Here is a 144,179-nt window from a genome sequence, read left to right on the forward strand (position 1 = left end):
ATCTACCGCCAAGAACAATAAAAAGCACGTAAACCCCTATAAAGGGTAGTTAACCTCAGTGGTTGTGTCCTCTATCACCCCTACACCACACCCATCTCCTACACCCGGTTTTTGGGACAAAGGTCTGATTATCTAGGAAAGCATAAATTTAAGGTAAGCTCTCCTTTAACAGACGCCTACAAAGTATGCAATAATTAAAGTAATTTATCTGTTACTGTCAGGCAACACAGTCCCCTGTCTGCTCCCAGCAGAGAGACGGAGTGGGGGGAAGAGAGAGGTGGGTGGGGGTGGGTTGGGGGTGCAAGGTGGGAGGTCAAGCCATAGCTAATTTTATGGCAAGACCGGAGGCTCCTATTATGCTTCTCAAACTTGCTTTACTTTAGTGAGCACCAGTCAAGGAACAACTACAATTCCCATGAGGCAAAGGAGAACAGAAGCCAATGGGAAGTAAAAACGTATCGGATAAGAACCAATGGGAACAGGAGACCTGGTATAATCACTATACTTGACTGAGACCAGCCCTCTTTCTTGCTGCTCGCAGTCAAGGATAAGTGTTCACTTTATTCTACCGTTTATGTCAAATGTGTTGAATGACTGTTTAATTCAATTGTTTTACTTCTTAGTATTCGCTTAATGTTTATATTGCCGCTGAATGCGCCCGTCTTGCATTTGCCACCCGCTCCTCCGCGTTCACGTCTACTGGCGCCTCTCCTTACGGCGCCCGAGCGCCCGTGGCGTTCTATTACCTTCTTTTCTCCTTCTAACAGCCGTTTTTCCCGCTCCTCACCATTGCGCGAGTTCTCCCGTCAAACTCGCTCTCTTCACAACGGTCGCAGAGCCGGTCTTTTTCTTTCATTTCTCGTGGATTTCTACTCTGCTTGCCGGCCGTTGTCTGCACAATCCTCCAGATATCCTCTTTCTCTGCCTCTCTGCCTCGGCAACGCCCCGTTGGGCATGTACTATCCTTTCTCATCAACAGGACCATTTTTTATTAACCCTCTCTTTACCACACTGCTTTTTTCCTCTGTTACAATGGATAATGATAATTTCCATGACCACTCCAGCAGTCAGGATGATATTTTTGGCCAAGATTTCGGAAATGTTATTAATGAGGCAGTAGCAAAGGCCATTTCAGTTTCTATGGGCAAAATGGCAAGAAACCTTGAGTCTTCTGTAAAATCTATGGTTTCAAAATCCTTACTGGCCCATTCTGCAGGGGAAAGCAGAAAACGTAAAATTAAGGATTTGACTGCCCAAAAAGCCCAATTTGATGTCACCCCTGATGGCGCTAAACTGACTGGTGAAGTCTCTTCACCCCAGGCTGAGGACGAGTCTCCTCCCAGGCCTCCTTTGAAGGAGGGGAAATTAAAGGCCTCCCATGAAAAATTTACTGCCAAAACCAAACATATTACCAATGCGCCAAAGAAAATCGTAATATCTCACATTTCTAAAATCTATTGACCAACCCCTCCTTACTTTCTTTTCTAAGTTTGGCAAAGATCCCCGCAAGGGAGTGGACAAGATCTGGTCGAACTGCCAGGGCAATCCTTTGGACTTGGCGGGGCCGTTGGCCCGTATTTTTGATATGGCAGAAATGGCAAAAAAGGACAATTCTGATATTGATCCTTCTGAACTCTCACTTTGGATTTAGAGAGCCTTTTGCCTTTTAGGCAACGCAAACACTGCTATTACGCATGAGAGGAGGAAAGGCCTTTACTAAAACTAGATCCAAAACTGGCTAACCTTGTGTCTATTGACCCAGGCATTAAAGCAGATGGACTCCTTTTTGGTGAATCGTTCATCAAAGACTTGGGAAAATTTGTATCTACCTTCGCCTTCATTGATAAGGCACAACAATCAATCAAGAAAGGGTTTTTGCAAAGGCCGGTACAGGCAGGAGCCGCTTTACCGGCCGTTCATTTCGATCACAAGGATCCAGAGGCTCCTTCAGCTCCGCCTACGAGACTCAATCCTACAAACCCCAGTTCTACCCCCAGCGTGGCAGAGGCTACCGCGGCCGTGGACAGCGTGGTTCCAGACATAACTACCAACAAGGTGAGCCACAATTCTGGCCTTCCTCCTGTAGGAGGTTATCTTCGCTTGTTTGCAGCAAAATGGCGCACTATCACATCCGATCCATGGATTCACAACACAATTCAAGGTTATTCAATAGAGCTTTACTCAACCCCTCAATAAACATTTCGCCCCCGCCTCTTCGTTTCTCTTCAACAATGTCCTCTCTCATCTCGGAAGAGATTCAGGTACTTCTTTCCAAACAAGCCATAGAAGTTTCCCGTCCGGATCCATCAGGGTTTCTGAGCACTCTCTTTTTAGTCCAGAAAAAGAACAAGAAATTAAGACTGGTTATCAATCTCAGGCATTTCAATTGCTTCGTCGTATACAGACATTTCAAGATAGAAACAATCGTCCACCTAAGAGATATTCTCCTTCCTTGCGATTATATGGTTCGTCTAGACCTTCAGGATGCGTACCTATCCGTCCCGATCCACGTGGACCACAGAAAATACCTCCAATTCCACTGGCAGGACCATACTTACCAATTTTCGTTTGTTCCGTTCGGCCTTTCGTCAGCACCCTGGTGCTTCATGAAAATAATGAAACCGGTAACAGCCCACCTCAGATCTCTAGGCATCAGATTACTAATCTTGACGACATCCTCCTAATGCACCAGAACCGCCTTTCTCTTCAAACCCATCTCCAGTCCACATGCTCCCTATTCTCTCAATTAGGTTTCCTCATCAACAAGGAGAAATCCATCACCATTCCTTCCCAACAAATGGAATTCCTGGGTTTCATGATCAACTCCTCTTCCGCTACTCTGCATCTTCCTCAGCTAAAAGTAAAATCCATAAAATCGGAAATTCTAAAAGTACTACACAGTTCCCAGATTTCTCTCAGATCCCTAGCCAGAATCGTGGGCCTTCTCGCCTCTTCAATTCAGGCCATATTTCCCAGTCCCCTCCATTACCGGGCTCTTCAAAGACTAAAAATTCATCATCTCAGAAGAGATCTTTCATACTCGGAGACAATTTACCTGGACCAAGAGTCCAGATTAGAGCTTCAATGGTGGATAGACTATTTAGATGCCTGGAACGGCAGAACTATCTTTGCATCAACCCCAGATCTTGTGTTAGAATCAGATGCAAACCTGACGGGATGGGGTGCCCTTTGTGGCTCAATCTTGACTGGAGGGCCTTAGTCGTTCCTGGAGCCCAAGAGTGGCGGATGTACTGGGCAGCTTCTTCTGAAATTCCAGGGGTTCTCCAGGCTGACCCGAAATCTTCCATGCTACCAGAGTTAAAGTATGGTTGAGAACCATATCATGAGGACGACCCTCCGGATTGAGAAGGAGCTCTGGAAAGGCTGGGATCAAGACCGGAAAATCGATTGACAACTCCAGAACCGAAGGGAACCAAGGCTGGGTTTGCCAAAAGGGAGTCACTAGCACCAGGGAAGCTCGTTGACGACGAACCTGGGCCAAGACCCTGGCTATCATCATGAAAGGAGGAAAGGCATAGTTGAGATGGAAAGACCAATCCTGGAGAAAAGCGTCTGTAGCAAGAGCTTGAGGATCCAGCCTCCAACTGTAAAACTTTGGAAGGTGAGAATTCAATCGAGAAGTGAACAGATCTTTCATCATGACACCGAATTTCGAAGATAGTTTGTTGAATACTAAAGGATGAAGACGCCAATCGCTGGAATCTTTTAGATGCCGTGAACACCAATCTGCTATTGTGTTCATTTTACCCGGTAGATATTGTGCCCTGACTGACAATTACCAGAGAAGGCAAAACTCCCAAAAACTTTTGGCTAGATCCGCAAGAGGTTTGGATTTCATTCCTCCAAAATGATTGATATACTTTACTGCTGAAATATTGTCCATCTTTAAAAGAACAGAGCAACTTCCCTTGTCCTTTGCGAAAGTCTTCAGTGCAAAGGAGCCTGCAAACATCTCTAAACAATTGATGTGCAGTGCAGACTTCTTCTCTGACCATACGCCCCCAGTCGAGACGTTGCCACATCTTGCGCCCCAACCTGTCCGACTTGCATCGGATTCTAATACTAGATCTGGGGCCGAAGAGAAAATTGCTCTTCCGTTCCATGCTTCCAAATGATCGAGCCACCACTGTAACTCTACTCGAGAGTCCTGATCCAACTGAATTATATCCGAATAACGAAGACATTTACGAAGATGATGAATCTTTTACCTCTGAAGGGCTCTGTAATGTAAAGGACCTGAAAATATGGCCTGAATGGATGAGGCCAAGAGGCCTACAATTCTTGCCAGAGATTGAAGAGAGAGAACGGAAAGATTGAGGACTTGCCGAAGTTTGTGTTTTATCCGACTCACTTTTTGTTGGGGTAGAGACAGGGATGTTGTTTTGGAATCTATAAGAAACCCCAAAAATTCCACCTGAGTTGAGGGAACAAGAGAAGACTTTTCCATGTTTACTAGAAAACCTAAGGACTGCAAAAGATGAAGGCAAATGTGTAAATTATCTAACAGGATAGCCTTGTTCTGAGCCATAATGAGAAAATCATCTAGATAGATGATCAATCTTATTCCCTGAGCTCTTAGATGAGCTACCACCGGCTTCATCACCTTTGTGAAACACCAAGGAGCGGAAGCGAGGCCGAAAGGAAGAGCTGTGAACTGGAAAATCGAGCCTTCCCACTGAAACTGCAGGAATTTCCTGTAAAAAGGATGGACAGGAATCACAAAATAAGTGTCTTGGAGATCTAGACGAGCAAACCAATCGCCTTCCATCAAGATGTCTCTGAGATGGCGAATAGTCTCCATTTTGAAATGATTGTAAACAACATAGTTGTTGAACGATTTCAGATTTATCACTGGATGAAACGTTTTGTTTTTCTTTTGGACCAGAAAAATAGTACTGAGAAAATCCGAGGGGTGAAAGCATGTTTCTTCTATTACGTTTTTTGAAATCAAAGACAGAGGGGGTCATTACGACCCTGGCAGACGGCGGAGAAGTGGCTGTAAGACCGCCAACAGGCTGGCGGTAACATTTTTGCAATTATGACGCCATGGTCATCCGCCACTTCTCCGTTCCGCCCGCCAGGGCGGAGACGACCGCTGGGCTGGAGACCTGGGTCTCCAGCCCGGCGGTCGTCACTATACCGCAGGCGGTATTTGGACCCGGCTGACCGCCATGGATTTCATGCGGTTTGGAACCGCAATGAAATCCATGGCGGTGAGCACTATCAGTGCCAGGGAAGTCCTTCCCTGGCACTGATAGGGGTCTCCCCCACCCCCCACCCCCACCACAACTCCTACCCCTACACCCCCCACCACCCCTGCCACCCCCCAAAGGTGGCAGGACCACCCACCCCACCCCTACCCCCAACATCACACCACACATACACACCCGAAACGCACGCAGGCACCACCAACACACATACACGCACACACACCGACATACCTGCCAACAGCCACACACACAGTCAGACACGCACACCCACATTCAAACATACACGCACGCATCCATACAGACATACCTACAGACATACACGCACTCATTCCCAAACACACAACACCCCCGCAAGCATACACGCACTCACACACCATCTCTACATACACACACGCACACCCCCATGCACCCACACAACACCCCCCCTCCCCTAACGGACGATCAACTTACCTGGTCCGTTGATCCTCCGGGAGGGGATGGGATCCATGGGGGCTGCTCTGCCGACACCACACCGTCAACAGAACACCGCCACGCCGAATCACAGGACGTGATTCGGTGGGCGGTGTTTTGTTGACATGGCGGTGGAGGTGGAGCAACCTCCACTTCCCCGCCGACCGCCAGTATGGCTGTTGGCGGCTCTCCGTCCGAAAAAGGACAGAGGGCTGCCAACAGTCATAATACGCCGAGTGGAAAACCGCCACCACTGGCGGTCTTCAGCACGGCGGTGTTGGCAAAAGACCGCCGAGGTCAAAATGAACCCCAGAATCTCTAGTTTGATCAAACATGATTGTTCCTGGGAAAACCTTAGTGGGGGAGGAGGACGAGGTTGGCGGGGAACTTGATACAGGTCTATGCAATACCCTTGAAAGGTCTGAAGAACCCATGGATCCGCAGTAATTTTATACCGATTTGAAAGAAAATGCGCCAATCGACCTCCCACAGGAAGTGGGCCAAAATGTACATTTCTTACCTGAGACTTGTCCTCCTCTTTGACGGTAACCTCTGCTTCTGAACCCCCTCCCTCTTTGAGGGTAGAACTGAGGTCTGAATTCAGGGGAGTAGAACGAGGAGCCTCTGAGGGAACTGCCACCACGGGAGGTGAAGCAGCGGTAAAGCGGCTCCTCCCTTTACCGGCCCTGCCAAAAACCCTGGAGCTGAAAATCTTCTTCAATGAGACCTGAGCCTTATCCAAGGTCGCAAAGGTAGAAACGTATTTACTGAGTTCCTTTATAAACGAGTCCCCAAAAAGAAGACCATTAGCTTGCTGTACTTCTTCTCTGGAGGCAAGGATGTCCAACTTAGGAACCATTTTAAGTAAAAGACTTGTTCGTCGATCCTGGGAAATAGCGGTGTTCGCATTGCCCAAAATGCATACTGCCCGTTGGGCCCAGTTAGAAAGGGTAGCAGGGTCAATTTGTGAGCCTTCCAACCTGGCCTCTTCAGCCAAATCAAGAATTCTGGTCAGAGGACCAACCAGGTCTAAAAGTCTGTCCTGGCAAACAGACCACGCCCTATCGACCCCTTTCTTAGGATCTTTACCATATTTGGAGAAAAACAATACCATATTAGGGTCAATAACGGGAGCGGAAGTGATGTTATGAGGGAGGGAGGGACGGGGACATTCCGAACGCAGTTTGTTTCTCGTGGATTTGTCCAAAGAGTGTCTTAAGTGAAGCGAAACATAATCCGCCACATGTTCAGACGGGAACCATTCAGTAGAGTTTGGATGGTGTATCAAAGTGGGATCAAACATTGGTTCCCCCAAAGCATAAAAAACAGTAAAATCATTTATGTTTGAAGAAAGGTCCGAATCAGAAAGATAAATTTTTCGCCTTTTCTCTAGAGGCCCCTGCCAGAGGTCAACAAAACCCTGGGTATCATTGTCTTCCCCATCATCATACTTCAAATCATCATCTGTGTCCCTCAACTGCGTAATATTAAAAGGAGAGGGACACTTTTCCACCGTATGAAACTCCTTACTGGGGGAAGGACCAGCAAGTTGGGGAGACTCATCAGCGCCCGACATAGCCTGTACTTTGGAGTAAGTGTGCTTTTTCCCTTTAATTGACTCAGGAACGTTAGCATTTTGGGTAGCCAATTTTTTAAAAGATATTTCCAACTTTTTTGACATGTGCAACATAGATGTTGACACAGCCTGTTGAACAGTATCTTGTATAAAAGTATTCAAATCAGCGCGAAAATTATTAATATCAACATTATTAGCATCTTCAGAAGTATTCTTAGACATTTTCTTGAAAAGTTTAACAATTTCTTGGGGCAGAAAAGCTCACAAATTGAAAAAGGTAGGAAAAAGAAAAAATAAATTATACTCTAAAGATCAAACCAGTAAAGAAAAGGGTTAAAAAGTGTTGTGGGCAATGGGGTGGGCAGGGGGGAGTGTAAAGAATGAAAGACACTCCCCCTAAAACCAAAAAAGGCTTGAGGAGGCGTGACTCGCTCCCCGACTCCGCCTGAAGCAGGAACTGCCTGTCGGGCAAGGACGCTAAGGAGACGTGGTGTTGAACTTCCGTGGAGCCGGAAAGGAAAAACGACTTGCAGGATGTAGAAAACCCAGAAGGAATGACCGCCTTGAGTGAGGCGCGTACCTCAGAAGTGTGACGGCGGGAGAGCCGAACGTTCTCAAGAGCGTTCGGCTCACGAAACGATGCGCGAACAGGGCGTTCGCTTTAGTTTTCAGAGAAAACAAATGGCAAACACTAAGGAAGTCGATAGGAAAGCAGATTAATCGTACCAACAAATAAAGTACAGAAAAGAAGACAATAACAGTAATATTATATGTATGAAGAAAATAGAACTTATCTTGACTGCGAGCAGCAAGAAAAGAGGGCTTGTTGCTCGCAGTTAAGGCAGTTATTGGGGTTGCGGGCTTGCTATTGGTTTTTTTCTTTATGACTTCATGTATGAGACCTAGTATCTTGATTCATGGGATGTGTAGTTCTTATGTTAACGTTTTTGTCTTGGCTGCTATTGAGATTAAAGCAAGAAAATGAAGCATAATAGGAGCCTCCGATCTTATAATAAAATATACATTTTATAGGTATAGTCTTGTAAATGTGTGTGTGTGTGTGTATGTATATATATATATATATATATATATATATATATATACACATATACACACGTATATGCACACATTCACAAAGCTACGCAAAAAAACGGGACAGGCTGGATATAAAAGTGAGTGAAAAGTCGTTAGTCCTTCTTTTATGTCTAACCTGTCCCGGTTTTTGCTCCTCAAAATCTGGTCACCCTACCCAGAATTCAAAGGAAAAATAACTGGACTGGTGCAGCACATCATGCATGGACCTAGGAAACTTTCTAGCTACACATCCCTTACATGTGGTACACGGTAATCCATGATCTTACCTGAAGTTTCAGCCGTCCGGTTGGTACACAGCAAGCAAAACACAAGAATGCAGTGACCAGAGGCCAGAGCACCAACGCGTGGAGAAGTCATTACAAAGCTACTCTCCCTTCGGCAGCCCGAAAAAGGCAGCTATAACGTACCACACCTTGTTTCTAATAATCTTCAGGGTTTATACAGTCTGTTGTAAAAACGTATAGAGAATTATTGGCACCAAGAAGAAAGAAAACTGCGCAGGCCAAAAGAATACGTTTGAAAACAAAATTGCAGTGACAATTTAAATTATGTCCCCAAACAAGCCCCAAGTTTTGTTTTTTTACAACCGTCTGAAAGCAAATCGTTTTCTTTGGGTATTAGAATCCAGTTTAGAGAGCAAGAAAATAATTTTAAATATTAATGAAATTTGAAAATGTATGTACTCAACATCCTTTCTGAAACGAATTAAGCCGCTTCAAGATGGCCGCTACGCAGACGAGTCCCACGGCAGCATGTGCTTGGCTGCCCACACAAAAAAAGGAAACCACTGCAAGATGGCCGTCACAATGATGCAACTTCTGTTGGGGTTGCAAAGCAACTGGCTCCTTTGAACGAAGCCTCGCCTTCTGCAAGATGGAATCCACCCTGCTGCAACACTTGTAAGGGTTGTAGTCCAAGATTCCGATAGACTTAGAGTCCTGGGTCCTGTTCTAAGATGGTGGCGAACTACGGAGACATGTCAGCGCAGTTTGTGCGCATGCCTCAATCTTTTTCTGAGTGAGCATGGCGGAAAGCCGGGTGCCGGAGCTGCTGTTGCACAGATTGCAGGCCCAGGATGGGGGACTGGAGAGCCTGGGATTGGCTGCTGAGCTGGGTTTGGATCACCAGCAGGTGGTGGGGGCTGTGAAAAGCCTGCAGGCTTTGGGAGAGGTGAGTGCAGGGTGGCTTAGAGAGAATTGTGGTAGGGGGAGAAGGTGTGGTGCAGTGCAATAAAGAAAGGGAGGAGTCTTGGAAGGGATGTAGAGAGGAAATGGTCTGGATGGGAGTCGTCAGTACTAGTCTAAGGAGAAGAAGAGGCTAGAGCTGGGGGTCCTGTGGTGTCGTTTTGGCATCGGTGCCAGATTTACCATATTATTGGTGGGAACCAGTCAATTGAGCAGTTCCTCTGGAGAGGCGAAATGATGAACATGTCCTGCAAGATAAGAACGCACCCTAATTCAAGAACAAAAAGTAACTTCTTGATTCGTTTTCAGCATCAAGCAGCGGTGGAATTTCTATCCCTTGAACCCCGAAAGTAGGGGCAAAGTCCTAATATAAATAGATGGTAAACTGTTGTAGACAATGTGCAACAATATCACTTCAACATAACAAGGGCTGTCGTGACCTTATCACAATTTCCTTTAAAGTCATAAGTGTTGTATAACTATCAGTGTGTTCAATATATGCATGCAAATATGCCATGTACAGTACATATTTTCAAATATGTACCAAGTGCAAGGGTCGGAGAGGTTTATGATCATGTGTTGATTTTATTCATGCCCAAAGTGGCTCCCGATTGTTTAAGCAGTGTAAAAAATAAACTGAATATCATCCCAAATGAAAATGTGAATAGAATACTTACTTAATATAAACGGCATGCCTATTTACGACATATCGAGGAGTTGACATTATGCAAGAATAAAATAACGTTTTAAACAAGGGGTACATTTGCTGGGTGGGTGTAAAAAGGGTTTTCACCAAAGTAAATGTCCAGCCTCTTGACTCTTATGCGTGTGTTGTAAAGGTATGAGAAGCGAGAGGCGACTTTAAATCAGAGCCATATATATTTCTGATACCTCACCTCAGTCCTCTTTAAAATGCTGATGACTTTCACACCTTATATTTCGAGCTTCGCACACGTTCATTCAGTAAACAACGTGAAAGGCCCTGACCCAACCCTTGGGCACTTATAAATTATTGGTGTGTCCCTTTCACCTATAGGTGTTGTGTGAATAGGAGGGGTGTGAGTAAGAAGCAGTATATGAGGAAGTAGTGGTTTGTATGAGAGCGTGTCTTGTGTCGGAGTGAATGGTTTTGTGGGAGAAGGTTGTTTTTTTCTTTGGAGGTAGGTCTGTCGTGAAGTATAGTGTTTTGGAGGAATAGAAAAGTCTGGAAAAATAGTTCTGAGGAAGTCAAGGGTCTGAGTGGAGGTAGATTAAGTGTTTGTGTAATTGTATTTATATAGTGCTTATTACCTCTGACGAGGCATTGAAGTGCTTTTTGGCGAGTAGCACATTTCTTTGTAACCCAAAAGGATTAGTGGTGGATTAGTACAGGGAAATATGCGTACAGTATTAGTATAGGGAGGTATGAGGTAATTTGAGCGGAGGACATTAGTCTGTTGGTTTGAATAGAATAATGGAGGGATAGAGGTGGGAAGAATCCAGATGTGTTAATTGGGAGATCATATTAGTAAGATGAGGTTTGGGATGAGTAAAGGAGAGGTGTAAAGAAAGACTAGGAAGTAACTCGAGCTGAGTTCGGTGTTTTGGGAGAAGGGATGGTCTTGGTATGGTTTCTGTGGAGAGGGGATGATGCCTAAAGTGAAAGTTTCGGCATCAGAGGTGGGTCTGGGCGGAGAATGAGGGGCCTAAGGAGGCAAAGATCTTGAGGGGAGAGCGGGACAAATCTAAGGGGAACGGCCATAGAAGAGAAGGAAGATATTTACATAAATAAAGCAGGGGCCTGCGTGGTAGAGGGAATTTGGTTTTAATAAAAGGGGGAGCGATTTGCAGCAAACAGTTATAGATTTAGAGTGACCTGAATATGAATGTGAAGCTTGGATGCCAAGGAAGAGATGTGGAGGATCTACTTAGGGAAGACAAGTCTTCTCCCTTTCTTACTTTCTAGGTGTGACGTTTGTAGTTTTACACTATCAGATGAGTATCCAGAATGGGTCAAATAATGTACAGAAGCTCTGCAATTCTGGCTTTGCAAATATGTTCTCTGAGTACTGAAACTACCAAAGTGCACGTTAGAACTGAGGAAAGTTTGTATGTGACGTGATCTTCAGACACACATTTGGATTTTGTTGCTATGTCTAAGAAATATAGCCAAATGCCCTTAACTACGAGTTACTGAAAGACCAAATAGTTAAACCTGCCAAAGACTTCCTCAGCTATCTGACAGCCAACCAATTCCTCTAGATCCACACATTGTACTTACATAGGAAATTAAAAAGAGGAGGTAGGATTCCTCACATATTTATAACAGGCCGTAAAAAAAACGGCAGACAAAGCACTGGAAACAAAACCCACAGAAACACAGTCGACTAGAATGTTACAGCTCATTGGGAAGAAATCTCAATACTAAAATACTGAAACAGTCTAAATCTCACCAAATACTGATTTAGTGGCCGCATGCTAGAAATGGATTGGCCAACACAAACCAACCCAGAGGATAGAACCCTTATCTTATATAACAGTGTGAAGTATTGACTCAGACATTTATCTTCTATAGTGCCCACTTTGAAAAGGCATTCACAATGCTTATTTCAACACCTTATGCAGGGAAATTGAAATTGTCTGGAATTTTAAACAAATGCCGGAGAGGCTAATATTAAATGTATTTCACATTTTAAATGTGGAAACAGTTGTCATGCTGTATTCCTTTACGTGAGGAGTGGTCAGATTGAGAAGTATTCTGAGTAAAAATATGAATCAGAGGTTTCTGGATAGTGCCGGGGAGTTGAGGTTACTGAAAAGAGCAAGGGAAGGGTAGTGCTCAGCAGTCCTCCTCCGTGTTTACCTATTTCTCTGCTACAGATCATCAATGCTGAACAGCGCTCCTCCAAGCACTGGGAGCTGACACCTGAAGGGAAGGAAATTGCTGATGAAGGAAGTCATGAAGTCCGTGTATTTCAGAGTATCCCTGACGAAGGCATGGCTCAGAGTGAGCTGATGGTAAGGAATGGGGATACTGCATCGATGAACGTATGTCTTTCTCCCCCACGTGTTAGCCCAACTTCCCATCATTCTTCTCCCTATTCTGAATACATTTGGCCTTTTCCTGTCTGTCTTAGAAGTCCCCCACTATTTACCCTGCCTTCTCCTCTCCTAGAAACCTTCCTTTTTCTAGAAACCTTTTAACCGCCAACCTATTTCATTTTTAGGCATGGATTTTGACATGCAGCTATCAAATAGACCTATTGTCTCTCAGGTGTCTCATACTTCCACGTCTGCCGCCCATCACCCCTCTTGGTCCTTCCTCCCAAAAAATAGGGCTTTATTGAAGTCACGGAAGCCTTCATTATAGACAGCAGTTGGTTTCTTACATTTGTCTGACTTTAATGTGCATACTCTGCATGCTTTAGCACATCTGTCCTAGACCAATTGGCTTTGAGGATGCTAGTTAAATAATATTATACACATCATTGTTTATCCCCCTGACTCTTCTTACCTTGGACAATTTGCAGAATAAGATCTTGGGAGATTCCAATAATTAGGCTACTCTGGGGCACAAGGTGATGAAGGTCCGCCACTAATTTTCCACTCTGAGCCACATCAGAACACGGGCACTCTCTCTTTCTCATTCAACTCACAAGGGCTGATGGGTGCACTGTATTAACCCAAGGCCACAGACTCTTTGATATTCTAAATTATTCTTTGTATTTCCGGAGTTAGGTGCAATCACAGGAAAGTGCTTATCATGTCCAGTGTGAAGTCCTTTGAAAGAGGAAGATGACTCTCCTTTGAGCCCTACTAGGAAAAGCCCAATATCTTTCTTATAATATAGTTGAAAGTTAGTCCAGCACAGCCTCACCAAGGTGCAGATATTGTTTTCCACATCTCTGTAAAGAGTGTCTCAATACATATTTGACTTCTAATTTGATTACAAACTTAATATATATTACACTATAAAAACAAAAGCAGTGTGAGCCTAGGTTCGTTCCTAGGGATGCTGCCTTGAAACTTGTTAGTCATGCCACCTTTTTCTTAATTTTCCTCCGTCTGTCTGGAGTAGTTCAGGGAGTTATGTCCGTCTCCTGGGCCAGGTTGGCACAGATTGGAAATGCAACAAAGCAGCACTAAGGAGGTTAGTATTTTTATGAAAATGATACACTGAATTATACGGCCAAATGAAAACGCTAGCTGGACATGAATGCATGACTAAGCTTTGTAGCGTAGCCTGTTACCCTTAACAGAAAAGTCGCAAGACTGCAACAGCAGAGAAAATGAGCGTTAGTAAAGATGAGAACTAACGGTAGATTTAAAGTTAGTCATAAACAGCTATGGTTTGAGTTGATTGCGAAAGAGAGTAACCATCAACTGTTCTGAGTGGTGGGGCCCAGAGTTCTATTATTTGGCCATCTCAAAAGAAAAGTAGCAGTCATCTAAGCAGGATTGTCTGCAACTTGGGGGCATCAGCAGATTTTTTGAAGTGAAAGAATTGTAGAGTCCTTGAAAGACTGTACTTGAGGGAGTGCTTCAGGATAATGAATGGTTAGAGATGTAAGCAGTGTCTTAAAATACCCCTCCCAGGCCCTATCTACCTACATTACGTTGGGCAAATGAAAGTATTGTTTAGGAACCTTAAACATATTCTTAATAATTACTGCTAACTTATGTTAAATCTGATTTTGAAGGCATGGGTTAAAAGATTAATTTATAGAAATTACTTGAGTGAACGTCCATCTTTCCATAGGCGTAGTAGCAGCTGGCACTTGTTCATGGTGTACCCTTTGTAGCGGTGCAGCCCAGTGCCGCTCTGTCTTCCGTGTTTACTTTATTTTTTGTATTTACTGCCAAATGACGTGCTTGAATGTAATGAATCTCTGCAGTGAGTTCTCCTTGGAGCTTGTCTATCTTGCTCATGCTCGTAACCTTCAGTTGGCATAATGTGCTGATCCACCCGTCATCTGCCAGGAATCTTTCCTTTTTTACCTTTCAGTTCCCACCTCTGCTACTATGACTTTTTGTTATGCTTTGTGACATTGCTTCCTTCTCTTCGAAAAAAAACTCCCTTTGTAATGCCCAATGTGCGGCACTTCATTCAGTACAGTATATCTAGTTTTAGAAAGGACATTGTCGAAAATTAGGCTCCACACACAGCGCTTTCTTAGTGTGTAGACTTGACTCCCTAGTGAACAGCTATGATCTAATCAGGCAATCTCCATTATACAGTATTCCAAGACGATTATAAGTGCATGCCTATTTGTATTCCAAGTATATATATATATTTATTTCATTTGCTTTGTATTTTTTCCAATGCATAAACCTTTAGGAACAAGTTTGAATGGATCAAGTTACATAAACAACAGAGCCCCAATGCATTTCAGGGGAGCTTTACTTAATTGGATGTTGCAAGTGACACCTGAAAATAAAAATGAAACCGTCCAAGATCAACACACAATGTTTCGGAAAAAAATATTTAATGCAAATTTACTTTTGATTCATTGTTACAGACTGTATAGTTATGGCCTGATTTCAATATGAAGCTGTTTGTTCACTGCAGATATTTCGAAAAATAAACAGAAGTTTCGTGGAGCAGACAGAGGCCACCCTAACCGTATGATAACATTAAAAAATCAGTTAGCTAATGACGATTGTGGCTACAGCCAATCAGTTACCGAAGTGGCAGTTATTTGTAGGAATCCAAAGTTTTCTACAGAATTAGTTAAAACGAGTAGACAAGCCATCGGGCTGCGAATCCTGCTTGTATATATCATCTGGTTGGTACACATATAGTTTGATGCTGGTCCTGCTAAAGGGTTGGTCATTTAAGGTGGTGGGCACTATGTTAGGGCTCGGGCACACAGAAACTGGAAAAAAAATGCAAGCCATCTGAACTGAAGTTTCGTCTAGGTTTTAGAATACTAGGAGAGAGGACATCCCCCTACCTTGGTTGAGCCTCTGATCTTCAAAGAAGGCCCCTTTGCAATAGTACAACGTAGAAGATTACTTACTACACCAAATGTTTATTGAACACTAAACACAAACTAAGTTATCACCGCACAGGGTACTTGGAGAGCGTAATATAATCAGTCACCAGGCACTTAAGTTCTTTAAAGGTGCCTGCTTAGCTGCTAGTCATCATCTTGATATTGCGCTTGAGTCTGTAAAATAAATGGGACCTTTCTGAAAACATCTTTTATTGTAAAGCCTCGGAAAAAAAATTGTAAATGTGCTGTAGAATAACAGACTTCCAGGCACGACAGGTACTAGACGAATGCTGAAGCGAGATGCAGTTACACTGAAATGTTCCACAAAAATCTCAAGACCTTTATACCCCTTGATATAGCTTTTTTTTAAATAAGGAAAGCAGTCTTCCATGTTTCTTGCATCCCCAGGGTATTTTATGTTGGGTCAGCACACTTTAAAATCATGCACCCCCTCCAGTGTATGTTCTCAAGCACCGTATCCAACTGCTCATTATATATCTTTAAAACGGTACGCCCGATGCTATTGCCGCATCCACCACCAGTAGTAAAACAGCATGCAGACCCTGTACCGTAGCCTCTTTTGTCCTCGTATTTTATTGGTGATGGTAGACCTCTATCAGTGTCACCATGCCATCACACCTAAGAACAAAAATGATGTTCTTTTTCTGTATTTGAGGGTGGAGGTTGTTTTCATGTTTATCAGTTTGCTGGACCAGATCGCAAACATAAAGTGGTTGGATATTATGCCATTTCTGTGTACTACCAACTTTGTTACTATTAACTGTCTCATTTTTTAACATTTCTCCCTTTTATCCCCTTCCCAACACCCCCTGGCCGCCCCCCCAATTTAGAAACTCCCAAGTGGAAAGGTTGGCTTTAGCAAGGCCATGTCTAATAAGTGGATACGACTGGACAAGAACGCAGCAGGAGGACCACGGATCTTCAAGGCGGTGAGTGCGCTTAATGTGCCATCCTCGCAATAGCGTTATCTGGTACTCTATACTTCAAAAACGTTTTGGAATACATTATACAGTCACAATTAATTTTCCTTTATTCTACTGGGTTTGGTGCATGTAAATCCAACAGATATTTAAATTATTGTAGACAACTAGAAAAAAACTGCTGGGTATGGCAGTAAACACACACACAAGTCCCTTTATGGCAAAACGGACAGACCGACTGTTCAAAAACGTAGTATGAAAAAACAGTTTTTTGTGGAATTTGTGTGAGATTGTTTATACGTAATTTTTTGAAATGTGTTGCTTCCATTTTGCTCTTCAGGCACAGTTTATTTGTGTTTTTCCACAGCTGTTTTCTATGAGTTAGCTTGCAGTTGTGGGGAAGGCATATGCAGCGAGCAGATTATGATGTTAATGATCTAATGTTGTGCTTGAAAATAGTCTACAAATGTCAGCAAAGAGCCTTATGGTTTTGATGTGCTGTGTGACATCTTCGTTTCTAGATCAAAAATAATTGACCTACTTCCAGTTGTGCGCAGGATTGATACTGATAATAGGTGCCTCAAAAAGGCCAGTAGAACTGGGCCCGAGTCATGCACTTGTCAAGCCAGCGCCTCTCTAACGTTATTATTACTTGTCGAAAGTTATTCTTATGTGAGATAGATTATTTTGCAACACTGCTTTTACTGCTACACTGTCTGTCAGCTAATTGGTTGTGAAAGACTAGTAGGGCTGGAGCACTCATATGTTGGTTTTCAGTCTCTAAAGGCAGGTGAGACTGGTAAAAATTCGGGCATGCTTGACTTCTAGGATTGTTTATAGGTTTGACCTCAAGGGCTCACAGTTTCTGTTTAGAGCCATTAATGCTTGTTACTGCATTGGACCTTCAATACTTGAAACTGTGTACTGCTATTAATACATACAAATTACGAGGTAATAGATACAAAATTGACTTGGTATCACTGTGACATATAATGCCACAGACTGCTCCAGACAACTGATTGTTGTACTGTCTGGGATGATTGATGCTTATTATCACTCTGCATTGTTTCATGTTGCTATAATTGGGAGGTGCACTGACACATTACTGCCTGAGAAGATTGATAGTCATTACTGTCTGGGGTCATGGACATGTGGTGCATATTTACTACCCTTCTCTTGCTCAACTCCATCTGAGAGGATGCTTCGCATGCTCCAAAATGAGAAACAGACACAATTCAGGTCAAGTAACATGTACTCTATAGAGTTTGTGCTTAGCTAACCCTTTCTCTAAAGCCCAGGACCGATAAGCCTTGCCGATGCCTGGGCTTAGGAGAAAGGTTGGGCAAGGTCCAGCCCAGTGGTGTTGGAAATAATAGTTTTTATGTTTTCTCTTCTCACTTGCCTCACTGCCCTTTACCCATAGATCGCCAGTGTGGAGGATTCGGTAAAGGAGAAGCTGCTTCTTATCCTGGAAGGCAAAGCTGTGAGCCTGGATGAGAAAGAGAAGAATGAACTGAAGAAACGCAAGCTCCTAAGCGAAGTGTGAGTAGGACTGCCATGATTAAGAACATGCACATCTGGGAGAGCATTTCCCGTTAAGTTTTAATGTATAATTCAATAGTATTTTTAAATTCACCACTGGGAACTGATTCACTTTGAGGTTATATTTTGATGATTGGGGGGTGGGTGGTCAAATAATACTTTGTAGTATCAGTATGGATATCTGCAGTGGTCTTTGGTCTGCAGATTGACTGCTCTTTACAAGTTGTAGCATGCTCTGTGGATTGCAGCAAGAGGGGTGCAGAGTTTTTTGTTTATGTGGGATGTTTGGGCTTTCTTGTAGATGCACTTGCCAGAGTCAGGCAGATTTAAGGTATTAGGATATTGACTGGAGCAAGCAGATTGTTCTCAGGCTTGGGACAAGTCCCTCTTTCTGAAGCATTTTACATTCATGTTTGTCTGTTAAAACTAACCCTTGCTAACTTATCACACCTAAATGGTCACTGTTCAGAACTTTGGATCTGAGCGCTGTGAAGGGCCTAGCAGCCGATTGCCCATAAAAAGCTGAGATCAATGTCTCTTGTGTTATGAGGCCTGCAATCCCTCTGTCCACATTACCTGGTGCCATCTTTCCTAAGTGGGGCAGATTTTTGGGCTTGGTGGCATTTTACCAAGAGGTCTACTGCATAGATAGATGTTGTCGTAGAAGGTAAAACATTCCACGGTGTAAGTAAAATGTAAGGTACAGTGTTTGCCTAACAACAAGGCTTTGTTGCATCACTCCTCTTTCCTTGGTCAAACGGAGTAAACATTGACTAATCACAGTATGTATCTCACGGAACCATAGAACAGTAAACATTTAATAACTTGGCAGAATAAATTATAGCAATGTCCTTTCTCTCCCTCTCTCTTCCTCTCTCTTCCTCTCTCTTCCTCTCTCTCCCTCTCTCTCCATCTCTCTCCCCCTCCCCCTCTCACTCTCTCTCCCCCTCCCCCTCTCACTCTCTCTCCCTCTTCCCCTCTCCCAGCGCTCACAAGGGGCTGAGACAAAAGCCTGCACTGGGCAGAGATGTGACCTAATCTCCCAGGCAGGATGGACATTCCAGGATGGGGAGCTTCAAAGTGCTTGCCATCTTTTTAATGTGACCAGGGTCTCTCTAAATGACGAAGATGACCAACCCCACTGTCCTGACCCCACTTTTGGTGGCAGCATAGGCAGGAAAATTAGTTAAAATGGGAGGAGTGCCCACTTCATGCCAATTGCACCCCTATAGTGGACGAGCTGAAGTGGACACTACCTTTTAAATCCCTCCAACTTGCTTGGGAAGAATTAGGCTGCTAGGGTTAAGGTTATGCCCATTTTCCAGCATAAGTAGTCATAGCAAGGGTGTATTCAATTTAAAGGTGGTCAGCCTATTGGCTATCGCTTGGCATTCCATGTAGCATTCCTAAATTGAGTGTTTAAGTGCCACCCCATAACCCTAGAACTCAGATTTCATCAGCCTAAGAAGACCCGGACAAAGACGAGTTGCACCCACAGTAGAGGAAAAGGAGCAGCAGCTCACCTAGAACCAGCCCCTCCGGCCTGCCTGCTGACCTCGAAGGATCCCGCACAAGAAGTCAACTTGTCCAGCCTTCAATAAAGACTCAAGTCTCCCGTGGGCAGCAGACGTGGCCTACAAGAAGAAACTCCAAAGAAAGGACTCTGCAGCTGCTAGAACCCCAGAAACCTGACACCCGATGTGACCACCGCACTTGATGTCCACGACCTGAGGTGAAGCCAACCAACGGTGCCAGCGCAGGTCCCCAGCTGCCCAGATACTGAGTCTAGTGTGGTCTCTTCCATCTTGGGCTCGCCAGAGATGCCTGCAGCCTTTGCACGCAAGCCCCGCTCTCCCACAGGCTTGTGAAGGGAGAAAATCTGACATCTCCAGCAACCACTGCACCTGTGACCCCTGACCCCAGCTGGGGTGGGTCATTGGTGCCAACAACACCCTCCGGCTCTTAAGAGCTAGAGTCCATCCTGGGACTACCACTGCCGGACTCCTTGATGCTGCCTGCAACCTTGACCCACAGGACCCCCAACGCGAGTGCTCCGGGGCGTGAAAACGAGATGCCTAAAGACACCCTGGGCACAGGAGAAGAGGACCATAGGTGCACCTATGTCCCTGAGCACTCCAAGTCTACTACTTACATGCTTGTTGTCTCTGACTGTCTTCCTGTCTTCACGAGGACTAAACTCCCATAGGAAACCATTAGGCACCCAAAGCCTTACTGCACCTGGCGGCCCCATGGCCTCTCGGTGTGGTTCTGATCAGTGCCCAGTACTTATCTGAACTCCCTGAGATTTGCTTCGTAAGTCGTTGTTAACCCTATGTTTACTGAACATTGTTTCTGCTACACAGGATAACATTGAGAAAACTCCGAAAATTGCACTGTGTTGATTTCTGAAACTGCAAAGTATTTATGCTTAAAAGTCTACTTACTTGATTATGAAGTTCTTGGGTTTGAAACATATATAACAATATTGTTATTTTTCTAAATTGGTCTTAGATTTATTCTTTGAGTATGTGTCTTATTTATTGCGTCTGAGAACAACAAATGCTTAGCACTACCCTTTGGTAAGCCTTACTGCTCGCCCACTCTGCCACAAATAGAGTACTAGCCCTATCTACTTTTGCCTTTGCAATACCAATTGGGGATCCACTGGACTTTGCACAGTGTATTTTATTTTAGTGCACTATATAAGGAGAGCCACCTTGCTACAGTAGGTGGCATTGGAAACTGGTTCTGGTGGGCAGTGCAAGGAGCTTGATCAACTGGGCAGCGTAAGAAAGTGAAAGGTGTGAAAAAGACAGACGATGTACCACTCGCTACTGACAAATGACTGAAGAGGTATTCTGGTCATTAAAACTGAGACACTTATCTCTCAGTCTAATAAAGGTACACTTGTTTATCTGTATACTAATTTTCTTAACAATTGTTCTCAAACTTTGGTGGTAGTGCAGTCCCTCATCTTGGAAACTGTGTAGAAAGTTTTGAAAGAAATATCCCTGTCGTCGGTTACTTAATTTTAGACAGGTGTTCCAGGGTGCTCCTTACATGTATACAGAAGTGCCGGGATCTTGCTTACATTTAGCCACATGTGCTGAAGTCCTGCTTATGTATTAAAACAAGTGGTTGTGGGCACCATGCAGGAAACATGCTTGGCTTTGCAGTGGTATAGGCCCCAGTGATGTGAATTTGGATCTTTATGGAAACATAAAGCCAAGCCGTAAAATGCAGTGCAATTTAGGGTGTGCTCTAAACAAGAAAACTGAAAGGTGTGATTGCAGCTAACTTGGTGACTGGGGGAAGAATCCCCACAAGGAGTGAATCGGTGGACGAGTGGCGAGCTCTTCTCAAATTCACATCTAGCTTTGGGGCTTTGATGTCTGGACCCTTTGTGCTTTCCAATAAAAGTTGGTGCCACATACTAAACTCGAAAAATGATTGCATTGAGGCTCTAAAGTGCATCAGTAAGCTAATTGGATGTGTTATTTAGATGATGAGTTTTGTTGCCAGTGATTTCATATTGTGAGACCTGATTTGTCACAAAGCGCTATATGCTTTCTCTACGGTAGTATCCTTCATTTTGGATTAACATGCTTTTTTTATTCTTCTATACACTTCCAAGGTCACATTGCGCTGACAATTTTTTATTTACTTCTATGCTGACTCTGGATTGTGTGGAAACATTTCAAGTTTGCTTTCTGACTTCTTTCTGCCTGCTATTTCTTGCTAGAACCGTCAAGACATACTGGATCCAGAAGGGCAGTGCATTCAGTACCACTGTAGCCAAGCAAGAGACTGACCTCACTCCAGAGATGATAAGCAGGTGAGACTATTCAAGAGCAACTCTCTTAAGACTTTCAGAATCAAGGGGTGAGATAATTGACGACATTTTCTGAAAACTGTGCCCTTTCAATGTCTAACTTTAAAATAATGTTTAGAACATGCAGCCTGTTCACTATCAGGACTCGGTGTTTCTACAAATTGAAGCACTTTTACTGGTCCAGGCTTAACTTGTCTAAGCAATTAACCCATTCCATTGTTCTATGTTGACTTTTTCTGTGAAGCTGACCACATTTATTGTTTGACCCTTTTTCTCACTCAGTGGAACTGGCCAAAGTTTATCACTTTAATGTTGAAGGGAGAGTTAAGCGTGTGCTAGTAAGCACAGTAAAAAGATGCAACAAGGGTAATGTATGCAATTAAGAGATTCAGGGGTTCATTTAAAAAGACGTGTTAACATGGTGTCTAGCAAAAAATTGAGTGGCTTCCCAACCACCGTCCTGTCTCATCTCGCACCTTATTTAGAGGTTGGAATGATGGTGGTTTTCCAACCTAGAGTGCCACTGCTAGCTCTGCTGGCATGAACACCATTTTGCCCCGTACAGGGCATCAGAAGGGCTACCCTATTTAGGGCGATCCCTCTTATGCCACGTTTGCTCACTTTTTTGGTCCACCATGGCATTAAGGAAAAATGCAAAAATGTCCCGTAGGCTTTGAGATACAACTTCAAGAGCATCAGGGACATTGATGGTTTGTTTTCAGAAAAGAAATGAAGTGCCCTAAAATTGGCAGGCCCCTCGGGAGGTGGTGGCGGTGATGCCTCCACTGCCCCTGCCGCTTGGCCTCAGTTTCTGATTTGTAATAGCTATGACGTTTAGCTGATGATCAACACGTTATTTTACATGTTAAGACAGTATACACCCAGTGCAAAAGGTAAAAATCGTAAGACCAGGTGGCTATTGGAGGTTTTGACAATTTTATTGGCTAATACTCTATACAGCATCCTGCTGAACCATGCTCATCTTGTCTACATTGCTTTCCTCCGCAGTGGCTCCTGGCGTGATAAGAAGTTCAAGGCGTATAACTTTGATGCCCTGGGAGTCATGCCAGAGTGTGGTCACCTCCACCCCCTGTTGAAGGTCCGCACCCAGTTCCGGCAGATCTTTTTGGAAATGGGGTGAGGGGTTACAGTTTATTGGAATCTTTATTTTGTTACCAGTGTTTGCAGTTGCATGCCCAACTAGATACCTTGCATTTTACTCTGCAGACCCCAGCTGTGTTGGCAAAGTACCCAGTGTAGCGTGAGCTCTGTTTACAGGATTGTAGTAGGGTAGCAAAATCTTCTCCCTTTTTTGCTTGGTTGTGATTTATTCCCCTTTGTCCCATAGCACAGACATGCTTCTCTCCCTATAGAGAAGTCATGGAAGCCCCACTGTATGTCTGCCGCTTAACACCCTCTGCCAGTAGAAAATTGTGCCTTGGCACTTGGGGTAGTGTTCCTCGGATACAAGTATGTCACTTAGTCGAACCCTTCAACTCCAACAGTTCCCTATATATAACGTTTTCTCTTCTAATACCTGTCTCCCATTGTTTTTGTGTTTATTTTTATAGCTTCACAGAGATGCCTACCAATAACTTCATTGAGAGCTCATTCTGGAATTTTGATGCACTGTTCCAGCCTCAGCAGCATCCGGCACGAGATCAGCACGATACCTTTTTCATTCTCGGTGAGCCTTTCCTCAGGGTCAGCTTGGTTTCTTGATGCACAGCATGAGGCTTCCCCTAGAGGAGGACCCCCAAGGAATTATCCTTGGATTACACTAGAGTGGAGTACGCCAGCATTAACCGCTATTTCCTTCGTACCCAGATCCAGCTGATGCAACAGACTTCCCCATGGAATATCTAGAGAAGGTGAAGAAGGTTCACTCAGAAGGAGGATATGGCTCACAGGGGTAAGGCATTGCATAACGTCCCAGAGAACCAGACATAGCTTGAGAGTCAGTAGTAGGGATACTTGCGCTGCTGACTTAGGCACACTGTGACATACTTCACTTTGTGGCAGCTGGTTAAGATGCTGTATCCAGTAAGTGCTTTGAGACAGTTGGCTTTCTGACTGTGCTCTGCAAAGGGTACTTACTCACCCTTACAAAATTGTCCGTCAAATACACATTTCTAAAACTGCAAATCCTCATTGTCATAATTGTTATATAGGTATAGGGTAGCACATCGTGATCATTGCTAAAGAATTAAAAATGGAACACAGCTTAGCAAATTCTACTTAATGACCGTAATTCTTTTTTATTAGTATTTTATTGTATAACAATAAAATAAATCCCTGTGTCGGGATTAAAAAAAAAGAGAAAGGCGACATAGTATACATGAGCAGAGATGTATAGCACTTAAAAATAAATATCCAGTATATCGGTTCAGATGAGACCATGGCCTGGAGAGGGTAGGTGGTCTCTGTGAATCGTAAAAGATGAGAAGAAAAGTGGGCCCAAATGTCCTTTTGGGTGGGTCATGGAGTTAATTTCCTCTGTATATTGTTTCGCCATATATTAGCAGTATAATGTATCTTGAAGCCATTGCTTTAATGTGGGTGGAATCCTCTGCATCCAAACCACTCGTCTCTTGGCCAGGACCAGTATCATTGATGCCAGGCGCGGGATTGTAGTAGGTAAGGCAGAAGTGACACCCAGTAAAGCACTCGGAGGAGTATCGAGGGGGCCCTCCAACGTCTCGCCTATAATGACAAATACTCCTATCCTTGTCAATGCACTAAAACTGGCGTACAATTTCAAAACGTGTAGGAAATTTGCATCTGCTAAGCTGCACCTTACACATGTACTCCTCCTGCAGCACTAAACTTAGCAATATATTCAGGAGTGTAGTAGTATTGATGCAGGTATTTAAAATGCATCAACTTATGCTGGTAGTGCGTTTGGCCTCAGGAAGAGTATTAGCAGTACAGGACATGAGTGGAATACAAAAATGATAACAAGTGCCACGTGTCAGCCCTGACAGTATGCGCAATGAGAAGAGCCCTTTGAGGTGAAGCATTCAGGAATGTGGGGATCCTTGCCGCCAAGCACAGTCTAAGGTAGCCTAGCACTTCTCTAACTGTAGTGTCATTGAGCCTACAGAAGCTTTGCACTGATAAGAAAGTGCCAATTGTTGTCGTCCCCATTGTGCCTACCAGTCCCTTCACTACTTTTTCCTTAGTGGGTGGGAGCAATAGATTATCTTTTAGGGGTATTGCAGTTGAGTATGGCCTAGCCAGTACCAGTAGTTTCACTAGATCCCACCAGGCATGATAGGTCAACAATATCATTCCTCGCTGTATTTGGTGGGGAACTTTTTCTCCCTAAAGTTGACTAGTTGCGGAGATAGCTTGCTCAAGTTTAACGTGTGCAGTTGTTACCTGAGATGTTGCCCAGATTTCAAGTAGTGTGCTTGTGCAACTAGATAGTATGTTTGAAAGTCCGGCAGAGCGAGACCACCTGCCTGTAGCAATCTCGTGAACACCTCCCAACATACTCTAGATTGGTCACTGCATCACACTAGCTGTAGCAGGACCTGGCACAGCTGTTTGAAAAGTGAAGTGGTAGGGAGGCTGGGATATTTGTGAATAAATAAAGAAATATAGGTAGCACTATCATCTTAGGAAGATCCTCCCGATCAAAGAAATGGGGAGCCGAATCAGTTTGTCGGTATTAGTTTTCAACTTTTATGGCGCTTTACCAAAATTACCTGTTTAATTTGCAGCCCAGACTTTTCCCTGAAGAAAACAGTATCACGGATGATAGGGGATAGATTTTCCCTAGGGTGCTGGACATATATTATCACATCATCCTCAAAACGCGATATAATCAGTGGTCTGCTTCTAGGTGCAAGCAGGCAATTCCCTCACAAATCATGCTAGTGGCTTTATCCCCAGAGCAAACATCGAAGGGGACAACACCCTGTTGAGTTCCTGTACAGAAGGAACCAGAATATGATTTGTTCACTCGGACTCTGGCCTTGGGTTAGTGTAGAATAGTGTAATAAGTGAAAAAAATATATAGTTCCCAAGGCCCAGTTGACTGAACCCTTCCATAGTAAACTGCCACTCCTGTGAATCAAACACTTTTTCAGCATTGAGGAACACTGCCACCGAAGGCAGCAGAGGATATACTCTGTGAAGAATCTCCATCAGTGTTCTAAAATTAATGCAGCTGAGCGTTGGGGAATTAATACAGCTTGCTCCGGAAGCACTAGAACTGCATAAGAGATTGAATGCGTTGCACCAAGATTTTTGCAAATATATTATTGTCAGTATTTAGCAGAGATAGTGCCCTGTAAGAGGAGCAAGAGCTGGGATCTCTGTTAGACTTGAGTACTACTGTAATAATCGTGTCCGTTGTGGTGGGTGGCAATCTTCCCTTCGTAATTGCGGCACTATACATGTCCATGAGGCACGGTGCCAGCGAGATCTATATATACTTTGTAAAAATCTACTGGTAGCCGGTCTTATACTGAAATGTTCCCGGGGGGTTTCATTATGGCCTGGTTAATATCTTCACATGTTATCGGAGAGTTCAGTATTTCCCTGGCTGCACCATCCAGCCAACCAAGCGCAACCCGGCCTAGGTGGCACTCCAATTCAGTACTAATCTTCTGTACCACAGGAGGTTATGGATGTTTTTAGAACTGTTGGAACTCAGTTAATATTGTCTACGGCATCAAGTGTAACTTCTGCCCCAGCAGGGCAGATATTGGTGATCTGTTCAGCGCTTGCTCACTCCTAGTGATCCAGGTAAATGTTCTGCCTGGCCTGGTTCCCTCTCCTAAGCACCTTGCCTGGGCACATCGACCCAGATAGAGGATTTCGAGTTCTGCCTCATCCCTGAATTCATTCAAGGACTCTTGGATTCAAGCCAAAATCGCCATTTCATTGGCCGATGCATAATTGTTTTCAAGGCTGAACTCCATCTCAAGGAGGGTAAGATAATTATGAATCCACTTAAGAAAGTCTGCACATTTGGAGAGGCACATTCCCTGCATGCTCAAAGAGTTTCCTCCTCCTCAGCAGAGTTGTCATTTAGGCAAAAAAAGTTAAGTATGGCTTCTCTGATTTAGTTTGAAAGATTGCAGCGCATAGCTCACTGCCCTGTAGGCGTCAACTGAAATCGTGATGGCAGGATAGTTTTGTTTAAGAGCACAGTCACTGGGCAGTGATCAGATAAGGTGCGGGGATCAATTTCCATGGATTCACCATGAGCATCCAAGACACCAGCCACATACTGAGTGTGGATGACATACTGTGCGAAATTAGAGGGTGAATATCCCTCCATGCATCAGCCAGGTCACAAAGCTGCATTATATGTGTGAGTGCTTCAGAAGCTCGTGATGCAGGACAAGACTTCTCAGAGGCTGCGTCATTCGTAATGGGGAATGTCAAGTTAAACTCACCTCGCTATATTATTGGCCAATGACTGTACTTGGAACACAGCTGTAAGTCATCATCAAAAAAGTCAGGCCACCAGTGTTTGGGCCGCATGTGTTAACAAGTAAGTTGCCACCCATCAAACATGCCTGGAAGCCTGTGTTGTCCTTTTTCTGCTCTACTGAGGTGAAAGTAAGGGTGTTCCTAATGAGGGTCACCAACCCCAAGAGTAGGTGGAAAAGGAGAAGTATCTTTGTGAGCCCCATGAAGATGCAAAAGTAGGATCACCCATCCAGAACAGTTGGTCTCCTGTAAGAGAGCCACATCTTTATTGTGCCGGTTAAGGTATGCAAGCACCAGTGGGCTTTGCACGGGTTGTGCACACCACGGACATTCTAAATAATGAGTTTAACCGTAGAAGCTCACATAGGGATAATAAGTGTCGAACCTCTGCTTAAGTGTTCGACTTGATGAGTAAAGCAGTCGTTTAGCTAGCGTTAATTTGTTTGCACCCTTTTGGGTGGATGTGAAAAAACACTAAAACGACAACAGCATAACAACCCCACTTGGCAACCTCAATTGTCCCTCTGCGTAGCAGCAGCAAGGAGATCTCCAGCCGTACAGCAACCTAGGACACATGAGTGCTCTTCAGGCGTTGGGGGATGGTTTGTGGGGAGAGATCAGGCAGCATGACCATGCCCTGAGCAGAATGGCCATAACTCTGTGATGTAGAACCAGTCTGGGTTAGTCAGCCTGCAGTAATTGCTCCAATTGAAATAAAGGGGTAGCAAACAACGATTCAAATATTAGAAGAGAACAATAATCCAGCATAGGTTTTCTGACAGCGCTAACAAAGAAAGAGCATATATGTAACCAACTTTTCCCTTAGTGAGGGCACCAGTCAAGCATAATTGGCTATGCTAATTTAGTAACTGTGGCTGAGGGCAGAGCCACCCCGCAACCTGCCCCTTTGTGTGGAGGCCACGTTTCTAAGGATATGGATCTCCAAGGCGACATGATAGGGAAATTCCATGTTTAGCAAATCCTGCTTGATGATGAGGACAAGCAGGTGTTGAGTTTTCTTTCGAATCAGATTTATGCACTCAGTCAGATTTTCACATTTCCTGACTCCACAAAGTGTTAAAAGTCAGGCACAGCAGGGAGTGGGGATATTACTAGAGCCCTAGGATACAGCCAGGAAAAGGTACAGTTGACTGCTTTTTTTCCTGCACGGACATCATTTTTACATTCATAATTTTGAGTAGGTTTATGCCAGCAGCAAGGAATGTTCCAAGCTTATGAGTCCCAGGAGCCTCCATGTGCATCATTGTATAAAAGAGCACTGAGTGTTCTAGTAAAGTTGAGGAAAACAGGCAGTCAGGGCATGCCCGTAGCCAGGGGTAGATGTTAAGTGGGGCATGGCCCGAGGAATAACTCCAGGAGGGTTTTTGTTTTCAATGTTTGACATTAGTTTGGTTTCCTCGCCATATTGTTTTGTAATTTTGTTTTGTTATTTTTCATTAAAGGCACAACATGGTCAGTTTTTAAAGAATGCAGTTTTTTTAAAGTGTTCCACATTTACTGCTATTAGTGATAAATAGTAAATGGTTAAAACACAGTGAGCAACGATCCCTGGAAAATGTTCATGAAAACTATGTTAACTGGTATTTTCTGCATACTTATAGCCCGTAAAATTGCAGAAAACAAAACAGGGCATAAAGGCAATTATGCATGGGCCTGTGTACCCTCTCTCAAGACACCTTTTGGGGAAAAATAAGACAAATACAGCATTTCTATGTACATTTTCTAAACAACCATTGACAATAATTGAATGGAATTTTAGGAAGATCTAAATCACCTTCAGCAAGAGAGACCTCAATAGAACAGGCAGTAGGAGAGATAAACAAGGTAAGCATGGTATGCTGGGGGAGCAGGGGTCTAGTTGAAGGAGTGAGTCTGGTGATAGCCCCCTTCTACTACTTAAAGCAGCAGGAACTTGCGAGGCAGCTGCACAAGGCCTTGCACCAAGTACTTCATCAGATTTTGACCAAAAGCAAGAGGGACATTAAAGGAAGAAAGGAGGAGTAATATAAATTTCAGAAAATGACAGAACATGGGTGAAAAAGATCTTGCAAGAGTAATGAAAAGAGGTGAAAAGTATAGGGCGATGGAACAAAGAGGCATGCAGCGGAATCAAGACTTTTGACAGCCTTAGTATTCAGCAACCTCTATGTGCAGCAGGTCTGGCCTCATTAAAGCTCCATTGGGATGTGGCAGTAGAAATCATGTGCCTTCATTAGCTTTAGAAACTACAGGTGTATTCTATCAACTCAGACTGTAACAGGCAGAGATTGGGGTTATTTTAGAAAGGGCTGAGGGGTCATTGCTTAAAGGCTGCCATATCTCAAACAAGAAGGCTAGGAAGTATTGCTGCTGATCAGCACTTGCTAACATTATGCCTTGTTTGTGCTGTTCAAGAATGCTCTTTAGTTGGGACCATAGACTTGCTGCTTCTTATGTCTATAGTCCGAGTGTTTGTGGTCTCTGGTGTGTCTCCCTGTGTTTGTATCCATGCGTTAGTGCCTCTGTGTCAGTGATGAAATTAGTTACTTACCTGTAACTGCAGTTATCCAGTATTGGTATCTTTCATAGATTCACATAGTTGAATCTTCTCCGTCGTCTAAGTGGGAGTTCTACGGTATCCTATAAAGCAGTATATAAAAACCATAGAGTCTACAATGCAAATAGGCCTGAAATTTGCTAGTCTATCTGTAGGAAGTTGGCTCTGTATGTGCTATTTCAAAGTAAGGAATAGCATGCACAGAGTCCAAGGGTTCCCCTTAGAGGTAAAATAGTGGTAAAAATAGATAATACTAATGCTCTATTTTGTGGTAGTGTGGTCGAGCAGTAGGCTTATCCAAGGAGTAGTGTTAAGCATTTGTTGTACATACACATAGACAATAAATGAGGTACACACACTCAGAGACAAATCCAGCCAATAGGTTTTTATATAGAAAAATATCTTTTCTTAGTTTATTTTAAGAACCACAGGTTCAAATTCTACATGTAATAGCTCATTCGAAAGGTATTGCAGGTAAGTACTTTAGGAACTTCAAATCATCAAAATTGCATGTATACTTTTCAAGTTATTCACAAATAGCTGTTTTAAAAGTGGACACTTAGTGCAATTTTCACAGTTCCTAGGGGAGGTAAGTATTTGTTAGTTTTACCAGGTAAGTAAGACACTTACAGGGTTCAGTTCTTGGTCCAAGGTAGCCCACCGTTGGGGGTTCAGAGCAACCCCAAAGTCACCACACCAGCAGCTCAGGGCCGGTCAGGTGCAGAGTTCAAAGTGGTGCCCAAAACACATAGGCTAGAATGGAGAGAAGGGGGTGCCCCGGTTCCGGTCTGCTTGCAGGTAAGTACCCGCGTCTTCGGAGGGCAGACCAGGGGGGTTTTGTAGGGCACCGGGGGGGACACAAGCCCACACAGAAATTTCACCCTCAGCAGCGCGGGGGCGGCCGGGTGCAGTGTAGAAACAAGCGTCGGGTTTGTAATGGAAGTCAATGGGAGATCTAGGGATCTCTTCAGCGCTGCAGGCAGGCAAGGGGGGGGTTCCTCGGGGAAACCTCCACTTGGGCAAGGGAGAGGGACTCCTGGGGGTCACTCCTCCAGTGAAAGTCCGGTCCTTCAGGTCCTGGGGGCTGCGGGTGCAGGGTCTCTCCCAGGTGTCGGGACTTTGGATTCAAAAGAGTCGCGGTCAGGGGAAGCCTCGGGATTCCCTCTGCAGGCGGCGCTGTGGGGGCTCAGGGGGGACAGGTTTTTGTACTCACAGTCTTAGAGTAGTCCTGGGGTCCCTCCTGAGGTGTTGGATCGCCACCAGCCGAGTCGGGGTCGCCGGGTGCAGTGTTGCAAGTCTCACGCCTTTTGCGGGGAGCTTGCAGGGTTCTTTAAAGCTGCTGGAAACAAAGTTGCAGCTTTTCTTTGGAGCAGGTCCGCTGTCCTCGGGAGTTTCTTGTCTTTTCGAAGCAGGGGCAGTCCTCAGAGGATGTCGAGGTCGCTGGTCCCTTTGGAAGGCGTCGCTGGAGCAGGATCTTTGGAAGGCAGGAGACAGGCCGGTGAGTTTCTGGAGCCAAGGCAGTTGTCGTCTTCTGGTCTTCCTCTGCAGGGGTTTTTCAGCTAGGCAGTCCTTCTTCTTGTAGTTGCAGGAATCTAATTTTCTAGGGTTCAGGGCAGCCCTTAAATACTAAATTTAAGGGCGTGTTTAGGTCTGGGGGGTTAGTAGCCAATGGCTACTAGCCCTGAGGGTGGGTACACCCTCTTTGTGCCCCCTCCCAAGGGGAGGGGGTCACAATCCTAACCCTATTGGGGGAATCCTCCATCTGCAAGATGGAGGATTTCTAAAAGTCAGAGTCACCTCAGCTCAGGACACCTTAGGGGCTGTCCTGACTGGCCAGTGACTCCTCCTTGTTGCTTTCTTTGTTCCCTCCAGCCTTGCCGCCAAAAGTGGGGGCCGTGGCCGGAGGGGGCGGGCAACTCCACTAAGCTGGAGTGCCCTGCTGGGCTGTGACAAAGGGGTGAGCCTTTGAGGCTCACCGCCAGGTGTTACAGCTCCTGCCTGGGGGAGGTGTTAGCATCTCCACCCAGTGCAGGCTTTGTTACTGGCCTCAGAGTGACAAAGGCACTCTCCCCATGGGGCCAGCAACGTGTCTCTGGTGTGGCAGGCTGCTGGAACTAGTCAGCCTACACAGACAGTCGGTTAAGTTTCAGGGGGCACCTCTAAGGTGCCCTCTGTGGTGTATTTTACAATAAAATGTACACTGGCATCAGTGTGCATTTATTGTGCTGAGAAGTTTGATACCAAACTTCCCAGTTTTCAGTGTAGCCATTATGGTGCTGTGGAGTTCGTGTTTGACAGACTCCCAGACCATATACTCTTATGGCTACCCTGCACTTACAATGTCTAAGGTTTTGTTTAGACACTGTAGGGGTACCATGCTCATGCACTGGTACCCTCACCTATGGTATAGTGCACCCTGCCTTAGGGCTGTAAGGCCTGCTAGAGGGGTGTCTTACCTATACTGCATAGGCAGTGAGAGGCTGGCATGGCACCCTGAGGGGAGTGCCATGTCGACTTACTCGTTTTGTCCTCACTAGCACACACAAGCTGGCAAGCAGTGTGTCTGTGCTGAGTGAGAGGTCTCCAGGGTGGCATAAGACATGCTGCAGCCCTTAGAGACCTTCCTTGGTATCAGGGCCCTTGGTACTAGAAGTACCAGTTACAAGGGACTTATCTGGATGCCAGGGTCTGCCAATTGTGGATACAAAAGTACAGGTTAGGGAAAGAACACTGGTGCTGGGGCCTGGTTAGCAGGCCTCAGCACACTTTCAATTGTAAACATAGCATCAGCAAAGGCAAAAAGTCAGGGGGTAACCATGCCAAGGAGGCATTTCCTTACACAACCCCCCCCCAAACGAAAGAGGATGAGACTAACCTTTCCCAAGAGAGTCTTCATTTTCTAAGTGGAAGAACCTGGAAAGGCCATCTGCATTGGCATGGGCAGTCCCAGGTCTGTGTTCCACTATAAAGTCCATTCCCTGTAGGGAGATGGACCACCTCAACAGTTTAGGATTTTCACCTTTCATTTGCATCAGCCATTTGAGAGGTCTGTGGTCAGTTTGAACTAGGAAGTGAGTCCCAAAGAGGTATGGTCTCAGCTTCTTCAGGGACCAAACCACAGCAAAGGCCTCCCTCTCAATGGCACTCCAACGCTGCTCCCTGGGGAGTAACCTCCTGCTAATGAAAGCAACAGGCTGGTCAAGGCCATCATCATTTGTTTGGGACAAAACTGCCCCTATCCCATGTTCAGAGGCATCAGTCTGCACAATGAACTGCTTAGAATAATCTGGAGCTTTGAGAACTGGTGCTGAGCACATTGCTTGTTTCAGGGTGTCAAAGGCCTGTTGGCAGTCCACAGTCCAGTTCACTTTCTTGGGCATTTTCTTGGAGGTGAGCTCAGTGAGGGCTGTCACAATGGATCCATATCCCTTCACAAACCTCCTGTAGTACCCAGTCAAGCCAAGGAATGCCCTGACTTGAGTCTGGGTTTTTGGAGCTACCCAGTCCAGAATAGTCTGGATCTTGGGTTGGAGGGGCTGAACTTGGCCTCCACCTACAAGGTGGCCCAAGTAAACCACAGTTCCCTGCCCTATCTGGCATTTGGATGCCTTGATAGAGAGGCCTGCAGATTGCAGAGCCTTCAAAACCTTCCTCAGGTGGACCAGGTGATCCTGCCAGGTGGAGCTAAAGACAGCAATATCATCAAGATAAGCTGTGCTAAAGGACTCCAAGCCAGCAAGGACTTGATTCACCAACCTTTGGAAGGTGGCAGGGGCATTCTTTAAACCAAAGGGCATAACAGTAAACTGATAATGCCCATCAGGTGTGGAGAATGCTGTCTTTTCTTTTGCTCCAGGTGCCATTTTTATTTGCCAGTACCCTGCTGTCAAGTCAAAGGTACTTAGAAATTTGGCAGCACCTAATTTATCAATGAGCTCATCAGCTCTTGGAATTGGATGGGCATCTGTCTTGGTGACAGAATTGAGCCCTCTGTAGTCCACACAAAACCTCATCTCTTTCTTTCCATCTTTGGTGTGAGGTTTGGGGACTAAGACCACTGGGCTAGCCCAGGGGCTGTCAGAGCGCTCAATCACTCCCAATTCCAGCATCTTGTGGACTTCCACCTTGATGCTTTCCTTAACATGGTCAGACTGTCTGAAGATTTTGTTCTTGACAGGCATGCTGTCTCCTGTGTCCACATCATGGGTACACAGGTGTGTCTGACCAGGGGTTAGGGAGAAAAGCTCAGGAAACTGTTGTAGGACTCTCCTACAATCAGCCTGCTGTTGGCCAGAGAGGGTGTCTGAGTAGATCACTCCATCTACTGTGCCATCTTTTGGGTCTGATGACAGAAGATCAGGGAGAGGTTCACTCTCTGCCTCCTGATCCTCATCTGTTACCATCAACAGATTCACATCAGCCCTGTCATGGAAGAGCTTAAGGCGGTTCACATGGATTACCCTCTTGGGGCTCCTGCTTGTGCCCAGGTCCACCAGGTAGGTGACCTGACTCTTCCTCTCTAGCACTGGGTAAGGGCCACTCCATTTGTCCTGGAGTGCCCTGGGAGCCACAGGCTCCAGAACCCAGACTTTCTGCCCTGGTTGGAACTCAACCAGTGCAGCCTTTTGGTCATACCAAAACTTCTGGAGTTGTTGGCTGGCCTCAAGGTTTTTGGTTGCCTTTTCCATGTACTCTGCCATTCTAGAGCGAAGGCCAAGTACATAGTCCACTATGTCTTGTTTTGGCTCATGGAGAGGTCTCTCCCAGCCTTCTTTAACAAGAGCAAGTGGTCCCCTTACAGGATGACCAAACAGAAGTTCAAAGGGTGAGAATCCTACTCCCTTCTGTGGCACCTCCCTGTAAGCGAAAAGCAGACATGGCAGGAGGACATCCCATCTCCTTTTGAGTTTTTCTGGGAGCCCCATGATCATGCCTTTTAATGTCTTGTTGAATCTCTCAACTAAGCCATTAGTTTGTGGATGGTAGGGTGTAGTGAATTTATAAGTCACTCCACACTCATTCCACATGTGCTTTAGGTATGCTGACATGAAGTTGGTACCTCTGTCAGACACCACCTCCTTAGGGAAACCCACTCTGGTAAAGATACCAATGAGGGCTTTGGCTACTGCAGGGGCAGTAGTCGACCTAAGGGGAATAGCTTCAGGATATCTGGTAGCATGATCCACTACTACCAGGATATACATATTTCCTGAGGCTGTGGGAGGTTCCAGTGGACCAACTATGTCCACACCCACTCTTTCAAAGGGCACCCCCACCACTGGAAGTGGAATGAGGGGGGCCTTTGGATGCCCACCTGTCTTACCACTGGCTTGACAGGTGGGGCAGGAGAGGCAAAACTCCTTAACCATGTTGGACATATTGGGCCAGTAGAAGTGGTTGACTAACCTCTCCCACGTCTTGGTTTGTCCCAAATGTCCAGCAAGGGGAATGTCATGGGCCAATGTTAGGGTGAACTCTCTGAACAGCTGAGGCACTACCACTCTCCTAGTGGCACCAGGTTTGGGGTCTCTGGCCTCAGTGTACAGGAGCCCATCTTCCCAATAGACCCTATGTGTTCCATTTTTCTTGCCTTTGGACTCTTCAGCAGCTTGCTGCCTAAGGCCTTCAAGAGAGGGACAGGTTTCTTGTCCCTTACACAGCTCTTCCCTTGAGGGTCCCCCTGGGCCCAAGAGCTCAACCTGATAAGGTTCAAGCTCCAAAGGCTCAGTTCCCTCAGAGGGCAGAACTTCTTCCTGAGAAGAGAGGTTCCCTTTCTTTTGCTGTGTTGCAGTTGGTTTCCCAACTGACTTTCCTTTTCTCTTGGTAGGCTGGGCCATTCTTCCAGACTCCAGCTCTACTTGTTCACCCTGTGCCTTGCACTGTGCTCTTGTTTTCACACACACCAGTTCAGGGATACCCAGCATTGCTGCATGGGTTTTTAGTTCTACCTCAGCCCATGCTGAGGACTCCAGGTCATTTCCAAGCAGACAGTCCACTGGGATATTTGAGGAGACCACCACCTGTTTCAGGCCATTGACCCCTCCCCATTCTAAAGTAACCATTGCCATGGGATGTACTTTTCTCTGATTGTCAGCGTTGGTGACTGTGTAAGTTTTTCCAGTCAGGTATTGGCCAGGGGAAACCAGTTTCTCTGTCACCATGGTGACACTGGCACCTGTATCCCTCAGGCCCTCTATTCTAGTCCCATTAATTAAGAGTTGCTGTCTGTATTTTTGCATGTTAGGCGGCCAGACAGCTAGTGTGGCTAAATCCACCCCACCCTCAGAAACTAGAGTAGCTTCAGTGTGGACCCTGATTTGCTCTGGGCACACTGTTGATCCCACTTGGAGACTAGCCATACCAGTGTTACCTGGATGGGAGTTTGGAGTGGAACCTTTCTTGGGACAGGCCTTGTCTCCAGTTTGGTGTCCATGCTGTTTACAGCTATGACACCAGGCCTTTTTGGGATCAAAGTTTTTACCCTTGTACCCATTGTTTTGTGAAGAGGCTCTGGGCCCACCCTCCTGTGCAGGTTTTTGGGGGCCTGTAGAAGACTCTTTACTATTTTTAGTTTTGGTTGTCTCATCACCCTTCTGTTGGGGAGTCTTTGTGACCCCTTTCTTTTGGTCACCCCCTGTTGAAGTCTTGGACACCCTTGTCTTGACCCAATGGTCCGCCTTCTTTCCCAATTCTTGGGGAGAAATTGGTCCTAGGTCTACCAGATGCTGATGCAGTTTATCATTGAAACAATTACTTAACAGGTGTTCTTTCACAAATAAATTGTACAGCCCATCATAATTACTTACACCACTGCCTTGAATCCAACCATCTAGTGTTTTCACTGAGTAGTCAACAAAGTCAACCCAGGTCTGGCTCGAGGATTTTTGAGCCCCCCTGAACCTAATCCTGTACTCCTCAGTGGAGAATCCAAAGCCCTCAATCAGGGTACCCTTCATGAGGTCATAAGATTCTGCATCTTGTCCAGAGAGTGTGAGGAGTCTATCCCTACACTTTCCTGTGAACATTTCCCAAAGGAGAGCACCCCAGTGAGATCTGTTCACTTTTCTGGTTACACAAGCCCTCTCAAAAGCTGTGAACCATTTGGTGATGTCATCACCATCTTCATATTTAGTTACAATCCCTTTGGGGATTTTCAACATGTCAGGAGAATCTCTGACCCTATTTATGTTGCTGCCACCATTGATGGGACCTAGGCCCATCTCTTTTCTTTCCCTCTCTATGGCTAGGATCTGTCTTTCCAAAGCCAATCTTTTGGCCATCCTGGCTAACTGGATGTCCTCTTCACTGGAGTTATCCTCCGTGATTTCAGAGTTGTTGGTCCCTCCTGTGAGGGAACCAGCATCTCTGACTATTATTTGTGGAGTCAGGGCTTGAGAAGCCCTGCTCTCCCTAAGTAGGACTGGAGGGGGGGAATTTCCCTCCAAGTCACTATCTTCATCCTCTGAGTTGCCATCCTCAGAGGGGTTGGCCTTTTCAAACTCTGCCAAAAGCTCCTGGAGCTGTACTTTGGTAGGTTTGGGGCCCATTGCTATTTTCTTTAGTTTACAGAGTGACCTTAGCTCTCTCATCTGGAGATGGAGGTAAGGTGTGGTGTCGAGTTCCACCACATTCACATCTGTGCTAGACATTATGCTTCTAAAAGTTGGAATACTTTTTAAGAAACTAAAACTGGTTCTAGAATCTAATTCAAACTTTTAACAAACTTTTAAACTCTAAAAGAAATGCTAAACAGGATCTAACACAAGGCCCTAGCAGGTCTTTTAAGAATTTAGAAAACTTTTCAAATTGCAAAAATCAATTTCTAATGACAATTTTGGAATTTGTCGTGTGATCAGGTATTGGCTGAGTAGTCCAGCAAATGCAAAGTCTTGTACCCCACCGCTGATCCACCAATGTAGGAAGTTGGCTCTGTATGTGCTATTTCAAAGTAAGGAATAGCATGCACAGAGTCCAAGGGTTCCCCTTAGAGGTAAAATAGTGGTAAAAATAGATAATACTAATGCTCTATTTTGTGGTAGTGTGGTCGAGCAGTAGGCTTATCCAAGGAGTAGTGTTAAGCATTTGTTGTACATACACATAGACAATAAATGAGGTACACACACTCAGAGACAAATCCAGCCAATAGGTTTTTATATAGAAAAATATCTTTTCTTAGTTTATTTTAAGAACCACAGGTTCAAATTCTACATGTAATAGCTCATTCGAAAGGTATTGCAGGTAAGTACTTTAGGAACTTCAAATCATCAAAATTGCATGTATACTTTTCAAGTTATTCACAAATAGCTGTTTTAAAAGTGGACACTTAGTGCAATTTTCACAGTTCCTAGGGGAGGTAAGTATTTGTTAGTTTTACCAGGTAAGTAAGACACTTACAGGGTTCAGTTCTTGGTCCAAGGTAGCCCACCGTTGGGGGTTCAGAGCAACCCCAAAGTCACCACACCAGCAGCTCAGGGCCGGTCAGGTGCAGAGTTCAAAGTGGTGCCCAAAACACATAGGCTAGAATGGAGAGAAGGGGGTGCCCCGGTTCCGGTCTGCTTGCAGGTAAGTACCCGCGTCTTCGGAGGGCAGACCAGGGGGGTTTTGTAGGGCACCGGGGGGGACACAAGCCCACACAGAAATTTCACCCTCAGCAGCGCGGGGGCGGCCGGGTGCAGTGTAGAAACAAGCGTCGGGTTTGTAATGGAAGTCAATGGGAGATCTAGGGATCTCTTCAGCGCTGCAGGCAGGCAAGGGGGGGGTTCCTCGGGGAAACCTCCACTTGGGCAAGGGAGAGGGACTCCTGGGGGTCACTCCTCCAGTGAAAGTCCGGTCCTTCAGGTCCTGGGGGCTGCGGGTGCAGGGTCTCTCCCAGGTGTCGGGACTTTGGATTCAAAAGAGTCGCGGTCAGGGGAAGCCTCGGGATTCCCTCTGCAGGCGGCGCTGTGGGGGCTCAGGGGGGACAGGTTTTTGTACTCACAGTCTTAGAGTAGTCCTGGGGTCCCTCCTGAGGTGTTGGATCGCCACCAGCCGAGTCGGGGTCGCCGGGTGCAGTGTTGCAAGTCTCACGCCTTTTGCGGGGAGCTTGCAGGGTTCTTTAAAGCTGCTGGAAACAAAGTTGCAGCTTTTCTTTGGAGCAGGTCCGCTGTCCTCGGGAGTTTCTTGTCTTTTCGAAGCAGGGGCAGTCCTCAGAGGATGTCGAGGTCGCTGGTCCCTTTGGAAGGCGTCGCTGGAGCAGGATCTTTGGAAGGCAGGAGACAGGCCGGTGAGTTTCTGGAGCCAAGGCAGTTGTCGTCTTCTGGTCTTCCTCTGCAGGGGTTTTTCAGCTAGGCAGTCCTTCTTCTTGTAGTTGCAGGAATCTAATTTTCTAGGGTTCAGGGCAGCCCTTAAATACTAAATTTAAGGGCGTGTTTAGGTCTGGGGGGTTAGTAGCCAATGGCTACTAGCCCTGAGGGTGGGTACACCCTCTTTGTGCCCCCTCCCAAGGGGAGGGGGTCACAATCCTAACCCTATTGGGGGAATCCTCCATCTGCAAGATGGAGGATTTCTAAAAGTCAGAGTCACCTCAGCTCAGGACACCTTAGGGGCTGTCCTGACTGGCCAGTGACTCCTCCTTGTTGCTTTCTTTGTTCCCTCCAGCCTTGCCGCCAAAAGTGGGGGCCGTGGCCGGAGGGGGCGGGCAACTCCACTAAGCTGGAGTGCCCTGCTGGGCTGTGACAAAGGGGTGAGCCTTTGAGGCTCACCGCCAGGTGTTACAGCTCCTGCCTGGGGGAGGTGTTAGCATCTCCACCCAGTGCAGGCTTTGTTACTGGCCTCAGAGTGACAAAGGCACTCTCCCCATGGGGCCAGCAACGTGTCTCTGGTGTGGCAGGCTGCTGGAACTAGTCAGCCTACACAGACAGTCGGTTAAGTTTCAGGGGGCACCTCTAAGGTGCCCTCTGTGGTGTATTTTACAATAAAATGTACACTGGCATCAGTGTGCATTTATTGTGCTGAGAAGTTTGATACCAAACTTCCCAGTTTTCAGTGTAGCCATTATGGTGCTGTGGAGTTCGTGTTTGACAGACTCCCAGACCATATACTCTTATGGCTACCCTGCACTTACAATGTCTAAGGTTTTGTTTAGACACTGTAGGGGTACCATGCTCATGCACTGGTACCCTCACCTATGGTATAGTGCACCCTGCCTTAGGGCTGTAAGGCCTGCTAGAGGGGTGTCTTACCTATACTGCATAGGCAGTGAGAGGCTGGCATGGCACCCTGAGGGGAGTGCCATGTCGACTTACTCGTTTTGTCCTCACTAGCACACACAAGCTGGCAAGCAGTGTGTCTGTGCTGAGTGAGAGGTCTCCAGGGTGGCATAAGACATGCTGCAGCCCTTAGAGACCTTCCTTGGTATCAGGGCCCTTGGTACTAGAAGTACCAGTTACAAGGGACTTATCTGGATGCCAGGGTCTGCCAATTGTGGATACAAAAGTACAGGTTAGGGAAAGAACACTGGTGCTGGGGCCTGGTTAGCAGGCCTCAGCACACTTTCAATTGTAAACATAGCATCAGCAAAGGCAAAAAGTCAGGGGGTAACCATGCCAAGGAGGCATTTCCTTACACAATCCATGTCATTTTAAAAAAATGGACCACACTTTAACTATACAGAATCGGGTGACAGCACCCTCTAGAACATTCCCAAAAGAAGCTCCCTTCCTCAGATTTTCAGCATTAGAGTGAATTATGTTACCTGCTAAGGGGAGGAGGGCAGGGTCGCATGTCAATCTATGAAAGATAACAATACTGGATAACTGCAGTTACAGGTAAATAACTAATTTCTTATCCAGTATTGGATCTTTCATAGATTCACATGCTTGAATCAGAATAACAAGTTGTATAATAAAATTGAAGCGGATGGTTGGTATGAAATAATTTTCTATTTCATATATCATCAGATATACATAGCAGTCATAGCAACACAACACTGTATCCAGCGGTGTTTACCTTGTAACAGTAATAATGATAATGAAATAACAAGAAAAATAGATATAATGATCAGAAATCAAAATAAAATTCTTCATTACCATAGAGGCTCACCTTGCTGGAAGAGGTGTCGTAGAACTGCTTGGCCCACGGCCGCATCTGTCCTATGCGTGGACTGAAAGCAGTAGTGCTTTGTGAAGGAGTGGGTACTCTTTCAAGTAGCAGCACAGCATATTTGTTCTAACAGAACTTCAGCAAACAGAGCCGCAGAGGTAGAAACTGCCCTTGTTGAATGTGCTCTAGGCTGCCTTTCTAGAGTTTTTCCTGCTGCAGAATGGCAGAACTGAATGGTTGCTGATAGCCACCTTGCTATCGTTGTCTTCGTTACTGCAGAACCCAGTCGGCCAGGTCCATAGGAGAGTAACAATTGAGCCAACTTGCAAAAAGTTTTAGTTCATTGAAGATGGAACTTAAGACATCTCTTCACATCCATTGTGTGGAGGAATTTTTCTACTGCCGATGCTGGCTTGGGAAACTATGTTCAGAGAATGACTGATTGATTGAGATGAAATTGAGAGGGAACCTTAGGAATACATTTTGGATTTGTTTTGAGAATGACGAAATCCTCAGTAAAACGCAGAAAGGATTTTTGGTAGTGAAAGCTTGGATTTCACTGACCCTTCTAGTGGAAGCGATTGATAGGAGGAAAGCTACCTTCCATGTAAGGATCTTTAGATCTGCCTTATGTATAGGTTCAAACGGGGATTTCATTAATTGTGAGAGTACAACATTAAGGCGTCACTCAGGAGGCGGCAACATTACTGGAGGAAAGACCCTGATTAAACCTCTCATGAATTGCTTAATCGTGATGAGCAAAGGGAGGTTGTGTCTGAAGAGTGACTTATGTGAAAATTGCTGCCAAATGCACTTTCACAGAGGAATGCATGATCCCGGATTTCACTAGCATTAACAGGAAAGGTAATATTTGTTCCGGAGAGGCCTCATACAGGTGTAATTTATGTTGCTGGCACCAACAACAGAACTGCTTCCATTTAAGTCGATATGTTTTGTTTGTGCTGTCTGCTCTCACTTTAGAAAGTATGTTTCTACATTCCGGGGTAATCCTGAGATGCTGGAACTCATGGAATTCAGGAGCCCTGCATGCAAGTGCAGCGACGTCTGATCTGGATGTACTATCTCCCCTTGACGCATTGATAGTAGCGTTGGAGGGAGATGTACTGGCGTGGTTTCCAACATCAGAAGAAGCTTATTGTACCAGTATTGCCTGGGCCATCTGGGTGTGGTTAGTATTAGGCGACAGGACTCCGTCTTCATCTTGGCTATGGCTTTGGTAATTAATGGGATGGGGGGAAAAGCGTACATTTTCCCCTAAATATTTTGTCTAGTTGGGCTTGATCCAGCTCCCATTCGTGACAATCGCTGTTGGTCCTGCTGAGTGCATCCGCTAACGTGTTGCACACTCGTGGAACATGGTCGGCCTTCAGGGAGATGTTGTGTTTAGTTAGCCAGTCCCATAGTACCGAAGCTTCCTGTGACAGCTTTCAGGATCTCGTGCCTCCCTGCTTGTTTATATAATACATGCTGTTTGTGTTGTCTGTCCACACCAGTGCTCCAGACCCTTGTATCCTGGGGAGGAATTCCTGTAACATGAGGAAAATGACTTTGAGTTCTAAGCTGTTCATATGCATCAGCTTTTGATGGCTTGACCATTTCCCCTGGATCTTGGAGATGACCTCCCCATCCTTCTATTGAAGCATCCATCGTAATTATAAACTGTGGGACTAACGAAGTGTACGTGAGGCCTTGAGAAAGATGAGACTGGTGAGCCCACCAGTCCAATGCCTTTATCATCCTTGGCGTAACAAGAATGGGGTCCTTGAACGATCCTTGCGATCCACGGAACTTGTAATTCTTCCTGCAACTGTCTTATTTTGAGACGTGCATTTAGTACCAGGTTGATTGTGGAAGATATCTTACCCAGAAGTGATTTGTACAACCTCACTGAAATGAACTTTCTTTTTTATATTATTTTGGCCATGGATGCTAGCCAATCTTGTCATTCCTGTGTAAAGAAAGCCTTGTTCTGCTGCGTGTTCAGGATAGCTCAGAGAAAGGTCATTCTCTGAGTGAGTATTGTGAAAGATTTTCTCTTGTTGACTGTGACCTAGTTTTCGAAAGTGCAATACAGTCTTTTGTCGATGCTAGTGTTCCTTGTGGAGTTTACGCTTTAAATAGCCAGTCGTCTAGGTGTGGAAAGACCTGGTGACCTTGCTTCCTGAGAACAGCTGCTACTGGGGCTAGACACTTGGTGAATATGCGTGGAGCGGATTTGACCCTGAAGGGAAGGACTCGAAACTGATAGTGAGTACCAGCCACTGTGAATCGAATATATTTGTGATGTTGATATGAAAATAAGCGTAATCCAAGTCTAGAGATGTCATATAGTCTCTGTTGTTTAGGAGATTTAATATGTCTGAAAGAGTGATCATTCTAAAATTCTGTTTGTGGAGAAACTTGAGATGCCGGAAATCTAGAGTTGGTCTCCATTCCCGTTTTCTTTTGCACGAGGTAAAAACAGGAATAGAATCCTTTCCCTCTTTGAGCCATTGGAACTTCTTCCATTGCTCTCTTGAGAAGCATCACTTCGGTCTCTTTTTTTCAGTAAGTGAAGATGCAGGGAATGCGTCCCTTTTGGGGGATTGGTTGGTGGTTTTAAAGTGAATTCTAAGGTGTAGCGATAAGCCACTATGCCCAATACCCATTGATCCGAGGTGATAGTTTTCCAGTTGTGGAGCTATTTGGATACATTTGCCCCTACTTGATGCTGGGAAGGTTGAGCAGCTGGTACTTCGACTAGGTCATTACTTATGTTCTGTGTCTCTGGGTTGATGTGTAGTTCTGCGACGAGCGCCTTGCTTAGAGAAACCAGCTGTAGTTGGTTGGTGATACGATTGCTATGCTCTGTATTGTTGGTAAGGTTGAAACTGCTGGGAGGGATATTATGGAAGAAATACGTCCCCTTGCCCCCCTGGAAGGTAGTCATCTATACTGCAAAGTGCATATAGATTTAGCGGTGTCAGTGTCTGTCTTAATGGCAAGAAGGTCTTTGTCTATGTGCTTTCCAAAGAGCATATCCCAGTCATATGCCATATCTAATATCTTTGATTGCACCTCAGGTCAAAATGAAGTGGCTTTGAGCCAACCCTGACTCCTCAGAACAGCGGCGCCTGCCAGCTGTCTAAACCCCGTTGAGGCTGTCCGTGTCAGTGATCTCAGAAGAGGCTCGTTCCCCCTTCTTGCAAGATCTTTTTTGCATCCTGCGTTAGCTCCTCAGGGATGAGATCGATCATAGGTGTGATGTCGGACCACATCTGCCTATCATAACGTGTCAGGATGGCTAAAGCATTAGCAGCTGTCACTGTAACGGCCAACATGAGGGAAAATCTTTTGCCTATGGTGTCAAGGTGTCGACCATCTCTATCTGGTGGTACTGAGATGGGAGCTGCCGGATTTTTAGATAGTCTCTGCGCAGCTTGTGAGATTACAGAATCTGGCCTAGGATGTCCCGTGAGCCATTCAGGAGAATCCTCAGGAGCCCTGTATTTCTTGTCAATACGTGGTAGGATTGCCAGCACCGTAGCAGGGTTCTTTATAATTCTAACACCTTCCTCCCATAAGCGGTCAATGATGGGAATGGACCTTACTGATTTCCTCGCCTTATCTTTGAAATTGTATAAGAAGCAATCCGAATGGTTCACTGCACTGGGCAGGTAAGATCTTTCCACCGCCTTCTCCATGATAGAATAAAACCTCCCAATGTCTTCCGGAGGGTGTTGAGGTGGAAATGGAGTAGGAATGATGTAATCCTCCCAGTTGTCTGGCTGAGACGGTAATTTGCCTTCTTTCCTGGTGTCATCCTCTGATGTGGAAGGGTCGTCTCCAGGAGGGGAGACAGCATGTGGTGGCGGTGTCATTCTGGGCGTAATTGGAGGCGGAATACTTGATGCCGGAACAGAAACTGTACATGGCGCGGGTAGATGGTGGTACCCCTGTTTGTGGTATAAGCGCCGTCTGTAATCTGACAGCATGTCTTGGAGATCCTCTATTAATGTACGAGGCATAAATGCGTGTTCTGTGGACGACGGAACTTCAGATAGTACTGTTGCTCAGTGTACTTTTGAGTAGGGGTTGTACGATAGTATCCCTCAAAATCCTGACCTTGGTCACCCTCATAATATTCTCCCTCTTCCTGATATTTTACATGGAGTTCTTTAGGACTATGAGCCGGCCCATAAGATCCTTCATCCTCTGACTCTCACAGTCATTTTTCACCAATAAACAGACCTGCTCTGTAAAGCAGACCTTAAATGGACTTTGCGGTTCTCTGGGTGCATTTATATATTTCTGATGTGTGACAGTTTCTCTAGATATATTGTTCACTAGCATGGTAGCATAGAGTTCTTTGCTCGTTGAGCACACCTTACATTTGATTGGTTTGACATACCCTGTTTTGGGAGGTGTGGAATATCTCTGGCACCACTGCTACCAGTTTTTTTTCTTTTCTTTTTTATAAAATAAAATGTTTACATGTCACTCAAAACTAGCTGTTGTGGTGTTTTATTTTGTTAGAAAGAATCAACTACTGAGCTATGGCACAGACATTGAAATCGTGAACCCCAGTTGTGTCTTAGTTCTCTAAAATAAATTACTGGCAAACTGATTAACTTTAGAGCTGCTAACACTGGTCTCATAAGCTTTGTCATCAGATCGTCTTTTGTTCCCCTGCATGCGAATCACAGTGCAAGGCAGATTTCTTTTTGCATCCAGGAAAGGGAATAAGGCGGCTGAGGAAGACTGTCAATTAAGCATGTTCTTGCATACAGTGGCATATTTAAGCAGCCCCCTTTCACCTTGCAAGGCTTCAATGGCAGGCTGGACACTGGGAGATTCTGAGCATCATCAAAAGATTTAATTACTCTGTAATCCAAGAAACAGTCATCCAAGTAAGCTGGCTGTGATAGCTACGAAACTGGACAGCTGACCATACACACCAACATAATGCAATAGGTGAGAGGAAAATGTACCAAAGAAGCCATGAACATGTATTTTCTCCATTCATTCACATTAAACCAGAGGATTTTTTTAAAGTGAAGAAAGCAAACATAAGGCTCTTTTGCCTTAAAAGTCATAAACTCAACAAAACTGGTAGTGTATGTCTCTCTTACGTTGGGTATAGAAAGATATCCTACCCTCCCCATATCATTACACAGAGAACTCACCCTCCAGCATATACAGAGGACACGTATGCAGACACAAAAATGCATCCTGTTTGGCACCTTGTTAAGGGTCTGAAGTGCTAAGTCAATACAGTACAAGATACGGACTTTGACACTGATGTTAGTTCTGCTTAGTGCAGGTACCAGCCCATAATTTGTATTTCTTGCAGTTGACATTGTGTCCGTCCACCGTTCCACTGCAAACTATGGCCTTGCATGTCTCTATCCACAGACTCTTAACGCTGCCCTCTGAAAAATATTGAACATTGTATTTTTATTAAATTCACCAACACCATACCCCAGTCCCATAAACCCTATAGTTCTGCACATCTGTAAAGACATACAAGCATGTATTTAGCTGCTACAATATACTGTTGGAATGAGCAAGCATTTTGTTTTTTAAGACTGATAGAGGGGATTCCTTCTTCAAAAAGAAGTCGTCATGTCAAGTAGTTTTGTCTCTTCAGGAACAAACAAAGGGACTCGAATGGTTAGGGGGTTAAAACATATTCACTGCAGGAAACCTATCTCACCCACCAGTGTTCTCATAAGAATGTAAAAGAATTTTGTTTCCTCATTCATCGAGTCCCTTTGGAAGACCTGCTACCCCTTTTAACAGTTTTAAGACCAGGTTCATAGGATTACAGAAAATAGAACCTCTCTCCTCCCAGGGTTGGAGTGTGACAGAAAATAGGCCTGAGCACCAAAATACACGTGGCTCCACTAGCGAATTAGAGAGGTGGAAAAGTCCACATTAGCAAAACAGCAGTTTCGAGCTTGAAGAAACGCACTGTATGGGTACTTTGCAAGGTATAGGAGAACTGCATACACTTTTGCTTGCTGCAGGCAATGGTTGTGGTAATAACACAGAAATCAACTGTTAAAGTCCTCCAGACCATAAAATAAACCACAAACAGCCCAAAATAACCATCCCAAGGACCTGTCCGATTATCAGATTTGGCCTTCTGCTTCTGGTAGATTGTCTTAAATGTCATTCCTACCGTGCTCCGCCCCCACATACCAGCAACAGGCACTCTAGGCTGAGTGTGACTGTTTATTCAGTAACAGGCCTGCCAAGGACCACGTATCAGGGGTTAGACTAACACATTTTAGTGTAGTGGTCCGCATCACTGCACTCAAATGCTTTAGTCACACATTTGTAGCGCCGCTTGACACCATCGGTGCTGCAAGGCACAAGCTGTTGTGTTGGAGCAGCTGCATTAGCAGTGCGAGTCACGCACTTCTTTCAGAATACACACTTTGGTGCCACAATGCTGAGCCTGCGTACGGTGCCTTATTCACAATAAATTTATAATTAGTACTGAAAGCAATTGGCACCATGCATCGCACTGTCGCTGCTTCAGTCATGCTGGCTACACAGGTAACGACTCAGCCTGGCAGCCCACACGATGCGACATGCCACAGCTATTAAACACTGATCACCACCATGCAGTTCAGAAATTCAACTTGACAACCCTGATCGGCTCAAAGTGAGCATTTATGTATTTGTGAACTGCACTGGCAGTCTATGATTTTTGTAAAGGTGGGCCTGGGCTTCAGATCAATCAAGCTGAGCCCTGCCTGGCCTGTCCCTCAGTCTCTCGAGCAGACCATCCATCCACATGGCTGCAAGCATCTGCACACACATGAATACTCTCTGGCAGCGCCTTCCAGCAAAGGCGCTACTACCCACTGGTGACCAGTGAAGAGTCATGCAGCAGCTTTGTTTTTTCATTGCTCTGCCCGCCATCACTCAGGACTGCAGACCAGTCTCTCTAGTCCAGCTGTAACCCTCACAGTGCTCTGTACTTTGGAGAGGATTGGATTTATAAGACGTTTCCCTGCAGTGCAAGGCCAACCCCAGTCCCACAGATCAGCCAGAAAGGAGGGAAGAACGAAGCCGTAATCTGCTCACAAATCTGTCTGCATCCGACTAGCGGTCTCTGAGGTTATGGAGGTAAAAAGCGCCAGCCTCTGCGCACTTGTAGTGACTACAACTAGGAAGCTAGTACAGCAGGAGAAATCCAGAGTCGAGGGCAGTGAGTGCTGCTGCAGCAGTGCGTCCTCATCTAGTCCACGGCCAGTCCCAGGTCCGTGGTGCACGAAGACGAAAATGTCAGCCTCTGGCTTTTAAGCAAGAGGTGAACCGAGGAAAGCAGCACATGGAGGCTGTCTCAGGCTGGACAAGAAGTGGGCATGTCAGTCCAACTCTAAGTGGCTGGAGGGAGGTAATCTCTTTTGCTTATCTAACTTCAGCATTTTTTGTTGTTGCTGGAAACGTGCTGAATGTAAAGTAAGGGTGACTGTAACCTTTGCATTGCATGAGGAGGATTGGTATCTGAATGATAAAAAAAAAATTGAACATTAATTTTTGCTAATTTGCTTTGAAAGAAAGAGGTTTTTGTATTGTCCTTGAAAGTCAGGTCTCTTTAACAAGTACCTTTTTCTCTCCCTCTTTATAATTGCCCTTGCCTTTTAGTGGTTTTGAAGCAGTTTCAAGACCTATTTAGAGTTGAGCATTGCTCAAAAGAGGGTCAGATATGAGATCATTCACTTTATAGTGACTTCAGTGCTTGATTTTACTCGTAAGAAAGAGTCAATTAAAGCGTCACACATTTGGCTGTAGAATGCCATACACTAAAACTATCAAAATGTCGGACATGAGCAATTTGAAACTTTGCAGGTATGCACTAAATTAATGCCACTTTAAATACAGAGACTAGGTATGATTTAATGTGTTGCGTAAACCTATAAACCGAATTGAAACTGAACTGACCCATTTCATTCATGGGCAGTGTGTCTTGCTGCTGTAGTCTGAAGAAGAGCTGCAGAAAGAAGAGAAATGTTGTTCCTGTTTGGGTTGGGGGCATGGTGGAAAGGGCCCGGGAAAAAAATCTGCTTCCTTCCCTACCCTGTGCAAAATCATTACAATGTTGCTGCTTTCCCTATGCAAACGCCTCTGACCCTGGCTGTAGCAGCTCTTTTCCTGTAGACCGTTTCTCTCTGCCAGGCATCTCTGTAAAAACTGAGGCCCCCTTTTCATGATTTTCCTTAGTAGTACTGCTGCCTGTGGTAGGACCTCACCAGTCCCGTAAGCATTGGAGAGCAAACTTTCATTCTGAAACCAATCTCTGACATGCTGGAAATTTCAGGTGGGGGGGGGGGGGCGGGGAGGGGGATCAGGCATTTTTATGGGGTCCCCGGAACCCTTTAGGCCCCTCATAGGTACAGCCCTGAGTCGGGGCGTACTGCGGGTCGAGGGGGTTATTTAAAGTGTTGTAGGCATGGTTCTAAGCCCTGGAGCTGTGGAACGCCATGCTTCTGCCTGACCTGTGGCATCCCAGCTGCCATACTTTAAGTTCTCGATTGTTCTGACGTGGCATTTTCTACAGAAATGCTGCTGTTTAGCCAGTGGAAGGATTTTGTGCAGGCTCACTTAGTGTCCTTTTCTCTTGACAGGTACAAGTATGACTGGACCATCGAAGAAGCGCGGAAGAACATCCTACGCACACACACAACAGCTGTGAGCGCTCGGATGCTCTATCAGCTGGCTCAGCAGGTATGCTGTTCTGGGTAAATAAGATAAGCTGTTTCTGATTCTTCATGTGTTGGAGTGGTGCTTGGAGGTAGTGCTACGTTGGTGAAAACCTTAAGTCTAAGACTTTAGAGACTGTGTATCAACTGGAAAAAAACAAACTATCACTTGCTGGCAAGTAAAGGCAGCTCAAGCTCTACACTTTGCTATTCTGCACTCCTACTGAACAGCATACAATGTCTCTCAATGTTGATAAATCTTATTGGGACTGTGCAGACACATCTGATCTTCTCCTGGAGGTTCTCCCATGCGTATGTCCCTAATACAGTCATTGAAGGGACACAGAGCTTCTACAATTAATATTGCCTTTATTTGCACCACTCTGGATGGCAGAAATCCTATCCATTAACCACTGTTTCTGTTTCATTGTATTGCAAAGTTTGACATAACTTTAACAGTTGCTTTTAAGTTTTCATTGAAGTAAAATGGGGCATTCTTTTTTCTTTAATAGATGTGATTCTTTATGATTAATACTTTAATTTTTCCAGAATTGTTTCCGTATTACAATTTAAAGTATTATTGCTACATTTTAGAAAGCGTTTTTCTAATTTAAAATACCTCACTTTTGGCACTGCCCTTAACTACCGGAGTGGTGTTACAGGAGAACAGGAAGTACATTCGGCAGATAAATTACAGTAGAGGGACCAGTTATATTTTCGTTTAATTGCAGAGAATAAATATAGTCTTGTTCTTTCCCAACCCAGTAACTTCCTATAGTTTTGTAATTTCTCTCCAAGCACAGTTCTGTATACCGTGTGATTCCATCAGACCTCTCAACTCCTAAACACCTATAGTTATCTTGTTCCACTGCCCATATTGTTCTGGTTCCTGCTGCCTTTATAAGTACTACCACACCTTTGGATAGAAGTACCATGACTGTTTGTATTTTTACTACAATGAGTAACGCAGTGTTTATACGAATAACTAGGATACAGAGATTCCTGCTATGCCCCAGATAACGAGTGCAGTAGCTTGAAATTGAAGTTGGCAATAAAAAATGGTTTAAAAAAGTTTATTGACTCACACACAAAACAGGAAAATTCACCAGTTTAATACTTATCTGAAGTAGCGATAACTCTTCCCCTAAAGTAACCATAACACGTGTCCCCTCCAAGCACAAATGTCATCTATGATATTATTTCAAATGTCATGAGGGATGGTATCAATGCACTCATTGAACATGTCATGAGTGATGTAACGTGTGAGGGTACAAGCACTGCATGGCGCGTTATAGTTACTTTAGGGCATGAGGCATGTGGGGGGATTGGGGTATCCCTATCCTGCACCCTCATATGTTTTTTTTTATTTTTTATTAAATCTTTTTTGAGGACCGTAGACTATCCGTTAATCCTAAAATGGCTGCCGCTATATCTTTCTTAATGTGGTGGCAGCCAGTCAGATCTTTTATCTTTATATCTGCTGGGTCCATGGATACTCAACATGTGAGACATACATACATTTTTCGAGCCATAATTTCTCAAAAACTAGGGATTTACACCCAATCACACAAAGCTCACCTTCTGGATAAAGATCTAGCTTTCTGCCAAAATTTGGTGTGATTCCATTCATCCAGTTTTGCAGCATCTCTGTTCAATTTTCCTTTGGAAAACTGCATCAGGCAAATGTATTTTGGGACCAACCCCACCTCTTTTCTTGGCCCTGCTTGACAGATTACCCCTGTAGGAAGTTGGCTCCGTATGCACTATTTCAAAGTAAGGAATAGTATGCACAGAGTCCAAGGGTTCCCCTTAGAGGTAAGATAGTGGCAAAAAGAGATAATACTAATGCTCTATTTTGTGGTAGTGTGGTCGAGCAGTAGGCTTATCAAAGGAGTAGTGTTAAGCATTTGTTGTACATACACACTGGCAATAAATGAGGAACACACACTCAGAGACAATTCCAAGCCAATAGGTTTTTGTATAGAAAAATATCTTTTCTTAGTTTATTTTAAGAACCACAGGTTCAAATTCTACATGTAATATCTCATTTGAAAGGTATTGCAGGTAAGTACTTTAGGAACTTTGAATAATTACAGTAGCATATATACTTTTGACATAAAACACAAATAGCTTTTTTAAAAGTGGACACTTAGTGCAATTTTCACAGTTCCTGGGGGAGGTAAAGTATTGTTAGTTCTTGCAGGTAAGTAAACCACCTACGGGGTTAAGATTGGGGTCCAAGGTAGCCTACCGTTGGGGGTTCAGAGCAACCCCAAAGTCACCGCACCAGCAGCTCAGGGCCGGTCAGGTGCAGAGGTCAAAGAGGTGCCCAAAACACATAGGCTTCAATGGAGAGAAGGGGGTGCCCCGGTTCCAGTCTGCCAGCAGGTAAGTACCCGCGTCTTCGGAGGGCAGACCAGGGGGGTTTTGTAGGGCACCGGGGGGGACACAAGTCCACACAAAAAGTACACCCTCAGCAGCGCGGGGGCGGCCGGGTGCAGTGTGCAAACAAGCGTCGGGTTTCCAATGGGAGTCAATGGGAGACCAAGGGGTCTCTTCAGCGGTGCAGGCAGGCAAGGGGGGGGCTCCTCGGGGTAGCCACCACCTGGGCAAGGGAGAGGGCCTCCTGGGGGTCACTCCTGCACTGAAGTTCCGTTCCTTCAGGTGCTGGGGGCTGCGGGTGCAGGGTCTTTTCCAGCCGTCGTGATTTTAGAGTCAGGCAGTCGCGGTCAGGGGGAGCCTCGGGATTCCCTCTGCAGGTGTCGCTGTGGGGTTCAGGGGGGACAACTTTGGTTACTCACGGTCTCGGAGTCGCCGGAGGGTCCTCCCTGAGGTGTTGGTTCTCCACCAGTCGAGTCGGGGTCGCCGGGTGCAGTGTTGCAAGTCTCATGCTTCTTGCGGGGATTTGCAGGGGTCTTTAAATCTTCTCCTCTGTAACAAAGTTGCAGTCTTTTTGGAGCAGGGCCGCTGTCCTCGGGAGTTTCTTGTCTTTCTTGAAGCAGGGCAGTCCTCTGAGGATTCAGAGGTGGCTGGTCCTGGGGAAAGCGTCGCTGGAGTAGGTTTCTTTAGAAGGCAGGAGACAGGCCGGTAGGTCTGGGGCCAAAGCAGTTGATGTCTTCTTTTCTTCTTCTGCAGGGGTCTTTCAGCTCAGCAGTCCTCTTCTTCTTGTAGTTGCAGGAATCTAAATTCTTAGGTTCAGGGGAGCCCTTAAATACTAAATTTAAGGGCGTGTTTAGGTCTGGGGGGTTAGTAGCCAATGGCTACTAGCCCTGAGGGTGGGTACACCCTCTTTGTGCCTCCTCCCAAGGGGAGGGGGTCACAATCCTATCCCTATGGGGGGGAAGAGGATTTCTAAAAGTTAGAGTCACTTCAGCTCAGGACACCTTAGGGGCTGTCCTGACTGGCCAGTGACTCCTCCTTGTTATTCTCATTATTTCCTCCGGCCTTGCTGCCAAAAGTGGAGCCGTGGCCGGAGGGGGCGGGCAACTCCACTAGCTGGAGTGCCCTGCGGTGCTGGAACAAAGGGGGTGAGCCTTTGAGGCTCACCGCCAGGTGTTACAGCTCCTGCCTGGGGGAGGTGTTAGCATCTCCACCCAGTGCAGGCTTTGTTACTGGCCTCAGAGTGACAAAGGCACTCTCCCCATGGGGCCAGCAACATGTCTCGGTGGTGGCAGGCTGCTGGAACCAGTCAGCCTACACAGATAGTCAGTTAAGGTTTCAGGGGGCACCTCTAAGGTGCCCTCTGGGGTGTATTTCACAATAAAATGTACACTGGCATCAGTGTACATTTATTGTGCTGAGAAGTTTGATACCAAACTTCCCAGTTTTCAGTGTAGCCATTATGGTGCTGTGGAGTTCGTGTTTGACAAACTCCCAGACCATATACTCTTATGGCTACCCTACACTTACAATGTCTAAGGTTTGGCTTAGACACTGTAGGGGCACAGTGCTCATGCACTGGTGCCCTCACCTATGGTATAGTGCACCCTGCCTTAGGGCTGTAAGGCCCGCTAGAGGGGTGACTTATCTATACTTGCATAGGCAGTGAGAGGCTGGCATGGCACCCTGAGGGGAGTGCCATGTCGACTTACTCATTTTGTTCTCACCAGCACACACAAGCTGGCAAGCAGTGTGTCTGTGCTGAGTGAGGGGTCTCCAGGGTGGCATAAGACATGCTGCAGCCCTTAGAGACCTTCCCTGGCATCAGGGCCCTTGGTACCAGAGGTACCAGTTACAAGGGACTTACCTGGATGCCAGGGTGTGCCAATTGTGGATACAAAAGTACAGGTTAGGGAAAGAACACTGGTGCTGGGGCCTGGTTAGCAGGCCTCAGCACACTTTCAATTCAAAACGTAGCATCAGCAAAGGTAAAAAGTCAGGGGGTAACCATGCCAAGGAGGCATTTCCTTACAAACCCCCCCCCCCCCCAAACGAAAGAGGATGAGACTAACCTTTCCCAAGAGAGTCTTCATTTTCTAAGTGGAAGAACCTGGAAAGGCCATCTGCATTGGCTTGGGCAGTCCCAGGTCTGTGTTCTACTATAAAGTCCATTCCCTGTAGGGAGATGGACCACCTCAACAGTTTTGGATTTTCACCTTTCATTTGCATCAGCCATCTGAGAGGTCTGTGGTCAGTTTGAACTACAAAGTGAGTACCAAAGAGGTATGGTCTCAGCTTCTTCAGGGACCAAACCACAGCAAAGGCCTCCCTCTCAATGGCACTCCAACGCTGCTCCCTGGGGAGTAACCTCCTGCTAATGAAAGCAACAGGTTGGTCAAGGCCATCATCATCATTTGTTTGGGACAAAACTGCCCCTATCCCATGTTCAGAGGCATCTGTTTGCACAATGAATTGCTTGGAGTAATCTGGAGCTTTTAGAACTGGTGCTGTGCACATAGCTTGTTTCAGGGTGTCAAAGGCCTGTTGGCATTCTATAGTCCAGTTTACCTTCTTGGGCATTTTCTTGGACATCAGTTCTGTGAGGGCTGTCACTATTGATCCATATCCCTTCACAAACCTCCTATAGTACCCAGTCAAGCCAAGGAATGCCCTGACTTGAGTCTGGGTTTTTGGAGCTGCCCAGTCCAGAATAGTCTGGATCTTAGGCTGGAGTGGCTGAACTTGGCCTCCACCTACAAGGTGTCCCAAGTAAACCACAGTTCCCTGCCCTATCTGGCATTTGGATGCCTTGATAGAGAGGCCTGCTGATTGCAGAGCCTTCAAAACCTTCTTCAGGTGGACCAGGTGATCCTGCCAGTTGGAGCTAAAGACAGCAATATCATCAAGATAAGCTGCACTAAAGGATTCCAACCCAGCAAGGACTTGATTCACCAACCTTTGGAAGGTGGAAGGGGCATTCTTTAAACCAAAGGGCATAACCGTAAACTGATAATGCCCATCAGGTGTGGAGAATGCTGATTTCTCTTTTGCTCCAGGTGCCATTTTGATTTGCCAGTACCCTGCTGTTAAGTCAAAGGTACTTAAGAATTTGGCAGCATCTAATTTGTCAATCAGCTCGTCAGCTCTAGGAATGGGATGGGCATCTGTCTTGGTGACAGAATTAAGACCTCTGTAGTCCACACAAAACCTCATCTCTCTCTTTCCATCTTTGGTGTGAGGTTTGGGGACTAAGACCACTGGGCTAGCCCAGGGGCTGTCCGAGTGCTCAATTACTCCCAATTCCAGCATCTTGTGGACTTCCACCTTGATGCTTTCCTTAACTTGGTCAGTCTGTCTGAATATTTAGTTTTTGACAGGCATGCTGTCTCCTGTGTCCACATCATGGGTACACAGGTGTGTCTGACCAGGGGCTAGGGAAAAGAGCTCAGCAAACTGCTGCAGGACCTTCCTACAGTCAGATTGTTGTTGGCTAGAGAGGGTGTCTGAATAGATCACTCCATCCACTGAGCCATCTTTAGGGTCTGATGAGAGGAGATCAGGGAGAGGCTCACTCTCAGCTTCCTGGTCCTCATCTGTTACCATCAACAGATTTACATCAGTCCTGTCATGGAAGAGCTTTAGGCGGTTCACATGGATCACCCTCTTGGGGCTCCTGCTTGTGCCTAGGTCCCCCAGGTAGGTGACCTGACTCTTCTTCTCTAGGATTGGGTAAGGGCCACTCCATCTGTCCTGAAGTGCCCTGGGAGCCACAGGCTCCAAAACCCAGACTTTCTGCCCTGGTTGAAATTCAACCATTGCAGCCTTTTGGTCATACCAAAACTTCTGGAGCTGTTGGCTGGCCTCCAGGTTTTTACTTGCCTTTTCCATGTACTCTGCCATTCTTGATCGAAGGCCAAGTACATAGTCCACTATGTCTTGTTTAGGCTCATGAAGAGGTCTCTCCCAGCCTTCTTTAACAAGAGCAAGTGGTCCGCTTAAGGGTGGCCAAACAGAAGTTCAAAGGGTGAGAACCCTACTCCCTTCTGAGGCACCTCTCTGTAAGCGAAAAGCAGACATGGCAGGAGGACATCCCATCTCCTTTTGAGTTTTTCTGGGAGCCCCATGATCATGCCCTTTAATGTCTTGTTGAATCTCTCAACAAGGCCATTAGTTTGTGGATGATATGGTGTAGTGAACTTATAAGTCACTCCACACTCATTCCACATGTGTTTCAGGTATGCTGACATGAAGTTGGTACCTCTGTCAGACACCACCTCCTTAGGGAAGCCCACTCTGGTAAAGATACCAATGAGGGCCTTGGCTACTGCAGGGGCAGTAGTCGACCTAAGGGGAATAGCTTCAGGATACCTAGTAGCATGATCCACTACTACTAGGATGTACATATTTCCTGAGGCTGTGGGAGGTTCAAGTGGACCCACTATGTCCACACCCACTCTTTCAAAGGGGACCCCCACCACTGGAAGTGGAATGAGGGGGGCCTTTGAATGTCCACCTGTCTTACCACTGGCTTGACAGGTGGTACAGGAGACACAAAACTCCTTAACTTTCTGGGACATGTTGGGCCAGTAGAAGGGGTTGACTAACCTCTCCCACGTCTTGGTTTGTCCCAAATGCCCAGCAAGGGGAATATCATGGGCTAAGGTCAGAATAAACTCTCTGAACTCCTGAGGCACTACCACTCTCTTAGTGGCACCAGGTTTGGGATCTCTTGCCTCAGTGTACAGGAGTCCATCTTCCCAATAGACCCTATGTGTTCCAGTTTTCTTGCCATTGGACTCTTCAGCAGCTTGCTGCCTAAGGCCTTCAAGAGAGGGACAGGTTTCTTGTCCCTTACACAGCTCTTCCCTTGAGGGTCCCCCTGGGCCCAAGAGCTCAACCTGATAAGGTTCCAGCTCCATAGGCAACGTTCCCTCAGAGGGCAGAACTTCTTCCTGAGAAGAGAGGTTCTCTTTTTGGTGTTGTGTTGCAGCTGGTTTCCCAGCTGGCTTTCCTTTTCTCTTGGTAGGCTGGGCCCTTTTTCCAGGCTCCAGCTCTACTTTTTCACCCTGTGCCTTGCACTGTGCCCTTGTCTTGACACACACCAGTTCAGGGATACCCAGCATGGCTGCATGGGTTTTCAGTTCTACCTCAGCCCATGCTGAGGACTCCAGGTCATTTCCAAGCAAACAGTCTACTGGGATATTTGAGGAGACCACCACCTGTTTCAGGCCATTGACCCCTCCCCACTCTAAAGTTACCATAGCCATGGGATGTACTTTAGTTTGATTGTCAGCATTGGTGACTGGATAAGTTTGTCCAGTCAGGTATTGGCCAGGGGAAAACAGTTTCTCTGTCACCATGGTGACACTGGCACCTGTATCCCTCAGGCCCTCTACACTTGTCCCATTCATTAAGAGCTGCTGCCTGTATTTTTGCATATTAGGGGGCCAGGCAGCCAGTGTGGCTAAACCAACCCCACCCTCAGAGACTAATGTAGCTTCAGTGTGACACCTGATTTGCTCTGGGCACACTGTTGATCCCACTTGGAGACTAGCCATTCCAGTGTTAGCTGGAGTGGAGTTAGAAGTGGTATTTTTCTTGGGACAGGCCTTGTCTCCAGTTTGGTGTCCAGACTGACTACAGCTACGACACCAGGCCTTTTTGGGATCAAAGTTTTTACTCTTGTACCCAAAATTGTTTTGTGAAGAGGCTCTGGGCCCACCCTCCTGTGCAGGTTTTTGGGGGCCTGTAGAAGACTCTTTACTATTTTTGTTTTTGGCTGTCTCACCACCCTTCCCCTGGGGAGGTTTTGTGACCTCTTTCTTTTGGTCACCCCCTGTGGAAGTTTTGGACACCCTAGTCTTGACCCAATGGTCCGCCTTCTTTCCCAATTCTTGGGGAGAAATTGGTCCTAGGTCTACCAGATGCTGATGCAGTTTATCATTGAAACAATTACTTAATAGGTGTTCTTTCACAAATAAATTGTACAGCCCATCATAATTACTTACACCACTGCCTTGAATCCAACCATCTAGTGTTTTTACTGAGTAGTCTACAAAGTCAACCCAGGTCTGGCTCGAGGATTTTTGAGCCCCCCTGAATCTAATCCTATACTCCTCAGTGGAGAATCCAAAGCCCTCAATCAGGGTACCCTTCATGAGGTCATAAGAATCTGCATCTTTTCCAGAGAGTGTGAGGAGTCTATCCCTACACTTTCCTGTGAACATTTCCCAAAGGAGAGCACCCCAGTGAGATTTGTTCACTTTTCTGGTTACACAAGCCCTCTCAAAAGCTGTGAACCATTTGGTGATGTCATCACCATCTTCATATTTAGTTACAATCCCTTTAGGGATTTTCAACATGTCAGGAGAATCTCTGACCCTATTTAAGTTGCTGCCACCATTGATGGGTCCTAGGCCCATCTCTTGTCTTTCCCTTTCTATGGCTAGGATCTGTCTTTCCAAAGCCAATCTTTTGGCCATCCTGGCTAACTGGATGTCCTCTTCACTGGAGTTATCCTCAGTGATTTCAGAGAGGTTGGTCCCTCCTGTGAGGGAGCCAGCATCTCTGACTATTATGTTTGGAGTCAGGGCTTGAGAGGCCCTGTTCTCCCTAAATAGGACTCATAGGGGGGAATTTTCCTCCAAGTCACTATCATCATCCTCTGTGTTGCCATCCTCAGAGGGGTTGGCCTTTTCAAACTCTGCCAACAGCTCCTGGAGCTGTAGTTTGGAAGGTCTGGGGCCCATTGTTGTTTTCTTTATTTTACAGAGTGACCTTAGCTCCCTCATCTTAAGATGGAGGTAAGGTGTGGTGTCGAGTTCCACCACATTCACATCTGTACTAGACATTATGCTTCTAAAAGTTGGAATACTTTTTAAGAATCTAAAAACTAGCTCTAGAATTTAATTCAAACTTTTACCAAACTTTTAAACTCTATAAGCAATGCTAACAGGGACTAACACAAGGCCCTAGCAGGACTTTAAAGAATTTAGAAAAATTTCAAATTGCAAAAATCAATTTCTAATGAAAATTTTTGGAACTTGTCGTGTGATCAGGTATTGGCTGAGTAGTCCAGCAAATGCAAAGTCTTGTACCCCACCGCTGATCCACCAATGTAGGAAGTTGGCTCTGTATGCACTATTTCAAAGTAAGGAATAGTATGCACAGAGTCCAAGGGTTCCCCTTAGAGGTAAGATAGTGGCAAAAAGAGATAATACTAATGCTCTATTTTGTGGTAGTGTGGTCGAGCAGTAGGCTTATCAAAGGAGTAGTGTTAAGCATTTGTTGTACATACACACAGGCAATAAATGAGGAACACACACTCAGAGACAATTCCAAGCCAATAGGTTTTTGTATAGAAAAATATATTTTCTTAGTTTACTTTAAGAAACACAGGTTCAAATTCTACATGTAATATCTCATTTGAAAGGTATTGCAGGTAAGTACTTTAGGAACTTTGAATAATTACAGTAGCATATATACTTTTCACATAAAACACAAATAGCTGTTTTAAAAGTGGACACAGTGCAATTTTCACAGTTCCTGGGGGAGGTAAAGTATTGTTAGTTCTTGCAGGTAAGTAAACCACCTACGGGGTTAAGATTGGGGTCCAAGGTAGCCCACCGTTGGGGGTTCAGAGCAACCCCAAAGTCACCGCACCAGCAGCTCAGGGCCGGTCAGGTGCAGAGGTCAAAGAGGTGCCCAAAACACATAGGCTTCAATGGAGAGAAGGGGGTGCCCCGGTTCCAGTCTGCCAGCAGGTAAGTACCCGCGTCTTCGGAGGGCAGACCAGGGGGTTTTTGTAGGGCACCGGGGGGGACACAAGTCCACACAAAAAGTACACCCTCAGCAGCGCGGGGGCGGCCGGGTGCAGTGTGCAAACAAGCGTCTGGTTTCCAATGGGAGTCAATGGGAGACCAAGGGGTCTCTTCAGCGGTGCAGGCAGGCAAGGGGGGGGGGGCTCCTCTGGGTAGCCACCACCTGGGCAAGGGAGAGGGCCTACTGGGGGTCACTCCTGCACTGAAGTTCCGTTCCTTCAGGTGCTGGGGGCTGCGGGTGCAGGGTCTCTTCCAGCTGTCGGGATTTTAGAGTCAGGCAGTCGCGTTCAGGGGGAGCCTCGGGATTCCCTCTGCAGGCGTCGCTGTGGGGACTCAGGGGGGACAACTTTGGTTACTCACGGCCTCGGAGTCGCCGGAGGGTCCTCCCTGAGGTGTTGGTTCTCCACCAGTCGAGTCGGGGTCGCCGGGTGCAGTGTTGCAAGTCTCGCGCTTCTTGCGGGGATTTGCAGGGGTCTTTAAATCTGCTCCTCTGTACCAAAGTTGCAGTCTTTTTGGAGCAGGGCCGCTGTCCTCTGGAGTTTCTTGTCTTTCTTGAAGCAGGGCAGTCCTCTGAGGATTCAGAGGTCGCTCGTCCTGGGGAAAGCGTCGCTGGAGCAGGTTTCTTTAGAAGGCAGGAGACAGGCCGGTAGGTCTGGGGCCAAAGCAGTTGGTGTCTTCTTTTCTTCTTCTGCAGGGGTCTTTCAGCTCAGCAGTCCTCTTCTTCTTGTAGTTGCAGGAATCTAAATTCTTAGGTTAAAGGGGAGCCCTTAAATACTAAATTTAAGGGCGTGTTTAGGTCTGGGGGGGTTAGTAGCCAATGGCTACTAGCCCTGAGGGTGGGTACACCCTCTTTGTGCCTCCTCCCAAGGGGAGGGGGTCACAATCCTATCCCTATTGGGGGAATCCTCCATCTGCAAGATGGAGGATTTCTAAAAGTTAGTCACTTCAGCTCAGGACACCTTAGGGGCTGTCCTGACTGGCCAGTGACTCCTCCTTGTTATTCTCATTATTTCCTCTGGCCTTGCCGCCAAAAGTGGGGCCGTGGCCGGAGGGGGCGGGCAACTCCGCTAGCTGGAGTGCCCTGCGGTGCTGGAACAAAGGGGGTGAGCCTTTGAGGCTCACCGCCAGGTGTTACAGCTCCTGCCTGGGGGAGGTGTTAGCATCTCCACCCAGTGCAGGCTTTGTTACTGGCCTCAGAGTGACAAAGGCACTCTCCCCATGGGGCCAGCAACATGTCTCGGTGGTGGCAGGCTGCTGGAACCAGTCAGCCTACACAGATAGTCAGTTAAGGTTTCAGGGGGCACCTCTAAGGTGCCCTCTGGGGTGTATTTCACAATAAAATGTACACTGGCATCAGTGTGCATTTATTGTGCTGAGAAGTTTGATACCAAACTTCCCAGTTTTCAGTGTAGCCATTATGGTGCTGTGGAGTTCGTGTTTGACAAACTCCCAGACCATATACTCTTATGGCTACCCTGCACTTACAATGTCTAAGGTTTGGCTTAGACACTGTAGGGGCACAGTGCTCATGCACTGGTGCCCTCACCTATGGTATAGTGCATCCTGCCTTAGGGCTGTAAGGCCTGCTAGAGGGGTGACTTATCTATACTTGCATAGGCAGTGAGAGGCTGGCATGGCACCCTGAGGGGAGTGCCATGTCGACTTACTCATTTTGTTCTCACCAGCACACACAAGCTGGCAAGCAGTGTGTCTGTGCTGAGTGAGGGGTCTCCAGGGTGGCATAAGACATGCTGCAGCCCTTAGAGACCTTCCCTGGCATCAGGGCCCTTGGTACCAGAGGTACCAGTTACAAGGGACTTACTTGGATGCCAGGGTGTGCCAATTGTGGATACAAAAGTACAGGTTAGGGAAAGAACACTGGTGCTGGGGCCTGGTTAGCAGGCCTCCGCACACTTTCAATTCAAAACATAGCATCAGCAAAGGCAAAAAGTCAGGGGGTAAACATGCCAAGGAGGCATTTCCTTACAACCCCTTTCTAAGAAGAAGCTAAGGTGGATGAAATTTTGTTTTAGAAAGGTTATTGAAGATTTGTCAAACGGTGGCTAAGTTATTAGCAAACCAAAAGAAAGATTTTTTGTAGAAACGTGGTCCCTATTGTAGCTACCCAGTGGCAAGCGGCACTGGGTAAAATAAATAAATATATAGATAAGACATACACACAACTGCATTGCCGATACAAATGGCTCAATGCGTGTTATTTGTAACATGTGTACACAGATTCACACATTTTATTACCAGAACAGAACCGAACATTCTTGAGAAAACTTCAATGCCTCACATGTTCTATCACTTACTAAAGAAAACACCATGAGCTATATTTACAAGATCTAGTTACTGTGATTCTATTTAGCTGCATACATTAAAAACTCTTGTTCTGTGATTATTGGTACATAAAACTGTGTTTAACTACAGAGCATAGCCCACACACAGCAGTAGTAATAAACAGCATATTACACTATGCACATCTCCGTAAATGCTACGATATATAGTATATGATGATGTTCTTACTGATATTTTGTTTACACTGCTAAATTATAATTTGTATTTTACTGTTGTGCACTGTTTCAGAAGAGAGGAGAGCACATAACTTATTTATTTGAGCAGTTGATGTAGAAAGTGACTACATTAATGTTTATTTACACCTAGGAAAGAGCAAAATGTATCCTTCAGGAAGTGTGCAGCTCTTCATTTCTGTAAGCCCTTGTTTTTTATAAGTTGTAGGAACATTTTTTGATGTGTTCTTATGTTTTTTATCAATGCAGGAAACTTTCACTCCTGTTAAGTATTTCTCAATTGATCGGGTCTTCCGCAACGAGACCTTGGATGCTACGCACCTGGCAGAATTTCACCAGATCGAAGGTGTGGTGGCAGACTACGGGATGACACTTGGTGACCTTATGGGCATACTGAAAGAGTTCTTCAATAAGTTAGGTAATATACCATCTTTGCTCCAATTAGCTTCCTCTCTGTGACATTGGAAGGATTGTGGGTGCAGCGTTGCTGCTTTTGAGATGGTAAGCAGAGCCATCCCATGTTCTCTTGGTAGAAGCAGTCTGTGTGCACTTGTAAAAATAATTTTTTCAAAAGATCGGGGAGTATTAGAACCTGGTTTGTATGCGGTTTTCAGGGTAATTTTACCTCTACAGATCCTCCAACCTAGAAATGATGCCAGCGAGTTAAAGAACCTGGCACTTGAAGGTAAGATACAAAGGGGATCTTGGTCCTAGAGACCCACCTGTAGAGGCTGAAGGTGTAGCAGTAGAATACCTTCTACCTAGAAAAATAGTACAGCTAATCTTACCTCTTGCTAACTACCAACCACAGTTCCATAGAATACTGCACCTAGAGACTCACCTGTTAGGATACATAATCCAGTGAATCTGCCCTCTCGAGAACTTCTGCCTTGATGCACGATTCCAAAGGATCTTAACAAAGCCATAAGTCCGGCTATGTGGTAAAAAAAAATTATTATAAAAGACCTGCAAAACATTAAACTCACTGGCTGTACTGTCACTCACCCCATAGTGGTCATTGGGTTTTGAGAATGTTGGATGCACCCTAATTCTTACCCATAGAGAACTTTTTACCTAGGGACATGGTGAAAGTGAAGTTTACGCCTTGATAAATTGAGAGATTCTTTTGCTGTGACACAGCATTCCAGCGACATCTTACCAGTAGAGAAACTCCTACCTCGATGCACAGTCTTCGAGAATCTTACATCAAGGAAATCTAAAAAGGCAAGATGATTCTTAAATTTATTGTATAGAGAACTTGCTAATGAGGCACAAATTCACCAAGTGTCCATTTCATATAGTTGGGAACTGCCACAGAATAAAAGCATGTAGAGTCCCTAATACTAGTGGTGCAGAGAATGTTGTCTGTTTTGTTCAGCACTCGCTGAACACTAAATTAGCTTTCGATTGCTGACTTAAGTAAACTGCAAAAATATTTCAACCAGATGGATACTTTTGGAACCGTTGGAGCTTTGAGAGGTGAGAAAATGCCAGATGACCTTAAGCTAACTGAACTGTAGGAGCAATATTAAAGAGTGTGATGAGGAACACACAAATAAGTGCATGTCCCCTTGTTCTCCTTTATAAGGAATCATGGGCTGGGCAAGAATTTGTTAGCAGAGGACCTAAATCGTATTCCAGTATATTCTTTAACTGAATAAAAGCTACTTTCCAAAACACAGTCAGCTTTGAGCTGTCACACCAAAATATGCATGGCTGTTCTTCTATCTCGCACTCGTCTTGTAATTTCCGACACATGAGGATAAGTACACAATAACGTTTATGGAATTAGGTACCGAAGACCATTAGCTTGAAATATTTGTCACCAGATTGATTCTCTTCCCACAATGCCCGTTACTCATCAAATTCTGTGTCTCCACTCTGTAAATGTTTCCATTGTGAATGGCATGCTAATTCTGCTGCCTCTCACCTTTTCTGAGAAGTTGGTAGGTTGTTGTACTGCTTCATTTTTTTGGGAGTATTACCCTTTTGTTGATATGACCACTTAGTTAAAAATAAAAACGTTTTTAGAAAAACAGTTTAAAAGAAGATTAAGGGACCACTTCCTCCCCTAGAATTAAAGAAAACGGCCTACTTACAGTTCATCATTAATGTTTATAAATGGTATGTTTTAAATATGATGAATGATGTTAGGCAACCTCCAGTTCCATGCAGTTGCAAAAGACAAGCCGTCAGCATCCTATGAAATATATTTTGGTTCTCCTTGGATGCCGTGCACTAAAGTTGCAGCCCATGTATTACAGCCTTTATACCCAGAGGCGCTTGAATTATGTGTTTGTGTGGCGATTGTCACATAATTACAAATTTGCCACATAATCTACCATCTGCTGCATAATCTGCTGATTTTAACAAAAAATTTGTCTATAGCTCAAACGATTCAGAAGTTACTAAAATGCAGCAGGACATGTTGCCGCACAGTAGAAGTTCCTTTGCAAAGCAGGTCTGGTAACCCTTTTATTGCTTACTACTATATTTGGGTGTTAAACTGGTATTAATGAGGCGCAATCACAGATTGAGCATCTCTCTGGAGAAAAACAGGCACATCCCTCACATTAGTTCAGAAAGGTGTTATCTAAATAAGTTTTGCCAAATTATGTTTTGTTTGTGAAAATAAGTGCCATTGTGTATTTTGGGTTAATTCTTTTTGGAGACTTTTTGTTTGAACTGTGACACCAAACCACAGTCACCCACTAACAGTTAGATTGCTAAACACTGTTTAGTAGTATGTTCCCATCGTAAACATAAATTTATGAGGGAAATGGGGTTGATTATGGTTGTCGATGATGAGTACCACCAGGTTTTAGAAATTTTTGTCAGGAGGGGGTCCTTACGCCTAAAAAGTTTTAACGGGGGGGTGTTCTTACATCAACAAAAGTTTGAAGACCTCTGTTTTATAGGCCCCCTTGATTATGCGCTACACTGGCTCCCTGGGCCCATCATGGACGAATACAAATATGTCAGGGAGTTTGGGACAAGAGACAAAAAGGGACCTGTACCTAAAACGGTGCCAGACAATATTAAATTGTTGCGTTCTAGTTTACGTGTCACCCAGTGCTTTCATATTCTTATATTTTCACACTGGGTAAACCCAATAGGTAGGTAGAGGAGTAAAAAATGAGTTGACTTAAGCGCCTTTCCAGAAGCAACACTTAAAGTATTCAGGAAAACATGACTTTAGGCATTAACACTAAAAAAGATTGCATATTACGTCCAGCCTGGGCCTTTGACATGGCCAGGTTTTGAAATGCAAGGTTGGGGGACTGTAGTATTTTGTAATGTATATTTTGTCAGTCTCCTCTTTCCTCATCTTTCCGTTCCTTTCCCGCCCTCCCTTTTGTGTATGTGCGCAGGGGCAGCTGCATGCTGGTTCCAGCATGTTGGGAAGAGGTGGGGGGAGGAGAGAGCGTTTAACGGGTTTCTGTGTGGTACCCGAGTGAAATAAAGACATAAACTTGATCTCGCCTCCACATCTTTATAAGAAGTTTTGGCAACGAGGATGGGAGTCCCCAGCCAGCGATAGCCTACCATTGTACTGCTCATCGCCACTGCAGAGGCGTCAGGCGAGGCTTTGCTGATTGCCTCATCCGCCTTCCATAAGAGCGCAACACCTCCCTTATGTGACGAAGTGGGAGGAATGTCTGGCAAACGCTATCAGCTGGCCCTCGCTCATATAGGCCCCATGATGTAACCAGCTCTCACTTTGTCACTTCCCACGTCCCAGTTAAAAAACCAGCATCAGGTGAGAAACAAGTGAGTAAATTCACCCATGAAATCCTCTCTTACTTGAAAGAGCCTTTACTTACTGTGACCACCAGAGGGAGCCAAATCTCCATAATTGCAATTTTGAACGATCTACTATATTTAACGCATCATGTACTAAAGCAATATCGTCCAACTTGATCTGCTTCTTTATTTAAATTCATATTAAGCCCATCGCTGCCAAGCCTTTTACCCCTCAGGTGGCAGGGCTTTTTTTTGGCTGTTTAGGGCAGTTGGCGCTTAGGCCCCAATAACTTTTTGTCCACATAAGCTACCCACGCCAAATGTGCGTCCTTTATTTCCAACATCCTAGGGATTCTAGAGGTACCCAGAGTTTGTGAGTTCCCCTGGAGGAGCCCCAAAAAATAGCCATAATACAGCAAAAAGTTTGTTTTAAAAAAAAAAAAAAAAAATGGGAAAAAAGGGCTGCAGAAGAAGGCTTGTGTTTTTTTTTTTCTCCTGAAAAGAGCATCAACAAAAGGTTTGCGGTGCTAAAATCACCATCTTTCCAGCGTTCAGGAACAGGCAGACCTGAATCAGAAAACCACATTTTTCAACACAATTTTGGCATTTTACTGGGACATACCCCATTTTTACTATTTTTTGTGCTTTTAGCCTCCTTTCAGTTAGTGACAGAAATGGGTGTGAAACCAATGCTGGATCCCAGAAAGCTAAAGAAAAGTAGACAAAATTCTGAATTCAGCAAAGGGTCATTTGTGTAGATCCTACAAGGTTTTCCTACAGAAAATAACAGCTGAAATAAAATAAAAAAAATTGTAATTGAGTTAAAAAAACAGCAATTTTTCTCCATGTTTTTACTCTGTAACTTTTTCCTGCGATGTCAGATTTTCGAAAGCAATATACCGTTACATCTGCTGGACTCTTGTGGTTGCGGGGATTTATGGGGCTTGTAAGTTCATCAAGAACCCTAGGCACCCAGAGCCAATAAATGAACTGCATGAAGATAGTTGTGCTTGGGTCAAATAAATCTGTTTACTGTAACTTCTACAGAGTAAAATAAAAAGTATGACAATCCACCTGTTAGGTCCACATTTATCAGAGGTCCAGCCTTTTCAACCCAGTAATTTATTTTAATGAACAACCTCTTCAGCCTCATTCATTACCTCTGGCAGTGAGGAGGCCAAGTGGACGCCACTGGTTAAAAAGTATTACTTAAGAAGCAGGACAACCAAGAGCTTATTCACTTAAAATGTAACCTATTTTTGTCAGCCTAAGAGAATGACATGTCTCACAAGTTACTGCTTTGTTTTTGGTAGGGATCTCAAAGCTGCGTTTCAAGCCTGCATACAATCCATACACCGAGCCCAGCATGGAGGTGTTCAGCTACCACGAAGGTGAGGCATACTTATTGTAACAAGATCAAAGCTTATCCAGGGGAATGTGGGTGGGCAAGGAGGAGTGATATCGGACAGCGTCTCGGGAATGTTGGGTGAGGGGAAGGCGACAACTGTCTGCTTCTGGAGGTTAGGTGGAGATGAAAGATTTTATGCTTTGTCACTCTTGAACCGAAAACGTTCAGTCTTTTGTGCGTATTTGTACATGTCTGTGTCCCTGTCTTTTTGTGTCTTTGTATTGTATGTGTTTTAGATGCAATTTGTTCGATGGCATCTGTCGCTGTAGATACGCATGTTCTGCAATAGCTCGCCATCTGGTGTTGGGCCGGAGTGTTACAAGTTGTTTTTCTTCGAAGAAGTCTTTCGAGTCACGGGACCGAGTGACTCCTCCTTTTGTCTCCATTGCGCATGGGCGTCGACTCCATCTTCGATTGTTTTTTTTCCGCCATCGGGTTCGGACGTGTTCCTGTCGCTCCGAGTTTCGGAACGGAAAATTAGCTAATTTCGGAAGATTTTCGTCGGTATTGTTGCGTTCGGGATCGGCGTACTTAGATTCCACACCGCATCGAAGATCGAAGAGCTCCGGTGCCCTTCGGGGTAGTTTTTCGATCCTCCGTCGGGGCCTGGTCGGCCCGACCGCGTGCTGAAGAACGCCGATGGAACGGACCCCGTTCCGTTTCTGCCCCAAATGCCACAATAAATACCCCTACACAGACCAACACTTGGTCTGCAACCTGTGCCTGTCACCTGAGCACAGCGAAGACACCTGCGAGGCCTGTCGTGCGTTCCGGTCCCGAAAAACACTCCGAGACCGTCGAGCCAGAAGACTTCAGATGGCGTCCGCACCGACAGCCCAACGAGAGTTCGAGGAACAGGAAGAGGATGGTACCTTCTCGATACAAGACTCAGACTCCGAAGGATTCGACGATACCCAAACCGTGAGTAAGACGTCGAAATCCACTCAGAAGAACATTTACAAGGCCCAGGGGACGCCACTGCCACCAGGCCATGGCTCGACCCATAAATTCGGTGACCGACCGTCGGCACCGAAAAAGGCCCAAACAGTGCCGAGATCGTCCGACTCCGGTCGAGACACCGGCACACAGCCTTCTCGGGACCGAGAAAGTGCTGCAGACAAGCCTCGACACCGAGATGCCGGTGTCGACACGGCTCGACGCCGAGACAGCGGCACCGAAACAGATCGACGCCGAGAGGTTTCGGCCCCGAAAAAGAAAAGAGTCACCTCGGAGCCGAAAAAACACGCAGACAGGGTTTCGATGCCGAAACAAACTGCAAGCGACCCAGCTTCAGGCTCTTATACAGAAGAGCACTCGCTAACCTCCCAAATGCAGAAGCATAGGTTTGAGGAAGAGCTGCAAGCAACTGATGTGGACCATACGCAAAAGCGTATCTTCATACAGCAGGGGACAGGAAAAATAAGCACCCTTCCCCCCATTAGGAGAAAGAGAAGGTTGGAGTTCCAGACGGAACAGACACCACAACCAAAAGTGGTGAAAAGAGTTACCCCACCACCCTCTCCTCCGCCTGTGATTAACGTCTCACCAGCACAAACTCCATCACACTCCCCAGCTCACACCACCATGAGCCAGGGTGACCAAGATCAGGACGCATGGGACCTATACGACGCCCCAGTGTCAGATAACAGTCCGGAGGCATACCCTACAAAGCCATCTCCACCAGAAGACAGCACCGCGTATTCTCAAGTGGTGGCTAGAGCAGCACAATTTCACAACGTAAGCCTCCACTCAGAACAGGTCGAGGATGATTTCTTATTCAACACACTCTCCTCCACCCACAGCTCCTACCAAAGCCTGCCTATGCTCCCTGGTATGCTCCGGCACGCAAAAGACATCTTTAAGGAGCCGGTCAAAAGTAGGGCAATCACACCAAGGGTGGAAAAAAAGTATAAGGCGCCTCCTACAGACCCGGCTTTCATCACTACACAGCTGCCACCAGACTCTGTCGTTGTAGGAGCAGCTAGGAAAAGGGCCAACTCTCACACATCTGGAGATGCACCACCCCCAGATAAAGAAAGCCGCAAGTTCGATGCAGCTGGTAAAAGAGTCGCAGCACAAGCTGCAAACCAGTGGCGCATCGCGAACTCACAGGCACTACTTGCGCGCTATGACAGAGCCCACTGGGACGAGATGCAACATCTCATTGAACATCTGCCCAAGGACTTACAAAATAGGGCAAAACAAGTGGTTGAGGAGGGACAGACCATTTCCAACAACCAGATCCGCTCCTCCATGGACGCTGCAGATACAGCTGCACGGACAATTAATACATCTGTAACTATCAGAAGGCATGCATGGCTCCGAACGTCTGGATTTAAACCAGAGATTCAACAAGCAGTTCTCAATATGCCTTTTAATGAAAAAGAACTGTTCGGTCCAGAAGTGGACACAGCGATTGAGAAACTCAAAAAAGATACGGACACTGCCAAGGCCATGGGCGCACTCTACTCCCCGCAGAGCAGAGGGAATTACAGCACATTCCGTAAAACGCCCTTTCGAGGGGGGTTTCGAGGTCAAAGCACACAAGCCAGCACCTCACAAGCCACACCGTCCAGTTACCAGGGACAGTATAGAGGAGGTTTTCGGGGACAATATAGAGGAGGGCAATTCCCTAGAAATAGAGGAAGATTTCAAAGCCCCAAAGCCCCTACTACTAAACAGTGACTCACAGGTCACTCACCCCCTCCACACAACACCAGTGGGGGGAAGAATAGGTCATTATTACAAAGCATGGGAGGAAATCACTACAGACACTTGGGTTCTAGCAATTATCCAACATGGTTATTGCATAGAATTTCTACAATTCCCTCCAAACATACCACCAAAAGCACAAAATTTAACAACACACCATTCCAATCTCCTGGAGATAGAAGTGCAGGCACTATTGCAAAAGAATGCAATCGAATTAGTGCCAAACACACAAATAAACACAGGAGTTTACTCACTGTACTTTCTGATACCAAAGAAGGACAAAACACTGAGACCAATCCTAGACCTCAGAGTAGTGAACACTTTCATCAAATCAGACCACTTCCACATGGTCACACTACAAGAAGTATTGCCATTGCTAAAACTACACGACTACATGGCAACTTTAGACCTCAAGGATGCTTATTTCCATATACCAATACACCCATCGCACAGGAAATACCTAAGGTTTGTATTCAAAGGAATACATTACCAATTCAAGGTACTGCCTTTCGGATTAACAACCGCACCAAGAGTCTTTACCAAATGTCTAGCGGTAGTCGCCGCACACATAAGAAGGCAGCAAATACATGTGTTCCCATATTTGGACGACTGGCTAATCAAGGCCCATTCGTTCATACAGTGCTCAAATCACACAAATCAGATCATACAAACCCTCTTCAAACTCGGGTTCACCGTCAACTTTACAAAATCCAACATTCTGCCGCGCAAGGTACAACAATACCTAGGAGCCATAATAGACACATCAAAGGGAGTAGCCACTCCAAGTCCACAAAGAATTCTAAATTTCAACACCATCATACAACGCATGTATCCAACACAAAAGATACAGGCAAAGATGGTATTACAACTCCTAGGCATGATGTCATCATGCATAGCCATTGTCCCAAACGCAAGACTGCACATGAGGCCCTTACAACAATGCCTAGCATCACAGTGGTCTCAAGCACAGGGTCACCTTCTAGATCTGGTGTTAATAGACCGCCAAACTTACCTCTCGCTTCTGTGGTGGAACAACATAAATTTAAACAAGGGGCGGCCTTTCAAAGACCCAGTGCCACAATACGTAATAACAACAGATGCTTCCATGACAGGGTGGGGAGCACACCTCGATCAACACAGCATACAAGGACAATGGAACGTACATCAAACAAAACTGCATATCAATCACCTAGAACTTCTAGCAGTTTTTCAAGCACTAAAAGCTTTCCAACCAATAATAGTTCACAAATACATTCTCGTCAAAACAGACAACATGACAACAATGTATTATCTAAACAAGCAGGGGGGGACGCACTCCACGCAGTTAAGCCTGCTAGCACAAAGAATTTGGCATTGGGCAATTCACAACCAAATTCGCCTAATTGCACAGTTTATACCAGGGATACAAAATCAACTCGCAGACAATCTCTCTCGAGATCACCAACAGGTCCACGAATGGGAAATTCACCCCCAAATTCTGAACACTTATTTCAAACTCTGGGGAACACCTCAGATAGACTTGTTTGCGACAAGGGAGAACGCAAAATGCCAAAACTTCGCATCCAGATACCCACACAAACAATCCCAAGGCAATGCCCTATGGATGAACTGGTCAGGGATATTTGCTTACGCTTTTCCTCCTCTCCCTCTCCTTCCTTACCTGGTAAACAAACTCAGTCAAAGCAAACTCAAACTCATATTGATAGCACCAACTTGGGCAAGGCAACCCTGGTACACAACGCTGCTAAACCTATCAGTGGTACCCTGCATCAAATTGCCCAACAGGCCAGATCTGTTGACACAGCACAACCAAAAGATCAGACACCCAGATCCAGCATCGCTAAATCTAGCAATCTGGCTCCTGAAATCCTAGAATTCGGGCACTTACAACTTACCCAAGAATGTATGGAGGTCATAAAACAAGCCAGAAGGCCATCCACCAGGCACTGCTATGCAAGTAAATGGAAGAGGTTTGTTTGCTACTGCCATATTAATCAAATACAACCATTACACACAACTCCAGAACATGTAGTGGGTTACTTGCTTCACTTACAAAAATCTAACCTAGCTTTCTCTTCCATTAAGATTCACCTTGCAGCAATATCTGCATACCTGCAGACTACCTATTCAACTTCCCTATATAAAATACCAGTCATTAAAGCATTCATGGAGGGCCTTAGGAGAATTATACCACCAAGAACACTACCTGTTCCTTCATGGAACCTAAATGTTGTCCTAACTAGACTTATGGGTCCACCTTTTGAACCCATGCACTCCTGCGACATACAGTTCCTAACCTGGAAGGTGGCATTTCTCATCGCCATTACTTCCCTAAGAAGAGTAAGCGAGATTCAGGCGTTTACTATACAGGAACCTTTTATACAACTACACAAAAATAAAGTCGTCCTAAGGACCAATCCTCAATTTTTGCCAAAGGTTATTTCACCGTTCCATCTAAATCAAACAGTGGAACTTCCAGTGTTCTTTCCACAGCCAGATACCGTAGCTGAAAGGGCACTACATACATTAGATGTCAAAAGAGCATTGATGTATTACATTGACAGAACAAAAAACATCAGAAAGACTAAACAACTCTTTATTGCATTTCAAAAACCTCATGCAGGAAACCCAATTTCAAAACAAGGTATAGCCAGATGGATAGTTAAATGCATCCAAATATGCTACCTTAAAGCTAAACGACAGCTGCCCATTACACCAAGGGCACACTCAACCAGAAAGAAAGGTGCTACCATGGCCTTTCTAGGAAACATCCCAATGCAAGAAATATGTAAGGCAGCCACATGGTCTACGCCTCACACATTCACCAAGCACTACTGTGTAGACGTGTTATCCGCACAACAAGCCACAGTAGGTCAAGCCGTATTAAGGACATTATTTCAGACTACTTCCACTCCTACAGGCTGATCCACCGCTTTTGGGGAAATAACTGCTTACTAGTCTATGCAGAACATGCGTATCTACAGCGACAGATGCCATCGAACTGAAAATGTCACTTACCCAGTGTACATCTGTTCGTGGCATCAGTCGCAGTAGATTCGCATGTGCCCACCCGCCTCCCCGGGAGCCTGTAGCAGTTTGGAAGTTACCTTCAATTATTTATATATGTATCATCTCAACCTTAAATAGGTGCATACTTAGTCACTCCATTGCATGGGCACTATTACTACAATTCAACTCCTACCTCACCCTCTGCGGGGAAAAACAATCGAAGATGGAGTCGACGCCCATGCGCAATGGAGACAAAAGGAGGAGTCACTCGGTCCCGTGACTCGAAAGACTTCTTCGAAGAAAAACAACTTGTAACACTCCGGCCCAACACCAGATGGCGAGCTATTGCAGAACATGCGAATCTACTGCGACTGATGCCACGAACAGATGTACACTGGGTAAGTGACATTTTCATTTCCAACCTTCAAAAAAGTCCATAGAAGACTTGAGTTTATTTTACAACAACTACCTGAAAATGATTGTTCCTTCTGAAACTACATTCATCTTTTAACACTAACAAATTGGTCTGGATAAAACACTTCTCTCAAAAATCAGTAAAGGGTCTTTTACTGTGCCTTGAAAAGCCTTGCAAAATGTTAAACTTGCAGACAAAAATTGTGCATGGATTTTCCAGCGTGGCTGAGTCAGATTAAAGTGAAAATGTATTTCACTGTGCTGTGAAAATGAAAAACTGCCAAACTGCCGATTTTTCCACAACACTTTTTATATGGATCATTTGTACAATTTTTATAAGACTAGGAAAATAACTGTTCCTCCGGATCCAGCACACCTCCTAAAAATACTTTGGAAGATTTCACCCAGAACCTGGGTAAAAGTAGGTTTGCTTGTGTTCTGTCAACTGCATTATTTGTGATTTCCTACCATTTGTATTGTTTATTAGCACTTTGGTAATCTAGTTGTAGTTTTTTTTTTCTTTTTTTTTTGGCGGTTCTGAGTTTTAGTTGATAAGACAGTGGTCTTTTGACATTGTATTTGGTTGTGTTTACTGTTGCTTGGCTGCGAGGTGTATTGGAGCGTGGTTAGCAAGGGCAGAGTCGCCTGATGTATTGTTTAGTGATGAGATATATTGGCTAGTGGCTGGTTTGGTTTAATTATGGATATTTGTGGAGCATTATGTGCGTGGAAGTGTGTGTTGAAGGATGTTGTCGTATGTTTCGTTCTACTCAAGTGTATGTTCGGCTTATGCTTATAATTTTAAAACGTGCTAGTCATTGAGTGTGGTCGTTTGAAGCAATGTGTCTATGCTGTATGCAGTTTATGGAGCGCCAAAGTAAGTAGGAGTGCCTTTCGTATGGAGCAAAAAGCAGCATTTCATAGTGAAAGTACAATATGTTTGCTGCTTGTTTTCTGCCTCTCTCAAATCCCATGGTATGCCTTCTGTTCTGAGTGACGCCTCTGTGACAGGTTAGTAGAACTTACATAGTTCCCAAAAGTGCACAAGAACCAGCAGATACACAAGCGGGTCAGAAGTTCGAATCATGTTAATGTTGACTAAGCCTTTCATCCTTCTCATGGTTGTTAAACTGTTATCCCACATTTCTGCTGTTTCTAAGCCCTGTAAATAACACACAGTACAAATGAGTATTGTCTAATTCATAAGGCCTGGTCTTGATAGACGTGCACTTTTGATTTTGCAGACTAATGAAATTTGAAACAAATCCCATAAATATAAACAAGCATTTGCAATGGAATGGGTCTCGCATTTGCATGAGTTAGAGCTATTAGCGTTGTAAATTCCTAACTGAACTTTTCTTGTCACATACATTTAAAATGAAAAGTAAAGCAGTTGACATAAGCAAGCCAAAGACACACAACAAGAAAAATAAAAAGTAAAACAGTTGATATTAGTGATCCGATTTGTGTGGAGTGGAATTATATGGCATGGTGTGCAACGAAATTATGTGGATAGTAATTATGTGGTATTGAGTTTGGAGTGGATTTATTTGGATTGGTATTTTGTGTTGTAGAGTGGTATGTAGTGGAGCTTAATTATGTGGTGTGCTGTTAAATGTTGTGGCATGATGTGGAATCCTGTGGTGTAGTTTGGATCTATGTGGTATGTTGTGTAATTGTGTTGTTGAAACATATGGTTTGTTGTCGAAATATGTGGTGTGGAATTGAAATGTGTGGAGTTGAAGTGTGTATGGTGGAACTGTGGCGTTGAATGAAATTATGCTGATGGGAAATATGTGGCATGGTGTATAGTGTATTTTGGTGGATTGATGCTATGGGTCAGAGTGGTTCTATGTGTGGTTTTATTTATCTGATATTGAGGTGAGTGTTATGATCTGGATTTGAATCATGTTGCATTGAGTGGTATTAGATGGAGTGTAGATATGGTGTTGAATTGTGTGGCAGTGAATTGTGTGGTGAGGAATTGTCTGGTGTTGAATGTCATGCTAATAGGAATACTTTTTGAAGACCAGGGAATGCCCTCAAGATAAAAAGTACTGACCCCGTCATGCCCACGCGCAAATTGGTGTTCTACAAAAAACAAGTGAAGCCTACATTTTTAAAAGAGACTGGATGGGGAGAGCACCTGAAAAGTAAAAAATCAAGTCACCTCAAAGTCGGCTCATGGGAGGGCTATGCAATTGATTTGTTCAATAACTTACTTATCATTTTATCATGCTACTGTGAACTATGCACCTTTTACTTTACATCACAAAGCTCATTTGAGACACAAATGCATGTAACAAAAGTGTAGTTTCACTCACTGTCTACTAAGAAACTGCAGACCTTTTAGAGGAGTGTGATTTTTTTTTTTTTTTTTTTTTTTTTTTTAGCTATTATCCTGCATTTCATTTAAAAAAATGCTAGATGTTCCCCAACATCTTGCTGGGTGAAAACATGGGCAAAACTAAGCACCAAAAATCGCATACACCAAAGCTTTAAATATTAATAGGCATTGGTGCTTCAGGTGGTGAAACAAATATATTGTGGACACTAGACATGGCAGAGAAACCTAAAACCACACGTATCATATTACAAATGCTGATTCAATGGTTCCCAGCACCGAAGCTGGCCTTTACCTACAGGTCATGACATACCAAGAAATGTGGTCGAGGATTAACACAAAGCGGGACAAAAGATCAGAGAGTGTGTTGATTACACCAAGTGTAACAAGGCCGAGCTGCCAATCATACGTTCACGTGCCGCAAACACATCTAAACCCCTTAACGACAGACATGGGTACAGGTTCAGGGCAGCACCATCACATTCAACAGGAAATACCCAAAAGGAGATGTTTGTGTGCAATTTGTGGCCTGAGTTTGAATCCTGACATGATTGATTCAACCCTTAATCCACCCAAGGTCAATAGAATTAATATGATTGTAATAGTAGTACCTCACCATCAGCAAATATAAACAAGCTATTTTGGGGCTTGGGATGGTTGTGTACTGGCAATTTCAAGTGGCTGAAGAGCAGGAATAGCAGTTGTTGTACTTCATGGATTGTTCTAAATAACGCACATTAGTGGTTTCAATGATACAACAGGAGTTTTGAGTGTCGGTACGTCGCCTCCCATGCTGATCATCATGGGCATATGTGAGAAGGAAAAGGTGAACTTGATTGCTGGTTTTGTTTCTGTGCACCACGTGACCAGCATGTGCACGAGCCTTTTAATTAAATAACAAATACATCACAGAAGAAAACAACAACTGCAACATCATAGGATTGTCCGCTTTCATGGTAGGGCATGCGCAACAACTACACCCCTGTTCCCAGAAATTATTTTCTCTTAGTTACCTGTTTACTGCCTTACACATCAGAAAAACTACATGTTCGATGGCATCTGTCGCTGTAGATACGCATGTTCTGCAATAGCTCGCCATCTGGTGTTGGGCCGGAGTGTTACGAGTTGTTTTTCTTCGAAGAAGTCTTTCGAGTCACGGGACCGAGTGACTCCTCCTTTTGTCTCCATTGCGCATGGGCGTCGACTCCATCTTCGATTGTTTTTTTTCCGCCATCGGGTTCGGACGTGTTCCTGTCGCTCCGAGTTTCGGAACGGAAAATTAGCTAATTTCGGAAGATTTTCGTCGGTATTGTTGCGTTCGGGATCGGCGTACTTAGATTCCACACCGCATCGAAGATCGAAGAGCTCCGGTGCCCTTCGGGGTAGTTTTTCGATCCTCCGTCGGGGCCTGGTCGGCCCGACCGCGTGCTGAAGAACGCCGATGGAACGGACCCCGTTCCGTTTCTGCCCCAAATGCCACAATAAATACCCCTACACAGACCAACACTTGGTCTGCAACCTGTGCCTGTCACCTGAGCACAGCGAAGACACCTGCGAGGCCTGTCGTGCGTTCCGGTCCCGAAAAACACTCCGAGACCGTCGAGCCAGAAGACTTCAGATGGCGTCCGCACCGACAGCCCAACGGGAATTCGAGGAACAGGAAGAGGAAGGTACCTTCTCGATCCAAGACTCAGACTCCGAAGGATTCGACGATACACAAACCGTGAGTAAGACGTCGAAAACCACTCAGAGGAACATTTACAAGGCCCAGGGGACGCCACTGCCACCAGGCCATGGCTCGACCCATAAAATCGGTGACCGCCCATCGGCACCGAAAAAGGCCCAAACAGTGCCGAGATCGTCCGACTCCGGTCGAGACACCGGCACGCAGCCTTCTCGGGACCGAGAAAGTGCTGGAGACAATCCTCGACACCGAGATGCCGGTGCCGACACGGCTCGACGCCGAGACAGCGGCACCGAAACAGATCGACGCCGAGAGGTTTCGGCCCCGAAAAAGAAAAGAGTCACCTCGGAGCCGAAAAAACACGCAGATAGAGTTTCGATGCCGAAACAAACTGCAAGCGACCCAGCTTCAGGCTCTTATACAGAAGAGCACTTGCTAACCTCCCAAATGCAGAAGCATAGGTTTGAGGAAGAGCTGCAAGCAACTGATGTGGACCATACGCAAAAGCGTATCTTCATACAGCAGGGGACAGGAAAAATAAGCACCCTTCCCCCCATTAGGAGAAAGAGAAGGTTGGAGTTCCAGACGGAACAGACACCACAACCAAAAGTGGTGAAAAGAGTTACCCCACCACCCTCTCCTCCGCCTGTGATTAACGTCTCACCAGCACAAACTCCATCACACTCCCCAGCTCACACCACCATGAGCCAGGGTGACCAAGATCAGGACGCATGGGACCTATACGACGCCCCAGTGTCAGATAACAGTCCGGGGGCATACCCTACAAAGCCATCTCCACCAGAAGACAGCACCGCGTATTCTCAAGTGGTGGCTAGAGCAGCACAATTTCACAACGTAAGCCTCCACTCAGAACAGGTCGAGGATGATTTCTTATTCAACACCCTCTCCTCCACCCACAGCTCCTACCAAAGCCTGCCTATGCTCCCTGGTATGCTCCGGCACGCAAAAGACATCTTTAAGGAGCCGGTCAAAAGTAGGGCAATCACACCAAGGGTGGAAAAAAAGTATAAGGCGCCTCCTACAGACCCGGCTTTCATCACTACACAGCTGCCACCAGACTCTGTCGTTGTAGGAGCAGCTAGGAAAAGGGCTAACTCTCACACATCTGGAGATGCACCACCCCCAGATAAAGAAAGCCGCAAGTTCGATGCAGCTGGTAAAAGAGTCGCAGCACAAGCTGCAAACCAGTGGCGCATCGCGAACTCACAGGCACTACTTGCGCGCTATGACAGAGCCCACTGGGACGAGATGCAACATCTCATTGAACATCTGCCCAAGGACTTACAAAATAGGGCAAAACAAGTGGTTGAGGAGGGACAGACCATTTCCAACAACCAGATCCGCTCCTCCATGGACGCTGCAGATACAGCTACACGGACAATTAATACATCTGTAACTATCAGAAGGCATGCATGGCTCCGAACGTCTGGATTTAAACCAGAGATTCAACAAGCAGTTCTCAATATGCCTTTTAATGAAAAAGAACAGTTCGGTCCAGAAGTGGACACAGCGATTGAGAAACTCAAAAAAGATACGGACACTGCCAAAGCCATGGGCGCACTCTACTCCCCGCAGAGCAGAGGGAATTACAGCACATTCCGTAAAACACCCTTTCGAGGGGGGTTTCGAGGTCAAAGCACACAAGCCAGCACCTCACAAGCCACACCGTCCAGTTACCAGGGACAGTATAGAGGAGGTTTTCGGGGACAATATAGAGGAGGGCAATTCCCTAGAAATAGAGGAAGATTTCAAAGCCCCAAAGCCCCTACTACTAAACAGTGACTCACAGGTCACTCACCCCCTCCACACAACACCAGTGGGGGGAAGAATAGGTCATTATTACAAAGCATGGGAGGAAATCACTACAGACACTTGGGTTCTAGCAATTATCCAACATGGTTATTGCATAGAATTTCTACAATTCCCTCCAAACATACCACCAAAAGCACAAAATTTAACAACACACCATTCCAATCTCCTGGAGATAGAAGTGCAGGCACTATTGCAAAAGAATGCAATCGAATTAGTGCCAAACACACAAATAAACACAGGAGTTTACTCACTGTACTTTCTGATACCAAAGAAGGACAAAACACTGAGACCAATCCTAGACCTCAGAGTAGTGAACACTTTAATCAAATCAGACCACTTCCACATGGTCACACTACAAGAAGTATTGCCATTGCTAAAACTGCACGACTACATGGCAACTTTAGACCTCAAGGATGCTTATTTCCATATACCAATACACCCATCGCACAGGAAATACCTAAGGTTTGTATTCAAAGGAATACATTACCAATTCAAGGTACTGCCTTTCGGATTAACAACCGCACCAAGAGTCTTTACCAAATGTCTAGCGGTAGTCGCAGCACACATAAGAAGGCAGCAAATACATGTGTTCCCATATCTAGACGACTGGCTAATCAAGGCCCATTCGTTAATAGAGTGTTCAAATCACACAAATCATATCATACAAACCCTCTTCAAACTAGGGTTCACCGTCAATTTCACAAAATCCAAAATTCTGCCACGCAAGGTACAACAATACCTGGGAGCCATAATAGACACATCAAAAGGAGTAGCCACTCCAAGTCCACAAAGAATTCAAAATTTCAACACCATCATACAACGCATGTATCCAACACAAAAGATACAGGCAAAGATGGTATTACAACTCCTAGGCATGATGTCATCATGCATAGCCATTGTCCCAAACGCAAGACTGCACATGAGGCCCTTACAACAATGCCTAGCATCACAGTGGTCTCAAGCACAGGGTCACCTTCTAGATCTGGTGTTAATAGACCGCCAAACTTACCTCTCGCTTCTGTGGTGGAACAACATAAATTTAAACAAGGGGCGGCCTTTCCAAGACCCAGTGCCACAATACGTAATAACAACAGATGCTTCCATGACAGGGTGGGGAGCACACCTCGATCAACACAGCATACAAGGACAATGGAACGTACATCAAACAAAACTGCATATCAATCACCTAGAACTTCTAGCAGTTTTTCAAGCACTAAAAGCTTTCCAACCAATAATAGTTCACAAATACATTCTCGTCAAAACAGACAACATGACAACAATGTATTATCTAAACAAGCAGGGGGGACGCACTCCACGCAGTTAAGCCTGCTAGCACAAAATAATTGGCATTGGGCAATTCACAACCAAATTCGCCTAATTGCACAGTTTATACCAGGGATACAAAATCAACTCGCAGACAATCTCTCTCGAGATCACCAACAGGTCCACGAATGGGAAATTCACCCCCAAATTCTGAACACTTATTTCAAACTCTGGGGAACACCTCAAATAGACTTGTTTGCGACAAGGGAGAACGCAAAATGCCAAAACTTCGCATCCAGATACCCACACAAACAATCCCAAGGCAATGCCCTATGGATGAACTGGTCAGGGATATTTGCTTACGCTTTTCCTCCTCTCCCTCTCCTTCCTTACCTGGTAAACAAACTCAGTCAAAGCAAACTCAAACTCATATTGATAGCACCAACTTGGGCAAGGCAACCCTGGTACACAACGCTGCTAGACCTATCAGTGGTACCCTGCATCAAATTGCCCAACAGGCCAGATCTGTTGACACAGCACAACCAAAAGATCAGACACCCAGATCCAGCATCGCTGAATCTAGCAATCTGGCTCCTGAAATCCTAGAATTCGGGCACTTACAACTTACCCAAGAATGTATGGAAGTCATAAAACAAGCAAGAAGGCCATCCACCAGGCACTGCTATGCAAGTAAATGGAAGAGGTTTGTTTGCTACTGCCATATTAATCAAATACAACCATTACACACAACTCCAGAACATGTAGTGGGTTACTTGCTTCACTTACAAAAATCTAACCTAGCTTTCTCTTCCATTAAGATTCACCTTGCAGCAATATCTGCATACCTGCAGACTACCTATTCAACTTCCCTATATAAAATACCAGTCATTAAAGCATTCATGGAGGGCCTTAGGAGAATTATACCACCAAGAACACTACCTGTTCCTTCATGGAACCTAAATGTTGTCCTAACTAGACTTATGGGTCCACCTTTTGAACCCATGCACTCCTGCGACATACAGTTCCTAACCTGGAAGGTGGCATTTCTCATCGCCATTACTTCCCTGAGAAGAGTAAGCGAGATTCAGGCGTTTACTATACAGGAACCTTTTATACAACTACACAAAAATAAAGTCGTCCTAAGGACCAATCCTAAATTTTTGCCAAAGGTTATTTCACCGTTCCATCTAAATCAAACAGTGGAACTTCCAGTGTTCTTTCCACAGCCAGATACCGTAGCTGAAAGGGCACTACATACATTAGATGTCAAAAGAGCATTGATGTATTACATTGACAGAACAAAAAACATCAGAAAGACTAAACAACTCTTTATTGCATTTCAAAAACCTCATGCAGGAAACCCAATTTCAAAACAAGGTATAGCCAGATGGATAGTTAAATGCATCCAAATCTGCTACCTTAAAGCTAAACGACAGCTGCCCATTACACCAAGGGCACACTCAACCAGAAAGAAAGGTGCTACCATGGCCTTTCTAGGAAACATCCCAATGCAAGAAATATGTAAGGCAGCCACATGGTCTACGCCTCACACATTCACCAAGCACTACTGTGTAGACGTGTTATCCGCACAACAAGCCACAGTAGGTCAAGCCGTATTAAGGACATTATTTCAGACTACTTCCACTCCTACAGGCTGATCCACCGCTTTTGGGGAAATAACTGCTTACTAGTCTATGCAGAACATGCGTATCTACAGCGACAGATGCCATCGAACTGAAAATGTCACTTACCCAGTGTACATCTGTTCGTGGCATCAGTCGCAGTAGATTCGCATGTGCCCACCCGCCTCCCCGGGAGCCTGTAGCAGTTTGGAAGTTACCTTCAATTATTTATATATGTATCATCTCAACCTTAAATAGGTGCATACTTAGTCACTCCATTGCATGGGCACTATTACTACAATTCAACTCCTACCTCACCCTCTGCGGGGAAAAACAATCGAAGATGGAGTCGACGCCCATGCGCAATGGAGACAAAAGGAGGAGTCACTCGGTCCCGTGACTCGAAAGACTTCTTCGAAGAAAAACAACTCGTAACACTCCGGCCCAACACCAGATGGCGAGCTATTGCAGAACATGCGAATCTACTGCGACTGATGCCACGAACAGATGTACACTGGGTAAGTGACATTTTCATTTTCATTTATTTTCACAGATCGTTTTCACACTCTACTGCTTTACGTTGCTTGTCCTGGTACCAGCCCTTTATACACGAGAGGGTTCTTGACTGATGACAGAACAACACCAAGCATGAGAAGCTCAAAATCTCTCATAAGGCACCCGTTGCCCACAGCTTTTACTGCAGAAGGGCATTGCACACGTCTCAATTCCCAAAAACGTCTCTGGCTTTAAAGTTTGCAGATGAATTAAAGCTTTCGGGCCAGAGTTTTCCATTTTCGATAAAGAAAAAACATGGAAACTTCAAACATGGCAAGAGCAGTGTTTCCAGCAAGTTGAACCTCCTGTGCCCAACGGCCGGTGATGACCACAAAGGGAGTACAAACAAAGCTTTTTAAAAATGTTTTGGAAAACGTGTGTGCGCGATCCGGAAATGTATTAATTTATTTTTAGAAATTCCGCACATGCTTCCTGAAGCGTTTTAACAAATGGAGTTGAGCGTCTTAAAAAAAAAAAACAATGGAGCACAAGACAGAGCAACTTATTATAACTAGGGTCTCGCATTTGTCGGAGTTACAGCTGTTCACAGTTGTAAACTCCCAACCGGATTTTTCATGCATTAAAAGAAAAAAACTGCGCAATCGCACTGCTACAGTTCACATGTAAAACCTATCGGCAAAAGTGCAATTATGAAAGGAACTGGCAAAAGTGCAATTAACTGTGTAACAAGGTCGATAGTATGCGAAGCGCTCGACTTCTGCCCAGCGAAATCGTGCTGTGAAAACAGAAAAAGTAGTCCACAAACACAGCGAGCCTCGCATGTTTTCTGTACTTGGTCGCTGCACTTCAGGAGGGCTAACCACCAGAAAAGGCATGACGTATGCGTGCCTTCCACTAATCAAAAGAAGCGGATTCTAACAGCCTAGCCAACTTGCCAATGAACGACACTGACGTGACGTCGACGGGGCTCCGAGCCCTTTTCTAATACCTAAAGCGTCTTGCTAGCGATACGGATGCGCGAGCGCATGTGACACAGGCTCGACCCTAAAAAGGGACATCCCAGCAACGAAGTTACACCTGCACTATCACTGACATGCAATCCTTTTCAGACAATGCATATGTGATGAGGCAAGTTGCACCTGGCCCTTTTTGCAGGGTCATCCCCAATCTTTTTGCATCCTTCCTCCATATTTTATTTACTGGTAAGTCCCTGGTAAAGTGAAGCAGAGTTGCCAAGGGCCTGTAAATCAAATGCTACTAGTGGGCCTACAGCTTTGGTTGTGCCACCCACATTAGTAGCCCTATAAACATAGCTCAGATCTGCCACTGCAATGTTTGTGTGTGCAGTTTTAAACTGCCAATTCGACTTTGCAAGTGTACCCACTTTTCAGGCCTAAATCTTCCCTTTTACTACGTCAGGCACCCCTAAGGTAGGCCCTAGGTAGCCCCCCGGGGCAGGGTGCACTGTATGTTTAAGGTAGGACATATACTAGTGTGTTTTACATGTCCTAACAGTGAAATACTCCCAAATTCGATTTTCACTGTGCAAGGCCTATCCCTCTCATAGGTTAACATTGGGACTGCCTTTAAATATCCTTAAAGCGCAGATTCCCCCTGAGAGCAGATAAAAATGTGGAGTTTAGGGTCTCTGAACTCACAATTTAAAAATAAATATTTTGTTGAAGTTGGTTTTTAAATTGTCTGTTTGAAAATGGCACTTTTAGAAAGTCGACATTTTCTTGCTTAAACCCTTCTGTGACTGCCTGTTTGTGGATTGTCTGTCTGGGTCAGTTAGACAGTTGGGCTGTTTTGCACTGCTCTAGACAGTGACACAAAAGGGGCAGGGTGTAGCCTTGCATATCCTGATGAGCCACCTGAGCTACAGGCAAGGGAGGAGTTGTCATTCACACCTGAAAGGACTGTGCCTGCCCTCACTCAATGCAGTCTCCGACCCCCTGGTGTGTGTCTGGGGCCTGGCCTGGACAAGGAAGGATCCGTCAAACACTTGAGACTTTGCTTTGAAGTTTGCCAACTTTAAAGGCAGAAAGGGGTATAAGAGGAAGACCCAAGTCTGCAGACTTTTAGAATCTTTTTGGAATCAAGAGGAACCTCTGCAAGGTGAAGAGCTGGAGGAAGAGGGCTGCCCCTTTGCTGTCTTCCTTTGCTGGACTGGCCTTCATCTGCTGCTTCTGCATGGAAAGAGTGCAAAGGGTGAACTTTGCTGTGTGTCCTGTTTGGAGTAAGTTCTCGAAGGGCTTGGAGTAGAGCTTGCCTACTGTTGGAAGTCTCAGGGACACCAAAGACTTCAGTTTCCTCGACCTGCAGCACTGGGAGCTGTGTGTTTTGTGCTGTTCAATAGGATAACTACTGCGACACCGCTGGTCTGCACATGACCTGCCTACGCCGCACAGTCGCATTGCCCCACTTCGCACCGTGACCCTGGTCTCACCGACAGTCATTGGATGACTTCACCAAGAGCCTCTGCTCGCACCGCGACCTTTGGGCCCCGCGCTCCGGCATCGTCTGCTCCCACCGCAGCCTGGGCATCCCCGCCGCCTCTGCTCCTGCTGACGATGATGCCGCTGCCTGCACCGTGGCCTGTGGACACTGCTCGTGAGGAACACAAAGCACCATCCCCCAGCGCAGCCCCGGTCCACCTATGCCAGCACCATCTACTCCAGTGTCATCACCAGGCATCCCTGCCTGCACTGTGGCCTGTGAACACCGCTCCTGAGGGTCACAAAGCACCGTCCCGCAACGCTGGCTTGGGCCTACCAACGATAGCGCTTCAGCAACAACAACAACGCTACCTGCACCGTGACCTGTGGACACCGCACATCGCACCGCCCCTCCCCACTTCACACCGCAGCCCTGGTCTCATCGACGCCACTGGTTGCCGTCACCGAGCCGCTGTCTGCACCGTGACCTGTGGGCACAGCACGTCACATCATCCCACTTCGCACCGCAGCCCTGACGCCATCCACACCAGCGCTCCTGACTTCCTCAGCCCGGAGTTGGATGTGTAACACGTGTGACTTCAAGGGTCCGACGACTCCGGCAGCAACTCCGGAATTGACGCCAGCGACGCCACTCTCCGGAGCTCGCTGCTCTCCGTAGCTCACCATGAGGATCACGATGCCCTGCAGAACCAAAGGTACTATTTGCAGGTCTTCCTGATGCCGTAGCTGACCCGCGACGCCAAGGCCGGCCTGAACTGTGGGTTTTGTTGATCACGATGCCGTGATAGCCATAGGTTGACCTATCGACTTCAAGGAACTGTATTAAGATAAATCTTACAAAATTAATATCTTTATTACTGTATGTTGGATTTTTTTCGTTTTGGTCTTGTATTAAATAGATAAATATTGGGTATTTTTCTCAAACTGGTGTGGTGCCCTTTTGTAGTGTTTTCACTGTGTTACTGTGTTATGTGCAAATGCTTTACACATGGCTTCTGAGATAAGCCTGACTGCCCGTGCCAAGCTACCAAGGATATGAGCAGGGGTTATCTGAGCGGGTATCTCCCTTATCCTGACTAGAGTGAGGGTCTCTACTTGGACAGGGTGCAAACCGACTGCCAACTAGACACCCCATTTCTAACAAGGCAGAATGCCATCACCCTCCGTGCAAGACAGCTAGTGGTTAGTGAGCTGTTTGATTGACCCATGGTGTGTTATGTGGTAGTTGGAAGCAAAATGTGAATGGCAGTTGAGAAGATAATTGGCTGAAGGGCGGAAACCTCAACATGCATGATTATATGTATGTATTTTTTAAAGAGTATTTTGGAAAATACCAAGTTGGCGACGTAAAAAGCTATTATATAATTAATTCTATCTATTTTCTTTCCTACCACATGTCACAGCTATTTGTCCCTTCAGTCTCCCTTAACATCTGCAGTGGAATACATATACAACTACAGTCAAAATAGTTAGGATACCTTTAGTAAACAAGCAGTGACCTGCAACCGGTCCTCGCCTTAGTGTTCACAATTAAGAACTAGACTTGCAGGGGCATTAGAGTAGGCATTGTTTTGTACCAGTAAGAAAGCGAATCAAAGATCTATGCAGTGGTTTAAATGGATCCAAGGTCCTAGGTTTAAACCCTAGTTTAGGTACTTGAGTGCATCAAACCCCAAGTGCCCTCCGCCCCAAGTGCTCCCAACCTCAAATCGTATCCATGAATTGATTTACAATTAGAGATAGTTTGATGACAAAAATAAATGCAAGCCATAGAATTCAAATATCCTTTTGGAGCATTTACATTAAAAAGTATAAGCAACAAAGAAAAATAAGTCAGAATGCAGGTTGAAGTTCTCTGTCAATGTTAAAAAGGAGCCCCTTTCAGTATGATTGATTTCCTGGAAATAGAGTGCAATGGTTTTAATGTGTCTGTAACATGAAAGTCTCAGAGTTGATTCTTAGGGACCTAGCTCAGATAAGTAGTGTGCCTGCAGCAGAATTCCATGTGCAAACTACAAGTCCTAGGATCTAAACATGCAGCGCCACCTTAGCCTGCGCTGTTGATGCTTTTTAGGTCTCGCCTAGACAGCGCATGCGCTGTCTCTTCGAGACAAGCTGTTATCTACTCTGGCATATGAGCACGCCCCTTGCTGCCCATTACTTTTAATTGGTTCTTTGTAGTGCCTCTCATAAATGTTTTTTTTTTTTTTTTTTTACTCGTCACTTATTGTATTTGTCCCTCCTTTCTTTGCTTGGCTTCCTTTCATGAAGACTGTCCCTGTTAAATGTAGGCTTACTCTGTTCTTTAATGTATGTGTTTATTGGCGCACTATTTATTTCTTCGGTTTGCCTCGTTTTCACGTTCAGAATGGCAACAGAGAAGCTCCAGTCAATATGGAACGCAAGTTAGTCATCTAGCCAGCACTTCCCACTTAGTGATGCATTGGATCACGGCCACTGTGCTTCTATGTAATTGAGCACTTTCCTCGTGGCACACGCTTCACGGATACTATGTTTTGTTTTGTTTTGAATTTATGGATGCAATCGTTTTTTTTTTATTTATGAACACGCTTTGCATGATGTTATTCCTATTAATTAATTAATTTTTTTAAGACTGTTTAGCCTGTTTGGGGATGCTCAGCGTGGCGCCCACTTCACAGCCATTGCGCTTTCTTTGCTCTTTTGGCCCCTTGCTCAGTGCTGAATGCCTCTGGGACTCCACAATCTGCACCAGGACTCAGAAGTGCCTGGATGGGGCACCAGGATACCTTCTGTAGCCCATGCACTATTTATTTTTTATTCTTCCACCAGTACTTGATTTCTGTAAACAAGCCTTTAAATCTTATTCTTGTCACATTTACTGTGCATTCAAATACACAAGTCAAATGTCAGGCTCGGTCTTCCGAGGGAGCTTGATGTTTACTTTTTTTTGCCGACTTCAGGGTTAGAGGATTTATGTGACAGTCATGCTGGATCCTGGGGGGAGGGGTGGTGATGGAAGAAGGCTGTACAAGGGTATTGTTTTTTCTAGCACACAACCATAGTAAATGTCTGTAAATGAACTGAGATATTTCAGGATATATTAGAACTAGAAAAATCTTGCACAAAACACTTTTTTTGGCAAGCCTAAAATGTGGTGGGAACAAATACTTTAACCGCTTCTGTGCCTTGGACGAGATGATCTCGTCCAAGGCTACAGTTCCCCTGTGCCTTGGACGAGATCATCTCGTCCATGGCACAGGGGAACTTGGGGGCGCGCTAGCGCGTCCCCCGTGCACCTCCCTCCCCCCCAAGTCGGGGATGGAAGGGGAAGACCTTCCCCTTCCACCCCCGACCCCCCCCTGTGACGTCAGCGCGCGCGCGCTGATGTGTCACAGGGGCCTCCCTCGTCGCGCTGGAAGCTCTGCTTCCAGCGCGATTGAAAAAGAAATCAAATCAAATCAAATCATTAACATTTATAAAGCGCGCTACTCACCCGTGCGGGTCTCAAGGCGCTAGGGGGGAAAGGGGGGGTTATCGCTGCTCGAACAGCCAAGTCTTTAGGAGTCTCCGGAAAGCGGAGTGGTCCTGGGTGGTCCTGAGGCTGGTGGGGAGGGAGTTCCAGGTCTTGGCCGCCAGGAAGGAGAAAGATCTCCCACCCGCCGTGGAGCGGCGGGTGCGAGGGACGGCAGCAAGTGCGAGGCCAGCGGAGCGGAGGGGGCGGGTGGGGACGTAGAAGCTGAGGCGTCTGTTGAGGTATTCCGGTCCCTTGTTGTGGAGGGCTTTGTGTGCGTGGGTGAGAAGACGGAAGGTGATCCTTTTGCTGACTGGGAGCCAATGCAGGTGTCTCAGGTGTGCGGAGATGTGGCTGTTGCGTGGTACGTCGAGGATGAGGCGGGCCGAGGCGTTTTGGATGCGTTGCAGGCGGTTTTGGAGTTTGGCTGTGGTCCCGGCGTAGAGGGTGTTGCCGTAGTCCAGGCGGCTCGTGACGAGGGCGTGGGTCACGGTTTTTCTGGTGTCGGCGGGGATCCAGCGGAAGATCTTACGGAGCATGCGGAGAGTGAGGAAGCAGGCGGAGGACACGGCGTTGACTTGCTTGGTCATGGTGAGAAGAGGGTCCAAGATGAAGCCGAGGTTGCGGGCGTGGTCTGCGGGGGTCGGTGCGGTGCCGAGGGCCGTGGGCCACCAGGAGTCGTCCCAGGCGGACGGGGTGTTGCCGAGGATGAGGACTTCCGTTTTTTCAGAGTTCAGCTTTAGGCGGCTGAGCCTCATCCAATCTGCGACGTCCTTCATACCCTCTTGTAGGTTGGTCTTGGCGCTGGCGGGGTCCTTGGTGAGGGAGAGTACAAGTTGGGTGTCGTCGGCGTAGGAGGTGATGATGATGTCGTGCTTGCGTACGATGTCGGCGAGGGGGCTCATGTAGACATTGAAGAGTGTCGGGCTGAGCGATGAGCCTTGAGGTACGCCGCAGATGATCTTGGTGGGTTCTGAGCGAAACGGAGGGAGGTAAACTCTTTGGGAGCGGTTAGCGAGGAAGGAGGCGATCCAGTCCAGGGCCTGGCCTTGGATCCCGGTGGAGCGTAGGCGGGTGATTAGGGTGCGGTGACAGACGGTGTCAAAGGCAGCCGAGAGGTCGAGGAGAATGAGGGCGACTGTTTCACCGTTGTCCATCAGGGTTCTGATGTCGTCTGTGACTGAGATGAGGGCGGTTTCCGTGCTGTGGTTGGTTCGGAATCCGGTTTGTGAAGGGTCGAGCAGGTTGTTGTCTTCCAGGAAGGTGGTCAGCTGTTTGTTGACGGTCTTTTCTATTACCTTGGCTGGGAAAGGTAGAAGAGAGATGGGGCGGAAGTTTTTCAGGTCGCTTGGGTCAGCCGTAGGTTTCTTTAGTAGGGCGTTGACTTCAGCGTGCTTCCAGCATTCGGGGAAGGTAGCAGAAGAAAAAGAAGAGTTGATGACGGTCTGGAGGTGCGGGGCGATGATGTCGTCGGCTTTGTTAAAGATGAAGTGCGGGCAGGGGTCCGAAGGGGCGCCGGAGTGGATAGAGTTCATGATGGATTTGGTTTCTTCCGTGTTGATGTGGGTCCAGTTGTTGAGGGTGATGTCCGGGGAAGCGGGTTCAGTGGTGTATGGTTGGGTCTGGTGTCCGAAGCTGTTGTGGAGGTCGCTGATCTTGCGATGGAAGAAAGTGGCGAGGGATTCGCACAAATCCTGTGAGGGCGTGACGGCGTTGGCGCTGGCGCTGGGGTTGGAGAACTCTTTGACGATGCTGAAGAGTTCTCTGCTGTTGTGGCAGTTTTTGTCTAGTCTGTCGGTGAAAAAGTTCCTTTTGGCAGTGCGGATCAGGTGGTGGTGTTCTCGTGTAGCGTTCTTGAGGGCGGTCATGTTGTCAGCGGTGTGGTCCTTGCGCCAGGCCTTCTCAAGGGCACGACAAGTTTTCTTTGATTCTTTGAGGGTGTCGGAGAACCAGAGAGGTTTTTTGGTGTTGGTCTGTCGATGCGTGCGTTTGAGGGGAGCAAGGTTGTCAGCGCAGTTGGAGATCCAGTTTGTGAGGATGAGAGCTGCGTCGTTGGGGTCGGTGGTGAGGGTGGGTTGGTTGGCGGCGAGAGCGGAGAAGAGTTGCTCTTCAGGGATCTTGTTCCACTGTCGATGAGGGATGGGTTGAGTTCGGAGGTGGGAGGTCTCGCGTCGGAATGTGAAGTGGACGCAGCTGTGGTCGGTCCAGTGTAGGGCAGAGGTGTGGCTGAAGAAGACGTGTTTGCTGGCGGAGAAGATAGGGTCGAGCGTGTGTCCGGCGATGTGGGTGGCGGTGTTCACCAGTTGTTTGAGGCCGAGGTTGGCGAGGTTGTCGAGCAGGGTGGTGGTGTTGGGGTCGTTGTTTTGTTCCAGATGGAAGTTGAGGTCGCCTAGGAGGATGTAGTCCGGTGAGGCGAGGGCGTGCGGGGAGATGAAGTCGGCGATGGCGTCGCTGAAAGAGGCGCGAGGTCCGGGAGGACGGTAGACGAGGGATCCTCTGAGGGTGGTCCTTGGGTCGGTGCGAATCTGAAAATGCAGGTGTTCAGCGGCGAGGGGGGGTCTTCGGTGGAGGTGGTGACGCTGATGGAGTCTTTGAAGATGATGGCGACACCTCCTCCTACTTGGTTGGTGCGGTCTTTTCTGGAGATCTTGTAGCCTTCGGGGATGGCGGGTAGCGATGTCTGGAGCAGAGGAGGCGTTCATCCATGTCTCCGTGATGAAGGCGACGTCCGGGGCTGTGGAGTCCAGGAGGTCCCAAAGTTCAACGGCGTGCTTGTGGACGGAACGAGCGTTGATCAGGATGCACTTGAGGTGGTTGATGGCGCGTGGGCTTGTGGTCGTGGTAGTTGCGTGGTGGAAGATGCGTTTGCAGGAGTTGCAGGCGAAGGGTCCATGGGTGCGTTTGGGGTGAGCTAGGAAGCAGGTTTTGGAGCGCCCTGGGTTGAGGGCGTGGAGGGTGGTGGGGTCGTAGCGGATCAGCGGGGCTTGGGGGAGCTGGGGACCAGGGGTCGTGGCGCTGGGCGCGGGCCAGGCGCGGACGGGCGCCATAAGAGGTAGGAGGGGGGGGGAGGGGTCAGCTGGGGGCGAATGGGAGCTGGGGGGCGGGGGCGTGCAGGAGGTCGCGGCGGGAAAGCGCGAGGGAGGGGGGGGACAGGTAGAGTGAGAGGAGCTGGGGGAGGGGGTTTAGGGTGGAGGAGGGTGAGTGTTAGGAGGTTTGGAGATTAGGGAGAGAGATAGGAGTAGGGTTGTGAAGATAGGGGAGGGGGGGTTGTAGAGATGGGTGAGGGAGAGAGGTAGAGTGAGAGGATAGGGAGATAGGTAGTAGAGGGGGTGGCGGGAGGGGGGAGAGATAGAGAAATAGATAGAGAAAATAGATAGAGAAGTCGATAGATAGGGAAATAGATAGATAGACAGATAGGTAGGTAGGAGGAGGTGGAGAGTGGGGGAGTTAGATAGTGAGATAGGGAGCTAGAGAGATAGGAAGATAGGAGGAGTGAGGGAGGTAGATAGCGAACGGGTTAGCTAGGGGTGAGAGAGGGGGAGGCGAGTGAGGGAGGGGGATGAGGAAGGAGCAGGAGGGCAGGCTCGGGGGACGAAGACGGAGGAGGTAGAAGAGCCGAAGACAGGAGAACAGAAGACAGAAGAACAGAAGACAGAAGAACAGAAGACCGGAAGAGCAGAAGACCAGAAGAACAGAAGATCGGAAGAGGAGAAGAACAGAGAAGAACACAGAAGAACACAGAAGAACCGAGAAGAAGAACACAGAAGCACCGAGAAGAACAGAGAAGAAGAACACAGAAGACCGGAAGAACACAGAAGAACAGAAGGGAAGAACAGAAGAACAGAAGAGAAGAACAGAAGAACACAGAAGAAGATTGCAGAGGGGGAGCGAGGAGGAAGAGACAGAGAGGAGGAAAAGAAGCAGGAGCAGGAGAGAAGGTGAGTGGCGCGGGGCAGGGCGAGGGGCTGGGAGGAGGGGGGTACTTACAGTTAGGTGGGTCTCAGGAACACAGGAACTCGGGAACTTGGAGGAGCTGCAGCGGCAGGGGGAGCGACCTACCCTTGGGTCAAGGGTCGCTACCACTGTCGCGCAGCGGCCGCCATAAGAGGTAGGAGGGGGGGGGGAGGGGTCAGCTGGGGGCGAATGGGAGCTGGGGGGCGGGGGCGTGCAGGAGGTCGCGGCGGGAAAGCGCGAGGGAGGGGGGGGGACAGGTAGAGTGAGAGGAGCTGGGGGAGGGGGTTTAGGGTGGAGGAGGGTGAGTGTTAGGAGGTTTGGAGATTAGGGAGAGAGATAGGAGTAGGGTTGTGAAGATAGGGGAGGGGGGGTTGTAGAGATGGGTGAGGGAGAGAGGTAGAGTGAGAGGATAGGGAGATAGGTAGTAGAGGGGGTGGCGGGAGGGGGGGAGAGATAGAGAAATAGATAGAGAAAATAGATAGAGAAGTCGATAGATAGGGAAATAGATAGATAGACAGATAGGTAGGTAGGAGGAGGTGGAGAGTGGGGGAGTTAGATAGTGAGATAGGGAGCTAGAGAGATAGGAAGATAGGAGGAGTGAGGGAGGTAGATAGCGAACGGGTTAGCTAGGGGTGAGAGAGGGGGAGGCGAGTGAGGGAGGGGGATGAGGAAGGAGCAGGAGGGCAGGCTCGGGGGACGAAGACGGAGGAGGTAGAAGAGCCGAAGACAGGAGAACAGAAGAACAGAAGACAGAAGAACAGAAGACCGGAAGAGCAGAAGACAGAAGAACAGAAGATCGGAAGAGGAGAAGAACAGAGAAGAACAGAGAAGAACACAGAAGAACCGAGAAGAACAACACAGAAGCACCGAGAAGAACAGAGAAGAAGAACACAGAAGACCGGAAGAACTCAGAATGCAAAAGCATTTCTTTTTCAATCACTTGGGAGGCCCGGAGGGGCTTCAAAGGGAAGGAAAAGTATTTCCTTCCCTTTGAAGTCCCTCCGAGGGTTTCAAAAGCCGGATTGCTTGCAATCCGGCTTTTGAAACCCCACTAGACACCAAGGATTTTTTTTTTTTTCATTGAAATTGACAAAAGGGAGCGACCCCTTGGGCAAGGGTCGCTCCCAGGGGGGGCATTTTTTTGAAAAGGCCTTTTCTGCCCCCCCTGGGGGCAGATCGGCCTTATTAGGCCCAGGGGGGGCAGAAACCTCTAGGCACCAGGGACCATTTTTTTTTTTTTTTTTTGTTTCATTTTTTTTTATTGAGGTGGGGAGCGACCCCTTAGGCAAGGGTCGCTCCCCTTGGGGGAAAATTATATTTTGGCCATTTCTGCCCCCCTTGGGGGCAGATTGGCCTATTTTGATGAGGCCAATCTGCCCCCAAGGGGGGTAGAAACCACTAGACACCAGGGATTTTTTATTTTTTTTATTGTTATTGACAAAAGGGAGCGACCCCTTGGGCAAGGGTCGCTCCCAGGGGGGGGCATATTTTCGGGAAGGCCTTTTCTGCCCCCCCTGGGGGCAGATCGGCCTACTATTAGGCCGATCTGCCCCCAGGGGGGGCAGAAACCTCTAGGCACCAGGGACTTTTTTTTTTTTTTCTTTTTTTTGTTTCATTTTTTTTTTTTTTGGTGGGGAGCGACCCCTTAGGCAAGGGTCGCTCCCCTTGGGGGAAAATTATATTTTGGCCATTTCTGCCCCCCTTGGGTGCAGATTGGCCTATTTTGATGAGGCCAATCTGCCCCCAAGGGGGGTAGAAACCACTAGACACCAGGGATTTTTTTTTATTTTTATTGTTATTGACAAAAGGGAGCGACCCCTTGGGCAAGGGTCGCTCCCAGGGGGGGCATTTTTTTGAAAGGGCCTTTTCTGCCCCCCCTGGGGGCAGAAACCTCTAGGCACCAGGGACCATTTTTTTTTTTTTTTTGTTTCATTTTTTTTTATTGAGGTGGGGAGCGACCCCTTAGGCAAGGGTCGCTCCCCTTGGGGGAAAATTATATTTTGGCCATTTCTGCCCCCCTTGGGGGCAGATTGGCCTATTTTGATGAGGCCAATCTGCCCCCAAGGGGGGTAGAAACCACTAGACACCAGGGATTTTTTTTATTTTTTATTGTTATTGACAAAAGGGAGCGACCCCTTGGGCAAGGGTCGCTCCCAGGGGGGGCATATTTTCGGGAAGGCCTTTTCTGCCCCCCCTGGGGGCAGATCGGCCTACTATTAGGCCGATCTGCCCCCAGGGGGGGCAGAAACCTCTAGGCACCAGGGACTTTTTTTTTTTCTTTTTTTTATGTTTCATTTTTTTTTTTTTTGGTGGGGAGCGACCCCTTAGGCAAGGGTCGCTCCCCTTGGGGGAAAATTATATTTTGGCCATTTCTGCCCCCCTTGGGGGCAGATTGGCCTATTTTGATGAGGCCAATCTGCCCCCAAGGGGGGTAGAAACCACTAGACACCAGGGAGTTTTTTCTTTGCGTGAATTTCACGCAAAGGGAGCGACCCCTTAGGCAAGGGTCGCTCCCTGGGGGGGAGGGCAATTTATTTTAGGCCATTTCTGACCCCCCTGGGGGCAGATCGGCCTATTAGGCCGATCTGCCCCCAGGGGGGGAAGAAACCTCTAGGCGCCAGGGCAAATTTTTTTTGTGTTTTTTTTTTTTTTTTTTTTTTGTTTCTTTTTTTAGAGATGGGGAGCGACCCATCAGGCAAGGGTCGCTCCCCTGGGGGGGCAAATTGTATTTAGACCATTTCTGCCCCCCTGGGGGCAGATTGGCCAATTTTAGGTCAATCTGCCCCCAAGGGGGCAGAAACCACTAGGCACCGGGGATTTGTTTTTTGGCGCCAATGTCACGCAGGGGGAGCGACCCCGTAGGCAAGGGTCGCTCCCGGGGAGGGGGTGGGGGTTGGGGGGGGCAAATTTATTTTAGGCCATTTCTGCCCCCCCCGGGGGACAGATCGGCCTATTATTAGGCCGAACTGCCCCCGGGGGGGGGGCAGAACACTCTAGGCGCCAGGGCAATTTTTTTTTTTTTTTTGTTTTTTTTTTTTGTTTCTTTTTTTAGATATGGGGAGCGACCCATCAGGCAAGGGTCGCTCCCCTGGGGGGGAAAATTGTATTTAGACCATTTCTGCCCCCCTGGGGGCAGATTGGCCAATATTAGGTCAATCTGCCCCCAAGGGGGCAGAAACCACTAGGCACCGGGGATGTGTTTTTTGGCGCCAATGTCACGCAGGGGGAGTGACCCCGTAGGCAAGGGTCGCTCCCGGGGGGGGGGGGGGGAGTTGGGGGGGCAAATTTATTTTAGGCCATTTCTGCCCCCCCGGGGGGCAGATCGGCCTATTATTAGGCCGATCTGCCCCTGGGGGGGGGGCAGAAACCTCTAGGCGCCAGGGGAATTTTTCTTTTTTTTCTTTTTTTTTTTCTTTGTTTTTTTTTTTTACAGATGGGGAGCGACCCATCAGGCAAAAGTCGCTCCCCTGGGGGACAAATTGTATTTAGGCCATTTCTGCCCCCCTTGGGGGCAGATTGGCTGAGTTTAGGTCAACCTGCCCCCAAGGGGGCAGAAACCACTAGGCACCGGGGATTTGTTTTTTGGTGCCAATGTCACGCAGGGGGAGCGACCCCGTAGGCAAGGGTCGCTCCCGGCGGGGGAGGGTGGGGGTTGGGGGGGCAAATTTATTTTAGGGCATTTCTGCCCCCCCCCCCCCGGGGCCGGCTGAGCTACAGGCCAAACACCACAGGTACACCTTGCAAAAAACACCTCTGTTTTCTGTGAAAAAATATGTTGTGTCCACGTTGTGTTTTGGGCCATTTCCTTTTGTGGGCGCTAGGCCTACCCACAGAAGTGATGTACCATTTTTATCGAGAGACTTAGGGGAACGCTGGGTGGAAGGAAATTTGTGGCTCCTCTCAGATTCCAGAACTTTCTGTCACCGAAATGAGAGGAAAAAGTGTTTTTTGGGCAAAATTTTGATGTTTGCAAAGGATTCTGGGTAACATAACCTGGTCAGAGCCCCGCAAGTCACCCCATCTTGGATTCCCCTGGGTTTCTAGTTTTCAAAAATGCACTGGTTTGCTAGGTTTCCTCAGGTGTCGGCTGAGCTACAGGCCAAAATCCACAGGTAGGCACTGCTTTTTATAAAAAAATTAGATGTGTCCACGTTGTGTTTTGGGCCCTTTCCTTTCGTGGGCGCTAGTCCTACCCACACAAGTGAGGTATCATTTTTATCGGGAGACTTGGGGGAACGCTGGGTAGAAGGAAATTTGTGGCTCCTCTCAGATTCCAGAACTTTCTGCCACAGAAATGTGAGTAACGTGTATTTTTAGCCAAATTTTGAGGTTTGCAAAGGATTCTGGGTAACAGAACCTGGTCCGAGCCCCGCAAGTCACCCCTCCTTGGATTCCCCTAGGTCTCTAGTTTTCAGAAATGCACAGGTTTGGTAGGTTTCCCTAGGTGCCGGCTGAGCTAGAGGCCAAAATCTACAGGTAGGCACTTCGCAAAAAACACCTCTGTTTTTTTCCAAAATTTAGGATGTGTCCACGTTGCGCTTTGGGGTGTTTCCTGTCGCCGGCGCTAGGCCTACCCACGCAAGTGAGGTATCATTTTTATCGGGAGACTTGGGGGAACGCTGGGTGGAAGGAAATTTGTAGCTCCTCTCAGATTCCAGAACTTTCTGCCACAGAAATGTGAGGGACATGTGTTTTTTTGGCCACTTTTTGAGGTTTGCAAAGGATTCTGGGTAACAGAACCTGGTCCGAGCCCCGCAAGTCACCCCTCCTTGGATTCCCCTAGGTCTCTAGTTTTCAGAAATGCACAGGTTTGGTAGGTTTCCCTTGGTGCCGGCTGAGCTAGAGGCCAAAATCTACAGGTAGGCACTTCGCAAAAAACACCTCTGTTTTTTTCCAAAATTTAGGATGTGTCCACGTTGCGCTTTGGGGTGTTTCCTGTCGCCGGCGCTAGGCCTACCCATGCAAGTGAGGTATCATTTTTATCGGGAGACTTGGGGGAACGCTGGGTGGAAGGAAATTTGTAGCTCCTCTCAGATTCCAGAACTTTCTGCCACAGAAATGTGAGGGACATGTGTTTTTTTAGCCAAATGTTGAGGTTTGCAAAGGATTCTGGGTAACAGAACCTGGTCCGAGCCCCGCAAGTCACCCCTCCTTGGATTCCCCTAGGTCTCTAGTTTTCAGAAATGCACAGGTTTGGTAGGTTTCCCTAGGTGCCGGCTGAGCTAGAGGCCAAAATCTACAGGTAGGCACTTCGCAAAAAACACCTCTGTTTTTTTCCAAAATTTAGGATGTGTCCACGTTGCGCTTTGGGGTGTTTCCTGACGCCGGCGCTAGGCCTACCCATGCAAGTGAGGTATCATTTTTATCGGGAGACTTGGGGGAACGCTGGGTGGAAGGAAATTTGTAGCTCCTCTCAGATTCCAGAACTTTCTGCCACAGAAATGTGAGGGACATGTGTTTTTTAAGCCAAATTTTGAGGTTTGCAAAGGATTCTGGGTAACAGAACCTGGTCCGAGCCCCGCAAGTCACCCCTCCTTGGATTCCCCTAGGTCTCTAGTTTTCAGAAATGCAAAGGTTTGGTAGGTTTCCCTAGGTGCCGGCTGAGCTAGAGGCCAAAATCTACAGGTAGGCACTTCGCAAAAAACACCTCTGTTTTTTTTTCAAAATTTAGGATGTGTCCACGTTGCGCTTTGGGGTGTTTCCTGTCGCCGGCGCTAGGCCTACCCACGCAAGTGAGGTATCATTTTTATCGGGAGACTTGGGGGAACGCTGGGTGGAAGGAAATTTTTAGCTCCTCTCAGATTCCAGAACTTTCTGCCACAGAAATGTGAGGGACATGTGTTTTTTTAGCCAAATGTTGAGGTTTGCAAAGGATTCTGGGTAACAGAACCTGGTCCGAGCCCCGCAAGTCACCCCTCCTTGGATTCCCCTAGGTCTCTAGTTTTCAGAAATGCACAGGTTTGGTAGGTTTCCCTAGGTGCCGGCTGAGCTAGAGGCCAAAATCTACAGGTAGGCACTTCGCAAAAAACACCTCTGTTTTCTCCCAAAATTGTCGATGTGTCCACGTTGCGCTTTGGGGCGTTTCCTGTCGCGGGCGCTAGGCCTACCCACGCAAGTGAGGTATCATTTTTATCGGGAGACTTGGGGGAACATAGATTAGCAAAACAAGTGCTATTGCCCCTTGTCTTTCTCTACATTTTTTCCTTCCAAATATAGGAGAGTGTGTAAAAAAGACATCTATTTGAGAAATTCCCTATAATTCACATGCTTGTATGGTCACCCCGGAATTCAGAGATGTACAAATAACCACTGCTCCTCAGCACCTTATCTTGTGCCCTTTTTGGAAATGCAAAGGTTTTCTTGATAGCAATTTTTTACTCTTTATATTTCAGCAAATGAATTGCTGTATACCCGGTATAGAATGAAAACGCACTGCAGGGTGCAGCTCATTTATTGGCTCTGGGTTCCTCGGGTTCTTGATGAACCTACAAGCCCTATATATCCCCGCAACCAGAGGAGTCCAGCAGACGTAACGGTATATTGCTTTCCATAATCTGACATTGCAGGGAAAAGTTACAGAGTAAAACATAGAGAAAAATTGATGTTTTTTTCACCTCAATTTCAATATTTTTCTTTTTCAGCTGTTATTTTCTGTAGGAAACCCTTGTAGGATCTACACAAATGACCCCTTGCTGAATTCAGAATTTTGTCTACTTTTCAGAAATGGTTAGGTTTCTGGGATCCAGCATTGGTTTCATGCCCATTCCTGTCACTGACTGGAAGGAGGCTGAAAGCACAAAAAATTGCAAAAATGGGGTATGCCCCAGTAAAATGCCAAAATTGTGTTGAAAAATTGGGTTTTCTGATTCAAGTCTGCCTGTTCCTGAAAGCTAGGAAGCTGCTGAGTTTAGCACTACAAACCCTTTGTTGATGCCATTTTCGGGGGGAAATCCACAAGCCTTCTTCTGCAGCCACTTTTTCCATTTTTTTTTTTAAAAAAAACGAAATTTTCACTGTATTTTGGCCAATTTCTTGGCCTCCTTCAAGGGAACCCACAAAGTCTGGGTACCTCTAGAATCCCTAGTATGTTGGAAAAAAAGGACGCAAATTTGGCTTGGTTAGCTTATGTGAACAAAACGTTATGAGGGCCTAAGCGCGAACTGCCCCAAATAGGCAAAAAAAGGCCTGGCACAGGAGGGGGAAAAGGCCTGGCAGCGAAGGGGTTAAGATGATCAAAACAAATCAATACACTAGGTGAGGACACTTCCACACATTGTTTGTGCGCTGCATAGTGTTATCAGTAAAACTGTATGTCTCTGTAAGTGTAATGGACATTTTAATTAAAGAAATGTCTGTAATGGCAGTAAACTACTATACCAATCTACGCCACTTGACTCTACTCTGAAACAATCTACTCCGCACCACTCCACTCTGTGTCACTGTACGTCACTCCACCCTACACCACTCCACTCTTCGCCACTTTACTCTAACCACTGCACACTATGCCAGTGCACTCTACACCACTTTACTCAAAACCAGTTTAAGCCATTGAACACAGCACCATTGTACTGTCACTGCAGTCTATGCCACTTGATTCTACTTTGCACCACTGCACTTTATGCCACTACTCAATGCATTACTGTAAGCCACTGCACTCTGCTTTACACGACTCCACCCTACAACAGTCTACTCTGCAACACTGCACTTTGTGCACTGCTCTGCTTTCAGCCACCGCCTTACTCTGCACCACTCTATACCCAGGGGCACAGCCCAGTCAGATAGGATGGGGGAGGGGGGTGTCGTCAGATTTTCTAACCGTAACACTAGCACATAATGTTAAAATATGTTTTATGACATGCAGATCGCACACGAGGGGCTTAAGGGGCAGGTGAAAGGGAGAGGAATGCGCATTGGTAGGTGTCGTAAGTGAGGGAAAGCACATTATTTTGTGAAATCATCAACGTTTAAGTCTTTCCAAACAGAGAGAGAGAGTGTGAGTGTGCGTCGTTTGTCGGTGTGGGTAAACATTCCTGGTGAATTCTGACACACGGCACCATACATGACTGAAAGCCTCTGTACCCAATTATTTATCTCAAAATACATTTATTAGGGGGGTGTAATACCCCAAACACCACCCCCGGAACATATGCCCTGTCTATGCCAGTCCCCTCTACACCTCTGCACTATGCCCCACTATACTCTGCATCAGTCCATTCTTTGTCACTACACTCTGCCCCACTCTACTGTGCAAAACCTCTCTCCGCCACTGAACTTTATGCCGCTCAACTCTGCGCCACTGCACTCTAGTTGCACCACTGCAGTCTACCCCGTGTCACTCTGCTCTCCACCACTGCGGTCTGCCACTGTACTGTAAACCACTGCACTCTGCCAGTGCACTCTCCACTACTTTACTCAAAACCACTGCACTCTACGCCGATTGCTCTGCACCACTACACTCTACCCCATTATACTGTGCTCTGCATCACTGTACTCTGCCACTGCGCTCTACACCTTTGTGCTCTGTCACTTCTCTCTGCACCACTGCTCTCTGCACTACACCACTCTGCTCTACGCCATTACACTCTACACCGTTTTACTTTGCAAGACTGCACCCTGCCACTGCACTATACAGTACTCTACTCTGCACCGCTGCATTCTTTGCCACTGCACACTTGTCTGCACTGCTCAGCTCTATGCCACTCTATTGCACTCAGTGCCAGTGCAATCTACACCACTACACTCTGCCACTCTACTCTGCATCATTCCAGTCTGTACCTCTCCACTCCGTTTTTCACCACTTCACTCTACTCTGAAACAATCTACTTTAAGCAACTGCACTCTACCCAACTCTACACCATCCTTTGCCACAGCACCCGGTGCCACTACAATCTGCACTGTGCCACTACACTCTGCACTGTGCCATTCCACTTTAAGATAATTTACTCTGCAGCACTCTATTTTACGCCACTTCACTCTAATCCACTCTGACACTCCGCTCTACTCCATTAAACTCTACTCCACGCCACTCCTCTCTACAAAACTCTACTTCACTTTATGCCACTGTACAGTACTACTCCACTCAACTCCCTGTACACCACTCCAACCGCTTTACTCCACTCTATACTAACATACTACTCCACTCTACTACACATCACCCTGTGCCACTCCACGACACTCTACTCCACTTTATACCATTCCACTGTACAACACTACCCCGATGTATGCCACTCCGCTCCTCTCCACTTTACAGCATTCTACTTCACTTTACTCAACACCCTCTACACTACTCCACTATGCTGTATACCACTCCACAACTCACTATACCACTCTAGTCCACTCTGACACTCTATGCCACTCAACTCTGCGACACTATTCCACGCCCTTCCTCACTACAACACTACTCCCTCCACAACACTAGAGTGGAGTGCCTTACGACACTCCACTTTACAACACATATTTTTATTTTAAAACATATTGACAAAGCCAGTAGCATAATCTATTGGCTTTGAATATACTAGTTTCTTTTAATTAATTTGCCATTCTAAGATAGGAATCTGCCATCTTGGAACCTAAATAAAAGCAAACAAGAAAACGGCCCCTGGGTCATTACTTGTTTGCATGCGCATAGGTGGTGACGCCGGGACTGTCATGTATAACACATTCATGTGCATGCATGACAATAACTGTATGTATACGCATCATAGTGTTTTGTATTTTAGGTTGTTTTGTTTCGGTTGATACTGCACAACGTCAGTAAATGAGGTGATTTCCACTTTTTGCTAATGTTAAATAGCTTCATCAAAAAAACATGGGTTATTTCAGTGGTCTACATTGGCAACCAAAAGCTGAAATCTGTTTGCTTGGCTAATGCTTGTTCTACAAGCAAATGCACATTTACATTGTGTATGGTAGATTAAGTGTAAGTCCATGCTTACCCACTTACATGTGGAGGACATGGAGATCACACCCTCACGCTGACGGTATGGAATCCGTCTGGAACTTGCACGAAAGGGATTCCATTTTTATGTCCACACTCTGGGCTGCTAAAAGAGAGCTTCCGCTGCAGCACAAAGTTCTTTTTTTTTTTTAAAAAAAATTTGAGTGACATGCAGTGTGCTAGCGTAAATAAAACTGAAAGCCACTCTGGCTACATTCACTTTGATCAGTGATCAGTGGCACAGTTAGGCCACCCAGCATCAATCTGCAAAGGAGACTTTACAGCGGCATTTCTCCCTAATGGATACCTGCTCAGTGATCTCCAGAGGCAGGTTGTCTCCCAGTAGGGTTTCACCTACAAGTCATCAGGGGTTGTTTCAGAGCAAGAACAGCAACCCAGGCATGGCAAATTACTCATACACTCCGCCACCCCCATAACAAATTGGAGTATTAGTTTAAGTTGGCTGAGGAGAACCCACCTCAAATAATAATCACAGGCCTTGTCAAGGCCGAGAACAAATGTCAATAGGTAAACCTGTGCCTAACTCTTAGGTAGCTTGTCACAAAAGCAGTCAGGCTTACCATAGAGGCAATTTGTAAGCATTTATGCAGCACTCAAACAGTAATAATGTGAAAACACAGGACAAGAAAAATCCTAAGCCAATTTAGAAAAATAGGATAATTTATGGCAAATAAAACGACACCACAATGGCACAGTGACAAAAATACAATAAGTAGGATTGAAAATATGTTTTTTGACAGTTGTAGATAAAAATATCATTTTGCAGGTATCTGATAACGTGGGACCGGGACAGTCACAAGTCAGGCCAGTTGGGATAGAGCACAGACTGGATACAGGACCAGGTTTGTTTTGCTAGAAGTTTTACCTTCTGGCTTCCTTGAGCACAGCACTTGGGGTTCAGGACTGACTCCCACAGAGGCCATTTAAGGGGAACCAGTCCTCAGGGCAAACTTGTCCAGTCATCCTTCAGGTTCTTCAGACAGCAGAGCAGTCCTCTCAGGTCTAGGAGGAGGTCTGCAGGGTCCACTTTTATGTCTGCCTCAGCCTGTGGGTGGCAGACAAGCCTTTGCCCATGCCTTAAAGCAGTTCTGGTCAGATCCTCTACCCCACTGGGTTTTTTGCCAGCCTGACTAAAGAGACAAACAACATAAAGACCCAGTGGAGTGAGCTGCATCTGCCAGTGACAGGGTAGACACTCTTTGAAGTCAAGAAGACTACCCATTGAAGCCCAGGCATAGGCTAGCTACAGCCCCCAGGTCATTCTGATCAGGAAGGGAACACCATTCCCAACAACCAGGGGTACTGTCTGTGAGCAAAATACATAACATTCCAGGGGAGTCCTCAAGTGGCAGATGACACTGGCAGAAAGGCATATTTGACTTAGGCAGGATAAAGACAGCTTCCTTAAAGTGTAATTTCCAAAATGTTAAAATAACATCTGACTTTACCATTAAGTTGGTTTTAAAATTACTTTCCGAATGAGTCCTTAAATTATGTTTTTAGCTGCTCCTCAACTGAAGTTAAGCATTATAAATTGTCATTATGTAACTCAGTGTTTTTCTATCGCAGAATCCGCCTTGCTACGGTGAAAAACAACTTTGTAGGTTTTTCACTGCCAGGGAATGTGAAACAAATTTTACATGTGCTAATGTACAGGCCTACTTTACAGGTGACTTACAAGTTTTAACAAGGAAGGTTTAGGAGGGGCAAAAGGTTTATTTTGGAGTTATTTTGGAGTTTAAAACTGCGCACACAAGCTGCAGGGGCAGGCCTGGAGACATGTTTTTACCATGTACTAGGGATGCATACGTAAATTAAAGGTGCCAATTAGGTATATGTCAATTTAGCCATGTTAAAAGAGAGAGCAAAAACACTTTACCACTGGTCAGCAGGAGTAAAGTGCGCAAAGGATTTTGGCCCCAATCTGTCCACCCCACAGGGCAGAAAGTACAGTAGACACCACAGATTATCTTAATTTTTGTGCCCGTTCAAGCATTAAGCTGCATCCTCTACCCTTCAAGCCAAAGCAGTGAGCATATTGAGGTATTTAACCTCAAGCTGCCCTGCCTAGAGGGCGGAAAGTACACTAAATATCAGTGGTTGGTTTAAAAAATATTTGACAGCCTTGCTGAAGGGGCAAAAATTCTGGTGGCAGGCATACTGACAGTGCCACAGATATGTGGTGCACAGTGTGATCCATGAGCACCCTTTGGGAGGGGAGCATGGGCTTCCAGGTATTTTCATCCAGGAGAGGCTGTTCAATCCCAGTGAAAGACCAGAGCTGTGGTTTCAGGCCGTGATCCTGTCTCTCACTATTGCGCTGTTATCAGCATATGTGCGAACTATCCGGTTTCGCTTCTGCTCTGAGGTCAGCAGTTTTTTCTTTTTTTCAATAATTGGGCGACCATCCTGGACTACGCCTAATTAAAGGTGCACCTTGATTGCTTTCTGCCATCTTGAGGCAGTAGCAAATCTATCTCATCCACAGTGTAGGACCCAATGCCAAATTTCCAGGCCCAAATAATGCAGCTAACCAAACGTCCAGAGTCATGAAAATTATTTACCTAATGTTTTCACATTGTATTTTGGGACCTTTCATGTTGTGAGAAGTCGGCCTACCCACTCAAGAGGGCTCCCCTTTTTACCTGGAGAAATGGGGTAACACTGATTAGTAGGACATTTGTCTATCCTCCCAGATTGCAGAACTTTCGCTCTCAGAAACATGGGAAAATTCCATGTCAGCTGAGGTTTGAAGATCATTTTGAGTAAGAAAAGTTAGTATCATGCAAACAAGTCACACCACAGTGAACTCCTTTTGGTCTCTAGTTTACAAATGTGTCTGGGGTTGGTAGGTTTCCCAGGGTGCCTGCCAAACCTGGGGCCACATAATACATCTACCCACATCCAAGAATGATTGAAATCAAATGGAAACAGTTTGTTTCCATGTTGCGTTTTGGAACCTTCCTTGCCATAAGGGAAAGGCCCACTCACACAAATGGGGTATTTTTTTTTATTGGGAGAAGAGTGGAAATGCAAAGCAATAGGACATTGGCTGATATCTATTAAACCTCATTTAATATTAGTTTCCAAATGTGCCATGTGCAGAATAGAAAACATTTGGAAAACAACCTCTAAATCACTTTGCTTGGGTTGCCCCTAATTCAGAGTGGTATTAAAAATCCCTATTTTTAAATACAGATTATCAGGCACATTTTAAAAAAATGCATAGCTTTCCTTTATACCTATTTCTTATTTTAGATTCAACCTTATAAACTGTTGCATTGTTCACATATACTGTAAATCACTATAAGCCCTAATCTTTGTCGAGGCCTGTGGGTGTTGTGTTTTTGACAACTGAATAACACTATATAGCTCTGCAGTTAGAAGAATGTGACAAATGTCTTATCCTGGTGACACAGAGGGCCAGGGAGGACCTCTCCCGGAGGAACAATCTTCCCCTTAACACTGTGAGTAGAATCACACTTTTCAAGATAATGGTCTTCCCAAGACTACTTACTGTATGCTGTACAAAACTACCCCTATACATACCATGGGCCTGGCTTGACTCCATGCTAGCCATGGGACCTAAATTTATATGGGCTGGTGGTCCCCCTAGAGCCTTACGAGAAATGCACCTTGGTGACGTACAACAGAGGACTGGCCATGGCGGACATATGTCTGTACTACTTTGCAACCCAACTCTTCCCTGTCAATGGCTGGCTGCACGGGGTATGGGATGACCCCGCCTTTAGGGGAGAACTAGCCATATTGGGATTGGATAATGTTCTGAACATCCTTTATGGAGCCCCTATAACCTCTTGTCTCCCACCCAAGTGGCATTTGGAGCATGGAGGGCCGCCCTTCAATGGATGGGGTGAAACTGTAAACTCATGAGGGGGACCCCGCTGTGGAAGGGCAGATAGGTAGTTCAGGTGTCCACCCTAGATGGGTTCAAGGGCTGGGACTCTATTGTAATATCGAGAATAGGAGATGTTTGGGTAAGGGGACATTTGAAATCATTTCAAGAGCTCCAAGCAGAATTCCACATGCCAGCATCACCATTCCACTGTTATTTACAGCTCCAACACCCCCTAAACACTTGTCATGATGAACTAGGGTACATTCCAGAGTATAGCCCCTTAGAAAGCGGGATTCTAATGGGCCTCCTAGGGGAGGGGTATCTCAGATCTTTGTCATTAGTGATGCACTCACCAGTATCGTTGAGGGAGAAATGGGAGGGCTGGGTGGGAGACTTGGATGAGGCAGACTGGAGAGATACCTGTGTGGGCCCCCCCAATATTAGCAATATCCCCTATACTGTGCTTTATACAATTCAGGTATGTATGCCAAGCATTCATGTTACTCCTCCGCATGTGGAAGGTGGGCATTTGCGGATCCCCAGTCTGCCACAGGGGTAAAGACATTATGGGGGACTTCTTCCATGTAATATGGAACTGCCCAGTGATTCATGCCTACTGCCTTCATGCCTACTGGACTGCCACTATTAGTGTCCTCTCCTCTGTAGTGGGCATTCCTGTTGAGGCCCTCCACAGATTGCACTATTGGGTACCTTAGACACTTTGGATGGGCCCAGGAGGGATAGAACACTGTTCGGTCTAGTAACAATAATTGGCAAGAAATATATAGCCCCGTAGTGGACTTTCCCTACAGCCCCCTCGGTGGAGGCCTGAATGCGAGGCATGGATTGTGTGGCAAGCTAGAAGAACGAATCTACGAAGTAAGGCCGCCCGCAAACCTGAGGTAATATCCAGAATGTTTGGGAGGGGCAAAATATCAACTCAGGCCTGGGAACATATTGTGGAGGTGGATCCGAATGTCAATGTCTTTGTAATATGCAGAGCAAATGTTTTGTTTGTACGCTGTAAACTCCCAATAAAATGTTTCGTTTAAAAAAAAAAAGACATGTAACAGTTACTTGTGTAGACCTTCGGTGCAATAAATTACAGCTATAAATATTGTCACTTTGTTCATTCTTTTTATTTATGCAATTAGTCAGAATTTTGTCTAGTTTGATTTATGTATAGCTTTCCAGGTTCACTAATGAGTTCACATATCGTCCACACAACTAGCAAGTATATTGCAAAACATTTGGTGGGATTGTTTTAAGAGTGTATCTAAGAGTGTTTTCTTACCACAACAAACATTTTGTTGATACCATTTTTAAAAATGCCCACTTCCTTGCACAGCGATGTTTTCCTATTTTTCAAAAACATTCACATATTTCCAATTTTCTCGGTTCCCTTCAAGGGCAATCGTAAACCCTGGATGATTTTAGAGAGCGAGAGATTGATAGATTGTGTGTCGGTTTGTGCGTGACATTCGCAACAGTAATGCCAGTCACAAAAACACATACCCCATGTTATGCCCCAGTTCCTAGAAGAAAACTCAGTCAAACGCAAAAAACGCACTTGAGCAATCCGAGACTTGCGGTAACGGAATAACTCCTCGATGCTATTGTTTGTCCAAATTTCTACCTGAGTCTCTTAATACGGGTGTATGTGTTAAACATTTTCTGCACACTTTTTGGAGTCAAGCAGATTTTTTGTGTTTTTACCCCTCAGCGATGTAAGCTTGTAGACCGAAAGTTGTAGTTGTAGCGTGGTATTTTAGTTACTACCGTAGCTGCATGTTTCTGGAGTCTCTATATGATTTGAAAAACATTTATTGTCGCAGAGTGCTGTATCAAATGCCTATTCAGGAAGAGAGCCTTCTCCGCACAAATCTACAAGGATTAAAGTTGCTTAATCCTGGCAAGATTATTGGGGGATCTTCCTGGGGCCGACAGCAACCATCTGTCTTTTCTTCTCTTTTAATCCAGGCAGTTGAGCACCTAGTCTGTACCGCACTTGACACTTCAGACAGAACTGTCTCTGTGCTTTATTATCGACAGTTGTAGAAATTATTCCTATATTTTGTTGATGCTGCATGATTTGATTCTGACAGTTGTCAACGCCACAACAAAAGTCACTCCAAATACGATTGTTCATATTCTAAAGATTCAGTTCCATCGATTTAGAGCCCACTACAGAATACTTATTTTCAATTGTAGTCAAATTCCACACCTTGGTCTCTACTCTGCTTAGTCATGGTGCGTTTCCACAATTCACTTCAGCGGGCTGTAATTCGATGGAATTGAAGCTTTCTGTCAATTTCTTTAGAATAAGAACTGTTGTCTTCTCAGTGTCGTCTGCTATGTTTTCAGGATACCTCATGGTGTCAGCAATAGTCAGATGACTTGTCTTGAAGAGTCCCTATAAGTAACAAATGGTCAATGTCAACAGAATTTCCCTTGGTTTACAACAACTGTGGCCAATGGAAAACATCTGTGAACATTACCAGGCGTTTGCAGTGATTCTTATATGAACAGGGATTATCTACAGAATTAGGATTTTGTATGTATACGTCATTTGCTGACCTCTTTAGCACACTGAGTCGGCTGCACTAGTGTCATGGGTAACTTGATTGTGCTGTAAACCCGAAAGAAAAATTGAATAGAAGATAATGTACGTGAATAAATTCTCACAAAAAAGGCCGGGTTGTACTGATTATAAATCAAAGTTGATTTTCTCACATAATGACTTCATATTCAAATAGAAATTGGTTATTGTCGAATCACACACAACAGTTAACCTTTTGAGAGAGACCCTCAGGACCGTTGTTTGTTCGAATATGTATACCCAAATCCTAGTGGGCTTATTGGGTTGGTCTTTGAGATAAATATACATATTATTGGAGTCGCTCAGGTGGGGTGGATCCTGTGCCTGGCCAGGACAGCATGTAACTACAGTGAGCACATTACAAGTCTAAGCTGTTTTACTTGGATTGGACCTGTGGCCTGAGCTCACTAAGTTATTCCGGATATCATGCCAGCAAGGTTTCATTTGTCATGTACTTAGTACCAGCACTCTTGGACTGTATGCAAGCACGTCTAAGTCTGGACTCTGATTTTCATCTTTTTAAAGCCTCTCCCTTTTTCATTTTTCTGGGATTTAGTGTTGCATTAAACAGAGAGCTGAAGGGTGGCTCCCAAACTGAGCGTTATGAGGGGTTCACCCTCCTTTAATCCTCAACATACACATCCTCTGCCTGGCCATGCACTGGAAAGCAACTGTTAGATTTCCAGACTTCGGCATGAGTTTCAGTTACTTGAGATAACTCTAACTGTAACGTGAATTTCTATGGTTTTGTACTTTTAAAATGTGGGCCTAACGCTATTGTCCCTGTAATCTTCAGTGAAAGAACAAATGTTAAAGGGCTGTTTTAGTTAGATGAAAATATAAGTTTAAACATAAGGTTTTCAACAAACAAAACCGCTGAAATTCACCAGTAATAATTATCTCAAGTAAGTATAACTCTCGTCCCTGTGATGCACAGTGTTATCAGTAATATCTTTAGGAATGTTATCAATGAAGTCAATGAACATGTCATGAGTGATGTAATATGAGAGGGCAGAAGCAGTGGATGGCGAGAGCAGTTAAATTTCTGTTAGGGCATAAGTTAAAGTTAATTGAGATAAGTATAACTGGTGAATTTAATTGGTTTTGTTAGTTTAAACAGTGTTTTTACTGACACTTAACTATAATGTCCCTTTTAACCTTTATTTTTTTTTCAAAGTTTTTTTTATTATAAAGTAAGAACAGCAATGTGCCCAGAACCACTTTTAAATCTACTCAAGAAAAACTGTGACTGGGACTTTTAAATGTCAGATAACACATTCTACTATGGCGGCGCCTTGAACTACGTGATTTATGGAGACATGTTAGTCTCTTTTTACTTAAAAGCATACTGAAAAGAACAATGAATGAAAATTATTGAAAGCGTTTGCAAGTGAGTGTTCCCCTTTTTTATTGGCATTTGAGGAAGGCAAGCAGCCGAAATGCGTCATGCTGTATGAAATAATGGTAGCTGGGAATCCGTAGAGTGCCCTTGGTCTCTAAAGTGGAGCCTTTTTGTTTGTTTTATATATATATATATATATATATATGTGTGTGTGTGTGTGTGTTCAATGGCAGGTGTAGCTGCAGATACACATGCTGTGCACTGTTCCTGCCTCTAGTGTTGGGCTCGGAGTGTTACAAGTTGTTTTTCTTCGACCCTTTGCGGGGAAAATAATCTAAGATGGAGTCGACGCCCATGCGCAATGGTGCCGAAAGGAGGAGTCACTCGGTCCTGTGACTCGAAAAGACTTCTTCGAAGAAAAACAACTTGTAACACTCCGAGCCCAATACTAGATGGCAGGAACAGTGCACAGCATGTGAATCTGCAGCGCAACATGCAACGAACAGATGTACACTGGGTAAGTGACATTTTCCCTATATATATATATATATATATATATATATTTATATATATCACCAAATGGCCGCATTAGAAATCGCGCACTCTTACTGCAGGTGAAGGAGTTAGCGACCAAAACTCCTATTAATTTATATAATATGCACAAAACATGCGAAGATACCAAACTTTTGATGGTCGCCATTGTGACATCAAGGATCGTATCACGTGTGATACTGAATTTGTGGTTTATGTTGTTGAATGTGGATGTCATAAAAAATATATTGGTAGTACCATTCACAAGCTAAAGGTCAGATTCTTACAACATTTTAGAGCCATTAAAAATCAAGATAGAACATATCCCTTTGCCAAACATTTTTGGGATATACATAAAGGGGATTCCAGTACACTAATATTCTACGGTATCAAATCCATTAAAAACAACCCTAGGGCCTGTGATTGAACACCCGAGCTCAGACAAATGGAATCCAAGATGATTTTACTACTTGGTTCAGAATCTCCCTGGGGACATAATCTTGATGCGGAATTACATTTCCATTTATGACAGAGTATAGGATATGTATTCTATTCATGACATATTAGGAGATGGGTCTAGTGGTATAAAAGTTTGCCTCTATTGGACTCTGTACACAATATAACTTCTATAATCGCCATTTATAAGGGGTGATTTTAATGTTTTATGTTGCTTTGAAGAATTTACGAGAATGTTTGTCCTCGATTGGTCTTTTGACCTTTTGATTTTTTGATTTTGATTCTTTCTTCCTTCTTAATCTATAGGAGAGTAGATGCACAGATACATTTTCCATCACTGTTTTCCACCTGTGATATACACATAATTTTATATAGAAGTGGTTTTGACCAATTGGCACTTTGCACTTTATCCAGTGGCCTTTTTATCTTTATTACGTGCAAAAATTATAATCCTGAAATAAAGATCGAAATAGAGTAGATCAGTCTTACAAAACAAATTTATCTTTCTTATGTCAGCATTTTTAGACATTTTGAAGGGTAAAGGTAAATCTAGGACTTAAAGAACAAAATGACCATATATATGGGCCAAAACATATGATGTTATCAAAAATAAAGGCCATATAGAAAAAATTCCCAGCACGGTTTAGCAATATATCTTGATTATCTGTATATATTCATTGCACTTGACACTTTATGATTGGTTTCAGATCATGAATTAAACAACAATTATGATTTCATTTACTGTAAAATTGCAACAACAATGGATGTCATTTTAGCATTTAACTATAGGATTTTAGCTATTCTGTTGCTAGGATTGTATTTATCAACAATTTATAACATTTTACAGTATTTAAAATATTTATATAAAAACTAATATTGAATACATTTTATAAATATTTGGTGAACCATACAGAAAATTGTTGATTAAGAATAAATGATGACAGTGGTCTAAAAAGTGCAATAATATAAGCCTTCAAAAATGTTAATTTTGATATGGCATTGAGATAGTGATGATAGATTCACATGCAAGGACCTTGTTGCATATTAGGTAAATATATTAATGAGACTCAGAATTACTAGTTCATTTTCGATCACATTACTGGCATTTATTATGAATTAATGAAACATGTGTGGGATATATGATGGTTTAATGTCCAGATTACCGAAAGCAGTCCATGTTAATATCGTTTAGTTATAACTGTGCATTTATGTGTTGATCTACTCAAGTTTTTTGCATGTTCAAAGATGGCCGCTGTATTAGTTCACACTAGAATGTAATGAAAACAAATGATGGAGTTTAACTCATATATATATATGATGCCGGTTTTATGGCCGAGTTTGTCCAGCATAAGGCGCTTGCCGAAACGCGTTGACACTCGTTGCAGGAAACTGTGAAACCATTATATGGAATAAATGTGATACAATTCAACTCTGAACTGTTGAACTTTACTTCGTCCCCACGATCGGGATTTGATTAAGGGATTGATGCAGCCGCCAGGTGGATATTGTTCCATCTGTTAAGGATTTTATATAATAATAATATATATATATATATATATATATATATATATATATATATATACACGTTTGTTTACATATATTCACTGGAAAAAAAATAAAGGTTAAAGTGACGTTCTATTTAAGTATGGTAATATCTTAACTTACATTTAAATAAACTCAGGAATCCACTGTATAAAACAGATGTTAACATGACCTTATAGTTAGGTGTTGAACACAAACCAATAAAGTGAACCTCACCAGTTATTGTTCTGAGCTAACTATAACTTTTGCCCCTGGCATGCATTGCTTTCGACCTGCCATATTGTATCACTCATGAAATGGTAAGTGACATCATTGATGCCCCTAATGCATAGCAAGGTCTAGTAAAGCCTTGATGATTCACTCAGTACAGGATGATGTCCCTGGACCATCTTAGTCTTTGACCCCGGTATTCGGCTGAGGCCCTAAATTGCCAGTGTGCTACACCAGACACAGGATATGGTATCGCTTGTCTGGACTGTTGTACTGCTGTCATGGATGCAGGGTGAACTCCAAGGTTTGGACACTCCTAGGTCTACGCTTTAGTCAGCTACATTTCCTTGGTCTGGACCCGTATCATGCTCTCACTGTCGCAGGAGAGGCCCTTTTGTTAGGGACTGTTGTGGAGCTGATCCTCTTTAGGCAAAGCTCAATACAGCCTTGTTTTCAAAGCAAGATGTTGTCCCTGGACAGCCATGGTAGTTGTCCCTGATACTGGTTAATGTCTGCCCAATTTGTGGGTGGGTCACTTGGCTCAGTGTTTCATTACTGTCTCAGATATGGGTTGATATCCCTGATGAGTTTGTGATTTTGGGATTATGCCTTTAGTGGTGGGTGGGATTCCTGGTCCTGACTGCCGCTGGTGAGGGTTGAAATCCCTTGTCTGAACTATTGTGGTGATGTCCATGCTTTGGGCAGTCTATGGGTGCACATCACGTTATTTTAGTTTGTGACCAGGTATGTTGGCTAGTAGAGCTTCTAGTGCCCTGGCTGCGTTATATACACACTCAGCAGTTTATTTCACTCTTGGTACATTTGTTCTAGGATACACAATGCAGTAGTTTCAGCTCCATGACAGCATCTGTCAGGCGCACAGCATGCCCGTTAACACACCTGTAAAAGGCTCAGATGTTTAAACTATTTACTTTTTATTCATGGTATTTATGTAGAGCAGACCTCGCCACATGGGCAGTGAAACGCTTTACAGAACACAAGCTAACAAAACAGTGAATGAAGGAGGTAGGGTGATGGGGTGAAACATGGTCAGTATGAGAGTAGAGAGAAGCAGAGAATGTCCAGTTCTGAATAGATAAGTATTCATGTTCCTTCTGAAATAGAACTAAGGAAGCCTTGCTGTTGCACGCATACAATCCCGAATTAAGCAAGAAAGTACATTTTTTTTCTCACAAGCTGTTCTACATTGAGGATGGGTCTGTTTATTTGTTCACCAAAATGTGAAAATGTACCTGAGAACCAGTCTCTGATATTCTCAAAATCCAACTTCTCCCACTGTCTCTCATTGCAAAATATAGTGTTTATTGAAAGCATATTTTGTGAAAACTTTGAAATTAAATGTAGTTTCTGAATTTTGTATTTAGAAACTGGGCATGTCTTCCTTTTGGTTTACAAAGCAATTTCCTATCTCTTGCTTTTTTTATTGTATGTAAATTATTTTAGTGTAGGTTTTGTGCACACGAATTCTGTTTTAAGTATTTGATCTTCCTTAAACTTTACATCCTTATGTCTCTCTTCTCTGGGGTATTATGTCCTGTATCTGGTTTGATGCCTTAGTCTTTCCGGTTCCAGGAATAATGTTGTAGTCTGGATTCATGTTCCAGACATGATGTCATAGTCTGACGTTTTTTCCCTGCACTGCATGTGAGAGTCAGAATCACAGTTCGAGGAACAATGCTGCAGACCAGTGTCTGAATTGTTTTCAAAGCATGACATCTGATTCCAGGTCTGAGGTCATGTTCCTGGAATGATGTATTATGATGATAACATGTTCATGATTTGGTATATAGTTTGAGTTAGAGATAAGGGATTGATGCGGCAAAATGGCCCCTAGTGTTGCAAGTCTGAAATGCCTAGTTTCTGGAGTAGTCGTCGTCTCAAGGCCATCTTCAAGATGGGATGTGACAGTCTAATGTCATGTCTCTGAAGAGATGTCAGTTTTTTTCTGAACAGAATGGCATTTTAGGTGTAGAGACATCACTCTGTGAACCTACCATCAGTTTCACACCCCCTCGTTGTGAAATGTAGACATGTATTGTGAATCTGTGAAAAGTAAAAAATGCTGTAACACAGAAGATTCTGTTTGCAAATATTCTAAACATTTTAAAAGTGACACAAAATATTATAGAATGGGGGACTTGGGAACACCTCTACTTTTTAACTGCTCATTAACGCACACTAGCCAGTTGAGATTTTTTTGGTTGCTGAGAATGAAATAATTCCCATTCGCCACATATTCTGACCTGTTATATTTCCGCTCCCCCTGGCAGGACTTCGCAAGTGGGTGGAAGTGGGTAATTCAGGCGTCTTCCGGCCAGAGTTACTGCTGCCCATGGGACTACCAGAGGGGGTGTCAGTAATCGCTTGGGGTCTGTCCCTAGAACGGTAAGTTGGAATGTTACTTCTTCCTAGCTGATTGCCTCCTTACACATGCACACCATTTTCTTGTGTTGTGATCCTAGTTATGCTTAGGACCTAGTTTCCTTACAAAGTGTTTTTTGACTTGGCTATTTCTTTGGCACCATTTGACTAATCTTCACAAAAGTGTCCCAAAAAAGTGTCAAGTTGGGTCTTGTTGTGCGTGGAAAGTTTTGGGGTGATACATTAAGCGGGGGCCTAGAAAAAGGGGAAGGACATAAAAGTGTGTTTCCCGTGCTAATTCCCATAGATTCTTTAGATCTTGACGGGGGTTTAACTGCATGTTACAGGGACGTTATAGTTAGGAAATAGAATTAAAAAAACATAGAAATTCACTTAAAAAACCAAAGGTTACAGGAAGGGTATTGTTAGGTTCTGAAATGACTTGCACAAAGCCATAGAAATTCAGCAGTTTCAGTTATAACTCAGACCCTCGTCATGTACTGCTAATTATCTCTCATATTACATCACTCATGACCTCTTTGATATCATCCTTGATAATGTCAATGTAACATTTTCAGTAAAATTGAGGAGAAAACTGTGTGTGGCATGAGTTATAGCTATCTTAAGGCACGAACTATAATGTTACTTTAACCTTTGTTTTTTATTTTATATATATATATATATATATATATATATATATATATATATATATATATATATATATATATATATATATATATTTACCTTAAATATTCTATGCACTTAACATGTGTGGTGACGGCATAAGTTGTAATGTCATACAACCCTCGATGGAGAAGGTGCCCAGTTTGCTAAAGTGGCTGCCTTCGGAAAGTGGGCAGGTTTGAGCAAGGTCCTAAGGAATAATTCTTGACCACGTCTGCAGACCTTCTAGAGGCACCACCCTATGAGCAAATAAGAAAACTCAGAGGCCAATCTGCTGTTCCCCCTCTTGTAGGTAGGGCTGAATAGGTCAGACCTTTATAGGGAACTTTGAAGTGCTCACTGGCTGTCAAAGACATTTGCATGCTTCATGCTATGGCAGTGGTTCTTAACCTGTGGTCCGGGTACATATTTAATCAATCAGAGATTTGTAAAGTATGGCATCTGTCATCCCTGAGGGTTTCTGGGCGCTGAGGGTGCCATGTCGCAGTCGAAGAGCTATATTTTGAGCTATTTCTTGAACACTACTAAGGAAGGAGCTGTTCTGAGGTGCCGGGGTAGATCGACTCAGGACTTGGCTGAGATGGAGGAAAAGGAGCAGCCCCCTCTACGGCCTCTATGGATGCGAGGTTCAGTGTTGTGGAATGTAGTTGTCTTGTGGGAGTGAGGAGGTTTAGTCTGTGGTTGATGTAGGTTGGTCCTTGATTGTGTAGAGCTTTGAAGGGCAGGGTGGGGAATTTGAATTGGCATCTCTTCCAGACTGGGAGCCAATGAATGTCTCTGAGGTGGGGGGTGATGCTGGCGCATCTAGGAAGATCCAGTATGGGTCTGGCTGCAGTGTTCTGTAGGGTTTGTAGACGTTCGAGTAACTTAGAGGGGATCCCGGCGTAGATGGCGTTGCCATAGTCGAGGCAGCTGGTGATGAGAGCATGCATGACTGTTTTTCTTGTGTCTGTGGATATCCATTTGAAGGTTCTGCAGAGAATCCGGAGTGTGCAGAAGCAGGAGGAGGCTACCGAGTTCACTTGACGTTTCAGCATTAGTTGGTTGTCTAGGATGATGCCGAGGTTTCGGGTGTGGTCCGATGATGTGAGAGATGGCCCGAGATTGCCCAGTGAGCTGTGGTCCCAGACGTTGGTGTTTCTCCCACTAATCAGGACCTCAGTGTTGTGTTTAAGGCAACTGTCTTTAATCCATGCGGCTGTGTCATTCATGGTGGTCTTGAAGTTGCCTTTGGCGTTGTGCGGTCCTTGGTGAGAGATGCCATGTGATCTGATAATGTCTACGGGGGAGTGGTGTAGATTTTGAATAAGGTGGGACTGTGGAAAGATCCCTGTGGTATGCTGCAGGTAATGGTTTTGGGTGCAAAGGTGAAGGGTGGAAGGCGTATGCTCTGCAAACAGCTAGAGAGAAAGGAGGCAATCCACTTGAGGGTGTCTTTTTGAGTAGCGATGTTGTGGAGTCTCTTGAGGAGCGTGTGGTGAGAGACCCTGTTGAAAGCTGCAGAGCAGTCCAGTAAGATAAGAATTGTTTCTCCAAGGTTGAGGAGGGCTCTGATGTCGTCCGTGGCTGCAATCAACGCAGTCTCCATGCTGTGGTTAGCTCAAAATCCTGATTGTGAAGTGTTTATAAATGAAGAAACTAAATTTTAAGTTGAAAAGCTTGAAACATCCTGTTACTCTGAAGGAATATGAAATTAGAGGTGAAAAACCGAGTTATTATTTTCAGATTGAGTCCTAGGAGCAGTGTTATTTCATCAAATAAAATAAAGAATGGACGATGAGTGGCCTAAAATATTTAGAAAAACTCTAACCTTCTCCTTAAAATTAAATTTCTTGGTTTTTGTATATGTTGTTATATAAAATACTTCATTGTAAATACATTTGTTTGATGAATGCTTGATTCTGTATTTTTTATGTATTGTTTGGTATTTCAGTCATCGAAAATGACTCAGTGGGGGTCCTAGGAAAACAATGATGAATCAGTGGTGGTCCCCGGGTCCACAGATATTAAAAATTTAAGAACCACCAAAGGGTGTTAATGCTACGTTTGAGGCAGGTGTCTCATAAGAACAGGGATTGTAGAGATGGCTAGAGGTGGGTTTAACTGATGGTGGGTATTCCAGTACTCAAAGAACAAGAGTATGCTGCACGGTAGAAATGAGAAGCGCATTACTAAAATTGTTGCTGCATAGAAATGGGGTGGGAAGATGAGAGCCACTGTTGCATATACAGAGTTGGTCCTCGAACAAAATTGGAAGAGAATACTGATGTTCGGGGTTATGATACACTGGTAGAACTGTGCCCAAATGCTGGAATGCTGCAGTCCATCCAGGAGCATTATCCTCCCTAACATCATGTATTTCTGCTCACCAGTAGGAAGGGGTTTCTCTTCTGGTAGAGCCTTGCTTGTCTCGTTGACAGCTCTTTTTTCTTGCAGGCCCACCATGATCAAGTATGGCATCAACAACATCCGGGAACTGGTGGGCCACAAGGTCAACCTGCAGATGGTCTACGACAGCCCCATATGCCGCCTGGACACATAGTATCCACAGACATCATGGTCACCCGGTGAACCCCATCCTGCACGCAGTGAACCCCATGAGCTACAGACTTTATTTATTCATCAGAACAATCTGTCTTTCAGAGATGGCTTTCCTATTCTTAATAAAGTTTTGCTATCATCTCCTGTGAATTCCTCTTGTGCATTTGCTGGTCACTACTGCTCAGACCCAATCCACTCTAAGAATACTTAAGGGAGCCTACCCATGTACTAACCCCTGTGGCTTTCCCATCCTCAGTTTTCCAGTACTATATTCCAGTCTTTGGGTCCACCACCTAGATATCAACCAAAAGCTTATGTATATACTGTGTTCACAGGTCACAGAGCTGGTGGAAGTTAGGTTTTCTTGCAGGATTCGATGTGTGCAGATTGCTATACTTGAACGTTATGCAGTTTCCTCTTCAATTTCTCCATTCAGTATATTTCCAGCAGACATTAGTGAATCTTGCTTCATTGGCCAATCAGAATCTACTTGCAGGGGCAAAGGGTAAGGTTTCACACAGGCGCAAAAGAAGCCCATCTTTCCAAAAAATGTGTGCATTTTCTCCACTGCAGTATTCTCCCTTCACCTTGTTATGTGCATGCTTTTAACTTACTCCATTATTGGAACTTTCATAGATTCACAGGCTTGAATCATTCCCCATCGTCGAGATGGGAGCCCCGGTATATTTATGTAACTAGTGTTGGATTAGATATAACACAAGGGCCCTAGACCTCTTTAATTTTAACAGTCTATCAGAGTCCTTTTAAGCAAAAGGACCAAACTTGAGCATCCACCAATAAGACAACACCACCCTCTAGAACCCTCCTGAGAGAAGCTCCGGTACCTAAAATCTTCTATCACACGTCGCGCTAGGGAGTCTCCTCGGAGCTCTGCTCTTTCTTCACACCTTTGGATTAGCTTTAAGCTATTTTTTCTCTGCTAAAACTTGTTTTGACTGATTGTGGGTAAGACCTACAACATGTCTGACAAGAAGAAGAAGGGTTTATTCAGAAATTGCAAGACCTATGGTAAAAATAGACTACATTCTGAAGACCCTCATCAGGATTGCATATACTACCTTTATCCAGACAACTCAGCCAAGGACTGTAAGGTTTGTCGTACCTTTTCCTCTAAAGCTCTTAAGGATAGAGAAGGCAGATTATTGATTTGGCTGCAGAAACCTAAGTACAGAGATAATCCAGTCTCGGATACTGATAGTGATGACTCTTCAATATCCAAAAAGTCATCAAAAAGGGTGAGAGCAGATACAAGATCTCCTTCACAACAGTCAAGAAAAGCCCACAAAAAGACTGCCTCAGGGTCTTACAAGGGCCGCAGCCCCTCTACTTCACCTCTTAGATCCTCCAATAAAGGGGAGAGAGGTCATGCCAGCAGCTCTTAAAAGGCACAAGAAGTCATCCTCTGTACCACCATCTGTACCTTTCAAAAGGCCCTCATCTACCACTGGGGCAAAGACTGTACCGTCTATGATGGATTCGTCATCGACGAGAGCGTCGGTGAGTGCTTTTTCACTGTCGACGACAACTTCCACCATTTCAGCATCAACAGCAGTTTTGACGACGATATCGTCGAAGACTAGTGCCCCACCATCGTAGAGAACAGCGTGATCTACACATCGTCATCGACGGCAGTAACAATGGTGTCCGCATTGCCATCGTCGACGGTAGACTCTTCAGTAAGGCTGTCTAAGATTAAGATCTCTATGCGTCCGTTGACCACGACTCCCCTGTCTACGAAAGCTACATCTGCGCCTTCGACGACAAGAGAAAAACAGCAGAAAAGACCAGAAAACTTACCCCAAAGCATACCTCACCTAGTAAGGTGACCCTTCTCATACCAGAACACCTGCTGGAGGGGGATGGAGAGTCAGACGACTAAGGTCCATTTGGAACAGCACATAGCCCCTCGCAATTAAATGTCAACTATCAAGACGACAATGATGATTATGGTGAAAACCTATGACCCTCAGTACCATGGAGGAGATCAACAATATCAGGAGGAGCATATATACCAACCTCTTTGCTCTCTGATCTCAGAGCAATGCTGGCTGACAACAGCGTTTTTCTCCTCAAGGAGAGCAACCTCCTCTGGCACCCGTTTCAGGGGTTACCACTCCACGTCAGAGGCCAACCTCTTTGCCACTAGCGAATGTGGCCACTCCGGATATGACTATACAGTAGGACACTGATGTGTCGGAAGGTGATCAAGAAGAAGAGGAGCTCCTTGACACTCAGTCATATAGGGGAGGCTACCAGCAATACAGATACTCAACCTATCCTTCCTCCTCTCCGCAGTTCCGTCAATACTACCCACAAAGGCAACCGCCACAAGCGGCTTATGGCAGATCTGGCTCTAGGGGACGCTCAGCTCGCCCTGCTAAGGACTCGGCTTGTAGAGCCTGATACACCCAAGGCTCTGGCTACATCCGTCCCTCCTCTGGTTTTAGGCGGAAAGATATCCATGTGTTCGATGGCATCTGTTGCTGTAGATACGCATGTTCTGCAATAGCTCGCCATCTGGTGTTGGGCCGGAGTGTTACGAGTTGTTTTTCTTCGAAGAAGTCTTTCGAGTCACGGGACCGAGTGACTCCTCCTTTTGTCTCCATTGCGCATGGGCGTCGACTCCATCTTCGATTGTTTTTTTTCCGCCATCGGGTTCGGACGTGTTCCTGTCGCTCCGAGTTTCGGAACGGAAAATTATCTAATTTCGGAAGATTTTCGTCGGTATTGTTGCGTTCGGGATCGGCGTACTTAGATTCCACACCGCATCGAAGATCGAAGAGCTCCGGTGCCCTTCGGGGTAGTTTTTCGATCCTCCGTCGGGGCCTGGTCGGCCCGTCCGCGTGCTGAAGAACGCCGATGGAACGGACCCCGTTCCGTTTCTGCCCCAAATGCCACAATAAATACCCCTACACAGACCAACACTTGGTCTGCAACCTGTGCCTGTCACCTGAGCACAGCGAAGACACCTGCGAGGCCTGTCGTGCGTTCCGGTCCCGAAAAACACTCCGAGACCGTCGAGCCAGAAGACTTCAGATGGCGTCCGCACCGACAGCCCAACGGGAGTTCGAGGAACAGGAAGAGGAAGGTACCTTCTCGATCCAAGACTCAGACTCCGAAGGATTCGACGATACACAAACCGTGAGTAAGACGTCGAAAACCACTCAGAGGAACATTTACAAGGCCCAGGGGACGCCACTGCCACCAGGCCATGGCTCAACCCATAAAATCGGTGACCGCCCGTCGGCACCGAAAAAGGCCCAAACAGTGCCGAGATCGTCCGACTCCGGTCGAGACACCGGCACGCAGCCTTCTCGGGACCGAGAAAGTGCTGGAGACAAGCCTCGACACCGAGATGCCGGTGCCGACACGGCTCGACGCCGAGACAGCGGCACCGAAACAGATCGACGCCGAGAGGTTTCGGCCCCGAAAAAGAAAAGAGTCACCTCGGAGCCGAAAAAACACGCAGATAGAGTTTCGATGCCGAAACAAACTGCAAGCGACCCAGCTTCAGGCTCTTATACAGAAGAGCACTCGCTAACCTCCCAAATGCAGAAGCATAGGTTTGAGGAAGAGCTGCAAGCAACTGATGTGGACCATACGCAAAAGCGTATCTTCATACAGCAGGGGACAGGAAAAATAAGCACCCTTCCCCCCATTAGGAGAAAGAGAAGGTTGGAGTTCCAGACGGAACAGACACCACAACCAAAAGTGGTGAAAAGAGTTACCCCACCACCCTCTCCTCCGCCTGTGATTAACGTCTCACCAGCACAAACTCCATCACACTCCCCAGCTCACACCACCATGAGCCAGGGTGACCAAGATCAGGACGCATGGGACCTATACGACGCCCCAGTGTCAGATAACAGTCCGGAGGCATACCCTACAAAGCCATCTCCACCAGAAGACAGCACCGCGTATTCTCAAGTGGTGGCTAGAGCAGCACAATTTCACAACGTAAGCCTCCACTCAGAACAGGTCGAGGATGATTTCTTATTCAACACCCTCTCCTCCACCCACAGCTCCTACCAAAGCCTGCCTATGCTCCCTGGTATGCTCCGGCACGCAAAAGACATCTTTAAGGAGCCGGTCAAAAGTAGGGCAATCACACCAAGGGTGGAAAAAAAGTATAAGGCGCCTCCTACAGACCCGGCTTTCATCACTACACAGCTGCCACCAGACTCTGTCGTTGTAGGAGCAGCTAGGAAAAGGGCTAACTCTCACACATCTGGAGATGCACCACCCCCAGATAAAGAAAGCCGCAAGTTCGATGCAGCTGGTAAAAGAGTCGCAGCACAAGCTGCAAACCAGTGGCGCATCGCGAACTCACAGGCACTACTTGCGCGCTATGACAGAGCCCACTGGGACGAGATGCAACATCTCATTGAACATCTGCCCAAGGACTTACAAAATAGGGCAAAACAAGTGGTTGAGGAGGGACAGACCATTTCCAACAACCAGATCCGCTCCTCCATGGACGCTGCAGATACAGCTGCACGGACAATTAATACATCTGTAACTATCAGAAGGCATGCATGGCTCCGAACGTCTGGATTTAAACCAGAGATTCAACAAGCAGTTCTCAATATGCCTTTTAATGAAAAAGAACTGTTCGGTCCAGAAGTGGACACAGCGATTGAGAAACTCAAAAAAGATACGGACACTGCCAAAGCCATGGGCGCACTCTACTCCCCGCAGAGCAGAGGGAATTACAGCACATTCCGTAAAACACCCTTTCGAGGGGGGTTTCGAGGTCAAAGCACACAAGCCAGCACCTCACAAGCCACACCGTCCAGTTACCAGGGACAGTATAGAGGAGGTTTTCGGGGACAATATAGAGGAGGGCAATTCCCTAGAAATAGAGGAAGATTTCAAAGCCCCAAAGCCCCTACTACTAAACAGTGACTCACAGGTCACTCACCCCCTCCACACAACACCAGTGGGGGGAAGAATAGGTCATTTTACAAAGCATGGGAGGAAATCACTACAGACACTTGGGTTCTAGCAATTATCCAACATGGTTATTGCATAGAATTTCTACAATTCCCTCCAAACATACCACCAAAAGCACAAAATTTTACAACACACCATTCCAATCTCCTGGAGATAGAAGTGCAGGCACTATTGCAAAAGAATGCAATCGAATTAGTGCCAAACACACAAATAAACACAGGAGTTTACTCACTGTACTTTCTGATACCAAAGAAGGACAAAACACTGAGACCAATCCTAGACCTCAGAGTAGTGAACACTTTCATCAAATCAGACCACTTCCACATGGTCACACTACAAGAAGTATTGCCATTGCTAAAACTGCACGACTACATGGCAACTTTAGACCTCAAGGATGCTTATTTCCATATACCAATACACCCATCGCACAGGAAATACCTAAGGTTTGTATTCAAAGGAATACATTACCAATTCAAGGTACTGCCTTTCGGATTAACAACCGCACCAAGAGTCTTTACCAAATGTCTAGCGGTAGTCGCAGCACACATAAGAAGGCAGCAAATACATGTGTTCCCATATCTAGACGACTGGCTAATCAAGGCCCATTCGTTAATAGAGTGCTCAAATCACACAAATCATATCATACAAACCCTCTTCAAACTAGGGTTCACCGTCAATTTCACAAAATCCAAAATTCTGCCACGCAAGGTACAACAATACCTGGGAGCCATAATAGACACATCAAAAGGAGTAGCCACTCCAAGTCCACAAAGAATTCAAAATTTCAACACCATCATACAACGCATGTATCCAACACAAAAGATACAGGCAAAGATGGTATTACAACTCCTAGGCATGATGTCATCATGCATAGCCATTGTCCCAAACGCAAGACTGCACATGAGGCCCTTACAACAATGCCTAGCATCACAGTGGTCTCAAGCACAGGGTCACCTTCTAGATCTGGTGTTAATAGACCGCCAAACTTACCTCTCGCTTCTGTGGTGGAACAACATAAATTTAAACAAGGGGCGGCCTTTCCAAGACCCAGTGCCACAATACGTAATAACAACAGATGCTTCCATGACAGGGTGGGGAGCACACCTCGATCAACACAGCATACAAGGACAATGGAACGTACATCAAACAAAACTGCATATCAATCACCTAGAACTTCTAGCAGTTTTTCAAGCACTAAAAGCTTTCCAACCAATAATAGTTCACAAATACATTGTTGTCATGTTGTCTGTTTTGACGAAAATGTATTATCTAAACAAGCAGGGGGGGACGCACTCCACGCAGTTAAGCCTGCTAGCACAAAAAATTTGGCATTGGGCAATTCACAACCAAATTCGCCTAATTGCACAGTTTATACCAGGGATACAAAATCAACTCGCAGACAATCTCTCTCGAGATCACCAACAGGTCCACGAATGGGAAATTCACCCCCAAATTCTGAACACTTATTTCAAACTCTGGGGAACACCTCAGATAGACTTGTTTGCGACAAGGGAGAACGCAAAATGCCAAAACTTCGCATCCAGATACCCACACAAACAATCCCAAGGCAATGCCCTATGGATGAACTGGTCAGGGATATTTGCTTACGCTTTTCCTCCTCTCCCTCTCCTTCCTTACCTGGTAAACAAACTCAGTCAAAGCAAACTCAAACTCATATTGATAGCACCAACTTGGGCAAGGCAACCCTGGTACACAACGCTGCTAGACCTATCAGTGGTACCCTGCATCAAATTGCCCAACAGGCCAGATCTGTTGACACAGCACAACCAAAAGATCAGACACCCAGATCCAGCATCGCTGAATCTAGCAATCTGGCTCCTGAAATCCTAGAATTCGGGCACTTACAACTTACCCAAGAATGTATGGAAGTCATAAAACAAGCAAGAAGGCCATCCACCAGGCACTGCTATGCAAGTAAATGGAAGAGGTTTGTTTGCTACTGCCATATTAATCAAATACAACCATTACACACAACTCCAGAACATGTAGTGGGTTACTTGCTTCACTTACAAAAATCTAACCTAGCTTTCTCTTCCATTAAGATTCACCTTGCAGCAATATCTGCATACCTGCAGACTACCTATTCAACTTCCCTATATAAAATACCAGTCATTAAAGCATTCATGGAGGGCCTTAGGAGAATTATACCACCAAGAACACTACCTGTTCCTTCATGGAACCTAAATGTTGTCCTAACTAGACTTATGGGTCCACCTTTTGAACCCATGCACTCCTGCGACATACAGTTCCTAACCTGGAAGGTGGCATTTCTCATCGCCATTACTTCCCTGAGAAGAGTAAGCGAGATTCAGGCGTTTACTATACAGGAACCTTTTATACAACTACACAAAAATAAAGTCGTCCTAAGGACCAATCCTAAATTTTTGCCAAAGGTTATTTCACCGTTCCATCTAAATCAAACAGTGGAACTTCCAGTGTTCTTTCCACAGCCAGATACCGTAGCTGAAAGGGCACTACATACATTAGATGTCAAAAGAGCATTGATGTATTACATTGACAGAACAAAAAACATCAGAAAGACTAAACAACTCTTTATTGCATTTCAAAAACCTCATGCAGGAAACCCAATTTCAAAACAAGGTATAGCCAGATGGATAGTTAAATGCATCCAAATCTGCTACCTTAAAGCTAAACGACAGCTGCCCATTACACCAAGGGCACACTCAACCAGAAAGAAAGGTGCTACCATGGCCTTTCTAGGAAACATCCCAATGCAAGAAATATGTAAGGCAGCCACATGGTCTACGCCTCACACATTCACCAAGCACTACTGTGTAGACGTGTTATCCGCACAACAAGCCACAGTAGGTCAAGCCGTATTAAGGACATTATTTCAGACTACTTCCACTCCTACAGGCTGATCCACCGCTTTTGGGGAAATAACTGCTTACTAGTCTATGCAGAACATGCGTATCTACAGCGACAGATGCCATCGAACTGAAAATGTCACTTACCCAGTGTACATCTGTTCGTGGCATCAGTCGCAGTAGATTCGCATGTGCCCACCCGCCTCCCCGGGAGCCTGTAGCAGTTTGGAAGTTACCTTCAATTATTTATATATGTATCATCTCAACCTTAAATAGGTGCATACTTAGTCACTCCATTGCATGGGCACTATTACTACAATTCAACTCCTACCTCACCCTCTGCGGGGAAAAACAATCGAAGATGGAGTCGACGCCCATGCGCAATGGAGACAAAAGGAGGAGTCACTCGGTCCCGTGACTCGAAAGACTTCTTCGAAGAAAAACAACTCGTAACACTCCGGCCCAACACCAGATGGCGAGCTATTGCAGAACATGCGAATCTACTGCGACTGATGCCACGAACAGATGTACACTGGGTAAGTGACATTTTCATTTTCAAACAATGGCAAGTCATCGCATCAGACAAGTGCGTCCTACAATTAGTGAAACAGGGCCACACTTTGGAGTTTGTCCATCTACCTCCTTCCAATCCTCCTTGCAGGATTCCATCAAGGTATCTACAGCAGCTCAAGAGGGAGATCAACAAGATGCTCCTCAAAGGAGCAATAGAAAAAGTACCTCTATCACTGCGAGGAAGGTGGTTTTATTCCAGGTACTTTCTCATTTGCAAGAAGTGGAAGGACTGAACGCCGATCCTTGACCTCAGAGAATTAAACGTCTACTTGAAAAAACAGTCGTTCCGCATGATAAGCCTACAGGATGTCCTTCTGCGACTGAACCAGGGAGATTTTATGTCTACACTAGACCTAAAGGATGCATATTTCCACATTCCCACATTCCCATTCCCCCAACCCACAGACAGTACCTGAGATTCATGGTAGCCGGAAGCCATTTTCAATTTTGTGTCCTCCCTTTTGGCCTAAAGTCAGCTCCCAGGATATTTACCAAGTGCCTAGCGCCAATTTCAGCCTTCCTCAGGAGGAGAAAACACCAGATATTCCCATATCTCGACGATTGGCTGATAAAGGCGAACACCTATGCAGGAGCGCGCAGATAACAAGAAAGTGCGTTTCCTTACTCAACAGCTTAGTCCTCGCCATAAACTGGGAGAAGTCCAAACCCCTACCATGACGCAGAATCAGCTTTTTTAGGAGCAAATCTGGACACTCAATCCAGCATGGCGTGTCCCACTGTAGAAAGACAACAAAAGTTACTATCTAGCAAAATCGATACAGAGAAGAAACTGCATTTCAGTTCGCCTTTTCAAATCTTTGTTGGGCATGATGTCATCATGCATACCTCTAGTTCCTCTCTGCAGACTCAAGACGCGGCCACTACAGGAGCAGCTCAATCTACAGTGGTTCCAGATTTCGGGAAGCTTCGAAGATCGGATAAGCATAACCCCAGCAATAATCGAAGCTCTGATTTGGTGGTCTCAGAAGCATCATCTGTCTGTCGGACTTTCGTTTCTCCATCGTCCAGCACCGTGGACTATCACCACAGACGCCTCTCTGGAAGGCTGGGGGGCGTTTTGCAAGACCTTCGAGTAAGTGGCAAGAGGCCACTAGAGTTGAGGACAGAGCACATCAATCTGCTGGAGCTCAGAGCAGTTTATGGATTTACAGGCTTTTCTTCCAAAGATAGCTGGATCAGAGGTGGTAATAAGACCAGACAACACCACTACGATGCACTACCTCAACAAACAGGGAGGCACAAGATCTCTTACCCTCTCCAGGGAAGCTCAACAAATATGGAACTGGGCCTCGCAGCAAGGCATCAGGCTCACAGCGGTGCATCTGCTGGGGATAGAGAACAAGATAGCGGACTCGCTCAGCAGGCACAGATCGAGCTGCCACGAATGGGAACTGGACCAGTCCACAGTGGATCACATCTTTTGGATCACATATTTTCCCAGTGGGGAACACCCAAAATCGACCTTTTCGCCAGCAAGTGGAACGCCAAATGCCAATACTTCGCAAGCTGGCATCACCAGAAGGGATCATGGGGGAATGCGTTTTCCATAGCTTGGTCAGGCATCTTTGCTTACGCCTTTCCTCCGATACCATTGATCCCAAGAGTCCTGACAAAGATGAAGAGAGAGCTGTGCACTCTGATATTAATAGCTCCGTACTGGCCTCGTGAATACTGGTTTGCAGAGCTTCTTCTTCTGTCAGTGAAGCCTCACATCCCGCTGAAACCATCTCTGCACTTACTGACAACGAACAAGGGCAGATATCACATCCGAATCCTCAGTCGATGCTATTGTCAGCATGGCTCCTGAGCACAGGGAATTTGCACATTTGTATATTCCACAGGAGTGCAGATACATTCTGTCCAAGGCTAGAGCAGATAACACTAATAAGGCTTACTCTTGCAAGTGGAAAAGGTTTTGTTTCTGGTGTCACCAACAGCAAATTGATCCGTTTTCCTCATCACCGGAGCAAATATTGCCTTATTTACTATATTTAGCGCAATCAGGTCTTGCACATTACTCTATAAAGGTGCATCTGGCGGCAATAGCATTTTACAGGCGTTCTGACTCTTCACCTTTGCTGTATTCCTCTAGATTGATCAAATGGTTTCTGAAAGGATTTTTCAGAGTTTTTCCTCCATTCAGACCTTCTCCCTCGTGGATCCTGAATATCTTCCTAGTGCAACTTCTGAAGCACCCGTTTGAACCGATTCATCGAGCTTCTCTTAAAGTCCTCTCCTGGAAAGTTACCTTACAGGTGGTCCTTGCATCAGCCAGACAAGTCAGTGAGATATAGGCTCTTTCACTACAAGAGCCATTTTTACAGATCAGACAAGACAGACTACTCCTACGCACTAACCTGCATTTTATTCCAAAGGTCACTTCGGATTTTCATCTGAACGAGCCCTTAGTTTTCAAAACCTTTTTTCCACATCCATCAACTCCTGCAGAAAGAGCTTTGCACTCCTTAGACATTAAAAGAGGTGTTAAATTCTATCTGGACAGAACCTTTCGCAGGTCCAATCAGCTGTTTGTAGCTTACAGTGCACCCAGGCGAGGTAAACCGCTCTTCAAACAGAGTATAGCCAGATGGATCTCCTCAGCTATTTGATTCTGCCATCAGGCAGCGGACAAACCACTGCATTCATCGGTCCATGCACACACTACGCGGGCAGTTTCTTCCTCAGTAGTGCTGTTTGCGGGGGTTCCGCTGAAAGACATTTGTTAGAGCAGAGACGTGGAATTTACAAGACATCATGGCTTGGAAGCACTATCTCAAGGAGAAGTAGCAGTGGGTCAGGCAGTCCTCAGGAATCGCTTCCGGTGAAGGTGATCCATCTCTTTCATCCCTCCATCCTAAGATCAGGTTAGCACATTGTTTATGACTGTTACTTTCTGATTCGGATCCAATGCTTATGATGTTTAAAAAAAAAAAAAAAGGGAGGGAAGCTGGGGGAACAGACAGTATTTCATTTGAAATGTTGCTATATATTTATATGTGTGTTCTGTGACATACATGGCTACAATGTTCCAATGTGCATAGGTACTGCTTGCTACTCTGATTCAAGCATGTGAATCTATGAAAGTTCCAATACTGGAGTAAGAAAATGAGTTACTTACCTGTAACTGTAGTTCTCCAGTATTGGAATCTTTCATAGATTCACATGCGACCCACCCGCCTCCCCAGAGAAGCTCACTTTCACCTCTCTCTCTCTTTTGTTATGTTGCAAGCACTTGTGCTTGGAAAATCTGAATTACTGGAGCTTCTCTCAGGAGGGTTCCAGAGGGTGGCTCAAGTTTGGTCCTTTTTGCTTAAAATGACTCTGATAGACTGTTAAATTAAAGAGGCCTAGGGCCCTTGTGTTATATCTATTCCAACACTACTTACATAAATATACCGGGGGCTCCCATCTCGACGATGGGGAATGATTCAAGCATGTGAATCTATGAAAGATTCCAATACTGGAGAGCTACAATTACAGGTAAGTAACTAATTTTCTTGTAGTGCATAATACTGTATAGCCTTTTATGTGATAGTTGATGTTTGGGGATGGAGCAGGACTCCCATTATTTGTAAATGTTTATACTTGTAGCGGAGGGTTTAGGCAGGGGGGGGTGATGCCTCTTACTGCGTAGGCTCTTCTATGCACGCAGCCCCTTACTATGTGTACATTTCAGCTATGTGTGCCCTTTGACATTCTTTTACATTTGCTCTTTCAAGGCACGGTACTGCCGTTAAGCAGCTCTAGGACGTCTTGTACATATGGCATCCAGTTTGTTATACCTACTTACACTTGCACAGGGGCCAGAATAACAACCGTTGCAGTACTGTTTGCTGCTTGTGTGGCAGTTAATGTCACCAAGCCACAAGCAAACCGCACCACCGTCACACTTTGCCCGCCGTCACACCGAAAATCTTAACTGATGTGTGTTTTAATCTTTGTTTTTTTGTGGCGCAAGATGGACCTTGAACTGTGATCGCACGTTAAGCAACTAGAAAATATAACTGTGCACTGTTCAGCAATAAATGTAAGAATCTTTACACCTTCAAGTGCACTTGGAAAATAATGCATATACTTTTTTTTTAGGAATGTTGGGAGTGACTAAACCGTTCATCTAACACGAGAATTCTTGGTTGCAACTGCTGTACGTTAAAATAGGGATTATTTTGCCTTGTGCTTGCATTGCCTTAATTCTGCGGTCTTCAATCTTAAAGCATACAGTCTGCAACACTAAATATCCCATGGATCTTTATTGCTTTCTAGCAAGTGTTTTTGTGTTTTTAAGGTAGACCACCTTGTGAGTTGAACAAGACACCTTGTGTTGTGTGCTGTCCTGGAGTGTAAGAAAATGAAGTAATGTTATTTTCTTGCTCTTGATGTTAGCCATACCCGCTACAGTGCATGGTTTGCAGGGGGGCAAGTCTTGAACCCCTTACTTGCTAGGAATTGCACCTGACTACTGCACAGAGATGTGTGCCTATTAAATGCGTTTTCAATAATGAATGAAGCTAAAAATTTGAAGCTTTTTCTTAACATGCCAGTGTGTCAAATCATGCATTATTGCAATAAACGAGGATGGCTCTTTTGTGTAGAAATGTAGCTTTTGGCGCACACCACATATTTTAAAAACCAACACATTTTTCTTTCGTAAGGACGGAGTGGATTGAGCACGAGGGTAAGAGATGCATTCAAGCATTGTTTTCTCAGTGGCTTCTGCTCGCTTACAGCAACACCTAAACAGGCATACGGTGTGCACTGTTGAAAATAACCTTTGTGGGATGTTGCTCGCTAGCATTAGACACTTAAAACCTCATGCATGGCCTTCCTGTTGGATTGAATTAAGTCAAACTACAGACAAACTGAATCTATTCTTGTGACTCCTTTTCCTTGAAGCATCGAAATTTGAAAGTTGAATCATCTTTTACATTTTCAGTGTTAATATGAAATATTCCTTTAATTTGATTTTAAGCCCCTGGGACCCTCTGATGTCCTAGGCGAAGACCCTGTAGCACTGTTCCTCTCTATGGATATGTTTTGTTTTTCTCCACAAGCAGTACTTAAGCTCAGTTAGAGCACCTGGCCCACTTCAGCATTGGTTGTGCTGGATAAGGCAGAAGAGGTGCTGCTTCTGAAGGAAAAAAAAAAAAAAAAGTTTGAGGGACTTCTTTATGAATGATTAATAATGCTAATGTAATGTTATGCATAGGCATAACTTGGCATTCACTTGACTACAACGAAAATAAAAGTGTTAGATAATTCCCTTTTGGACAAAGCCTCCTTGTGGTCACTGGCATGCACTTGCTTTCATGACCATGCATAAGTACGTATTGTCTGTGACAAAAATATAACAAATGGGGTCTACAGCCATCTAGATGAACACTGATGTGCATCTCTTACTTTCACCAGTGTATTGTACCCCCTCTGCTGATTTGTTTTTTCCCATGCCTGGGACAGAGTTTATAGAGGAAGATGATACTGGGACTGAAACTCCTCGGTTAATTTTGAATGAACTGTTTGTTTATCATTGTGCTTTGGTGTGAGAAAATAGCCTCTTTCTAGCCTTGTTACCCCCACTTTTGGCCTGTTTGTGAGTGTATGTCAGGGTGTTTTCACTGTCTCACTGGGATCCTGCTAGCCAGGGCCCATTGCTCATAATGAAAACCCTATGTTTTCAGTGTGTTTGTTATGTGTCACTGGGACCCTGCTAGTCAGGACCCCAGTGCTCATAAGTTTGTGACCTATATGTATGTTTTCCCTGTGTGATGCCTAACTGTCTCACTGAGGCTCTGCTAACCAGAACCTCAGTGGTTATGCTCTCTCTGTACAAATTGTCACTAACAGGCTAGTGACCAATTTCACCAATTCACATTGGCATACTGGAACACCCTTATAATTCCCTAGTATATGGTACTGAGGTACCCAGGGTATTGGGGTTCCAGGAGGTCCCTATGGGCTGCAGCATTTCTTTTGCCACCCATAGGGAGCTCTGACAATTCTTACACAGGCCTGCCACTGCAGCCTCAGTGAAATAACGTCCACGTTATTTCACAGCCATTTACCACTGCACTTAAGTAACTTATAAGTCACCTATAGGCCTAACCTTTACCTGGTAAAGGTTGGGTGCTAAGTTACTTAGTGTGTGGGCACCCTGGCACTAGCCAAGGTGCCCCCATATCGTTCAGGGCAAATTCCCCAGACTTTGTGAGTGCGGGGACACCATTACACGCGTGCACTATACATAGGTCACTACCTATGTATAGCGTCACAATGGTAACTCCGAACATGGCCATGTAACATGTCTAAGATGCCATTCTGGCATTGGGGAGACAATTCCATGATCCCCCGAGTCTCTAGCACAGACCCGGGTACTGCCAAACTGCCTTTCCCGGGGTTTCACTGCAGCTGCTGCTGCTGCTGCTGCCAACCCCTCAGACAGGTTTCTGCCCTCCTGGGGTCCAGCCAGGCTTGGCCCAGGAAGGCAGAACAAAGGACTTCCTCAGAGAGAGGGTGTTACACCCTCTCCCTTTGGAAAAAGGTGCCAGGGCTGGGGAGGAGTAGCCTCCCCCAGCCTCTGGAAATGCTTTGATGGGCACAGATGGTGCCCATCTCTGCATAAGCCAGTCTACACCGGTTCAGGGATCCCCCAGCCCTGCTCTGGTGCGAAACTGGACAAAGGAAAGGGGAGTGACCACTCCCCTGACCTGCACCTCCCAGGGGAGGTGCCCAGAGCTCCTCCAGTGTGCTCCAGACCTCTGCCATTTTGGAAACAGAGGTGCTGCTGGCACACTGGACTGCTCTGAGTGGCCAGGGCCAGCAGGTGACGTCAGAGGCCCCTTCTGATAGGCTCTTACCTGTCTTGCTAGCCTATCCTCCTTCCTAGGTAGCCAAACCTCCTTTTCTGGCTATTTAGGGTCTCTGCTTTGGGGAATTCTTTAGATAACGAATGCAAGAGATCATCACAGTTCCCCTGCATCTCTCTCTTCACCTTCTGCCAAGGAATCGACCGCTGACTGCTCAGGAAGCCTGCAAAACTGCAACAAAGTAGCAAAGACGACTACTGCAACCTTGTATCGCTGCTCCTGCCGCCTTCTCGACTGTTTTCCTGGTGGTGCATGCTGTGGGGGTAGTCTGCCTCCTCTCTGCACTAGAAGCTCCGAAGAAATCTCCAGTGGGACGATGGAATCCTCCCCCTGCAAGCCCAGGCACCAAAAGAACTGCATCACCGGTCCTCTGGGTCCCCTCTCAGCACGACGAGCGTAGTCCCTGGAACTCAGCAACTCTGTCCAAGTGACTCCCACAGTCCAGTGACTCTTCAGTCCAAGTTTGGTAGAGGTAAGTCCTCGCCTCCCCACGCTAGACTGCATTGCTGGGTACAGCGTGATTTGCAGCTGCTCCGGCTCCTGTGCACTCTTCCAGGATTGCCTTTGTGCACAGCCAAGCCTGGGTCCCCCACACTAACCTGCAGTACACAACCTCCTGAGTTGTCCTCCGACGTCATGGGATCTCCTTTTGTGACTTCGGGTGAGCTCCGGTTCACTCTTCTTCGTAGTGCCTGTTTCGGCACTTCTGCGGGTGCTGCCTGCTTCTGTGAGGGCTCCCTGTCTTGCTGGGCGTCCCCTCTGTCTCCTCACGCAATTGGCGACATTCTGGTCCCTCCTGGGCCACAACAGCATCCAAAAACCCTAACCGCGACCCTTGCAGCTAGCAAGGCTTGTTTGCGGTCTTTCTGCGTGGGAACACCTCTGCAAGCTTCTTCACGACGTGGGACATCCATCCTCCAAAGGGGAAGTTCCTAGTCCTCTTCGTTCTTGCAGAATCCACAGCTTCTACCATCCGGTGGCAGCTTCTTTGCACCCTCAGCTGGCATTTCCTGGGCATCTGCCCAATCTCGACTTTGTCGTGACTCTTGGACTTGGTCCCCTTGTTCCACAGGTACTCTCGTCCGGAAATCCACTTTGGTTGCATTGCTGGTGTTGTTCTTCCTGGCAGAATTCCCCTATCACGACTTCTGTGCTCTCTGGGGAACATAGGTGCACTTTACACCTACTTTTCAGGGTCTTGGGGTGGGCTATTTTTCTAACCCTCACTGTTTTCTTACAGTCCCAGCGACCCTCTACAAGCTCACATAGGTTTGGGGTCCATTCGTGGTTCGCATTCCACTTTTGGAGTATATGGTTTGTGTTGCCCCTATACCTATGTGCTCTCATTGCTATCTATTGTGACTGTACATTGCTTGCATTACTTCCTTTTGCTATTACTGCATATTTTGGGTATTGTGTACATATATCTTGTGTATATTTGCTATCCTCATACTGAGGGTACTCACTGAGATACTTTTGGCATATTGTCATAAAAATAAAGTACCTTTATTTTTAGTACATCTGTGTATTGTGTTTTCTTATGATATTGTGCATATGACACCAGTGGTATAGTAGGAGCTTTGCATGTCTCCTAGTTCAGCCTAAGCTGCTCTGCTAAGCTACCTTTTCTATCAGCCTAAGCTGCTAGAACACCTCTTCTACACTAATAAGGGATAACTGGACCTGGTGCAGAGTGTAAGTACCCCTTGGTACCCACTACAAACCAGGCCAGCCTCCTAGATTGGTTGTGCAGCGGTGGGATAAGTACTTGCAACTACTTACCACTTTGTCATTTTGTACTTTTCATAAGAGAAAAATATACAAAACAAGTTCAGTGTATGTACACCTAACCAAAAAGTTTTGCTTTTCTTCTCTTACTTTATTGCTAAGTGCTGAAAAGTACCTCTAAAACTTTCAAAAAGTTCTAAAAAGTTGAAAAAGTTTTTTTCTGTTCTTTAAAAGGTTCTGAAACTTTTTCTTTCTTTTTCTGTCCCTTAAACCTTTTTCTATCATGTCTGGTACAGGTCCTACTCTTGATCTGGTCAGCTCTGCCTATGACCACCTTAGCTGGAAAGGTGTAAGTGGTCTCTGCATTGATAGAGGTTTAGGGGTAGGGAAGAATCCCTCTAGAGAATTGTTGATTAACATGCTCATTGAAAATGATAAGGCCTTAGCTGGCACATCAGTTGAGAAGTTAGCAGATGGTTCACACTCTGATTCTGGGGTAGCCCCAGTAAGAATGTTAGATGGTATTCTTGCCAACTTGCCCCTTAGCAGACCACCTAGCATAACTGGTACTAATATGAGTTCTCATCACAGTAGGAATATCATTCCTGCAGGTCAAGTTGTTAGAGTGCCAACTGTTAGGGACATTTCTCCCTCTGTCCATTCACACCATTCTTCTGTGTCTAAGCATGCCCAACCCACCCACCCTGATGACAGAATGTTAGAAAGGGAGCTCAATAGATTGAGAGTGGAAAAGACCAGGCTGAAGCTTAAACAGCAACAGCTGGCTCTAGACAGGGAAACTTTAGACTTAGAAAAAGAAATCCAGAGGTTGGGGTTTGGACCCCATGGTGGCAGCGGCAGTATTACAGATAGTAATCCTGTGAAAGAGCATGTTTCTAGGAATCTGCATAAGATAGTTCCCCCTTATAAGGAGGGGGATGACATTAACAAGTGGTTTGCTGCACTTGAGAGGGCCTGTGTTGTACAAGGGGTCCCTCAAAGGCAGTGGGCTGCTATCCTATGGCTATCTTTCAGTGGAAAGGGTAGGGATAGGCTCCTTACTGTGAAGGAAAGTGATGCCAATAATTTTACAGTTTTAAAGAATGCACTCTTGGATGGTTATGGCTTAACCACTGAACAATACAGGATTAAGTTCAGAGAAACCAAAAAGGGAGTCTTCACAAGACTGGGTAGACTTTGTTGACCATTCAGTGAAGGCCTTGGAGGGGTGGTTATATGGCAGTAAAGTTTCTGACTATGAAAGCCTGTATAACATGATCCTGAGAGAGCATATTCTGAATAACTGTGTGTCTGATTTGTTACACCAATATCTAGTGGACTCAGATCTGACCTCTCCCCAAGAATTGGGAAAGAAGGCAGACAAATGGGTCAGAACAAGAGTGAACAGAAAAGTTCATACAGGTGGTGACAAGGATGGCAAGAAGAAAGATGGTGAGAAATCTCAGGATAAGCATGGGGTTAAGGGTAAAACCAAAGATCCTTCTTCAAATCCTAAACACTCTTCAGGGGGTGGGGATAAAACAAATTCTTCATCTTCTTCTTCACAACCTGCACACATTAAAAAGCCTTGGTGCTTTGTGTGTGAAAACAGAGGCCATAGGCCAGGGGATAAGTCCTGTCCAGGTAAACCCCCTGAGCCTACCACCACTAGTACATCAAGCTCTAGTGCCCCTAGCAGTAGTGGTAATAGTGGTGGGACTGCTGGCAACAGTCAAACTAAGGGTGTAGTTGGGTTCACTTATGGGTCCATCATAGAAACTGGGGTAGTCAGTCCCAAGACAGTTTCTGTCACACCTAGTGGCATTGGCCTTGCCACACTGGCTGCTTGTCACCTTACAATGGATAAGTACAGGCAGACATTTTCAATAAATGGTATTGAGGCCCAGGCCTACAGGGACACAGGTGCCAGTATCACTTTGGTGACTGAAAACCTAGTGGCTCCTGAACAACAGATCATTGGACAACAGTATAAGATTATTGATGTCCATAACTCCACTAAGTTTCTTCCCTTAGCTATAGTTCAGCTTAGTTGGGGTGGAGTTACTGGCCCTAAGCAGGTGGTAGTATCACCTAGCTTACCTGTAGATTGTCTCTTAGGTAATGACATAGAGGCCTCAGGTTGGGCTGATGTAGAGTTTTATACCCATGCAGCCATGCTGGGTATCCCTGAGGAACTGTTCCCTCTCATTTCTACTGAAATGAAAAAGCAAAGGAGAGAAGGCCTGAAAACTCAGGATCCCTCTCCAACAACAGGTAAAAAGGGTATCACTGTATCCCCTAACCACCCTGCCATTCAGGATACCATTCCTGTGGTGGGAGAAACCTCTCCTGGGGTGGCACCTGTTCCAAGGGAACCATCAGCTGGCATAGCTGTACTCCCTGAGGTGGAAGTACCTCTCTGTGGGATAAGTCATATTGGTGAGAAAAAGAGCACCATTTTAGTTAACATGGAGCATCCCTCCAACCCTCCCAGAGAAACTTTAGTGCAGAAACCCTGCACTACCTCACAACACTTAGGACAGCATCCCTGCCCTAGTGTGGAGCTCATAGGACAGCATCCCTGCCCTGCTCCAACTCAGGAGAAACAGCATCCCTGTTCTCTTACAGCCATATGGACAAAGATTTTGCCCAACTATGGCTTTTCTGAGACAGCATCCCTGTCTGGCATTCTCATCATTTGATATAGGTCCAGTAGACAATTCCCACTGCTCTAAACTAAACCTTACTGATAGAAACTCTGAAAATATATCTTCACATTGTTGCTTAGCTAATAAACCTCAAAGAGGGTGGTTTACATCCCCACAGGGAAGTAACCATATAGTGGATGATAAAGGGAGTAAACCAGTCTATTGCAGAGCTACTCTCTACTTATCACCACTTAGACAATAAAGTCTCAACTGGCCAAGGTTAGCCTTATTCTCCTTCGTTTGAGGGGGGGTTGTGTGAGAAAGTAGCCTCTTTCTAGCCTTGTAACCCCCACTTTTGGCCTGTTTGTGAGTGTATGTCAGGGTGTTTTCACTGTCTCACTGGGATCCTGCTAGCCGGGGCCCAGTGCTCATAGTGAAAACCCTATGTTTTCAGTATGTTTGTTATGTGTCACTGGGACCCTGCTAGTCAGGATCCCAGTGCTCATAAGTTTGTGACCTATATGTATGTGTTCCCTGTGTGATGCCTAACTGTCTCACTGAGGCTCTGCTAACCAGAACCTCAGTGGTTATGCTCTCTCTGTACAAATTGTCACTAACAGGCTAGTGACCAATTTCACCAATTCACATTGGCATACTGGAACACCCTTATAATTCCCTAGTATATGGTACTGAGGTACCCAGGGTATTGAGGTTCCGGGAGATCCCTAGGGGCTGCAGCATTTCTTTTGCCACCCATATGGAGCTCTGACAATTCTTACACAGGCCTGCCACTGCAGCCTGAGTGAAATAACGTCTACGTTATTTCACAGCCATTTACCACTGCACTTAAGTAACTTATAAGTCACCTATAGGCCTAACCTTTACCTGGTGATGGTTGGGTGCTAAGTTACTTAGTGTGTGGGCACCCTGGCATTAGCCAAGGTGCCCCCACATAGTTCAGGGCAAATTCCCCGGACTTTGTGAGTGCGGGGACACCATCACATGCGTGCACTATACATAGGTCACTACCTATGTATAGCATCACAATGGTAACTCCGAACATGGCCATGTAACCTGTCTAAGATCATGGAATTGTCACCCCAATGCCAATCTGGCATTGGGGAGACAATTCCATGATCCCCGAGTCTCTAGCACAGACCCGGGTACTGCCAAACTGCCTTTCCCGGGGTTTCACTGCAGCTGCTGCTGCTGCCAACCCCTCAGACAGGTTTCTGCCCTCCTGGGGCCAAGCCAGGCTTGGCCCAGGAAGGCAGAACAAAGGACTTCCTCAGAGAGAGGGTGTTACACCCTCTCCCTTTGGAAAAAGGTGTCAGGGCTGGGGAGGAGTAGCCTCCCCCAGCCTCTGGAAATGCTTTGATGGGCACAGATGGTGCCCATCTCTGCATAAGCCAGTCTACACCGGTTCAGGGATCCCCCAGCCCTGCTCTGGCGCGAAATTGGACAAAGGAAAGGGGAGTGACCACTCCCCTGACCTGCACCTCCCAGGGGAGGTGCCCAGAGCTCCTCCAGTGTGCACCAGACCTCTGCCATCTTGGAAACAGAGGTGCTGCTGGCACACTGGACTGCTCTGAGTGGCCAGGGCCAGCAGGTGACGTCAGAGTCCCCTTCTGATAGGCTCTTACCTGTCTTGCTAGCCTATCCTCCTTCCTAGGTAGCCAAACCTCCTTTTCTGGCTATTTAGGGTCTCTGCTTTGGGGAATTCTTTAGATAACGAATGCAAGAGCTCATCAGAGTTCCTCTGCATCTCTCTCTTCACCTTCTGCCAAGGAATCGACCGCTGACTGCTCAGGAAGCCTGCAAAACCGCAACAAAGTAGCAAAGACGACTACTGCAACCTTGTATCGCTGATCCTGTCGCCTTCTCAACTGTTTTCCTGGTGGTACATGCTGTGGGGGGTAGTCTGCCTCCTCTCTGCACTAGAAGCTCTGAAGAAATCTCCAGTGGGACAACGGAATCCTCCCCCTGCAACCGCAGGTACCAAAAGAACTGCATCACCGGTCCTCTGGGTCCCCTCTCAGCACGACGAGCGTGGTCCCTGGAACTCAGCAACTCTGTCCAAGTGACTCCCACAGTCCAGTGACTCTTCAGTCCAAGTTTGGTGGAGGTAAGTCCTCGCCTCCCCACGCTAGACTGCATTGCTGGGTACCGCGTGATTTGCAGCTGCTCCGGCTCCTGTGCACTCTTCCAGGATTTCCTTTGTGCACAGCCAAGCCTGGGTCCCCGACACTCTAACCTGCCGTGCACAACCTCCTGAGTTGTCCTCCGGCGTGGTGGGATCTCCTTTTGTGGCTTCGGGTGAGCTCCGGTTCACTCTTCTTCGTAGTGCCTGTTTTGGCACTTCTGCGGGTGCTGCCTGCTTCTGTGAGGGCTCCCTGTCTTGCTGGGCGCCCCCTCTGTCTCCTCACGCAATTGGTGACATCCTGGTCCCTCCTGGGCCACAGCAGCATCCAAAAACCCTAACCGCGACCCTTGCAGCTAGCAAGGCTTGTTTGCAGTCTTTCTGCGTGGGAACACCTCTGCAAGCTTCTTCGCGACGTGGGACATCCATCCTCCAAAGGAGAAGTTCCTAGTCCTCTTCGTTCTTGCAGAATCCACAGCTTTTACCATCCGGTGGCAGCTTCTTTGCACCCTCAGCTGGCATTTCCTGGGCATCTGCCCAATCTCGACTTTGTCGCAACTCTTGGACTTGGTCCACTTGTTCCACAGGTACTCTCGTCCGGAAATCCACTTTGGTTGCATTGCTGATGATGTTCTTCCTGGCAGAATTCCCCTATCCCGACTTCTGTGCTCTCTGGGGAACATAGGTGCACTTTACACCTACTTTTCAGGGTCTTGGGGTGGGCTGTTTTTCTAACCCTCACTGTTTTCTTACAGTCCCAGCGACCCTCTACAAGCTCACATAGGTTTGGGGTCTATTCGTGGTTCGCATTCCACTTTTGGAGTATATGGTTTGTGTTGCCCCTATACCTATGTGCTCTCATTGCAATCTATTGTGACTGTACATTGCTTGCATTACTTCCTTTAGCTATTACTGCATATTTTGGGTATTGTGTACATATATCTTGTGTATATTTGCTATCCTCATACTGAGGGTACTCACTGAGATACTTTTGGCATATTGTCATAAAAATAAAGTACCTTTATTTTTAGTACATCTGTGTATTGTGTTTTCTTATGATATTGTGCATATGACACCAGTGGTATAGTAGGAGCTTTGCATGTCTCCTAGTTCAGCCTAAGCTGCTCTGCTAAGCTACCTTTTCTATCAGCCTAAGCTGCTAGAACACCTCTTCTACACTAATAAGGGATAACTGGACCTGGTGCAGAGTGTAAGTACCCCTTGGTACCCACTACAAACCAGGCCAGCCTCCTACATTTGGCCCTTTGTAGCCCAAACGCTTGCAGGCTTGCCACAGAATAAAGGAAATCAGCCAATCAGTGATAGCTCTTTTATTTTTGCAGCAAATTGCAAGTTGGCAATTCTTTCACTGGCCAACTATGATCTGTCTTAGTTGTCAGTCGAGAGCCTGAAGAGGTTTTCTGCTGGTCTTCCTTGAGTACTTTGAGAGGCCTTGACGGCTGCAAATCTATTCCGTTTCCATTCAAACCACCTCTTCTTTAGCATTGGTTCTTAATGGATTATAATGCAGTGGCAAATCATTTTCCTTGGGCAGGAAGAAACTAACAGTTGAGAATGCCATTTTCATTGTCTTGCCATCTTCAGCCAACTTTGTTGGATATCGTTGCTCCTGTAAAACAATTAGGGCCGCAGTAGTTTTTGGGAGCATCCATTAAAAAAAAAAGTGAATTACAAAATTGGATTTTTCGTTTGCGGTGTTAATGCCGTTTGCTGTGTCTCGACAGGAAACTAGGTTTGTATTTGAGAAAAAATTATGGTCTCATCTCTTATCTGATATAGTATGGAAAAGGTATTCATAACTGACGCTACATTCAAAATTGAATTCGCAAATTTCAGGCATCCTTCTGTAGAGATGTCCAAAGATCACTCAGGAGAGTGAAGGAAGTGAAACAATGAGTTTAATAAATCAACGCCCCAGCCACCGCACATCACAGTATTGGTCACACCAGATGCTCTCCAGTCTGTCAGAGTTCTCCTCCTGGAATCTTGGTGGGAGGGGCCAATTATGCTAATGATCAGAGGGGACACCTGGGTGAGGAATGAACCAACACAGAAATTACCAAGGTACCACACATCCCCCTTTCATTACTGAAAAGGGTTAGTTACCGATGATCACAAAGTAGGGAAGGGGTGAACAGGGAAAAGAAACTGGAACTTAATTAAAATTATAAAGAACATGTGACAATTTTTATCCATATGTGTAATACTTCTTATACCCAATGCTGTTAACATATAATGATAAATGAAGGGAAAACATACAATAGCCACCATGCACATTTCATAGAACAATCTGTTTTTTTTTAGTTGCAGACATAGTCCACTAAATATTTCATTGGTCGAGTGGGTCATGTTCGTACTCTACAGGGACATTTCCCTGAGGTGCCTTCACTTTCGCAGTGTTGACGAGGAATCGCCGATTCAATGTGGCTTGTCTTTATTTGATCCTCCGCTTCGGGCATTGTGGGTTGTATGTCCAATCGAGGGAGGATTGATTAATGCTATCCTCCCTATGTTCCATATTCTGCCATCATCAGTTTTCACGGCATTGCAGAACAGTTTGATCACTCTCATTGCTTTTGTGAATTTCGAGTCCTTAGCATTTCCCGTGGAAGCCTTCACCTTTACCCAGTCACCTATCGTAACCGTGTAGTCTTTTGTGTGATTGTCTCTGTCATATTTCTCCTTTCTCCTATCCTGTTTTCGGATTTCCTTCTGTCTCCATGTCTGTTTCGTGTTCATATTGACCCATCCTCTTCCCATTTCATCCATGAGGAAAGTAGCTGTTAATGGGGCTTTCTCCCTTTAAGTAGTTCAAAAGGTGTTTTTCGAGTGCTTTGGTGTGGGGTGAGGCGGTGTTCAATAATTACTTTGGCTAGCTCCATCTTCCATTAGAGGGAATTTACTTTAGCAAGCTGAATGATTTCTCTTAAAGTTTTGTTAAATCGTTCAACGGCTCCATTGGTTTCTGGGTGGTATAAAGCTGAACGACAATGTGTTATTCCATTCTCCTTCAGGTGTGTTTGGATTTCAGTTGAGCAGAATTGGACACTATTGTCTGTTTGTATTGATGATGGTAGTCCTCCTCTCGCAAATAGTTCGCTTAAAAACTTTGCCACTACTGGAGCTGATGTCAGCTGTGATTTTTATTTGAGGCCATCTTGAGTACAAATTGATCACAACTATGATATATGGTGTTGCCTGTTCACCTTGTAAGGGCCCTATAATGTCCAGTGCCAGTTCATCCCAGGGGTGTTTCAGGAGTTTACACAACTGCATTGGTGGTTTTCTTGTCATTAGAATTTTGTCACTCTCATTGCAGGGGAGACACTCCCTTATGCATCTTTTCAATTTGGATATCCATACCAGGCCACCCAAAGTCCATTCATATTCTCTCTTTGGTTTTTTGGTTTTGAACACTCCAAAATTACCCTTGTGAACTTTGTTTA

At 45.6% G+C, this 144,179-nt stretch overlaps 1 protein-coding gene across 1 annotated transcript; it reads left to right on the forward strand.

Moving 5' to 3' along the window:
- The first annotated feature begins 9,170 nt into the window (after positions 1-9,170).
- On the forward strand, positions 9,171-119,069 carry FARSA (phenylalanyl-tRNA synthetase subunit alpha). Its single transcript, XM_069231967.1, has 13 exons — positions 9,171-9,522; positions 12,396-12,533; positions 16,363-16,461; positions 17,876-17,994; positions 21,737-21,829; positions 22,835-22,963; positions 23,398-23,513; positions 23,654-23,738; positions 49,553-49,652; positions 62,610-62,778; positions 67,418-67,495; positions 115,604-115,718; positions 118,815-119,069. Exons 1-13 carry the CDS (start codon positions 9,376-9,378, stop codon positions 118,918-118,920), a joined length of 1,494 nt encoding a protein of 497 aa, XP_069088068.1. The 5' UTR covers positions 9,171-9,375; the 3' UTR covers positions 118,921-119,069.
- Positions 119,070-144,179: the final 25,110 nt, after the last annotated feature.

This window comes from Pleurodeles waltl, chromosome 4_2 (genome assembly GCF_031143425.1).
Source record: "Pleurodeles waltl isolate 20211129_DDA chromosome 4_2, aPleWal1.hap1.20221129, whole genome shotgun sequence".
Lineage (NCBI taxonomy): Eukaryota > Metazoa > Chordata > Amphibia > Caudata > Salamandridae > Pleurodeles > Pleurodeles waltl.

What these genes read in the sequence shown, in the direction of transcription:
- FARSA (XM_069231967.1), top strand. Translation starts at nt 9,376, where the DNA reads ATGGCGGAAAGCCGGGTGCCGGAGCTGCTGTTGCACAGATTGCAGGCC. An exon ending in CGATACCTTTTTCATTCTCG is followed by an intron (nt 23,514 to 23,653) that starts GTGAGCCTTTCC and finishes CTTCGTACCCAG; the next exon opens with ATCCAGCTGATGCAACAGAC. An exon ending in TGGGGTCTGTCCCTAGAACG is followed by an intron (nt 115,719 to 118,814) that starts GTAAGTTGGAAT and finishes TTTTTCTTGCAG; the next exon opens with GCCCACCATGATCAAGTATG.